This window comes from Miniopterus natalensis, chromosome 6 (assembly GCF_054644295.1).
Source record: "Miniopterus natalensis isolate mMinNat1 chromosome 6, mMinNat1.hap1, whole genome shotgun sequence".
NCBI classification, from domain to species: domain Eukaryota; kingdom Metazoa; phylum Chordata; class Mammalia; order Chiroptera; family Miniopteridae; genus Miniopterus; species Miniopterus natalensis.
Window position 1 is genome coordinate 89,176,962 of NC_142086.1, and position 119,148 is coordinate 89,296,109.

Sequence of the window (119,148 nt, forward strand, 5' to 3'; positions counted from 1 at the left end):
TAAATGGAGATAATCGTTTCTCTTTCTATTCTTTACATACAAATGAAAGACGGTGTTGCCTTTTGTGGGCCCAGGTGATGCCAACCATCTTTCCGGAGAAGAGCACTTTGGGTTTGGGGACCCAGCGTGTGTCTCTTTCCTCATAGTATCATTGCCCTTGCGTTGAGTTACACACACGTGACAGGCACAGCTGGAGACGGGAGGTCACTGTGCGTCCTGAGGGTAGGGGACGACTCACGGATGTACATGAGCTCCAACCACGGCCTTGGTCTCATTTCTTTTGCCCAGTTCAGCTGACCAGCCATGGAAATGGGGAGTTATTAGCATGTGTGGCCTCTGCTAGGACGGGGGGGGGGGGGTGCTGGGCACTCGCCTTGGTGACTTGGGTTTCTTGTCCTAGCACTGTGACCGGCACGCAAGCCCGGTGACCTCGGACAGGTGATTTCAGTTCTGTGGGCTACAGTTACTCCACCTGCCACGTGAGCTGGCCAGTCTCAGTAATCTCCAAGGGCCCACCCCGGTTTGATGGGTTTTTTGGAGCAAGATTTATTTAAAATATCTGAAATCTATACGTCCACCTATATAAGGCGGGACCATAGGAAACTGCCAATATTTTAAACCTACATAAATGGCAGTTTCACATGGTTGCCTTCACATTTCTAAAGTACACACCTACTGTGGGATTCGCCCTGGGAGAGGGATAGTCCGTATTCCAGACGAGGCCAGTGTCTCTCAGTTACAGGTTGTTCCGGGTGTCAGAAATGTAAACCTGTCTGCACGCTTTCACACGCCCGTCAGTGAACTTGGGGCGTCCACCTCGGAACTGACTTTTTCAGCCTGGCCGGGGGCCAGCACTTAGGACTCCATGCCCGAGGCCCTTTCCACTGTGGCTGAGTCTTATAAATAAGCGCCTCCTGACCCGCTGAGCCACAGAGCGTGCCCGTCAGGAGCTGAACAAATGCTGGGCAGTGCTGGCTCCACAGGTCGGGGATCGCTGCCACCCCCACCCCCAAACAGCCCAGAGACCCTGTGCATTGGGCACGGGAGGGATTCTGTTGCAGAGATTCTTGGATGGGCTTTGGGGGGCCCAGGAGTCCCCCGAAACTGGAGAGCTTTGTATGTGCATATGTACACTGTTCAGGGGGAAAATGAAATGAAATGGTTTTATTTTTCAAGGGATCTGTGAACCCTTCCCCCACTAGTAAGTTAAGAATCGCTGTTGTAGGGGCTTCCAGTTGAATTCCAGGGTACATGGGAGAGGAACGTTAGTTCTTTCACCAAACTCACCGAAACGGTCTGCGAAGGTCAAAGGTCAGTGAGGCCACCCCTGCCCTCCAGCAGCCCCAGCTGTCCTATGATTTGATTCCAAAGACTTGCTCTCTCCGTTGCACACGGAGGGGGTAATCCCCAGGTCACAGAGGGGTGTCCGGTGTCACATGGATGGGCACACACTCAATGAGCAACAAGCAAATAAACAGCCACAGCAGCTCACAGCAGCACAGAAAAGGGGCCCCAGCCCAGCCTTGGAAGTTGGGGAAGAGCTTGTGGGCGAAGTGTGCCCCGGCTTGGGTTTCTGAGATGACAGGAGTGTGCTGCCACTTGTGTGTGTGTCAGGAGACACTCAGATCCTTTGTCCTGCAGCAACTGTATCTCTTTCTTGCTTCTTGCATGTGCCCCGACCGGGGATTAAACCCACAACCTGAGTATGTGCCCTGACTGGGAACTGAACCTGCCACCTTCTGGTGCACATGCGACGCTCCGACCAACTGAGCCACCCAGCCGGGGCTATTCACTTATATAAAATGGAATCATACTATGTACAGTGTTATGTCCCCCATTAAACTATCAGATTATCACGCATGCAAAAAACGCATATACAAAGTTTAAGGCGTCATTAAATGGGCGCTCAGTCACTCACCAGCCAGGTTAAGAGGGACACTATCGCACTCCCCCTTGCACACCCCTCCCCATCACATTTTTAACCTGTCCATCCACCTTGCCAGTGACTCTGCGCGGGAGGGAAGCATGGCCACTCTGTCCAACCTGACGCAGACCCTGGAAGATGCCTTCAGGAGGATTTTCATCACCTACATGGACACCTGGCGCAGGAACACAACCGCCGAGCAAGACGCCCTGCAAGCCAAGGTGGACGCAGAGAACTTCTACTACGTCATCCTGTACCTCATGGTGATGATCGGCATGTTCTCCTTCATCGTGGTGGCCATCCTGGTGAGCACCGTGAAGTCCAAGAGGCAGGAGCACTCCAACGACCCCTACCACCAGTACATCGTGGACGACTGGAAGCAGAAGTACAAGAACCAGATTCTGAATCTGGAAGAAGCCAGGGCCACCATCCATGAGAACCTGGGTGCAGCGGGGTTCAAACTGTCTCCTTGACCAGCGAGCAAGGCAGGGCGCCATCCTCAGATGCCCAAAGATGAGGCCACGCCCGTGCCGTGGAGCAAACCCAAGGTCACTGCTCAGGAGTGACGCCAAGCCTCTCGCTCTTGGTCCAGACTCTTCAGGCAGATCGTGTGGTTGACCCACTGGGGTGGTGACATTTCCATCTCAGTGACTTACGCCTGCCCATCGGCGCAGTTGTGTGTCCTGAAGACCCCTTTTACTTTCCGTGCAATGGGATTGTCACTTTAATCAATGTCCACAGTGGAGATACAGCCAGACTTGAAGGGGAGCCCCTGAAAGTGGCAGGGGGGACAGAAAGATGTATAAAGCACAGGGTTTTCTTTCTCACGAAACGTGATTTTGCATGTGGCTAATTCAATTTACAAATAGGATGTATTATTACCCAGATGCTGGGGTTCAAAACCTGTCACTTGCTCCCTGGCTGACACAGGAGCAGTCGCCAGTGAGCTCGTGACCGCAGGGTCTGCCGTGAAGGTGAGCAGGGCCGCGGGTTAGCTGCGCCCATTTTTCCCGGCACTGAGCTTACTTGCAAGTCTGAAGAGGACCAGCATTTCACAGCGCAGCCAGCCCCCGCCGGGGAAGCGCGATCTTTAAGGACCACCCAGGGCAAAGATGTTTTTAAGTGAATCTGTAAAGTTCTGCAGAAAATTCACTTTTAAAAAATTCTTGTTATTGTGGGGAAAAAAAACAATAAAAGGCATGTCACTGCTCGGTAAACAACTTGCTTTCACACGACTTTATTTTCTTCTCTTTACAATTATGTTTGGAGAGAAAAGGCACTGAGCACGTCTGCACTGCGGGCACCTGCTGCGCCTGCGCCCGGGGTCGGCGCGCTCGGGCCGCGGAGGTGGCGCCCCCGTCAGGCCGGCGGCTTCCCTCCCCCGGGCCACGGGCGGTGATGCCACCCCAGCCGGGGCACACACTCAGCAGGGGCTCAGGGGGGGAGCATGGGGCTCCCCGTGTCACAAGGTCACCAAAGGGGCAGAGCCGGCGCGGGGACGGGCTGAACCCGCTGACCCAGACCATCGCTCGGCTGGAGGCCCGGTGGCCCGTTCGCTGTCCCTGTCGCCTCAAGGGCACACCGCGGGGCCCCTCCCACGGCGACTTCCACGGGCCCTGGTTCCCGCGCGTCCCCGTCACCTCCCCCGGGGCGCGCAGGTCCCCGCCCGCCCGCCTGGGCTAAGCGGTCACTCCTGCTCGAAGTATCTGGCCCCTGGTCACTGCGGCCGCTGCCCAGGCTGACCCCTCACCGCCTGGGCTCCCCGACGACCTTTTCTTCCCTGCTGACCAAGGCGACACCCGTGACTGGGCGCCAGGTGGAGTAGCCGGCCCAGGAGGAGGGCGGGCGACGCGGGGTTAACGGGCGCAAAACGGGCCCGTGCCTGCGCCCCTCCCCGCTCCCCGACGCCTGGGCCCCGCCAACAATCCCCGGCGGCGCCGTGGGGCTCGGGGCCGCGCGGGTCACCCGGGGGCCCCGGACGAGCCGGCCGGACCTCCTGGCGCGGGGGTGCCGGCGCCCGAGGGTGGGGCCCTGAGTCCGCCGCAGAGGCCCTGCCCAGGCCGGCTCCCGGGGCGCACCGGCCGCCGGCTCCAGCCCCGCGCGCCCGCCCCGCAGCCGCCCCCTCCGCCTCCCACGCGCGGGGAGCCGCGCCCAGCCCCGGGCAGCCGCGCGCGTGGTCAGCGGGCACCAACGACCCTGCCAACGGCTGGGGCCCCGCGGGCCTGCGGCGCGGCTGCAGCGAGGGGCCCCGGGGGAGGCGGCCCCGCCGAGGGCACAGGGGCCCCGCGCTGCCCGCGCGCCGCCCGCCCTGCAGGCCGCCCGGGCCCACTGCGCAGGCGCGAGGCACGGCGAGCCCGGGAGGCCGGTGTCGACCCACTGCGCCTGCGCCGAGCGGAGCGCGCCGGAAGGCCTCCCGGGCCCACTGCGCAGGCGCGAGCGGTGCGTGTCGGGAGAGTAGTTCCGCGCAGCATCCTGGGAGCCTGGTTCGCCTGCCCGCGGGAGCCGCAGCCTCCTCCGCCTCAACCGTAAGTGGATGGCTTCTGAGGGCTCTTTGGGGCCCTACGCTCGCGCGCGCTCCCCGGGATGCCCGCCAGTCGGCTCCCGGCCGCGCGGCGCCGGCCCCGGGGTGGGGGCGGAGGGCGAGGCCCCGCGGCCTCCGGGCGCGTTGTGGGCTGGGGCGCGGCCGGGGGGCGGGAGTCGGCGCTGGGCGGCTGTCGGTCCCCAGGGCCCGGGGCAGCGACCGCGCTGGACGCGCCGCTGTGCGCGGGCGGGGAGGCGGGGCCGCCCTTGGTCTCACCCGCGGGTGCACCGGGGAGGCCCCTGGCCGGCCGCAGAGGAGCTGGCACCGCGCGCTCTGCCCAGGGACTCCCGGCCGACGCGGGAGTGGGCCCCAGAGGCCGGCCAAGTGAGGCCAGGGCTCCCCGGGACCCCCCGGCCCCCCACCTGATGCAGGGTGAAGGGCTGGGGTGAGAAGGGTCGAGAGCAGTTGGGAGGGTGAGACTGAGGACGCAGCTAGTCAGCGGCGGGCGGGGGCGGTCCCCCGGCGCGGGGCGCGGGGCGCGGGGCCGGCCAGGCGCGTGGTGATGCTGCCGCACCGGCCTAGCCAGCCGGGGGTAGCTTTTCTGCTTTTCGAGAAATCTGGCAAAGGAAAAAGTCGGGATGTTTTTGCAGTGAAGGAAATAGAACTTTTTCTATTTAAGCCATTATTATTTATTATTATTATTATTATTATTATTTGAGCTTTAAGCTAAGACTGAGTAGTTCCAGGGGAAGTTTAGAATTTCCTGCATTACTTAGACTGGTTTTATGGCTCAGAATTGCCCCCTTCCTGTCGGCGTTTGCAGTTCCCCCCGCAGACACCAGCTGCGTCCTATTTCCATGTTGCAGCAGGTGTGTGCGTGGCGCCCGAGCAGACAGCCGGTGGGTATTTTTAGCGCGCTCAGTTTTCTTTTGCCGAAGTCCTGCGGAGGTCTGCAGGCTGGCAGGGCCGAGCCTGTCCCTAAGGGAGGCGCCAGTCCCTCTGACGCCGAGGCAGCGGTGACAGCGAGCTGCAGTGATCTGCCCCCTCCTCCCACCTCACCGCGCCCCTTCCGCTGTTTGCAGGTTGGCTTTAAATATTTCTGTCCTAAAAAACTTGAATTGTACCAGTCGAGGTATGAAGTCGAGGCAGTCGAGCCAGTATAACTGTACAGTCCGATTCCGTGGTACCGGAGAGAATGGTGGCTTACGAATTCCAGAGTTGCGGAATTTTTCCTTGGATTCTGGTTTTAAAAATGAGGACGCTTTTGGTTCAAAGAGGTTAATGACTTGCCCCAGACCACATGCCCTTCCATTGGTGCCACCCGGAATAAGTAGAGCCCAGCTGTCAGCTCCCCTGGCCCTCTGGTGGTGCTTTATACCGTGCCCGCTGTCTTGCAGTGACTGCATTTTCCCCCCCGGATGCCTCTTGTTCGTGTTCTTCCGCTCAGCGTGTCCGTTAGTGGGAGGAGAGGCGTTTATCATAACCATGGCGGTTGACGCTTACTTAGTACTTTCCACGGGCTGAACATGGTGCTTAGTGTTCATAATCCCGTCTCCAGGGAGAATTTGCAGGTGAGGGAGTGAAGCTTAAGAGAGGCCAAGTGACTGTCCAAGGTCATACCACTAGTAAACGTGGTACCACAGGTCCTCCAAAAACGTCCTTTTGTTCGCTGTTGTTTCATTATTACATTGATGGGATGTTGTAGGGACTTAACTCTTGTTTATATTAATTAGTCTCTTGTAAAGTTGGTTTCATTTTATGTTGTTTCCCTTAAAGTCACAGAACCAATTGACAATGTTACGTGAGGACTTGCTCTGCATGTTTGCCAGAGGGCCAGACCACGGTGTTCTTTTTAGTTTACTTTTTGCCACTAATGTTTCGGACCCATCTGTTGTCCTTGACCTTGGGAATCATCTTCCATAGGTTCATTAGGTACGTAGTGAGGACAGCCAGACTCACCTACTGTATTTGTACACAACTTAATTAAAGGAGTTGTACACACCCTTAAACATTTTATTTTAATTTACAACATGGCTAATCCCTGGGATTACTGGAGATTACTCAAAGTGGAAATTCTAGCAACAGGTTATAACATGTTAGGAAAGTACTTCAGCGCAGATCAGAATCTGCTGCTACTTAAAGAGAAATAGGCCGTTTACACTGGAAGGTCATGAGCACCTTCAGTCACCGTCATTGCATTTAAACAGAGTATGGTGTAAATTCCTATTAGCTATCTGACTTTGAAAGTCATGGAGAAAACTTGGCTGTCTTGTGCCCACTCCCAGCTTGTTATCAAGATACTGTGACCTTGAACAGATGACGTATGAACTTTAAAAAATTTTATTGGTTTTTAAGACAAGAGGAAGGGAGAGAGAAACTTCAATTTGCTGCCTCCTGCACACGCCCCACCAAGGATGGAGCCCCTCAACTCGGGCATGTGCCCTGACCAGGAATCAAACTGGCAACCCTTCAGACCAGGGCCGGGGATCAAGCCTGCAACCCAGATAGGTGCCCTTGACTGGGAATGGAACCCAAGACTCTTTGGTCTGTGGGCCAACACTCTTAACCATTGAACCACACTCCCAAGGCTATAAGTGAAAGTTTTTATAAAACATCTTCCCTAAACTTCATCTTATTATCTTCATTCTAAAGGCCTGTGAAACTTTCTGCTGCTTCTCTTAATTTTAATTGTAAGTCTATTTAAAGAAAAGCATCCCTGTGATTTTTGAGTGCAGAGCTCTCTGCCTGCATCAGGAGAAGACTGTGGAGTCGGAGGGCTCAAATCCCAGTTCCCCGCTGTGTGACACTGGACATGTTACCTAAACTCTGTGTTTCCCAGTGTCTGAAGTGGAGACAGTGATTTAGTGCATCTATGCCCTGCAGCCTGGGTATCTAAGGCCCTGCAGCCTGGCTCAAACTGCAGAGTGAAGCTGTTAGTCTTCACATTTCAGAAACAGTAGGGGTCCTGAGCCCATCAGTTGACACCCCTTTTCTTCATTTGCAGATGGGACCAAGGTCCCAAGAGGGACGTCACCAGAGGGTGTAGTTTTTTCACTCAGAGATCAAGTCTCCTGACTCTTGGGGTGTGTGTCACAGTCTCCCAAATAGTGACAAACGAGGCCTCAGAGCAACTCCTAGGCTCCGGCTGTGTCCCTGCCTCGCCAAATCCTGCCTCGCCTTCCCTGGGTCTCCCTCACTTTTAGAGGAAATTCTTGATAGAAATTGCTTTCTTAGGACAACTTTCCCCTATTGTTTACTCCTTTCCCTCCAGATATTTTTTAAAAACCTAGGTTTGCTTAGTTAACCCTCAGGGGACCTGAGAAACAGTCACTCATCCACAAAGCAGCTCTTGATCCAGGCGGAAGGTGGGTAGAGGAACTGATTTGGACCTGGGCTCTCATGTCCTCAGGTGACTGGAACAAGAACATATGTCCCCTTCAGAGCAGCTTTCCACCTCTGCTTGGGGCTGTGCTTCCATCCTGGCAAAGGTCAGCAGAGGTCTCTCTGAGCAACAGGAGCCACGCCTGTCTCTGCTTTGACCCAGGCGGTCTGCTCCCCACCATGCTCTGTGTCACCTTACTGAGGACGCTCAAGCCCCTCTCAACATAGCTTGTTCTTTGCTGCTCGTGTGCCCTCTCCATCAGAGAAGCCTTCCTGAGGTGGTCTGCTCCAGAAAACCCCACCAACCTGTTTCCTGTCTTCCACTGTAGACCAGCAAGCCTGACCGTCCAGCTGCTGCTGCTCATGTGCTGGTCCAGGATCTGCATTGACCGGGAGTGACTCATAGTCGGTCCAGCATGAACTGGAAGGTGACCATAGTTTTAAACATTGATGGCTCGGGTTTTCTCTCCTGATTGTAAAAATTCAGAATAAAAAAAAGTAGATTCAAGCAGAAATCATCATAATAGTTATATTTTACTTTAAATTACAACATGCAAATGTGCACTGAGTACCCAGACTTGGGAGGAAGGCGAGGCCTTCTCTCCAAGGGCAGGCACCCAGCGAGGTCAGGTCTGCCCTACTTGTCTTGCAAAACCCATGCCTATATAGCCACCTACAGTGTCACATTTTGGTTTTTTTAAAAGTGGATTACCATCTTACAGAGCAGCCTGTATACAAAATCTTTCCAGATTTCTATGCCCTTCCTTAATCTTCACGTGTTGCCAACAAGTGTGTGTCTTTTCTAACTCAAACTTGCACATGCATTGAAAGCATCCATGTGGTTTCCATGGGCACAGTCTTCACGTAGTCATGTTTCATGAGTGTCAGGTTTAAAGAAACGATCTGCTGTAACATCAAGTTCAGCAAATCCTGGCTGGGAGTAAACAGGACTGAGCCCAGGGAAACAGCAGATGGGCTGCTGGGAGCAGAGGTTCAAGGGCAGCCAGGGGAGCCTGCTGGCCGACTGTCCCTGGGAGAGGGATGGTCACATCCCGATAAATCCCCAAAGCAGGTGGGGTCAGCTGGAGGTTGGTGACAGGACAGCCACTGAAATAATATGTTACTGTAGATACTTTGAATAGTAGGAAATCAACTAGAAATCACGCATCATCATACCATCCAGAGAGGTACTGCGAAGCTTGGGTGTACTTTTTCATATATGTGTCGTGTGTATTCTCAAACTCCTAAATTGTGTATTTTTTTTTCAATTATTATAAGCATTTTCTTGTTCAAAATATCCCCTAGTTTTTTATTGCAAGAAGGTCTGGAAAGGTCTGGAAGCTGGAGCTCGAAGGGTACAGATCCCTTCCTCCCAGCTCCCCAGGGCACGGGGTTTGGGGGCTGCAGGAAGGTGATGGGGACTGTCCTCCAGGAGGAGCTGGTCACGGTTGAGGAGGCAGAGTGAGGACGCTCTGAGGAGGTTGAAATGTGGGGGCATTTGCTTAGCATGTGTGGGTTCCAGAGCTTGGAGACAATAGACCACTTGACCACCCAGGCAAATCCCGCTTGTTAAGGAGTCCTTCCTGTGTCCTGAGCTTTTGCCCAGAATTCCCTGATTGCAAGCACTGGGGCTCCCTCGTGTTTAAAAAGCGCCTATCCCTTAGTGTTAGAAAGGAGTGGACTGTCCTTGCGCCCGACTACTCGAGCCCTGGAGATGGAGGAGCGTGGAGCCCTGGTATACCCCGTGGCCTCATCCTGTAGGAAGTCAGTGTCCTTGAGATGCAGGGACCGGGCCTGGTTTAAACGGCTGATGTGGCTCCCGTCCGCCCAGCAACGTTGTACTCATCACCTCCTGAGGTTTGCACGTTTTGAGAGTTAACACGAGGAATTTGCTAGAAGTCAAAGGAAGAGATTTACCCAACTGAAGCTCAGTGCCTGAGAGGCAGGAAGGGCCCTGAACCCTTCGCATTAGGCTTCAGAGTGCCCTTGACCCCAGCTGCCTCCGCTCTGCCCTCTCACCCGAAACTTCTCCTGCCACCTCCTGTCTGGACCCTTAAGAAGAGAGTAAACACGAAACTACTTCCCCAGCCTGCCTATGGTGTTTCCGTGTCAGTGGGTTTCCTGGCTCTGCCTGCAATCTGCCTGTTGTACTTGCTTGGGCAGTTGCGTGGTCAGCTCCTGGGAACTGTGGCTGTGATGTAGGTGTGGCAGGACCGCAGAGTTTGAGAACTGGAGGAGGGTGACTTCTTCCAGCGTCAGTCAGTGCTCAGCCTAGAAAGTCCTTGGGATGCACCAAGAGGCTTATTTATGGCAACAAACTGGTGATTTTTGCCTCCAAGGAGGTAAAAGAAGGTGACATTTCACATTGTTTTTTTGTAGCTGGTTTATAAGCGTGAGTGGAGCCTCATCTCTAAAATGGGAACCTGCAAGAACTGGAATTAGAGGGCAATTTGGAGGAGATGAGGGAGGTGAGCTGTAGGTCTGGGGGAGATGAGCTCCAGGTCTGAGGGAGGTGAGCTGGAGGTCTGGGGGAGGGAGGACCTGGAAACCAAGTCAGTATTCCAAGCTGCTGTATTCATGTGGATAAAGCTGCTTTTTTGTAAGTTTTCAGTCGTCTACTACTGCCAGAGGGACCTTTCTGGTGGGTCTGCCGTGTTTGTTCTTTACTGTTAAATGGTTTCATGGGTGTAAGCTGCTGTCCACTTAGAGTTCTTACTGTTTCAGTTAAAACAATTCAAATATTTGGTTTCTCCTTTTGATTTCCATTGTATGCCTAGTGCAACTTCCTCAAATACCCATAAGTAACCAGCAGAGTAACTTCAGAGGAAGGCATCTGTTTACTTGCAGTTTAATTGTGAAATTGGTGAGGATTGAGAGCGTCCTGTATGGGACAGTGAAGTGTGCTGTTGACAAGTTCAGGCTCTGGAGCATCGGAACTTGGTCAGACCCTAACCTTTCCAGAATTTACCTTTTCTCAGCCGTGAAGTTAGTACAGTCTCTCTGCCTCCTAGGACATTACCGGATTAGAGGGAAGCACCTGCGTGAGCCTCGCTGTGCTGGCTTGGCGCCTGGCGCGCTCTCTGTGGATTGGTAACCGAGTGCTGCACTTTCTAACTGTGAAATCCACATCGAGGTCTGAGTCATAAAAAATGTGAATGAAGTTATGGGAACATATATGTACATGATTTGTGATGTTATCCCAGTTCATTGGAGATCAGGAACCAGTGGAGGGAGACTAGGGTGGGTCAGCATGATCCGTTCCTGCTCTGGCCCCATCATGAGTTAGACCCGTCACGTGCATGGGCCTCTAAGCCTCATGAGCTTCACTGTCCTTTGTTTGTAGAATGGGGGGTAGACAGAGTCGCCTCTAAAATCCATCCAGCCCCCCAGGCCTGTGAGCATACTGGACATTTAGAACAGCTTCTTTCTCTCCAAGGTTCTCGATCATGTGCCCCTGCTGCTATATATCTTGGCAGCAAAGACATTAATTCTCTGCCTGGCATTTGCCGGAGTCAAAATATACCAGAGGAAGAGATTAGAAGCAAGACAACAACAGCTAGAAGCTGAAAAGAAGAAGCGGTCACAGAAGAAAGACAGCTAAAGGGAAGCCAGAGGTACGGAGACTTGGCAAGTATGAGATGCGCAGGGGTTTGGGCGGGCAGCCAGTCAAACGCCCGATGGTTCAGGGAAACCCAGGTCCCTCGGGTCTGAGGCTGGGTGAGGTCATAAGGCCCCATCATCAGAGAGCTTTGTGAGGCGGGGTCCACATTCCCGACCCTCACACCCTGTCTGCTGATGAGCCAGGAGCACGTGGATATTCCATGCCAAGCCTGTGTGGCTCCCTCATCGAGAGCAGGGAGCTTGATGGGTGTGGGTCACAGGACTCAAGAATTTCATGAAAGCACAGACCTCCTCGGAGAAGCACACATATTAGAAACACCTACAGTTGTGCATAAAATTGCGGAGGAGGTGGGGTCACAGGCCATTTGAAACCCTGCCTGTAGCTGAGACTCAGAGAGCCTGCTCTTTTCAGGATAAAGTCTGGCTTCTAGGTGCAGCATAGGAATCCCTTTCAGGTGTCCTTAACCCTGGTTCCGTTTGCCTCCCCCCCCCCCCCCCGCTGCCACCCCTCCCTCACCACCACCCGTGCTCCGGCAGGCCTTTCTGACCACGGTCCTCAGGGAGCTGCAGGCGCTCGCCAAGCAGAAGCAGTTACTGTCACAGATGCTCGCCTTTTAAAGAGATGTTTCATCCACCAGAACCCAGAGCAGGCGCTCCGTGGGGAGGAGGGAGCCCATCCAAATGAAAAGGTGAGGGGGGCCCTTTCCACAGAAACACTTCAAAACTGAGAAGACAGTGAGGTTTCACCCCAAACACCCCTGCCTCCACGGGGGCCCAGAGGCCAACAGCTGAGCTCAGAGCTGGGGGCTTTTTGATGGAAGGAAAATTGTAATTCTGAAAGTACAGGGGGGGAAAGCCCTTTTCTGGAAACAATAAAAAGAAAGTGCACTCGTGAGCAGACGAGCTCCAGTGTGTGTGCTGAGTCTCCGTAGCTGGATGTGAGCCTTACACTGAGCAAGGAAGATGCTCCAGTTGTTCTATCAGGCGTTTCCTACTTACTGCTGGTTCATCTTGCCTAGATTTGCACTTGACCTCCGAGGACTCCAGCTGAGAAGAGAAGGAATTCTTCACTGCTGAGGGACGTGCCAGAGGTTGAACTCAGCCTGAAGCTTTAACTAAAGTGATGTGAACCATTAGATGCTTTTAAAGAACCCTCATTTTCTCTAGTAAATAAAATACTTTTGTAAAAAGGTGCCTCTGGTCTTTGGGACAGGCCGGTGTGGAATGTGTGTGTCTGTCTCTCACACACCCTGTGCTGGGAGAGCAGGGAGTCTGCAGACCCGCACCCCGAGGAAGGTGCTCCCCCCCATGCCCCCCCCCCCCAGGGCCTGGGTTGCAAAAGTGGCCAGTGCTGTGGGGAGGAGGCCTCTGCTGCTCAACCCACCCCCTGCACCCCCTAACCTGCTGCCCTCCCTATACATTTCCCCTCTCCCTCCTGCCAGGATCTTGGCCCTCTGCCTGTTTTCTCCTCGAAGTCGGTGGGAGGCTGTGGGCTCATGGCGGGGGTTGGGGGTGGCGTGAGCAGGGTCTAACTGCAGCCATTGTGGACAATAAAATGACTGAGGAGGGAACCGAGTCTGGGATAGGAATAAAAATGGGTCCCTAGTTCTTGACCATGGGTCCAGCACAGCTCTCAACTGCCACTTTGTGGGGGTGAGGTGGGGTTCCTTTTATTTTGTTTAAAGTTCTGTGGTTAGGTCTCCACTCCTCACAGCCTGATGACCTAGTGCCCCCTCCTTGTGTCAGCTGTAAAGTGAGCTCAGCACTCACTGCCCTGCCTGTGTGCGAGGGGCTTGTCTGCCTGAATGAGGTCACATATGTAAAAGTGGTCATGTCTGTAAAACAATGAAATGGAGAGTACATGCCTGGATGGGCAGGAGCCCGTCAGGCCAGGCCTGGCTCTGTCCACCCAGCTAAGCCTGGACCTTCTCAGGGGGTAGGGCATCTGGGCTCGCTCCAGGGCAGCACGGCCCTCACTTCATCTGTGGGAGGGGGTGGGGATGTCCTCATTGGTGACGGTGAGGGCCAGAGGACAGGTGTCCGTCAGCCACCCTCAGGAGAACAGCCACCCACAGCATGAGGTCTGTCCGGGGGACTTGTCCACACATGCAGGGACCCTGTCATAGTCACCCACCATTTATTTCACACAGCACGCAGCTACTCCCCAAGAGACTCGGGCTGTGCTCACCACCCTCCGTGCCCACCCACCGGAGATTAACTCTCACTACCGAGGGTCTCAAAGGCCCAGAACTAGGTTTCCTTTGATCAGAGTATTGTCAGAGGTGTCTGCCCTTGCCTGGTGGTGGAGGATTTCCCTCGAAGAGAGAGGAAGTAATGAGGTCAGCGTCAGGTAAACGTGGGCCACCTCGCCCAGCCCAGACTCTGTGGCAGGAGCACCCCGCTGAGGCGCGGGCACTGCGGGGTGGTGGGAGCCAAGCGTTTCAAGGCCCTCAACCCTCGCTCACTAGTAGCTCACTGGGCCTCAGGGAAGCAAAGTAACATGTTCAAAAGTCTCATAGCTAATAAGCTGGAAACTTGAGATTCCACCTCAGCCTCTTGGATCCCTGGGGCCCAGAGCACCTTCCGGTGCTTTCTGCCGGAAGTCGCCGTGCTGGGTGCACAGGTGTGAGACATGTCACTAAACACTGAACCTGCTCCTCCCGGTCCTCCGCTTACAGGGACAGTCTCCTTCCCCTGCCTGCCTTTCTCACGGTTAGACAGGCTGCAGAGGGGTAGAACCCTAAGCTCATGGTACTAGGTAGTTTTGCTTTTCAAACAAAAACAGCTCTGCTGCTTTATGTTCACCTGATAACCCAAAATCCTCTCACATACGCGCTGTAAAACCGCGGCTTTGAGTCTCCCACTTCCTGCTCAGCTTGTGTTGACATATTGTGGCAGCGTCTAGTTGGAGGTGGCGTTTCGCCAGCTGTCTGGTTTGATGTCAGAGGTGAGCCTGATGCCGTGTGAATTGTGGGGCGAAAAAGAAAATGGCTCCAAGCAGGGGGGGGCAGGGGGCAGGAGGGCCTTGGAACCTGATTGTCGAGGAACTTCTCGGTGTTTGTTCCTCATCTGTAAAATGGGGCAGTGACAGACCCTGCCCGGTGGGGGTGTCCGGAGGGTTAAACAAACTGCCCCTGCCCAGCTGGAGTGGCTCGGTTGGTTGAGCACCGTCCTGTGCACCAAAAGGTTGCCAGTTCGATTCCAGGTCAGGTCACATCCCTGGGTTTTGGGTTCAGTCCCCAGTTGAGGCACAGAAGGCAGCGACCTGTTTCTCTCACATCTGTGTTTGTTTCTCTGTCCCCCTCTCCCTCTCTAAAATCAATAAAAATATATATTTTTTAAAAAGAATAAACTTTACATTTACTAGGAGGCAGGGCTTTTTCAACAAAAGTGCGAAGCACCACCCACATCCTTAAATGACCCACAGGAGCTGCAGCCCCAGACCTGAATAGGTCCTGATGTACCAGCCCCAGGCACTCAGCTGTCAGAGCTCAGGACGCAAGTGAGAATCTAGGGGCCTCCTGTCAGGGTGGTTGGGGTAAGAGATGGACTAGGTAAGTGGGTTCTGCAGACTCCCCATCTCTCCATCCCTTCACCCGCCAAGTCCCACGTGAACCAGTCACTGTCATAGTTTCCCAGGTTCCTACTGGGCCACCACCTTGCCTTGGAGCACTTGGGTGGGGTGTCACCTCCCTGGATGCTTCTCGGTCACCCTTCGCCCCCTGCAATGGGGAGGAAGGAGCCTGGTCAGCCACCCTCTGGACCCCATCTCCGGCCAGTGGCAAGCTGGCTCCCTTGGATTACTTTGTGAGCTCAAACTGGTTGGCACACTACTTAATTTCAACTTCTCAGGGGTGCACACTTGGTCTTTTTCTTTCTGAGACCTAAATTTTGATCCCACATTCTTTAGCTTGGCTCACCCTCGCTCACCACAAGCTCCTTTGAGCTGAGCCCTCAATGTCGCCTTAACAAGATGGGAGTCAAATCAGGACCCTAATTTACCAAGAAGCTTTAATGAGCCTGGGGCATTTTTCCAGCACTCTTAGGAACCTCCTGCCTCACAGCATCCCTGGGAGGTCGCGGTGCAGTATCTGTAGCTGCCGTGGTCCCAAGCCACACCCTGGGGAGTCGGCTGTCAGGACCGAGTTTGGGATGCAGTCTTGCTGCTGGGAGGCCTCACCCTTAGGAAAACCTCCCCAGGTAGTAGTTTTCCCATCTCCGCACTTTGTTAATCAGCGTCCTCCACTTGCCCAGGTTCAGCCTCTCCAACCCTCTGCTAACCAGGTCACTGAAAAGGATGAGCTGGTAGGAACAGGTGCTGTCGATGGACCGCAGGCAGAGCTCCTTCCTGTTGTTGATGATGAACCACTTCAGGGAAGACCAGGCCAAGTCCAGAGGGTTCAGGGAGTTGTACGGGGAGGGCAGAGAGAGCAGCTCGTGGCCACAGGACTTGGCCACCTCAGGGCAGCAGGCGATGCTCCTTAGGTTAATGACCGAGGATGCGCGGGCCTGGGCCTCGGCCTCGTTGTCCCCCTGGGGCCTGGGGTCCTTGACCACGATGGCGCACTTCCCGTAGGCCCTCTGCACCGCAGCGCAGAGTTCAAGGAAGAGGCCTTCCTCCGGGTGGACGCTGCGCTCATCTTTCAGGAGCACCCGGTATCTCCAAGGCACCCACCCCTGGCTGCCCCCCGCGTGCACCACATACCAAGTCGGACTCTGCATGCAAAGCCCTGCACTAAAATCCTCCCCGGTGACGAGGCTCTCGGGGATCTCTGTTTCCCCCAGAAACACGGTCTTAAACCCATCATACTGCAGTGTTCTCAGGGTTTTCAAATACTGGAGGCACTGCTTCTTCTTGATGCCATCAAACGGACTCCTGATGATGATGTTTCTTAAAAGAGGGCTTGCAAAGTGAGGCATGGCAGCAGCTCCGCATTGAAGAGCTTGCAAGTCTCCATCTGTGGAGTTCTGGCCCGGCGGACTGCTGACGTCACAGAGGGCTTTCTTACTGCTGGGTCATCTCACGGACACTCCGGGCTGATGACGTCACAGAGGGCTTTCTTACTGCTGGGTCATCTCACGGACACTCCGGGCTGATGACGTCACAGAGGGCTTCCTTACTGCTGGGTCATCTCATGGACACACTTTGGATTTGAGAACATTATGGAACATACTCAGAACAGTTCCCTTTAGCTTATATGATCTGGGAATGAGAAATGTCATCCAAATAAAATGTGTCTTTTTTTTTTTAATATATCTTTACTATTTTCAGAGAGAGGAAGGGAGAGGGAGAGAAAGAAACATCAATGATGAGAGTCATTGATCGGCTGCCTCCTGCACGCCCCCTGCTGGGGATCAAGCCTGCAACCCAGGCATGTGCCCTGACTGGGAATCGAACCGTGACCTCCTGGTTTATGGGTTGATGCTCAACCACTGTGTCATGCCTGGCTAGGCTAAAATATGTCTTTGCCGTTGCCTCTGCCATGGGTCTGGGACAGAGCTGGGCAATCATATCCGTTTGCTGGCGCTGCCATAACAGTGTCACAGGCTGCTTGACTTAGACGACAGAAATTCAGTGTTTCAGTCTGGAGGCTGGACGTCCAAGATCAAGATGTTGCCGGGGCTGGTTTACCCTGAGGCCTCTCTCCTTGGCTTGCAGATGGTGCCTCCTCACCATGTCTTCACGTGGTCCTCCATCTGTTGTGAGCACATGTTCCTGCCCTAATGTCCTCTCTTTAGAAGGGCACCAGCCAGGCCTCAGAGGTGACTGGGGTGGAATTCCGGAGCCTAAGAGGAACCAACAGAGATCTCGGACTCAATGCCAAGCCAGCTGCCACCCCTGTAGAGAACATCCAGAGAGGGGCCTGGCCAGCACCTGGACGGTACCAGAATCAGCCTGCTCAGGCCGCAGAGTGGGGCCTGGACTGAAGCAAACCGTCGTGCGAGAGCCTTGAGGAGCCCTTCCCCTTCCCGCCCTGCCCCATGCTGCGTGTTGGCCTCCCCTCCTGGGATGTGGGTTCCCAGGGCCTCAGAGGACTTCTCCTCTCAGCTTCTCCAGTCCCCTCCCACTTCAGAGGCGTGTAGGTGATGGAAGGACCACCAGGGGGCAGTGTGGCTGTGTCTCCATGTGACAAAGGCAACACCTGAATTCCTTCCAGGGTGGGAGATGGAGCCCTGCCAGCCCCGGGGGCACCCCTCCCACCCCTTCCCCACGGCCACCTTTTCTCTCCGACTGACTGCTTGTCTAGAACACGCTTCTGTGCTGCTTTCTTCCCACTGCCCAGGAAACATGTTCTTCAGGGACACTGACATGTTTCATTCATTCAAAGGTGGAAAGTGACAGAAATCTGTTGGACGGTCTTCTACCCGGCACAAAGCAGGCTCGTCATAAAAAGGAATATTCATGAACTAGCTGTACTCCCCCACCACCAATAAAACAAAAGCAGTCACCACATATGTAAGTAGGTGTATGTGTGCTAGTTTGGGTCTTACCCCACAGATCGGTTGTGCGGGAAACGTCACATTTATCCAAGTGATCACACTGGGTTTGAGCATCATTGGGGTTCCTGACCCCACTCCCAAGGCCAGAGCAGTGGCAGGGCCCCAAGACCACCCTTCGCTCTGCCCGTTGTGGGTGCCCATTTCCAATCCTTGTGGCCCCATCCCCTGGGCACTGAACTCTTGCTGGGCTAAGAATGTCAAGGCCAGGATCAAGCCCACCTTGCTGTGCCCAAGTCACTGCCACAGGAGGCCCAGTCACACGCAGGGAAATAAAGGTGTATTTTGGACAAAGACTTACTGGAAACATCATATGAACTTTGGAATCTGATAGACAGCCTTGAGCTTCTCACCAGCTGTGTGACGATGTCCAGGTTTCTTGGCTTCTCTGAGCCTCAGTCCCTAACAGTCCCACCTCATGGGGTGTATGAGGGGATCAGCTCAGCTGGTACACGGCAGAGCTCCTAGCGATTGGTAGTGTTCGTTAAATGTTCATTTTCTCCGCACTGCACCTTTCACGGGCACCTGGTGCCTCCCCAGCTTCCATTGCCCCACCCCTCCCTGTTGGCACCGTGAGTTTGGCGCAGGTGTTCACCTGTCTGCCCTGGAACTCAGGTTCTTCGGGAGGGAGCCACACCACCTCCTGCCTGGGACGTAGGCAGCCCCACAGTAATCTCGGGATTCTTGCTGGGGCTTCAGGTACTCAGTCTCCACGAGGGGACCAGACTTCCTCCCCTGCACCTCTCTCCCCCCTGGGAGCAGAGCTGTCCTCTGTCCTCGTGCACAGAGTCTCAATGACATTTGTTCAGATACATCCAGCCCTACGGGGTCACAGCCTGGGCACCAGCAGGGATTCCACAGATTCGCTTTCTGCTAATTAAACTTCCTAATATACACCAGCCCAGTGGGTTTGCAAGGCGGGGGGTGTGGGATGGAGGCCCCTGCTGGCCTGGAGGGGCGGCAGCTCCCCTCTGCGTGTCGTGCTAGTGGAGACGCGTTTGCGTGGAAGGGCTTGCCTGGGCCTTGGCGCAGGGCAGAGAACACAAGACGATAAAGGTTTCAGACAACCCCGGAGAGTGTGGCTGGGGCAGGCAGCTGGCATCTCCCTGGCAAGTAATCGTCACCGTGAGACCCCAAAGGGCTTTGGTATTGGTGCACACAGAAAGCAACACGGAAATCCGTGTCAGCGAAGCTTAATCTGACATTCCCAGCCCTTACTGGGGACTCATCAGGATCCTGCTGGTCGCTTTCACTTCATTACGGTCCCCGCTGTGTCCTTGTATCGCCAGTGCTGAGGGTGGGTGGCACAGAGCTTTCTCTGCCCCGACCCGATGTGTGTGATCCGTTTTTCAGTTCTGTCCTAACACACTGTCCCGATTACCGATTCTCCGGGCCTGCCTTTCTCAGAGCTCACAGCCTGTGGGAGCCCGTCCCCCAGAGACACGCTGGCGGGGCTGCCACCAAGCCTGGGAGGAGTCTAACTGGGGTTGGGGGATGTCCGCGTGCTACACAGGACGCCTTCCAAAAGCGACCCGCCCAATTCTCTCCTTTTGCAGGTGTTTATTCCCGGCCAGGTGCCCACTGGGTGGCCCTCCTCCCGGAGCCCCCCTGACATCCCCCCTCACCACTATTTCTGGGCAGGGTTGCCAGCCACCCTCCCTGCTCCCACACGACCCTCGTCACCTCCAGCTCTGCTCTCCTTGGCCTGCCCTGTACGTGGTCCCCTGACACTGCCCCAGGACCAGGAGACTTTTTCTGTGTCCCTGACCCTGGTCCAGTGCCTGGGCCGTGGCACATCTGTGATATAACACAAAACATGTATTTGGTCTTTTTCCCGGTTCCCAGCACAGAGCTTCCGAAACCCTCGGGCTTCCCTGAGTGATAGGAGCATCTTACCATTCACACCAAGCTGCTGTCAGCCATACCTGGGTCCACGCTAAGGAGGTGGCACCAGCCCCTAGGTGGCTGCAGGATGGGGGCTGGTAGCCCGAGGAACCAGCCTGAGATTAGAGGGCTGGAATCTCAGCCCCACACCCCGAGCTCCGGGGGGAGAGAGGCTGGGGACCGAGTTCCTCACCAGTGGCTAGTGATCGATCAGTCAGGCCCACATGGAGCTGCTGGGAGGGGCGGCCAGGAGAGGGCGTGGAGGCCGGCGCCCTTCCCCGCGCCCTGCCCATGGGTCTCTTCCACCTGGCTGTTCCTGAGCGTGTCCTTATAATAAACCAGGAACCTAGTAGGTAAAGTATTTTCCTGAGTTCTGTGAGCTGTTCGGGAAAATTGTCAAAACTGAGGAGTCGTGGGAACCGCTGAGGTATAGTGAGTTGGTCAGAAGCCGGGGACTGGTGCCTGGCGTCTGAGTGGGGCAGCCTCGGGGGACCGAGCCTCCAGCCTGTGGGTCTGCGCGGACTCTGGGCTGTTAGTGTCGGGAGGGAATGAATCGCAGGACGCGCAACGGGGGCTGGAGAACCGGTTGGTGGTGTGAAAACTCACACGTTTGGTGTCGTAGGTGTTGTGAGTGAAAACAGCTTAGGAGGCCCTTAACAGACGCCCGAGGGCCCTGGCGGCTGTGGCTCAGTGGTTAGTGTCGGCCCAAGCACCAACGGGCCTCAGGTTCAATTCCAGTCAAGGGCACATGCCTGGGTTGCAGGTTCGATCCCCGGCCCAGATCGGGGCACTTGCAGGAGGCAACCAATTGATATGTTTCTCGGATATGTGTCTCTCTCTCCCCCCCTTCCTTCCACACGCTCTGAAAATCAAAGGAAATAATATCCTCACATGAGGATTAACAACAACAACAAATGTCTGGGGATGACGTGACCCAAGACGAGACGGGGGCACTGCAGCGGGAAGCGTTCCCCCGTCAAGGCCGCCAGGGGCGCCCCGGCCTGGGAGCGTGGGCGGACACACGGATGAAGCCCACCCCCCCCCCGGCTGTTTAAACTCAACAACATTTTGTTGGAGAACCTGCGAGATGACCACGTGGAAAAGGCGAAACAAAGTAAAAGCACTTGGAAGTTGGTCTCACTCTTTAAAAACAAAAGCTTGGGTTTCACTCTGACCTTCACGGAATCGCGGGGCTGGTGGGCTCACTGTCTGCGGACGGGGGGAGATATGTCCTTTGTGGTCCAGGGACACCACCAGTGGCCAAAGTGGATGAGCTTCACGGAAGGTGGCACAAAACATAATTCTCTTTTTTGCTGAAAGGCACTTGTTAGGGGCCCAGCTAATCACAGTCTCTAAGTGAATGTCATCGAGGCAAGATCTTGGTTCTTGTTTAGGCAGAGACAAGCATACACGTAACAAATGAGTGTGAAACGCTGGGTGACTCGCATTGTCTAAGGCGACAGAACCAGTGGCACAGGGAAAGCTTGACTCCCCTGGGGGGGTGTACAGCGTCCCTTACAGGCCGATTGCCAGTGGACTAACTAGTTGTTTGCTGTTCCACAAAAGCATCCCCCCCAGCGCCACCCGCATCCACCCCCACCAGTGTCCGCTGTCACCACCATCGCCAACACCAACACCACAAGGCTTATATTTATGTATTTATTTTACTTTTCAGAATGCATCATATGCGTGATCTCATTAGCTGTCGTCTACTTTGGAAGATTCGCGGAACTGGCACCATTACCCTCGGTGGGCCTGTAAGGAGACTAAGAGTCACGTCAAAGTGGCACAGAATGAAACCCGACTAGAGCCTGGCTCTTCTGACTCCAAAACTGGTGCTTTTTTCCAACAGACCCCAGTCTTTCAGTGAACAGGAGGAGCTTCTGACTAACTTCTGACAGCACATTGCAGTCAGTCTTCAGAATGACTGGCCCTTTGGGACCATAAATCCCAACCCCCAAGCGTCCCAGGGGAGCCACTAGCCCCCCAAAGTTCATGTAAGCCCTGAAGTTGAAGTTTCATGCAGAGCACTGGATCCAAATTCAGCCTCCTTTCCGGGACAAGAGGTGACCTTCACGGGTACCCCAGGAGTCTCCCGGCTTCTCAGAGAACAGTGGGTGCCCCCCACCCGTCCCTGGAATGCAAGTGTTTCTAGTGAAGAGACAGTGTGGCCGGGAGCTACTGCGCCTGCTGTCTCGTCTCAAAGCACCAGAAAGCCTGAGAGGGACAGGACGCTGGCTCGGTCACGCTCCACCCGCCGGGCTCGGGCATGGTCCCCCGGCCCCACTCGGGGCAGGTGAACTCGGAGCTGTGCCCCTGCAGGCAGGCGGGGCCTCTTCTGTGGAGACCTGCCTGCCTGGCCCTTCAAGGGATCCCCCGGATGTCGGCTTGGGGTGCACTGTCCCCACACCTGGCGCCCAGGCTGGCCTGGCGGGGCTCCAGGGCAGCTCTGTTGCTGACGGTCAGAGGGGAGCACTTGGCTGCCTTGCTCCACAGCCCTTTCTTTTTGAGTTCGGAGGTCAAGTTCAAGTAATAAATGTCTTCCAGGGACTTGTCGCTCTTCCTGAGGATGTTGCTGGCCAGCCGGAAGAGGAAGACCACGGCGTAGATGCCGATGATGGTAAGGACGTACCAGGCGGCGCTGGTCCCGTCGGGCAGGCGCAGGGCCCGGGCGGGGGTGCTGCAGTTCCTCCCCTCCGCCGAGTCCCTCAGCAGGCGCCCCAGCGCCGCGCCGGCCCGGGTCTGGTTGCGGGCTCCCCGAGCTGTCCACTCGGCCACTGAGAGACAGAGAGACCCAGGTGAGACCCCGCGTCCCGGCTGAGGGCTGCCCGGCCCCGCGGCCGCAGCCAGGCGGTCCCTTCAGTGGGAGACGCGGGGGCGGGAAGAGCCTCCTTGTTGTTGGGCAGGAGCCTAACAGCGCACATGTCAGTGTGTTTTCAAAAATCAAAGAATTCAAAACACCCAGTTGTTGGACAGGAGACGGAACAGCATAAAGATGTCAATTGTCCCTAAAGTAACACACGACTAAGGTCATTGCAACAGAAATGCCAGTAGAATTGCTCTGTGAACTAGACACTGTGCACCGTGGGGGATTACCTTCAGGACCGGCTGGGAGGAACGGGAACAAAACCCTGATGGGTGGAAATGAGCCTCGTCAGGAATTTAAAACCAGCCAGTCTGGAAAACGATGGACGTTTTTCGGAATGAATGAATGTTGGACTTGCCCACAGCCCAGCTGCGGCTCCCTGGGGGGGGGGGCTCTAAAGAACCAGGCACAGCTCCCCCTAAAGAGTCTCCCCATGAAAACACAGCAGCTGAAGCAGTGGGGTGCCCGTCAGAGGCAGGCAGGCCAGCGGCCCAGAGAAAACGCCATCGGAAGGCTAGGAGCCGGAGCCCGGTGGATGGCAAAGGGGCATTTCTGCTCCGTGAGCGAAGGAGCGAGAGAGCGCTGGGTCCGCATCGCCCACGTTACGTCCAGAAACAGTGCAGGGAAGCCAAAGGTTTCAACATAAAAAGGAAACAATTTAAAGCGCTGGGGAAAGCATGGTAGGTTATTTCCTTTCTCATCTCAGGGTGGGATATCCCTTTCGAAGCATAACACAGAAATTCAGGAAAGAAAACAAACGTTAAACTCAACTAATGGAAAATGTGAAGCATTGAATAGCATAAGACCAAGAGCAGAAGACACGGGAGGACTACAGTCCATACCACTGAGTCTCTCCTAATGACTTTCGGTTCTAGAAGAGAAAGCCCAAACCTCGGGTAGAAAAACGTGCTAAAGATACAGGCAATTAAGTGACAGCCCAGGAAAAAGCTTCCGAACATTGCTCATAACGTGACCGTGCAAGTGGAAGCCGCAGCGAGCTGACGTCCCGTCGGATGCACGGCGGGCAGGGCGCCCGGCTGCTGTGGGAGCGTGAACTCGCACCACGGGCCCACCTACCTGCGCTCCGGCAGTTCCCCCGTGGGGGCTCATCCCAAAGATACCCCGGAACCTGTCTGGAAAACGCGTGTTTGAGGAGAGTCACTGCCCGAGGGGCCTGGTGCCCGAGAGCCGCCTGAAGGGCACCGGCTCCGGGGCTGGCTTCGCACATCCCGGGAGCCCCACGCAGGGAGCACTGTGCAGCCAGGAACATCAACAGCGTTCATGCTCCTAAATACCAACCAGTAAAAAAGTGCCCCAGTGGTGGCAGTGGGCAGGCACACCTGTAAGTAAAGGGGGAGTGTGTTCCCGGCTTGAAGCTTTTACATATGTACATAAGTATCTCGGAGAAGACACGAAATTGGTACCTGTGGCCCCACGGAGGAGAGAACTGGTGGGAGAGGCGCCCTTTTCACTGACGCCTTTAGTACACTGTGTGCTCTGTGCATTTATTTTCACAAAGAAATGGATTTATAGCTGGCAGGGCACAGGCGGGCACTTCCCTGGCCCTGGGTCAAGACGCCGTGTGCCCTTCCAAGACCAGGAGATTAAGATCTTAACTGCTGTTTAATTCAAAACTGTTTTCTCTTCCGAGGATCCGGTGGGAATGGAATCACGAAACCAGAGGAGGGGATGGCGCTGCGAGATTCCCCCCGGAGCCTGACCGGCTCAGACCCCGTGTCTTGCTCTCCGTGGGCACAGATGTTTTCAGACGCGTCTCAGGAGGAGCCCACAGCCCGCCGCTGGGCGGGCCAGAGGCGCCCCAGGACCGCGTCCGAGCTGCTGCTCGCTTGCTGCCAACTCATTTTGCAAGATCCAGAGAGGCTGGTGTTTTCCGTGGCCCTTCCCTGTCAAAATGCGTGAGTGACTTGACTGCTTTTAGGCGAAGGGAGAAACCGGTTAAAAATAACTCTACAAACCATATCCGACAAAGCCCAGATGAACAGATTTCATTATATAAAATCGGTCACTCATGAGAAACACCCCAACCATCAAGAATTTGACCCCGCAGTTGGCGGAATGCTTGCAAACTTTATATGAAGAAGGGGGGGAAATTCCCATAATTATTTAAAAAGCTAATCAACCTGCTGAGAGCATCGTAAACTTAATGAGGGCAAGAGGACTTGTTTAAACTCGGAACACACGTGTGAACTCGTAGAACTTCCCGGGAATGGCTACAGGAGGATGGGACAGGTTCAACCACATATAAAAACACCCAACGAAAACCCACGGGAATTAAATCACTTTAAAACCAGCCCACTCCCCACACGGAGCCGCTCGCTCTGTTACGTTTCCCTTTGCCTCTCTTTCTTGAAAAAGGGTAGTAAGGGTGGGTGAGGTGGCGTCTTAGTGGGTAAACACCCGCGGCAGAAACAAACCCCGGCCTGTGGCGTCTCCCACCCGCGGGGGTGACACCCGGGTAGTTCGAGAGCTGCCCGCGCCCGGCAGCAGGTACTCACGCTCCATGGGGGCCTGGCCTGCACTCGGGAGGGTGACGGAGGGGGAGCCCCTCTTTGCGGGCGGTCACGATGCCGCCGAGGTCGGTGCGGGCTCCTGGGCAGGGAGTGACACGACCCCGAGCCTGGCGGGGCAGCCCCGAGCAGGAAAGCGCGGCGGAGAGGAGCGCGGTGAATGGCCTCGTGCAATTCACGGAGACGGAGTCGCTCTGTCTCCAGTTGGCTCAGAATGAAAGTTGCTTCCTGGCCTCGGCTCGTCCCAGAAGGTCTGAGGCAGAGCAGCTGCTGAGAGCCGTGCGGGTACCGAGGCTTCTCCGGCCCTGCCCGGTCCCGTCCAGCCGCGGGGGCCGGGTCACCCGGTGGCTCCTGCATTCCCGGCTCCCACCTGCTGCGGGCGGGGCGGGCCAGGTGTGGCAGAGCCGTGTCACAGCCAGGAAACGCCAGGGGCAGGAGTCACCAGCTTCCCCTCGACTGTCTCTGGGATGCGGACACCCAGACAGGAAGGGGCCTTGGTTCCCCCTCGAGGGTCGGCGAGCCAGGGGCCCCCGGCCAGGCTGGGAGGAGTGGTCCGGGTCTCAGACCACATTCGGCGGAAGATCTCACCCGAGTAGGTTTATTCTCGCAGCCCCGTTTCTCCTGACGCCTCACTACCACGACCGTGACCTGCCACACACAGGAGGGTCGTTGGCTTCTCAAATGTAATTTGATCAAGTTTACATCGATGGGGGACTAGATATAGAAATAGGCCACATGACCCAGCATTTCCACTCCAAGGCCCCTGTGCAGGAGAAAGGAAGACACATCCAGACCTGGGTACACGAGTGTTCACAGCAGCATTAGTCATAATAGCTACAAAGTCCAAACAGCCATCACCCGATGAATGGGTACATAAAAAGAAATGATACATGTTACAAAATAGATCAACCTTGGAAACACTGTGCTCAGTGGAAGAAGTCGGTTTCAAAGGTCCATAGGTTATGTGCTTCCATTTATATGAAATGTCAAAAATAGACAAATCTATAAGGACAGACAGCACTTTAGCTGTTGCCTAGGGCTGAGATGGGGACTTGGGGAGGCTGATGACGTTGATTCTGGTGCTGGTCACACAACTCTGTGAATGTACTAAAAGCCACTGAATTGTACCCTGTGAGTGACTGTCACGGTATGCGCACTGTATTTTGATAATATAATATAGGTACACAACGGAATACTATGCAGCTGTGAAAAAGAATGCGACATTTATTTGTGTGCTGATGTGTAAAGACCTCCAGGATGTATTGTTCAACAAAAACAGAATAGAGTATGTTTCATCTATGTTAAAAAGTGGGGAGAAATCACATAGGCCCGATTTTGCTTGTACAGGCATTGAAAAGCCGCTCTCAGGAGGCCCCAGAAAGTAAGAGCCGCGTTCCGCAGGGAACTGGGCAGGTGGCGGGCAGGCTGGGAGGGAGAATTCTCACTGTATATTCCTTATGCTTTAAAGAATTTTAACTCAGTGTTGTGTTTCCTGTTCAATAATAAATACATCCATTGGTTAAATGTAAATCTTTGCTGAAGTTCTACTTAGGCTCTTGCTGTCCTTGCCACGGGAGGGCTGGACCACAGAGGCAGGATTCCCAGCACTGACCTGAGTGGTGACAGGGGGCAGCATGGAAGCCTGGGTGATACAGGGCGAAGGTCTGGGAGTCAGGGCTCCAGACCCGGCCATGCCCTCCCTGGGTGGCCCTGGGCAAGCCCCCTGCCCTCTGTGAGCTGCGGTTTCCTCATGGTGAGGTGGGGGAGGCACAGATCCGACGGCCTCTGGTCCCAGGAGCAGGAAGGAAGCCTGGGGCCTGGGGAGGGGCTCTGCTTGTGGAGGTGTCCGATCGGGAGGGCTGCCAACAGAGGCGCCTCGGGCCAGGCACCGGGCAGCTGGTGCCCAAGGCGGAGGCCTCCGGGGGTGAGTCACCTGTGCAGTCACCGGCTTGGGCATCCAGCTCGGCTCCAGACAACCGGGGAGACCTGGGGAGAGGTGGCCTTCAGTCTCGTCGCGCTGAAGGGGCACTGAGATCGGGGGGAGCTCTGGGTCGGGGCTTCCACGTGGCGGCTGCTCCGAGCCCCAGAACGCCAGCAGTGTGGGGCCCACTCACAGGCAGGGACACTCCGTCAGGCTTAGAGATGTGACATGCCCGGTGTCGCACAGCTCGTAGGTGCCAGCGCTGGGATGCCTCCCTCCACACCCTGGCTGTCACCTTCAGGCTGGGCCCGGGGCCCCTGCAGGTTGAGTTGTGGATGGTCAGTGCTCGGGCATGTCCGTGACCGTGGAACCCTCCTTGTTGGTAAAATCACGGTGATGTTAAAAGTCAGGACGATGGACGTTCCTCAGCGGGTAAGTGACAGGAGGGGGCTCTGGGTGCCGGTCACGTCTGTGTCATGGTCTGTTCAGTGCGGCACCTCACAGAGCTGGACGCTTACACTGCGGTCACCTTCCCGCATCGTCTCACACTCGTGCGGAGCTCACCCTGCTGCCTCCAACACCCAGAGCCCGATGGGCGGAGGGGAAAAGTTCAAGGTTTATATAAAAAAATACCAATGCTCGTCTTAAAAAGGGTTTTCTATTCTGCTGTGGCTGTGACTGTGGCTGCACCGTCTAATGAAAAGTGCCCTGTGGCTGGGAGGGGGCGGCCAAGCCCAGGGGCACACAGGGCTGGGCGGGGGCCACCTCCGGGTGCGGAGTGGCCGGGCTGACCTCCCGAGTGCTTACACAACAGGGAAGCGGAACAGCCTGTGCCCAGCAGGGCCAGGAACCGCCTTCCTCCTGTGCGTCTCCTGGGCCCCGGTCAGTCTAGACAAACACCGGCCTAAGCGCAGTCACGCAAGACCAGTCCCCAGTAAATATTTGTCTGAGCCGCAGGCCTGGGAGAAAGGACCAGAACCCCAGCTCCCTTGACGTCGGAGCCTGAGCTCTCGGGGGGGCCGGGCTGCTGCTCCTTCCCTTGAGTGTGTTTGGTAATCTCTAAACTGGAAGTAAAGGTGGTGACGATGTGGGGTTGACCGTCCCCCAGAACAAAAGAGAAACAAGTGCTTCTGAACTCGAGGTGTGAGAGCTGGTGAGAAAGAAAATGCCAAAGGCCCTGGCCGGTGTGGCTCAGTGGGCAGAGCGTCGGCCGGAGGACGGAAGGGTCCCAGGTTCGATTCCAGCCAAGGGCACGCACCTCAGTTGCAGGAGGATCCCTGGCCCTCGTCTGGTCACATGTGGGAGGCAACCCAACCATGTGTCTCTCTTACCTTCCACTCTCTCTGAAAAGCAACGGGAAAAATATCCTCTCTGACGATTAAAAAAAAAAGACAGAAAAAAACAGAAAGAGAGCGTCAACAGTAAACGCCCGTGCCCGCGGCTGGTGCTCCTTCTAAGGAGTATTTCCTAAGGGGCAACCTCAGCACCGCCCGGACCCCCCGCAGTGCAGCAGGGCCTTAAAAGGTCAGCCCGAGAGCCCCGTGGAGGGGCGCCCACCCCCGGGCTCCGGACAGAGGACGCTCGGCCGTCCTGGCCAAGAACAAGACTCGGCGGGTTTCCTCCGAGAGGGCGCCTCAAGACGCTCGCGTAGTTTACAGACCTCTCATTTAGATGTCATTCTTGCCCTTCCTTTACACCTGATCACTGGGGGACACTGAATGTCACCGCCTGCCCCCAGAGGCGCAGAGGAAGGCTCTGGAACTGGAGGACCTGAAAAGGCAAAAGAGATTTGGAGAGTAGGATGCACAGGGCCCGAGCAATTCCTGTAGCAGGTTGATGGCGTCTGCTCTGACCCGGGCTGTGTCCCTCGCAAATCCTTAGCCAGTGCCCCAGCCCCAGTGCCACGGCGCTCGAGGCGCGGCCTTCGGGGTGGGTAGGGTTAGGTGAGGACCCAGCCCTCCTGGCGGGATCAGTGCAGGAAGCGGAAGGCTGTTAACAGACTCGAGAGTAAATAAAGGATAAGTGGGGAAAATCGTTGGCAACGCAGGCAATAAAGGTGGAAAATTTCTCAATGTTCCAGACACTTTTAACAGTAGGAAGTAGGTCAGCACCGCGGCAGAAAGACGGCCCAGACGCAGGAAAAGCTGGTCACAGAAGAGGAAGCGCGAATGTCCTTGAAACAGATCAAAACACGCTCAACCTCCCGCAGGACGGCATAAATGCAAATTAAACAGAGGACTCGTTCGCCGCTTGCCGATGAACAAAGGTTGTCTGTAAAATGGGTCTGTCCACGGCGACCTCCCCACAGTTTGCGCAGCGGTGAGAAGGGCCTCAAACACACCGTGACAGCTCGTGGCAGCCAGTTACTGCTGTCGCCATGACCGAGGGTGACTGACACCATCAAAACGTTACAGCACACACGTCTTCCAGCGCTCGGCCGTCTAGGAACCTGGGGACTTGTGTGTGTGCGAGCTGTTTCCAGGACACACGCACAGGCCTTGTCACTGCCCCATCGTAACAGCAAGAGGCAGGAAACCATCTGAATGTCCAGAGAGCTGGATGCAGAGGCGAGGAAATCCGCAGGGTGGCCTCCTGCTCGGGCACCAACGGGACGGAGGCAGAGGTCCCCGTGCTAGCAACGGACAGTCCTCAATGCATTGCTGAGTAGGAGAGACCAGGACGATGCCCATGGGGGCGTGTGAACACCCTCCTGCCCAAAAGCCGGGACCTTGTGCATGCCCAGGCCGCCTCCGACGGGAGCCCCACGAGCCCTCCCTTTGCCTCGGAGCAGCGCCCCTTGAAGTGATTTCTTTATTTTCTTTACATGTATCTATAACCCAACGAAAGGCCAGTCTAAGCGTCTGCGTTTGCGAGGAGCGTTATGGCCTGTCCACTGGGAGGCGGCCTCTCCTGTGCTGGCCAGTTCGGGATTCCTGCTTTGGGGCGTTTTCTGCCCCGTCCCCAGGCTTCTCTCCGTCCCTGGTTTGCAAGGAATGTTCCCTTGTTCGAGAAAGAGCCTGACAAGGTGCGAGAACTGCACCCGCGGCTGCCCGCAGCCTTTCAACCAGGAAAGGGCGCCCGGTAGAGCCGGGCTCAGCGGCTCAGCGCGGAGGGGATCCGGATGCCGGCACCTGCCCGCCCGCCTGGGGGCGCCACGCTCTCAGGCCGCCTCCTGGAGGCGCGGGCTCCGGGACTCGGCGGGGTTCAGTGGTATCCGGGGGTGCCCTGCCCCCTCGTGGCGGGAGGTCGGCATAACAACCAGGCCACCGCCGCTGAGCTGCCCGGGATTCCCCGGGTGTCCATCCCGAGGGCTTTCAGTAGAGGGCGCTGCTGAGACAGCCCTGTTTGTATGCTGGGGCTGCACGTGTTTTCTAGCCTAACGGTTAGTAGGTGGGTTTTACACACACACACATACAAAAGCACTAAAAAAACTTGCCAAGTGCATAATTATGGGCCTAATGTTAGTTACTGATTTCTTTAAAATCCAAATTCTGATATTCTATACTTAACCCACGAAACTCCTGCCCAGACCCAGGAGTATGTCCACCTGGGCCAACCTGCCTCATCTCCGTGTTTCTCAGCCTCTTGCCTTCATCGCCGCTTCAGGTCCCTAACGCCTGCTTAGCCAATGCCTCACATTAACCGCCCTGCCAACACGGAGCGGGAGGGCTCTGTCTCCCTTCTTGGACCCCGAATGACCAGCTACACTGATACAGCGGGTTGGCTGAGGGGTGAGGACCCGCAGTGAAAACCTGCAACTGAGAAAAGCCACAGCTGGGTCTGTGGTAGCAGCTTCCACCGGGTGGGAACCCGGCACGCGGAGCACGTGTTGAGTGCTTGCTCCGGGCGGCACTGTTCTAACCCACTGGCCCAGAATCACTGTATGGGGCTGAGCGTCCGCCCAGAATCTCAAACCACGGCCTCGTTTGCAGAGTCACCGCTGATGTAACTAAGGCGAGGGTCTGTAAATGAGAGCATCCTGGGTCAGGGTGGGCCCCAGATCCCATGACTGGCGTTCTGGGAGAGGAGGGAAAGACACACCCAGAGGAGAAGGCCACGTGAGGGCTGAAGCAGAGAGTGGAGGGGTGCGGCCACAAGCCAAGGACACCTGGAGCCACAGAAGCTGGAAGAGGCAGGAAGGACCCTTCCCCAGAGCCCCAGAAAGAATATGGTGCTACGACACCTAGATTTTGGACTTCTGGCTTCTAGAACTGAGTGAGAATAAATAATCTTCACTGTTTCCAGCCACTGACTCTGTGGTAAGTGGTTACAGCAGCCGCAGGAAACGAATGTAATCGCTCACCGAATTCTCGCTCAAAAGCTGTGTTTAAAGAGCCATCTGGACACCCAGGTTCTTCTCTGTGGGTCTCTGGGTTTTCCCCAGAGCAGGCGCATTCTCCAGGCTTCGTGCCAAGTTAGCCCTGAGCTCCTCCCTAGTCCTGGGGGAGCCTTCCTGGCCTGGGAGTGAGCCCAGCCCCAGCTCGCCTCCTGCAGTGTGTCTTTGAAACTAAGACAGGAGCCGGTTTCGGGGGCTCATCTAGTGTGAGGGGGGGGGTGAGCGGGCCAGGGCTGTGGGGGAGAGGGACCCAGCCCTGCTCACTGTGCAGGAGCCGTAGACCAGCAACAACCCTCCCCACTGCCCCTCCCTGTGACAAGGTCTGAAGGGGACACTCAGCTTGCTTTACCCCAACTTGCTGAGTCTCTTAAGGATCTCGGTGTAGATTTTTCATTTCATACAAGGTGAGAGCCCCTGCTGCTCTATTCTCTCCCCACCTGGCTCTGCAAGGTCCTGGGAAGGCATGAAATGACTCCACTCAGTTACCACTGGGTCCTTCTGTCACCAAGCCTGGGAGGCCCCGCGGTGACTGTGCTTGCAGGGTAGTCCTGTCTGTGGGCTGGGCTGCCCGGCATCGTCTGCACTGTGGCAGGCGTGGAAGGTGCTAAGGGGACGGGTGTTAAAAGTGGTTACAGAATCCATGTCGTGTCCTTGGAGCAGATGGGAGGGAGGAGCCCCTCCTGCCGCAGCCAGAGTCCTGCTCCAGGGACTAACAGACTAATGAGCCACGTGGACCTCCTGTGTCCAGTGCTGGTGTGGCAGGCTGGGCCAGCCCCATAGCCTCAAGTGGGACTCTGTCCCTCACCAGTGTGGTGAGGAAGGGTCAGAAACTTGGAGGCCTTCTGCAGTCACCCAGGGGTGCTCACGGGCCTGGGACTGAAGGGGGATTTGGTCTGGCTGGGAGATGGAGTTCCAAGAGCTGGAAGGGATAGTTGAGTTATCGCTAGAAATGGGATAAGCAGGTTTCATCACAAAAGAAGGGGGAGGGGGTCCCAGCAACGTCCTGCGAATTCCGAGGGTCCTGCTTGGAGGAGGGGCCTGGGACACACCTCCAGAGACTGTTTCTCTCTTCCTAGGCTTCCATCCTGCCCTGTCTCGCTGAGCTTGACAAGTGATTATAAGTTTAGTCTCCTGAGAGTGTAAAAGCTCCCCTGGGAACCTCACCCAGCCCCAAGCAAGCGCCCACCAGGCTCCAGGAGGTGCTGGCACCGAGAAATGTCCTCAACGTGACCACCAGGGGGCAGCCGCACCCAGAGTTCCTTCCTCACCTGGAGACCTGCTGACCGCCCAGAGCCCGGTATCCCAGTGATATTCAGAGAACACACACCAGAGGTCATGATTAGAGACTTTAATTTTCTAAAAAGACCATATTAATACCTCAAAAGGCACATTGCCCTATCCACTGACCACGTGAAATGCTGCGTACAAAATATTAACTGGGATTGTTTTTAAGGAGCTCAGGACAGTAGCTGGGCACGGCATGCAGCCGCGTCTGCTAACCCAGATTTAAAATGCGGTGACAGGCATCTGAAAGCGTGTGGCTGGGTGAGATGTGAGGCCCTGGGGGGTGAGCTGAGCGCTGGTCGCTCAAGGATGGAGAAGACTAGAGCTCATGGCCTCTCCCTCTGCGGAAAGGTCCAGGAGTCCCAGGGGGGGAGTGAACTGTGATAAGGAGCCAGTTCCACGCCAGGAATATCAAGGTCAGTGTGACTTACACAGGGCCATGTGCACCCAGGTCCCCCCCATACCCAAGCTCCTGCCCGCCTTTCCTTCAATATGGGTGAGACAGGTCTGTCTGAAGCCAGGGACCACACGGGGGCTATGGGATGCCAGCAGTAGTGGGCTTTCGGGGCCCATGAACCCCCAAGGTGGTAGGCAAAATGTTGTATGAATATTTGGGGGGATCATTAGCTTTCATTACATTTTCAAAGGACTCTGTGACCCCAAGAATCACCCACCTTAAAGACTGTGTCATCCAAGCCAGGGCTCTGCCCAGAGATGTCCCAGCTAGAGCTCCCAGCACTGCTGGCGGCCCCCGTCTGTACAGGAAACCAGACGGGAGCCCACGGACAGAGCTGTCTGCGTGAGGATGGCCAGCAGTGCTCCGTGTTGCTTTTATGTTCTGTGCAGACCGTGAACAATTATGTTTTAATTAAATATTCCACCCTCTTCAGGTGAGCGTGCAGGTGAGCGTGCAGGTGTCACAGAGCGCGGGCACTGCCCATGGCCGCTGGGGAAGGAGGCTGAAGCCCCGGGGACACGGGTGCTGGACTCGGGTCGGGCGTGCTAACGAGGCTTCCTCCTGCCGCATGAGGAGGGTTCCAGGCACCTGCACCCAACCCCCTTCCCGTCTCTTGTCTGCGAGGGGAGCGTGGGGTCTCTGTGTTGTGAGGGGAAGGAGGGCAGGGAGGAAAGCATCTGTCTGGGGGGGAAGGGTTAGAGGCGCCGTGCGAGTTTCCCGTGGCTGCCGTAAGAGAGGACCCCAACTGATGTGGCCTAAAACCATAGAAACTCGTCTCCCAGTTCTGGAGGCCAGAAGTTGAAGTCAAGGTGTCACGGGTCCTGCGTCCTCTGTGGCCTGCAGGGGAGACCCCCTCCTCGCCTCTGCCAGCCGCTGGCCGTGGCCCTCGCCCTGCCTTCCTTGGCTTGTGGCTGCGTCACTCCGCTCTCCACCTCTGTGGCCACGTAGGGTTCTCCACAAGTATCCGTGTCCAACTCTCCCTCTTCTTCGAAGGACGTCAGTCATACTGGATTAGGGCCTACCCCAGTGACCTCATCTTACCTGGATGACATCTGCAAAGACCCTGTTTCCAAATAAGGACAAATGTGCAGGTACCAGGGCCTTGAACAAATCTTCTGGGAGGACATGATTCACCCACAGTGGGCACATAAGCTCAAGAGGCCCTGCCACCTCGGTGCCGTGTGTTGCCGCTTGCCCATGCCCCCCCCCCCGGGCTCGTGGAGTAGTGGGGGCTCCTGCCCTCCTGCCGTGATAACGGAGCACCTTCCTCTATATACATTCTGAAGCGGGAGTTTTCTCTTCTGCATCTTAGTCCCACAAGGTAGGTTTGTTAGTTAGAATATTGATTCTGCTGCTGTAACATAAACCAAAATAACAGTGGCTTCGGGAAGATTGTAGTTAGTTAGTCTCCTTCCTATAAAGTCTGAGCTGGAGAGTGTCCAGAAAGGTCGAGGGACCCTGCCCCGTGGCATTGCTGAGGGACCCAGACTCTGCCACCTGCCCATTTCCAGAGTGAAAGCTAGCTCACCACCCCACCCATGTCCCAGCCACTGGGAAGCGGGAGAGGGAAGCCGAGGACATGTCCCTTCCTTTTTAAGAATCACTCAGAAACTGCCCTCGTCACTCCCACCGGCCAGAACTTTAACACGTGACCTTGCTAGCTGCAAGGGAGTCTGGGAAACACAGCTCTTATCCTCAGAGGCCACAATCTCAGGGGACAGATCCAAGGGAGCAGCCGACAGCCTATGATAGAAGAATTTTAGAGAAATAGTGTTGCTAATCCACCCCTCACCCCTTATAACAGCAAAAAGTTGTGTCCAGACAACACAGAGTATAAGAGGGCACAGGGTTAGAAACATCCGACTTTCCCGCAGCCTCTGTCCAGTTTTAACCCGTCGTGGGGTCATGATGAATGCTTCGTCTCGGGGAGGTACGCGTTGGGTCGCTCCACGGCCAGCTGGTTTTCAATGACGTAGCAGGCCCTGTAGCTCTCCAGAACCCGGGCCTGCAGGTAGGCCTTGTCTTTCTCCTGCCAGGTGTCCGACTCGATGTACACGTTGAAGGGGTCGTGGGAGTGCTCGAGCTTCTTGGAGCGGATGTAACTCAGCATGATGCCCAGCGTGAAGAAGCCAAAGAAGCCGAGCACCATGAGGATGTAGAGGGCCTCCATCTCGCCGTTACTGCTGCCGGGCACCCTGCGGGCCAGGCTGGACGAGTTGCCGCCCAGCTGAATGGACTCCTGCCACAGACTGGTCAGGAGGGGCGTCGCGGCCGTAGTGTTAGAAGGGCTCATCCTGGACTTCAAGGTCCCACCTCGGGAGTGAACCTCCTGGGCCAACTCTCTGAAAGTAAAGAGCAACCAGAAATCAGAAACCCAAACCCACACATCACACACACAAAGGCACACAACTTTCAAAACCTCAGGTGAAAGGGGGCCTCCACGCCCCAGTCCAGGCCATGTGCCACCTCAGGTTGGCACAGTAGCCTTTCTTGATTGATGGATTGATAAATTGATTCCTTTTTATTTCCATTCACCAGCCCCAGCCCCACCTCCACGGGCGACCACCAGAATGAGCGCCTTTAATTTACACATCACGTTGTATGTGCGCAGTTTGGTTCCTGTGCTAAGGACCCGATTGTGTCCCTCCCCCCAATTCATATGAAGCCCTTGCCCTCACAGTGACTGCACCTGGAGCCAAGCTCGTTAGGAGGTAATTAAGGGTAAATGAGGCCCTAAGGGTGGGCCCTGGCCCCTTAGGACTGTCTTCAGGAGACTAGGAAGCCTGATCTATCTTTCCCTGCCACTTGAGGACACCCTGAGAAGGTGGCCACCTGCAGGCCAGGAAGCGAGCTCTCGCCAGAAACCAAGGCCTGTGGAGCCTTATCTTGGGCTTTCCAGCCTCCAACACTGTGAGAAAACAAATGCTGTTGTCAAGTCCAGCCCACGGTGTTTTGCAGGCAGCCTGAGCGACCAACAACACGTTATATAAATGGTATTGGGTTGCACATCCCCTCCCCTTGTTTCCTCCTCAGCACCGTGGCCTCCCGGCCCACGCACACTCTACGTGGCCGCATTCCTTTCCTTCCCACTGGGCTCGGTGCCCACGCGGGCGCCCACTGCTCCTCTGGGCCCCTCCCCCCGAGCTGGGCCCCGCTGGGCCCCTGACTCCACAGAGGGATGACACCAGCCTCACCGACCTGGGCAATCTCACACTGCACACAGCTGGTGCCTGGGGTTTATACAGCAGGTCAGACCGAGGTGCTGCCAGGCACCCAGAAGGAAATGCCCCCGGGAACTCATCTGAGTGGAAAACCTACCCGACCACAAGGCAGCCCTGGGCATGGTCTGTGAGATTTCCTGTGGAGCTCCCTTCTCGGGGGCACTGTTCCAGCTCACGCTGTGCTTGCCCCCCTCTGCCCCCTCCCCCCACGAATGGCTCCCAGGAGCCATGTGGAAGGTGGGCGCAGCTTTGAAAACCTGCCAGGCCAACTTGCTCAACCTTCAGCGTCCCTTTGAACAGATGCAGCCATGGCTCCACCCCTGGAGTGTCTGATCCAGGAGGCCTGTGGCCCGAGAATGTGCATTTCCGACAAGTTCCACCTGCGGCCGACGCCGCTGGTCCGGGTGGCGGGACCCCACTCGGTGACTTATCAGAATCACCTGGCGCTTTAAAAAACGACTACTGCTTGGATCCTGCCTCCAAAGGTTGGGCTGTCCCGTCAGGGTGCCGTCTGGCACTGGGGCTTCTAAAGGCTCCCCAGGGGGCCCTAACTTGTGCCGAGATGGAGAACTGCTGGGCTCGGTGTGCCGGGGACCTTAGGAAACTGACCAATCGTCTTTGGAGCTGCAGGGCACTGGGAAAATTTTTATAGGAAGAGGAATGTGATTTCACAGCATGATTTTCCAATCTCATTTGTTTTTCGGATTTTCTCTCTGGCCTTACATGTCCCTGATGCGATCGGAAGAGAAACTGCCGGGAGAAATTCCCACGTCTCCGCTCTATCCTCAGCTGGCCCCATCCTAACTCACGTTGGCGTCGTAAACTATGAGGAGCCTGTCAGAGCTTTATGCCGGACGAGAGAAGTCAAGTTAATTAATCGCCCTTCAAATAACAACTCCGAAATGCTAAAGAAAAACCTGTTTCTTACTTTGCGCTTAATTTACTGCACGGCTTTTGCTAACCGCCTCTGCGCCCCCCAAGGCTCCCATGTTGGGTCACATGGCGTTTTTGTTTAATGAGTCTGAAAATGAGCTTGGCAACATCCTCTAATAGCGCAGTTTTAATGACACAGATCTCAATCTGCATCTCAGCTGGGGGCGTACGTCCCAGTCCCCAAGTTCACTTCCATTTTAATGACAGAACAGTGCCCAGTGGCCGTGGTTTTACACCTGGACTCAGATGAACCTGGAGAGCGACAGATCCCACAACCTCAACGTACAGAAAACTGGGCTCCACAGGGGCGAGCGGACTCACCCAAGGTCATGACTCTTATCAAAAACACAGCTACATCTTAAACATTTAGCACAGAAAAAGCAGTTCTCGTGTCCTTGCCGAGACGAATGGATTCTCTACTTAGGCTCAAAGGACCTGAGGAACCAGCCATTTGTATGGAGTAAAACTCGGTCTACCTCAGTGGGGACGCTCTCCTGACTGACCCCTCCCCACTGGGGGAAACCACAGCTTTTGGCACCTTGTACAGTGAACGGGGGGGGGGGCTGGGGAGCGGGAGCAGCAGGAACAGAGGCCCCAACTCCAGGCACAACCAGCCTGAGGCTCAGCCTGTGCTGCACATTCTCAGGGCCTAGCCCCGGAGCTGCTGGAATCACCCAGGACTCGGGGCTCTGGCTGCTGGGCCGAGCCGACAGCTCCGCGTGGAGACCAGCTGGGCCCCAGGACCGGGCTCTGGGAAGCCCGGCTGCGTCCGAGAAGGGGCGGCCAGGACGTCAGCTGCCCTGGCACTCAGCAGCCCTCGCCTTCCCCCACGCGTTCCAGTTGTTTCTATCAGCGCTGATAGCAGCCCGGGAGCTTTCAGGTCCGACTTCCCAGCACTGCCCTCTCCATTCCTTCCTAGGCACTTGCTGGACGGGCCAGGCTGCTGTGGCTGCCTCCGTCCCAGCTTTGTTCTGAGAGGGACAGGTCCCGGGCTCAGTGGGGGAGGGGGAGTCAGGCTCATCGCTCAGGGACCTGAGATGCAGCCCAGCTCAGTCCAGGTGCCCCCTGGGCCTCAGCATGCTCATCTGGGCAGGATGGGAACAGCGTTCCTGTCATTCTCAGCAGCATTCCTTCAGCGTTTTCTTGGAGCGTCAGGTCTTGAAACCATCACTAGGCCTGATCTGTCTCGGGAAGCAGACTGAGGGTAGAACAGTTGTGGATAAGTCTCATTTAGGTGACTAGGATCTTGTAGCGTCAAGAATTGTATGAGCCAATTTTCCTTAGAAGCAGCTGTCAACTGTTTGCATCAGGGGCCCCCCAACCCTTCCAGGCGGTCGGCCGGCTTTGTCTTGGTCTTCCCACCTGACCCTCCACGTCACTAAGGTGGCCTGGGTCTCAAGGGTTCAGGATGACCCTGCGCAGAGGCTCAGCATCCGACCGTCCCCCCGGATCTGAAAAGGGCTTTTCCGCCGCCTCCCCGCTGGGCGTGGGGCATGGCTCCTGAGTCCGGCCCGTCATAGGTCCAGGAGCTTCCCAGGCCTGTCCATGGGTGACGGAGAGGGGACTTGGGGCGTGAAGGGTGGAAACGGGAAGCAGCGAGCTGGTGAGAGGGACCCGGTCACACTCAACACAGAAAAAAGACGAGCATTTGAGCACCTGGCACTGAGAATGGGCGATCGTAAGATTCCCAGGCTCTGGGGGCAGCTGAAGTCACGTGGACGGCAGACAGACGGACTCTCACCTCAGCAAGTTAACTGCACCCGGGAGCCTCTGTTTCTGAAAACTGGCACTAATGGGCTCCGCCCTGAGTGCGCCACGGGGTCTGCGAGGCGGGGAACAAGCCCGGCTTCCCCATCTCTGCTTTGCCGCTCCCTCTGCGAGATGTTGACACCCGTATTTGTCTCAAAATTCCCCTGGGCTTTCGGAAGCCTGCCCCATGCCCACCTGTGTGAACCCCATCCTGACATCCCCAACCCTCTGACCCCCCACAGCACCCGGCCCATCAGCTCACATTCTAACTTGGACTGTAAGGATTTGCTTCCAGCTCAGCACGGTCCCAACTCCAGCACCCAGAACGCTGCAATCAGGGTTTGCCGAATTCAGTGACAACTGCCACGTGAGGGCAAATAACAGATGAAGTGTAATACGCTCTGGGGAGAAATCGGCAGGAACCAAATGAAAACCTCTATCAATGTAGCATGTTTTCATCTAATAAAATTTAAACTATTTTAATTTACATTATTTATGTATTTGTCTTGTATATTAAAATGTGTATGATTAGTCCTAGCCAGTCTGGCTCAGTGGTTAGAGCGTCGGCCCATGGAACGAAGGGTCCCGGGTTCAATTCCTGGTCAAGGGCATGTTGTACCTCTGTTGCAGGTTTGATTTGATCCCTGGCCCCAGCCAGGGCCAGTGCAGGACGCAACCAGTCGATGTGTCTCTATCACATCGATATTTCTCTCTCCCTCCCTTCCACCTCTTTCTGAAAAGCAGTGGAAAAAATATCCCCAGCTGGGGATTAAAAACAAAAACAAAGTGTGGGATTAGTATCACTATGTATGTGCCTGCAGCCCACCGTATTCCTGCAGAGGTCTGAGACAGTCAGCAGTTGTTAATAATTCAGCATGGTTTCCATTCCGCGCCCCACTCCCCAGGGCCCACGCTGGCTGTTTTCCACGGTACTCACCACCTGCTAAGATAATACAGTTTTCTTGTTCCTGGCATTAGCTATTCATTGTTTGTCTTCCCACCAAGGTGTTGGCTTTCGAGGGCAGGGATCTTTGCCTGTGTTGTTCCCCAGGTAGCCTGGAGGCTAGAACAGTGCCTGGCCGTGGTAGGTGCACAGTGAATATTCACAGGTCAGGCGCGGGTCACGAATGCACGAATGAATTACGTCCCACTCGCTACCAGAGCCCGAGCCACACAGAAACCGGCTCCCAGCCCTCCCCGTGGGGCCTGTGAGTAGGCGCTGGGTCTCTCTGATGTATGCAGAGTGCACGTTTGTTTTAAAACAATCCATGTTCTAATTACCTCTAATTACCTGTCAAACGCAAGACAACCTGAACGCTCTGGAAACTCAGAGCCTTCCCCAGCCCCGTCCCCAGCTCACCTCTGCTGAGCAGCAAGACACAGACCGGTGGCAACGGCAGGTTCCTGTCCTGTTATCAGAAATCCAGAGGCCAGAGTCAGGGCCCTTCTGGCAACTGGACATCACCTGCAGTAACAGCTGTGTGGCCACACTGAGCTCCCACCACTTGACTGTGACCACAACCCACGGGCCAGGCCCTTCATGAATGGAGCTGGGAGCCTCTTCCTGACCTAACGGTGGCCTCAGGATAATCTGTGTCTCATGCTGAGCCAGGAGGACCCCGGTGGACCTGGCCGCCCAGGAGGAGTCCCTGTGCAGGGGGCTGCCCCTCAGCCAATTTTCTTCTAGAAGTAGCACATCTCCCCCGATTACGGGAAGAAATCAAGATCAGACACCAGTGATGCTCACAGAGTCCCACTCCTTCCCCCGGGGGAGCTGCCAAGGCCCCAGATCCTTCCTGGTCAAATTAATTAATCAATCAATTAATTAAAAATAAAAATGCCCTTTGAGGCCGGCGCGTCCTGCTGGAGCTGAAAGGCTCTGGAGCCAGGTGGGGAGGGAACTGCGGGCGGTCTCAGTTTTCTTTGGATGCTTTTAGGTCGTCTCCAAATTTCCTACAAGAACATCTGTCACTTAATAATGACAGGAAGGCGCTGTCGCTGCTGGTGGCGACAGGCGTCCTGCGCGGCGCCCCGTGGGCGCGGAGTCTCCCGGGGGCCGCTCGCTCCCTGCCCGGGGCGCGCCCTCGTCCGGCGGCGTCCCCCCGGGGCCCCAAGGGTCGCCCGCCTGGGGCACCCGCGCGGGCGAGGGGCCCGGGGCAGGAGCCCTCTACTTACCAGGCTGCCGGGTCTGGGGCGCGAGGGCGCAGAGCGGGTCCGTGCGCGCCGAGCGCGGGGCACAGGCGGTGGAGCCCACGCTGCGCGCTCCCGGCCCCCTGCGCGGCGGGCGGGGCCTCCCCAGCCCGCGGGCGCCCCGCCCCGTCCCCCGCCCCCCGCGCGTCCCGGAGACCCCGGGCCAGCCCCGCCCGCCCCGCATCCTGCCTCCCCGCCGAGCGCTTTGGATCTCGGAGGGTAGGCTCAGGGCCCGAAAAAAGTCCATATTACAACTGCCTGCCAGCCAGCGAGCCAGCCAGACAGACAGACAGACAGACGTACCTTCGCGCGGGTATTCGGGGTTGGCAGGCTGGAAGCTGCTGTTGCTAAGGGAGAGGCCAAGCGCTGGGACAAACGCCCCTGCGGACAGCCCCATATATCAGCTTCATGTCGGCTCAAAACCCAGCCCACTGCCCTTGGCCTCGCCGCACCCCAGCCGTGGTGGTTACGCACCTACTGGCGTCTATTGAGCACCTCGGAGTGGGTGTCGGCTCTAACCTGGGCTGCTGCTGTGCGCCAGGCTGGCCGGGTCCCAGGGCGCAGGAGGCAGTCGCTGGGGCCCCCCAGACCGTGGCACGTGCGCTCCAATGTGCTTGGGGTCGTGGGAACTGCCCTCAGGGCCCAGAGGGGCAAACTGTGCAATGGCCCAGCCACCTGGGCCTGGGCAAATTCCCCAGCAGGTGCCCGGCTTAGTGAGCGAGAGTGAAAACATGGGGTGAGGGCCAGGGGTGCAGGGGCCAGCGGAGGACGGCGCCTGACCTAGAGCGAGAAGCAGCGCCCCGGAGCCCGGTGTCCTTCCCCGCCCGTCACTTCTCCTCAGGCCTCAGCGGAGGGGTCCACCGGGTGTGGAATCCTAGGACCCTTAGCCTGGCTGGCACCCCTGCAGAATGGGTGCTGGACAGTCTGAAAACGCCCACAGCCTTGCCGTGCAATCCATTCTGGGGACAGGATCTGAACCGTGGGAAAGCCTTACCCATGGAAAAAGTTCTTGGTGGCTTTACTTACATAACCAGAATCTAAATGTCCCAAACTAGAAACGGTTAAATTGTGGTTCCCATGACAGAGCACTAGGGAGGCAGTGGGATGTTACCGCGATCATTAGGCGGCGCGTGCGGGATACTTTGTAGCAACGCGAGGGTTCCCTGTGTTACGCCGCTGAGGGGAGGTGCAAGGCCCGCACTGTGCGCACAGGGCGCTGAGCGTACTTCACGGATGCAGGGCGCACACCACCCGGTCAGTAGGCCTGCTCGTGGTGGGCATAGGAGAGACCTGTTTTCCTGTTAATGCAATTCCGCTTTCCTTCTTTTTGCAATAACTCTATGTGCTTTAATATTTAGGAAAAAATTAAGTTCACTGGAAAATTTCCCTTCTCATGTATCTTTTGCTCATGTATCTTTCCAAAGGACTCCGCCAAGAGGGGAAAATAGACTAAAGCAAAGTGTTTGCCCTTTTCGGAATAAGCTCAGCCCTTTTAGTGAGGTGCGTGGCGTGCAGGGCCCCAGGCCAGCTGCGGAGGTCACCGCAGCCGGTCAGTGGGGGGAACAAGGCCTGCCCACCCGTCAGGCTCTGTGAGGACCGTGCGGGCGTGTTTTCCGAAGGAGAGGTGTAGGTGGGAGGTGGAGCTCTGCTTCTCTCTGTTTCTCTTCCCGGTTCCCTCCATCCCACACGGGCTGAACTGTGTTATGATTCCTCTTTGCGATGAGGAGACCCGGCTGCGGGCGAGAGTGTTCCGTTACCCTCGGTGGGCTTCCCCTTCCCCTCGCACTCTCCCCTCTTCCCATCCCTCGAGTGTGTTTGATCTTCAATAATTGTAACAACAGAGCCACAGCCGGGGGTCATCTCTCTCTCTCTCTGACCCCTCCACCTCCCCCACTCTTCTTAATCCCTTCGCTGGGAGCTGTCCCCAGGGAGAAGGGGGCAAACAGGTCCCCCTGCTCCTCCCAGGGGGTTTATCTTTATCTTCTGTGAGCTCCCACCTCAGTGCAGGGAAACCTCACATCTCAAGGGTTCCAGAAATTCGATTCACCTTTGGCACAGCAGCAAGGGGCAGGAGCTGAGGGTGCCGGCCTCTAACCACAGAATTGCAAACTAGACAGTAGACCGCAGGCCCCCCCTGCCCCCCCCCCAAGGGACACAGAGCAGGCCCCGCTTACTGCATGTCCCGCCTGGTCCGGCAGGGGTCGAGTTTGTCACTTCTGTTCCAGGCCCCTCCCTTCCAGGCCCTGCTTTCCCAGAGCCCCTCATCCAGACCTGGCCCTTACGTTTGCACCATGAGGAACGCATTTCCTCCTCTAATTGCTTTGTCCCTGATACCTTGTTGTGTGGCAAGTGCTCTTTGCTCCTGTTGGACGTGTCTTCTGTTTATCCTTTTAGACAGTGGTTCAGTTTCTCAGGATTCCTCTTTGAATCTGAGAAAAGCTATAGCGCCCCCCTGGCTCCCCCCTGGCTCCCTCCTGCCCCCAGTGCACGCATTTTATCTGTGACCCAGGAGTGCCCGGGCCCCTGGATGTGCGACGTGACTCGTGGTTGCTGCGTGAGGAACTGTTGATTTAAGGCAGGGACGTGTCTTTTCCACGAAACACATTCAACTCCACAGCGTCGATTCTGTGGGACTCTACGGGGCTCCCTGCTCCCCAAAGGACACGCGTGTTGCCCGGCTGGTGGGCAGCAGGCCCGCCCATTAACGTCGTCGCCCAAGCCTGGGGATGTCGGCACTAAATCTCGGCACCCTCAGGTCACCCAAGGAGCAGGGTGCAGCTGGACCCACCGCCCAGGCATCCCAGGTGCCCCTGCGCCTGACAAACAGCCGCAGCCTTCAGCTTGTTATGGGGAGAGCACAAACCCAGTGGAGAAATTTCCCCAAAGGAGCAGCAGCCTTGCCTCCCCCCCCCCCCCTTCTGCTCGGGCGGAGGCTTGCTGATAGGAACCCGATAAGGCCTGACCATCTGGAATGCCATTCCCGGCGGGAAGGAACACAGCATTGGACATTTGAATACAAATGCCCCTCTGTGCTTTTCAGCCCCATCGGCCCAGTTTACCCAGACCTACGCAGAACCCTCTTAAGCGCACGCCGTGGATTTAAAGCCTCAGAGGGAGCAGCGTGCCGGGCTCGTCCCCGGAGCGGGAGATGCGGGAGATGCGGGAGATTAGCATCTCTCCGGTCCCGCACCTGCGGCGTGACTTTGGTGCACCCCCAGTTCCTGATAAGAGAGCGCTGCTGCGGCCGGGGTCCCCGCAAGGGAAGGAGGCTGCCGAGCCGAGTCTGAAACCGGCACAGACAGCCTTCCCGGGAGTGAGCTTGAAGGTCACTTTCTGGAACCGTGTCACGGTTTCTGCATTTCCGCCAGCAGGACCTCGGGCCCGGGTGAACGAGGCGGTGGCAGGCCTCCCCCGAGGAACGAACGACTGAGTGAAGAAATCAGGGGGGTGTCCGGGGCGACTCAAAGGAGGGTGAGAGGAAACATACACAAGGGAAATTTTTAGAAAAACAATTTCCAAAATAGCCTTACGTGCAAAATTTGTCCACAGTGACAAGGTGAACCTCTCTCTTCAGATTTATCCCACGTAATGTCCTAATCTGCACTCAGGCCTCTTTCCTTAGGGTTTTTCTCAATAAGTAAATGTCTTCTGTGATGATGCGACAGTCCGACTCAGTATTTCCTGTGCGGGGGGGTGTAGGGCACCCAATCGAGTGCATGCCCAAGCTCGCCCCATCCCCGCCACCAACGCCCCAAAGACTTTCTGGGAGAAGCGATCTTCTCTCCCTGCTGGGGACAGCTGTGCAGGTCCCAACGCACCCGGGGTCACCTTTGACCAAGGCTCCCCCCCCCCACCCGCCCCCAGGGTTCTCAGGACCATTCTTTCACTTCTGGAACCCCCACCAGAGGCCAGCGTTTTCCAGGAATCTACGAGTTTCCCGGCTGATCTCTTGGGCTGACGGGAGCCTCTTCACCTGTCTTGCGCGGTCCATGGTTCCCGCCTTCCTTTTCTCTCTCACACGTGGGGAACTGATGACCACGTTGGTTCTCCTCGCAAGCTGGCCCGGCTCTGTCACTGATTTGTCTTCCCTTTTTTTAAAAAACAATATATATATATTTTTTATTGATTTTAGAGAGAGAAGGGAGAGGTAGAGAGAGAGAGAAACAGCAATCAGCTGCCTCCTGTTCGCCCCCTGCTGCGGGTGGAGCCCACAACCCGGGCATGTGGCCTGATGGGGAATCGAACCGGTGACCTCCTGGTGCATGGAATGACCCTCAGTCCACCGAGCACACCGGCCGGGCTGGTTTGTCTTTCTGTTTGTCTTTTTTTGACCCTCGAGGAGCCTTGCACATAGTAAGGGATTCGTAGATTATTTCTTTTCCTTTTTTTTTTTTTTTAATATATCTTTATTGATTTCAGAGAGAGGAAAGGAGAGGGAGAGACAGAGAGAGAAACATCAATGATGAGAGTCACTGATCGGCTAGCCCGAAACCCAGGCATGTGCCCTGACCGGGAATCGAACCCTGATCGCCTGGATCCTAGGTCGACGCTCAACTGTTGAGCCAGGCCCGGCCGGGCAGATTATTTCTTGATTGGATAACTGGTTACCCACCTTTCCGTGATTTGGGGGACACCCCTTTCTGGACCAGTCGTAGACCAGCCCGGGTGGTGCCTGAGCGTGAGGGAGCCTCAGTGAACATTTGTTGAGTTGAATTGGACTGTTGGAGCCAGACGTTGACCTGGAAAGGTCAGTAGGAGGGAGAAGTGTGAACGACAGCGTATAAATGAAAACCCGCTGTCGGGACAGCGGCTCAGACCTTCACTCCTCTGGTTGTTTTGGGAATCACGAAATGCCCGCGGTATCGGTTACACTGAACACCTGGGTGAGGGGATCGTCCTTACAGATGCCACCAGCGTCCAGTGCTCTGTTTCCCTCGGCAGCCGAAGTGCCCTGGAAACTAACGTGGGGCCCGGGCTCCCCGATAACCACCGTTCCCTCACCCCACGCGGGGCACCTGGGCTCTGCGTTTCCGTTGTCGGCGCGAGGGATTAAATAGCTGCGTTAAACCCCGTGCAACGGGCAGTGAAGCGCGAATGTGCAGGGAGGAGCGTCCTGACCAGACGGTCGGGGGCCCACGCTGGGACCCACCCTTCAGCTCCCGAGGCAAAGCCGGGGCAGATAAGGTATAAAAATAGAAAGCTCGGGGGAGCTGTCTGGCTCCACCGACACGGCACAAGCGCTGCCGGACGCCTGACCCACTGGGCGCTCTGTCCAGCGTCAGCAGGGAGCTTGGCTCCTGCGGGGCAAACCCACGGCGCCGACACACGAGTTGGCAGGCGGGACCCAAGCACCCCGCTTGGAGCTGGGGAACTGGGCGAGCCCTGGAAGAAAGAACCCATGGCTTTTCACTGCCCAGACCAACATTTTAGAAGAATGAGCGTCTAGGACTGCAGAGCTGGAGACCCGGTCACCAGCTGAAAACTGTCTCGTCACACCCTGGCCTAGTGATGGCACGGGCGTCCCCAGGTTCACTGTGGGACAGAAACCCCGAAATACCACATAAAATAGGTCCCAGATGGAACCCCAAGGTTCAGGGGGAAGCGGTCACAAAACGCCGGTCAGGGCAGGGCTGGCGGGTGGAAGGCCGTCGCCTCCGTTACTCCTCCTGCGGAGGGGCTGGGGGCAGCTCCATTGCTATTTAGAAACTGCTCTTGGCTCCTCCAGGGCAGCGCCCGTCCCAAGGCCCTGCGCTCATGCCCGGCCCAGGCAGCGCAAACGGGAGACACTGGTTCTGAGCCTGCAGCAAGCGTCCTCCTGCCGCCTGGGGGGCTCCGGTTAGAGGGAAACATTCGCGTTCCTCACGGCAGCAGACTCACCACCCAGTGTCCGGCCTGTGCCCGGCAAGCAGCAGACGCTCAGTGAGGTTTGGGGACGCATCTCAGATCTTTTCCGTTGTTCTTGGGGCGTCGGTTCTACGCGGGAGCCACACCCCGGGCTATCAGAGCGCAGAGGGCGGGAGGCGGGGCTGTCAGGGCAGCTGCCCAAGGGCCTCGGGGCCTCATCCGGGCAGAAGTGGGAGCAGGAAGGCGCACCGGACACATGAGAGAGGAGAGCACACGTGAATTTTTCACCTGCTCACAAATGTCTAGGATCTTTATTGTTGTTATTAATACTCACCCGAGGACATTTTTCCCATTGATTTTTTTTTTTTTTTTAAATCTTTATTGATTTCGGAGAGAGGAAGGGAGAGGGAGAGAGAGAAACATCAGTGATGAGAAAGTCGTCACTAATCCCCTGCCTCCTGCACGCCTCCGACGGGGATCGAGCCTGCACCCCGGGCATGCGCCCTGACCGGGAATCGAACCTCGATCTCCAGGATCCTAGGTCGATGTTCAGCTGCTGAGCCACGCCCGGCTGGGGTCCCATTGATCTTTAGAGAGAGTGGAAGGGAAGGTGAGGGGAGAGAAACATCAATGTGTGAGACACATCAATTCCTTGCCTCCCGCACGGGCCAGGGCCAGGGATCGAACCCAAGACCCTTCAGTGCACTGGCCGTCGCTCTAACCACTGCCCCACACCTTACCACACCATTAAAAGCCTATTTACCGAAGTTCCTTTTAACCAGTACATCATGTCCAGCCTTCAACAAACACTTGCAAGGCTTACGAAATGGCAAAGAACATAGTTTGACGAGACAGAGCAAGGATCAGGGCCAGACTCAGGTATGACACAGACGTTGGGATTATCAGACTGGGAATTAGGCATTTAAAATAATTATAATTAACATGCCAAGGGCTCTAATGGGAAAAGCAGACAACATGCAAAAAAGGATGGGTCGTTGAAGTGGAGAGATAAAAATTTTGAGAAGTAATTTTTAAAATGCTGGAGGCCAAGACCCTGTGAGAGAAATAAAGAAAGCTTCCTTTAACCCAATGGCTGGCACTATTTGTGTTCTTTCCTGTACGACTCAGTGAGGCTCCGCGATGGACGGAAACCAAGCATGGGAAGAATGAATCAGGTGCATCCACCTGGATAAATATACAAACAATGCTGAATTTTAAAACGTCATTTGCCAAATGATACCTAAAATATACCAATTTTTAAAATTTGTAAAATCAGCAAAACAAGCCGTCTCTTGCTTACAGGTTTGTAAAATACAGTCTAAGTACAAAGACACACGTGAGGTTATAAATAACGAAGTCAGGGTAACAGTTACCTCTGCCGAGCGAGGAAGGGAAATAGAAGCAAGGAGGGCGATGGAGGGTCCCGCTTGCGCCTGTAATGTTTGTGTATGTTAAATGAACGAGCTGGTGCACATACCGCAAACTGTGAAGCTGTGGTACAGGTGGGTTCACGATATCATCATCTATTCCTTTTTCTAGTTCTGAAAACTATATTTATATATTGTGTACACACACACCTGTAGGAACACGTAACCGTCCAGGAGGCCAACCGTACTTGGCCTCACGCGTCGGAGGACGAATGACCCACAGATTCTCCGCAATATGGAAACCGCGGGCTTCTTTTTGTCAGGAGTCGTTCTGACTCAAAGACTCATGACCTCTGTGTTTCACCAGCCCCTTGTTAAGGCCAAATCTTTCATGAAGTGTAATCACCAAGTTTCCTGGAAGATAAATCACATCTGCTGACAAGACTCTCGACCCGCTGGGAAGGTCAGATAGCGGAGTCCCTGGGACACCGCCCGGCCGCTCGCCTGTCCCCTCCGCGTGGGCTTGGCCCGGGCCGGCTGCAGAGGAGGGGGAGAGAAGCACACAGACCTGAGCGCGTTTCGAGGCAGAGCCGTCAGAAGCTGCTAACTGGCTCTAGAAAATGGGCAGAGCCCCAGAGGCCAGGCGGGACGTCAAGGTCAGCTCGGGTTGACTGGACGGCGGTGGGGGAGGCTGGTGCCAGGAGCCGAGACAGGAGGCCGGGGAAACTGAGAACGTTTTTGTTGGTGTTAATCTTCACCTGAGGATATTTTTTCCATTGCTTTTCAGAGAGAGTGGAAGGGAGGGAGGAAAGGAGGGGGGAGAGAGAAACATGGATGTGAGAGAGACACATTGACTGGCTGCCTCCCGAACGCACCCTGACCAGGGGGTGGGGCGCGAACCTGCAACCCAGGTACGTGCCCTTGATGGGGAATCGAACCTGCCACCCTTGGGTGCCCGAGCAGGTGCTCGAACCACTGAACCACACCGGCCAGGGCTGTCTTCTGAACACGTGGCGTTTGGGTGCCCTTCCAGGTCCAGGTCCAGGTCCAGGTCTGGCGGTGGGCAGTGGCATGTGGAGTCCGTGTTCTCTGGGTGCGAATCCTAACGCCTGCTCTGGAAACTGACTTAAAGACGCCAGAAACCTAAGAGCAGAGAGAGAGGTAAAGACGACCTTGAACGGGGGTGACAAGGTCGAGGCCCCTCTTTAATCCTCAGACTCTTTCCTTCCTCCGGGTCCCGCCGCCCCCACCCTCACTCTTGCGCAGGCCCCGATGCGCTCACCCGATCGTCCAGCAACCTCCCCCCTGGTCTCCTGGCCTTGCTCCTTCCCCCCTCTCTGGCCTCCACAAGGCCGCGGATGCATCTTGTTTATCTGTTCCGTGGCGTCGCTTGTCTGAAGTTATTTAGTTAATTTATTCCTAAGTTCCCCGTCGGACCCCACCAGGCTCGTGAGGGCGGGCAGGGGCCGGTCCTTTCCATCAGCTCACCTCCAGCTCTGCCAACAGGGCCTGGGACGCCGGATGCTCAGTATAAACCTTCGGATGAGCCTCGGGTGAAATGTCGCAGGATGGCATTTTCTGCGCCCCTGCCCTCCTGTGAGTTCAGTCACTGTGGCAAGCCTGATTTTTCAATCATGGTGATTTTATTCTGCATATTTTACAACAATGCTTTACATCAAGAATATTGTACCCTTCAAAATAAACCAAGAAGCAAAAACCAAACCCTCCCAAATTCATAGCTGTATCTTCTTGTAAAATTGCTTAGGAAAGAGCTTACTAAACTACATTCATAGATGTACTCGCTAGAAAGAAGACAAGAAATAAGCGTTTGAATGAACACAGCCTGAAACAAGCAGTGCAGGGGTGCTGTGAGGGGAGCCCAGGCCTGTTCGGGGGGCTCACAGAGGCACACAGCCTGCTGGGAGGTGCTGGCTTTGGGTTGCCTGTGGCCCTGGGAGCCTGGCCCTGAGGAGGAGCTCACACCTTTTATTAATCTTTTATTTCTGTGCAACTAGTTGCCACCAGCGTAGAGGTTTAAACTACACACACCCATCACCCACACTCCGTGGGCCCGGAGTCCAGACGTGAGCTGGCTGCATCCTCGCTCAGCGTCTCTCACCAGGCGAGACCACCTTGGTCAAGGTGAGGGCCAGAGCTGCGGCCTCACGGGAGGCCTGGAGGGTCCCCCCCAAGCTCGTGCAGGTATTAGCAGAATTCATGTCCTGCAGTTGTGGGACCGAGGTCCCTTCTTTCTGCAGGCGGATGGCTGGGGACTGTCCTTCGCTTCTAGACACTGGCCTCAGCGCCCTGCCACGCGGCCCTCCTCTCCCAACCTGGCAGCTCCCCTCTTCCGGGCCAGTGGGGGCCCCGCTGTGACCCTTTGTCTCCTTCGAGGCCTCACCTGACTTGGTGGGGCCCAGCCAGGAGGCTCTTCCTTCTGATGAGCTCCAAGTCAGCTGAGCGGGGCACTGGGTCCTAGCGGCAAAAGCCTTTTCCATATAAATATAATCATCGTGGTCGCCGGTCCTGCCCACACCCAGGGAGGGGGGCTCGTCCACCTAGGGGGCTGTGTGGGAATCTCGGGGACCTCTCACGGTTCCATTCTCATCAATAGCAGCCTCTACCCCCCACTGGGCTGCTGCTAAGTCCAGGGAACCCACTGAAATTCTCTCCAGACCAGAAACACCCACCTGCTGAGTCCCTTACCTGCTCCCACACGACCTGCAGGACCTGCCCAGGCCACCTCCCTGCCTCCCCCTCCAACCTCCGTGTAACCAGCCTCCACCCAGAGCTCGGCCTCCATGCAGGACCATGTGTCTCCTCAGTGCTCTTGGGCGTGCACAGCTCAATGCAGGCAGCAGGGGGCGCTGCTGGCCTTGGCCGGGGGCAGCCACCCGGGTCCCCTCACCTTCCCAGATTCCCAGCTGCTCCAGGTGGTCAGTCAGGACCCTGCACCAGGAGGAGGTGGGCGGTCTCCTGTGTCCCAGCCCCATCCCCGCAGCTGGGTGGCAGAGTGCAGGGGCAGGGGTCCCAGGGCCGGTCCCCCGGGGCGGAGGCACACGCCCCACCTGCTTGCGTCCGGGGTCGGGGTGAGGGTGCAGTTGGAAGCTGAGCGATGCCCGATTGCGAAGGGCCTGGGTTGCCCCTTCTCTCATTCCTCTCGTCTCTGGGGCCCCTCTGGCCTCCGTAGCGTCCAGGTCGCCTCAGGGTCTTCTCTTCAGGGCCATCTCAGGAACTCAGCAGAACATTCTGTCTCTTTCCCCCGAGCACAGTTCCACCGGGTGGGCTCTGGGCCTCACCACCCCGCCTCCTGCGTGACAGGTGGGCACTTGTCTGTCCAGCGGCCGACCAGGGCCCTCCGGCCTGGCAGTCAGCTTACCCGGCCTGCAGGCCAGGCCCAGACGCCCTGTTGGGCAGCTGTGAGCACTTTCCCCCATCAGGGTCGTTTCCATGGCAGCACCTGCCCAGAGCCGTGGATGGGTGTGCAGTACGTCTGTAGAGTGTGTCATGCGGTGTGCAGCTAATCTCGGTGACGCCCCTCACTCCTGGTTATTCAGCAAGGCGAGATTTTAGAAGCTTCACATGCCCACTTACGGGCATGTCTGCAAAGCAAATTTTTCTCAATTTCACAAACAACCTGCCACAAAGACCTGAAACTGAAACTGGCACTATTTTTATCTTATAAAAATCTCAAATTCAAAGGAACTCAGTTAAAAGAAGTTATTTGGCAACTGAGGCTCTAATAAAACCACAGGCTAAGCATTAGATTTCGGGAGGCACAGCCAGGCCTCTGTGATCTAAGCCCGTTTGTAGTGGTTGTTGATGATCCTGTACACTGCAGGCGTGGGAGCCCTTTTTTCTGCCAAGGGCCACTTGGATATTTATAACATCATTTGCAGGCCGTACAAAAGTATCAGCTGAAAAATTAGCTATGAAAAGAGTTCCTAGGTTTATTGAATTTCGAGTCTCGGTTGCCTTGGCAGGGCCAGACCAGGTGATTTCCAAATGATTTTGTGGGCCTTATATGGCTCGTGGGGCCAGATATTCCTCACCTCTGCTGTATTAGCTTTAAAATGTATTTCTATAAGAAAAAGATGGTGCATTTTTTTTGGTGTAATTTGCAGGAAAAAATGTTTTGGAAGCTTCAGAAATAAACCTCGCAGGAAGTGCTATTTTTCTTGTTTCTTTTTCCCAATAGTTCATTTATTTCAAAAGCATCACCGCGAATGTATTTTCCTGTCCAGAGCGTCCCTGCTGCCTGAGGTCACACGCTGTGTTGTTATTGAGACCATTACTGTGTCGCTCAATTGGGTTTAGCTAATTTCCAGCACCATGAAAAGCTCTCTCTTGTCCTTTCCCCAGTCACTGACCCTCGAGCCAGTCACCCGGCTCTCATTTGCTGGGCAAAATGGTCATAGATCTCTCATCAGAATCTTGTAAGAGAAAGAAACGCCCAATGCAGACACGGCATCTCAGTTCCTTGCAAATCATTTCCCTCTTTTGTAAACAAAGCCGTGATTAAGGTGACATTTCAGGAGCAGCAGAGGGAGCACCCAAGGGGGGAGTGTGAGGGGAAGGCCCATCCCCCTCGAGGCCTGTGCCTCCCCGTGAGTCACGGGAGCGAGAGCCTTTCAGGTTTGGGTTAAAGGCTGCCAGGAGGGGTGGCGTCCCTGGAAAAGGCCAGAAAGCTGGGGAGGCAAGGATGCATCTCTTATGTATATCCTAAACTCCTTCCCAAGTAATTTGAAGGTAAATTACTTCTGTGTAGCTGGCCTTGAGATGAATGTCACGGGATAGACACTTAATACAGTGCAGCAGACGCTCCCCAGGGCTCTGCCGATGCTGGGAAGGGTGGGCGACCCAGCTGCCGGTTCGTTTTTGGCCCTCACGTGCCCACAGACTGCATTAACTCTCTGCAATTTAATATTTGATAAAATCTATCTACTCTGTGAAGGCCCGAGTCTCCGTGGGCACCCACACCCGTGCTGGAGGCGCAAAGTCCTACACGCTTGCTGACTGCAAATCAGCGTTTACTGCCGCGTCTCAAGAGCGGCAGGAGTGTGGTGCCGGCTCCCTGCTCCCCACCCTTCGCCGTGATTAGTGTCCGCTTCGAGGGGCTCATCCTCTCTTGGATGCCCTAAGCTCCTTACCATCAGCTCAGAACTATATTCTAGCAAAATCTATTTCAGGAACACGCTCAATCCATGGCAGCGGGTGTTTTCTGCACGACCCCGCCTGCGTCCTGCCTGCCGTGTTTGCACTGACTGAGCCCTCTCACGAGCAGGGCCAAAGAAACCCGTGAGTCCTGGGCACGTTCGCGATTTGGGACCTTGGTGTCCATCGGCCTGGTGACCAGTGACTGTGAGCACTGTGGGTGTTGGAATTTCAGCCGAGACGGCCCCAGGTACCTGCCACAGGACAGCTTACCAGACGCTGTCGGGATGAGAGACACGTTTGCTGATCTGTCGTGGTTTCTACTCCAGGGTCCGCCGGCCTCACCGGCAGTGGGACCAACCCACCTGTACTCCCCACTGTGGGGTGACCTGCTGGGACTCAGATTTAACTGACCATACTTCCTGGCCTTCCTCCAGGATTATTTATGAACTAGGATCCCAGGCCTGCAACTTCCCAAGCCACCTCTGGTCATCACTGGGCTCCTGGCCATTCTAAGGGACAATAAATGACAGCCCTCCCTGCCCCCGGATGGTCAATTAGTGAATCTGCTCAATAATCAGATTCCATGGATGGGACTGGAGTGTGGATTTTCCAGCGTGTTTAAGCCTCAAACACACGTGGCTTTAAGATACATAAATGCTGCTGGGAAGCGACGGGATGAGGCTACTCGCCGAGGGAGAGGAGCGGATGTGGCTTTTTCAGGGAAAATGCTTAATGTTGGTCTTGATCAAGATGAATGTCATGGGCGGGAATTCAGCAAGTAAATCCCAGGTGCGGGAGGCCTTGCTGGGCACAGAAAGCTGCCCCCCATTTGTAGTGAGTTCCTGGTGAAAGGCTGCCTGAAATTCAGACAGAGGCTTCCAGAAGTGGCCTTTGTGACTCAGTATCTCCCACAGGGATCTTTTTTCTAATAGAAAAGAGAACTTTTCGAATTAAGGGTCACGAGTGCTCCTGTTTAGCAGAGGTGCCAGTGGAGAGAGTTTCCATCCTAGCGCCGTCCACTGGGCAAAAGAAATGGGGACCCCGATTTGAGGTGCACCCACTGTCCCCTTCACTTAGCGTGTGCCTCGGTGTGGCTGACCCTCCGTGAGCCACGCCCACGAAGGAGCGGTTTCTAAACTCCCACCGACGAAGGAATGGGTCCTTCCGAGACGGTGGAGGTCAGAGGGCCCGCAGACGGACCATTAGAAATAAAATGACAACAGGTAGCTTTTCCGTAAGAGCATGTCATGTCAATTTATTATAGAACGCAGTTAGAAAAAATACTCTGAGGTTGTCTCTCCAGTTTAAAAGCACTTAGCCAGGGACACCGAAAAGCGACGCGACGTCTCCGCACCGGCCCCAGCCCGCCCGGTGCTGCCAACAGGGTTGGAGAGCATCCGGCTTCTTGGTGTGACCAGCCGAGCGCCTCCGCTCCTGAAGAGAACCACGGGCCTCATCCCGAAGCGCACCGCTCCCGGCCCGGGGCTTCAGCGCCACGGCTCCGCGACGGTGCTCTAAGGCCAAGGGAACGCCTGTCTGCCGGACGCACACAGTGCAGCTAGGAAAAGTCGCAGACGACAACCGCGGGGCCGACCCGCGGGACAAGCAGGGACGCACCGAGCGCCTCAGGCCCCCAGGCCCCCGCCGCCCGCGGGCTCTGAGTCCGAGTCCGGTCGGCTGTCCGGTGTCTCCTACAGGGCGCGAGTCCCGGGCGGGTCGCCGCAGCTCCCGCCACCTCCCGCTGCTGCGTATCCCGCCCGCGTGCACAGAGGGAGGAGTGTGTGTCCTCGGCTTTATTTACAAGTTCACCGTGATGTTCCAGCGGGTAAAAAAAAAATCAACGACCTTAACCAGCAACTCCCAGGGCAGGTTCCGGCTGGGACATTACAAACGCCAGGTGACAGAAACAGAGGAGACCCACGTCCGAGCCAAGGCGCCGAGGCTGAAACGTCTCGCCCACCGAGAGTCCAACGTCTCCGAATGCTGGACGCGGGCCCTGCCTAGGACTCTGGACGGACTCCTTCAGGAAGAGCGCAGGGGGTGCCCCCGACAGGACGAGCGGCCCCGGGGGGGGGGCCTGGGGGGAGCGGTGCTGCGAGGAGTCGTGGACTGGAAGCTGGCGGCTTCCCGACGCTCTCCTGTCTTCCAGACACACGCGGGGTGACCGGGGTGCGACTCCACACGCACAGAGGTTAGTTCTGGGGGGCCAGTGACACACATGCAGGGACAGCAGGCACGAGGGAGGAGGACGCTACAGTTTCCACGCTGCACAGCGGTTCTCAAAGCTCTCGGTGATCACGGTGCCTCTCCCGGCAGGACAGGGTCCACCCCAAGGGCTGCCTGGGACGGACCCGGGCCCCGTGATCAGCCTGCCCTCAGCAAAAGCAGAACCACCGGGAAAAACGAGCACAAAACACTAGTTATCGGGTTTCTCAGGACGTCCCCTAAAGTCTGTGTGCGATCACCCAGGCGCCGTGGCTGGCCCGGGACATTCCCGGGGCCGTGAACAGTGAGTGACATGCGGTGTCAGAGCCGGAGCCCGAGCCCCGAGCCTCTGCCGAGCAGCGTGCACCGGATCCCGCCACCTGGGCCACGGCTGCTGCTCCCAAGGTCGCGCCCGGTGCTCTCACAGTAAAACGGGCCTCCCCGCGAGTGTGACCCGGACCCCTGGTCGGGGCCGCTCAGCTCAAGTGGATGGGCGTGTACTCCGGCCGTCGGGTCTGGATAATTCTGGGCTTGGGCCTCCTGGTTCTGTCCAGCTCTTCCTCAGTCTCCTGGTCGCTGTCGCACACATGGACCACCACGCTGGGCGTCGTGTCGGTGGCCGCGTGCAGTTCATACTTTTCCCCTAGAGGAAGAAATCAATGGCAGGGTAACTCGGGCAGGAGCAAGGGAGCCCCAAAGCGAGGGCACCCGGGAACGCATCTGGGGGCTGCTGGGCCACGCTTCGTGCACAGTCCGCGGGGACCGAGGGACGCGGCCAGACACGCTCTGGATCCACATTTCTCTGCTGGGGGGGGTATGGTGGAGGGTCAGGTGGATGACTCGAAACCTTGGCCAGGACGCTGCTCACAAATCCTACCCACCTACCCATCAGTCCCAACCCAGAGAGCGCGGGCGCAGGACCCCAGCGGCAAAGTCTCTGCCACCTTGCAGGCTGCAAAGCACAGCCGGGCCATGAACTACATTAGTCAAGCTCATTGTTAAGCAAACTGAGGGCAAAGTGATTTGACGGTGTCTAGTTTCTAAAAAATAAGCCTTCTCAAATCAGCCTTCTGCAAAGAAGTGGTGACCCGAGTGTGGGAGGACTCTTCTCAGCAGCACTTTGTGTCCCGGGCGGGGTCTGACTCTCCTCCCCCCAGAGACCCCGTCTCCCCGCTGCTCTAACCCCGGGCTCCGGCCTCAGCCTTGGCCAGGGGTTGCCGGAGGAGCACACGCGTCCTCAGACCGGCCCTCCCACCCTGACCTTCACGCACCGTCGGCGGTCAGAAAGGTGATCCCTGCTTTCCACCTCGGAGGAAATTTCCGTCCGGGTGATGTTTTCAGAAATGTAATCTTTTCAATATGAAACTGCTGATGGCCCAAGAAAATAAAACCCTCGGCCCAAAGGAATGTCTGCCGGTCAAGGAGAAACTAGGAGCTGATGGTCTCAGCCTTTATTCCTTTCGCTACACGGACCAGGCAGGAGGGGGCCCCACCTGTTCACCCCGAGATTCGCCCAAGCCCTCTATCAGACAGGCCAGGAGCACCAGCATCTTACTGTTCCCTAAAACCACGCACCGAGCGCTGCCCACGGGCCGGGCCCGGCTGGGGCTGCTTTTTACGGGATGAGCTCGCGTACAGCCCGCAGCTCCGCCAGGAAATCAGCACCCATTTCACAGAGGAGGAGCCTGAGGCAGGGTGCCCGCCTCCTGCAGGCTCGCTCACACCCGTCCCTGGGAGGACTGGACCTCTCCCCCTGGCAGCTCAGCAGGGGAGCAGCCCCTGGGCCAGACGGGGAGCCTGGCTGGGCTCATTTTCACAGTAGGTTCTGCGTTCCCTCCAGCATTGAGAAGGGCGGCGAAAATCTGATCGGTGACAGAACTCTCCTCTCTGAGCATCCCCGTTACCTTTTCCGTCTGACTCTCACTCCCACCCGGAGCGACAGGACCTGGGGTGGCGGGTGCCCACACCGACTGCTCAGCGGGTGAGGGGCCGGGGCCAGGAGGGCCCACGGCGTTGGGTCCCCATGACCAACTACGTCCCTGTTGTACCGACACCTCCCTAAAGACCGCGGCCAGGGGTGCGCACGCTCCCGGCACGAGCCGCGCTGAAGCAGAAAGTGCAGACAGAGGTGACGCACGCTGGCACCAATCACACGGGGGGAGGGGGGGTCTGTGTGGAAAGGGCAATGGGGATGCCACGCCTCCCCGATGCCCACGCGCATCTGCCTCTGGGGTCCTCGGCACCGCCTCTCGTGTCACCTGCCCCTCCCCACCGGGACGCCCGCTTACCTGGCCCCAGCTTGGAGATGGCATATAAGAGATCATAATTGATGACGGGGGTGGCGTCCTCCACTTGCTTCCAGCCGACGGGCGGCGAGGCGGGGGGAGAGATCAGAAACTGCTTGTCCGGGTTCGGTGGGGCCAGGTGTGAACTCCCTATGTGCAAAGTCTGCGGAGAGAAACGAACCCGGGATGCAGCAGCGCCGGATGGCGCTCGAGGATGCGGGCGTGAGAGGGCGGGTCCGTGTCAGGGGCATCGTAAAGCGGCCCTAAGGGTGCCTGAGCCCTGGTTATGGTGCCAGCGTGAATGGGAGCCCCTCCCAGGGCTGCGACTCGCCAGTGCCCGCGCTTGACTAAGACCGACGGAAATGGACAGAATGCGTCCGGACATCCCCCCTCCAGCCCCTCACCCCGGAGGCAGCGCCGGAGCGTCGGAGGCTAACAGCTCTGAGACGATGCTGTTCCTCGGGGACAGGGTAGAGACGGGGACCCAGGACCCCCACCCGCCCAGTGGCAGCCCCGAAATTCCCTCCCTCTGGGGCTCTGAGTCAGATGCCAAAAGTGAGGAAGGAAAAAACATCCCCCTTCCAGGAGATAAAAAAATAATAACACGGAAAAATAACCTATGACCCTAGCGGGGGCTTATAATTCCTACCAGTTATTAGAGGGCTGTTCGGAAAGATCTGACATCAAAATCTTATCAATTTGGGCTTTCTTTGTAGTTTCATACACCCACAGCCCCAACTGTCACATGCGTTTACTTGAATAATCAGAAAAAGCCATGGGGGACTATGCAGTTGCTTATCCGAAGGCCCGAAACCCCACCACAGGCAGCAAGGACAAGCACCCCGTGAAGGCAGCGCCCACGCTCACCCCGAGGGGCGGGGCAGGCGCCCCAGCTTAAAGCGCAGCTATGCCCCTCTGGGGTCAGGAAGCGTCCCTGGGGGGGCTCCCCCACAGCGTGGGGAACGCGGGATACGCAGGGAGCAGCCTCCAGACCCCCCGCAGGCCGCTAGCCCCCTGCTACACCCGTTGCGCCCTCACATGGACCGTCGCCTGGGAGAGCCCTGGACGGGGTTAGCGGGGAGACGGCAAACCCAGCTCACAGCCTGGGGGCCGCGCCGAGGCGCAGGGGCAGCCGGCAGACTGAATTCTCAGGGCGGGAGCGGGCCACGCGGGTCCCCTTGGGCCCGCCCGGCCTGCTCCTGTCCTCGAGCGAATGCAAGAAAGCCCCTGCAGGAATCAGGAATCGGGGGCTGCGCAGCCACGGCCACCCGCCACTGCCACGGCCTCGTCCCTCCCCTGCTCCACCCCGGCCACTCACGAGGTCACCTTCAAAGACACCCCCATGTTTTCTGGGAATCGGGGAGACACGGGCAGCCCAGAGGATGGGTTCTGCCTTCCTCGGGATGCGCTCGTGGAGTTGGAAACAATGTATGACGCCGTCTCCGTATTAGCTACTTTGTAACAGGGCGGAGGGGGGAGGAGAAGCTCCAGGTCAGTGACCTCCACGCACCTGAGCGAAATACAATTTCATCTCCTTCCCGAGAAACTCGGTCTTGTGCAGCCGCAGCCGGGCGTCCGCGGCGGACAGGGGGTTGCTGAAGTTGATTCTGACCCGCTTGAAGCTCTTGAAGTACTGGAAGGTGATGTCCTTGTCGTACGTCCTAAAGAGGGATTCAAACTTGGCCTGGAAAACAGAAGTAAAAGGAGTTAAAACTTATACCTGCGTCTGACCCTGGGCTAGGGGGCTCCCTGACATTTCTTGCCACGGCGGCGGATTCTCGCTCCCTCCCAGGACCCCCGTTTCCTGGACAGGACGGAGTCCCCGCCCTTCTCATTTTAACACGGGCGGTTTTGTAGGAAAGGAAGAATGTTTGACGAAATTCATTTAACCGGCGGACAAGCCCCACACTTCTCCCGGTCACAGAAACACTCCTTTTACACTAGAACGGGCGTTGCTAAGAGGTACGCTCGGGTCACCTGTCGCCCCTCTGGCCCGACAGTTCCTACGTCCAATGACCTTCCTCAGCCCAGTGACTCCGGTCCCACAGCTCAGCTCAGGACCCGCCAAATGTCTCTTTATGCAGCTAATGTGAGAAAACCATTTTTACAGAATTGGAAAACAAGTTAATAAGCAGCCTTTCACTTTTTCATGTAAAGGAAGGGAGTTAAATTTTCCCCCACTATGAGTTTCTCACTCAATCTGTTGCTTTTTATTTCTCTAAAGTAATGCTGGTCTAAAAATCAGTGTCCTGCAAAGGGACCCACTTCTGCATCTGGCTTTAATATACGTCTCGAGTGTGACGGGGCAGGTGGCAATGATGAAACAGCAAGAGCGCGTAGAGCCGAGATGCCGAGTCCAGTGCCCGCACGCCTGGGCTTGGGAAAGAGCCGGTCAGCCGCCCGGACAAGCTCTGAGCAGAGCCCCTCTCCGGGCTGGAGGTGTCCCTGAGGGTGCACGGGGGGGGGGGGGGGTGCTGGGTGTCCATGGCAGCCTCTCGGGCTTCCAGCCAGAGAGAGAGACCAGACGGACAGTCAGAACCTGAAAGACTTTCAGTGTCTCTGGCCGAGCAGGGTGCCAGGGCGGAGTGCCCTCCACACAGGTGAGTGATGCAGGGAGGAGATGGGCCCACCGAGGACCCGGGCGGACCTATGGGAAGCACCCTGCTCCTGCAGAGGGGAGAGGGGATTCCACTCAAGAGCACCTTCTAGAATATTCGGGGCTGGGCAGCGGGGAGGGAAGGGGCGTCCGGGGAAGTGTCCCTTCCACCAGGCAGGTTGTTAGGGGGGTTTAGGGCGAGTTATCTGTTAAATCCATGTCACTATTATACCTTCTCCTATAAATACTCCTGTGGTTCTAACTTACGTTCAAACTTTCACGCCTTGAATTCCCTGGCTTTTCTTTAGCTTATGGAAACCTCTGTGCTCTCCCGCGAGGGGTCTTGCAGAGGGAAAGTGAGAGCCGGCCAAGCACAGGCTCACGCCGGCCCGCCTCTGGCCGCCCAGGGCCTTTCTCCACCTCTCTCGAGCTTGGGCAAGCTCCTGGCACGGGGTCTGCATAGATTCGGAGTCTCGCATGACCTCATTAACAGGCACTGTGACTAACTGTTCAGTTTTGAAGTTATGATTCATAATTCGGGAGAGGTGACTTGGTGAATATTTTTAGAATACAAGTCAGGGCTCGGGACAGAGCACAGAGAACGCGAGTTATCTGTTAAATCCATGTCACTGTTATACCTTCTCCTATAAATACTCCTGTGGTTCTAACTTACGTCTGGTTATTGTAGCTGTTGGATGGCACCTCTGCTTCACTTGACGAAGCCGCGGTTTCGCTCATACGGCTAACAGTAAACCCACGCTGTACCTTACACAGAATGGGCTCCGGCATCTAGTCAAAAACTACAGCCCTGGCTGCAAGCCCAGCACAGTTATGGAGCGAAATTTGATTTAAAAAAAAAGAAACTGTCACACATCTCAATAGGCTTTGCGTATAAAGCATATGACCCCCCCCCCCCAAACATACAGAATTCATTCGTGTACAATATGGGTAATCGATGACGTAGCCGGACAGGTACTCATGCAAATCTCACACCTCAGGCCAATGAAGGAGAAACTCATAGGAATGGAAACGACTAAATGCATTAATTACCAATTAATTACCAACCTCGAGAGCTGCTTCCCAGGAGGGCACTCACCCCACCCAGGCTTCCGTTACTGTTCACCAAGGCTGCGCTCGCTCTAGCTAGAGAAACCCGAATGACTGCAAACATACGAATGCCTTCACAGCATTTATTTCCTAAGATCGAGTCAAATTATGCTGAGCTCTAGATGCCAAAGTGAAACCTTCTATCCACTAAGAGACCTTCTGAAAAGTTCATTCAGAATGAAAAACCCATGATGCCCAAAGTTGCCTCACTGGCTGTTCGGGGATCTGGACGGTTTCAGACACTGAGCTTTAAAAATCCCTCGAGTCAGTCCCTCAGGAGACGGCTTTTGATTTTTAAGGCTCATCGTATTCTTGATTTAATTCAAAACCCCCAAACCCACAAGATAGCTGCATACCCCCCCCCCCCCAACTATTTCAGTTAATAGTCCCAGTTAACGTAATGCTTTGAAAACTCTCAGAAATCGCATTGGATTAGAAGCCTTACCCTGGTGTCACTTTCACTGAAGATGTCACCGTTTGCCACACAGGCAATCAAGGAGCTAAAGCTGTAGTTAAAGTTTCTGAAATGCATCTTGCTTCCTCCCGGGGAGAGCGCCAGGGATGCGCGCAGTCGGCCCGAGAGAGGCGCCTTCGCGGAGCTGGGGTTCTGCGCGGAGCCTGCGCTTATAAAGCGGGAGGGAGGCCCAGCCCCCAGGAGGGAAGCACAGCCCCGGCGCGTCCTGTTTGGACAGCAGATTCCTGAGTCAAGTCCCGCATGCCTGCAGGCGCAGGGACGCTGGGCTGGAAAGAGGTGACGTCAGCGCCTCAGTCTTCCCGAGGCTAACAAGCTCCGCTCCCAGGACGGAAAATCTGCGAGGTTTGCGCACAGCTGCGGGGCCGCCCGCTCTTGCAGCATAGTTTCCACTGGCAGTAATTCCATTCAGCTCAGGCGCTGCCCGGCTCCTCGCTCACGGCACGGCCGCCCCTTCTCAGGACGGAAAATGTTACAAAAGAGGAGGAAGCTTCGCAGTAAACAGCGATTAGCCTCCCGGGAGCTTTCAAGGCTTTGGGGAACCTGGAAACCGGCCTCGGCTGGTTGTGTGACCCTGTTATTTCCTGAAAAACAACTGACGCTTCATAGCGGGGTATTAGAGAGAACATCTGAAGTCGGTCTTGGTCCATGAACTCTGTTTTTAAAGGAAAAAGTGGAATTCGTTTTGAAATACAGCTTTTTTTTTTTTTCCCCCCCCAATTGAACTTTATTGGGTGAACGTCCTGATTCCCACTTGGATCCCACAGTGGCGCCGTGGGAAAGAGATACTTGTGCAAGGGCAGGATGCTCACCGGAAAACTACATTGTTGCAGTTTGAGAACTAGGGATCTGCAACACTTTGATCATTTTCTAACAACTACTGAGTTCAGAGAAGGCTGCAAACACATTGTAGAGAATCTAGCATCTGAAGTTGACAAAAAGAAACATTAAGAGGTGGTCCTGCTTTGAGACTCACACGCTAAAAGATTCTCTTTAGTATGGAAGGAAGAAAAAGTGGAAAGACTGTGCACTATGGCTGCAAAGACAGCTCCTCTGGCCTTCGTTCAGGTAGGACGTCCGGCCTGAGGAGCATCCTGGGGCGGCCTGAGCTTCCAGGCACTTTAGCAGTTTAGGTACCTGTGTTAGCCTGGGTCTGGGGTCCTTCCCGCTCTCCCCAATTTCCTTATTGCCTGAAAGCATTCTCTGGTCTAGACACACACAGGGACCCTACCATTCACATTTAAAGATTATCTTCAAAGAGTCATTAATGCCAGCCAATAAAAACAATGTATGCAACGGGGGAAAAACACACCAGAGCATTAATTCCTCCAAAGGAAAGACGCAGTCCCCTCGGATGAATGAGCGTTGCCCAATTTCAAGGCGCGGCGCTCCCAGCCAAATGGACAATTATGTAAGAAACCAGGTGTGGCGTGTGCTTTGCCAAATTCCCCATGACTCCCAACCGGAAAAGATCTAAATGCATATATTCTAAAAAGAAGTCTAGAACACCGTGAATGGTTCGGCAGGCACTGGACACTGGGGGTGGGGTGGGAGTGGGGGTGGGACGGTCACCGTGGCTGGGATGGGGGTGTGTGCTTGGACTGTGCGGAGTCCCGCGTGTCCTGGAGGCGTACGCAGACCTAGGTGGTGCTGTGGGGGTGGGGGTGGGGGTGGGAGGTGTTGGGGGACGCTAAGGGGAAGGGAGGAAGAAGTGGGACACACACCACTGCACTCCCTCCTCCAGGGGGCCGGCCTCCTCCGAGTGTCTCAGTCCTGGGCTCCAACGCCCTCCCCTCCTGGAGTCCACTTTGGGGAACAGAGCGGATCTGAGGAGGGAGAAGAGGCCAGTTTCACTGTCTTCCTCTTGATAAAACATCATGACTTGAAGCTCCAGTTTGGTTGTGGGGCAAATCTGGGACATTTCCGTTCATCTGAGACAACAGTGCTGAGCCCGCCCGAATTTGCAGCGTTGGTTTCATTATTCGGATGAAAAGGAAAGAAGAAGAGTGTCTGAAGCTAGTTCAACTGTCCTTGCTCACAGGAGCAAATGATCGGTGACTGGCTTTCCCTGGGCGGCCCAAACGTTTAACAAGACGCGCAGTTCTCTGCCTTTGAACCGAATGCGTTTAGTGAACTTGACTGCTTCCATTTTTACAGCAGGGGAAGGGGCTCCGAGCGGGGGCACCTGCGGGGAGGCTGGTGGGGCTGCTCTGTGGCAAAGATCACCAGGCCCAAGTTCACCGGGACCGGCCCGGGGGAGGACACTGGGCCTGCAGGCGCCGGCTTCCTCGGCCACAGGGGCGGGGGCAGTGCAGGCTCGTGTTCAGCGTGTCGGGCTGAGGAACGTGCCTCCTTTGGGCGCTCCAACCCCCGAGTGGCCGAGGGCACGGACACCTGTCCCTGTACCCACAGGTAACACCGCTTTAAACTCACCTCAGGGTCCTTTCACCTGCTGACCTGGCAGTTTCGTGGGAGTGCCTGCTCTCTGACTACATGTCTATCACACATGAACTTGGATTTCTAGACGTCCCATGCAAAAGAGTGTACTTTATAAATGGTGACTTTCCCCACCGAGAATAAAAATTGATCCAAAAGCAAGTATTAAAAAAACCTGACTTTCAAAATAACCAAATGGGACCAAATAAAACGAAAAAGCTTCTGCACAGAAAAGGAAACTGTTATCAGACTTACTGGACAAGAGACAATATTTGCAAATGGCCCATCCCATCAGAGGTTAATGTCTGCAATATAGAAAGAGCTCTTACAACTCAAGAACAGAAAAACAGCCAACCTGATTAAAAAATGGGCAGAGAAGCTGAGTAGACATTTTCCCAAAGACATACGGATGGGGACAGGTGAACAGATGTCCAAAATTACTAACCTTTGGGTAAATGCAGATCAAAACCACAGTGAGCCACTTGACACCTGTAAAATGACTATTATCAAAAGACAAGAAATAACGGGTGCTGGAGAGGACACGGGGAAAAGGGAACCCTTTTCAGTGGGATGTAAGTCGGTGCAGCTACCGCGGAAAACAGTAGGGAGGGTCCTGAAAAAACTAAGAACAGAACTACCATCTGATCCAGCCATTCCGCTTCCGAGTATCTGGGGACAGCACACACCCTAATTTGAAACGCTTTCTGGACTCCCACGTTCGCTGCAGCGTTACTCAAACAGCCGAGACGTGGCACCAGCCGACATGTCCACGCGTGGCTGGCTGGGTAAAGGAGAAGGAGAGGCGGCCGGTACCCCGGGGAGCGCGGCTCGACCGTGAGAAAGAATGAACTCTTGCCACGGTGGGTGACACGGGGGGCCTCGAGTGTACAGGGCCCTACGACTTCACTCATGGGCGGAATCGAACGAAACCAAACTCGTAGACCAGAGGGCAGGTGGGCGGTTACCAGGGGGGCAGGGGGTCGGGTGGGAGACAGGGGCAGAGGGGTCAACCGTATGGTGATGGCTCGTGATTAGGCCTTTGGGGGCGATCGCTCTCTAGTCAATACAGTTGAAACTTTAATAATAATAATGAAAAAAAAAGTCCAAACTGACCCTAGAGTGACAGAAAGCGAGCCTGTGAGCGCCTGGAGCCAGGGCAGAGGGAGGCGCGAGCTGTGAGCAGCACTGAGAACTCCTGGGGGTGATGAAAATCTTCTTTTGACTGTCGTGAGATTCCACAGTGTTCGCCTGCCAGAACTAGACGGTCTGCTTCAAATTTATGAAATTTACTTTACGTAAATCCTTCCCACTGAAGTTGCTAAGAAGCTAAAATGAAAGCTGACCCTGCTGCTCGCACACCCCGTGGCCTGGACACAGCACATCCCGGCCCCTTGCCGCAGGGAGGCGAGGGACCGTCTCCTCCGAGCTCCTGAAAGGCACACTAAGGACTGCGCTCGAAACCGTAAGACTGCAAACAGCAGAACAGGAATTAAAGGGGAAACGGGCTGCTTCGGCCGACGGAAAGCTTCAGATGCTTTGCATTTCTTCCATTCTCGCCATAAAAGTCTTAACGGAATCTCTCTAACCCACACTGGCAGCCCAGGGCGCCAAGCAGTTAGAGCCCGTTTTCATCAAAGCTGCCGTTTCCAGGGGCAAAACCCGAGGGGGGTGTTGAATTCCGGGTGACCTCAGCGGGCCCACCAGACACCCCGAGGAGCTTACGATTTCACCCAGAGTGTGCTCAAGGGAAACTCTACCAAACGGCCACGGAGGAAAAGCGAGTTCTGAAGCTTCGCTGTGCAAACCATGCAGACTGAAGGAGGGAACCTGCGGTGTCCGCACATTTGTCTGGAGCGCGAACACCTGGAGCGCGAACACCTGGGGCGCTTGCAGCCTCTGAGACAGCGGAGCAGCTTTATTGTTACATAACATTTGCAGCTGTCCCCTCCATCCCGGGGAGCGCGGCTCCCACGACCTCAGCTGCCACCCAAAAGAAATGCACAGGCTCTTTCTCCAACTCAGCTTCATCTTCCCCGTCTAAAAGCTGTTATGAACGTAGAAGACTGTCCCTGCCCTTGGCCTGGAACCTGGGTTAATATAAATCTCAGAGTTTTGGTGAGAGCTAAACACTCGGACGTCGGGAAAGTGCCTAGCACAGTGCCGGAAACACAGTCCGAGGTGGATGCGTGTTGGTTGCATTTTCATTCCCATCTCAGTGATAACGACACTGAGGTTCAGACGGGCACACTGTGCTTAGGAGAGCGAAGGCTCGCCCTGGTCTTGCGACTGCAGATTCCATGCTTGTATCATAAACTATGCCCACCTAGCATCCGTGCCCTTTGGTGGTATAGCTCACACCCCCACCTCTAGTCCCTCAGACCCTCTGGCCGGACTGTCCAGGGTGCCTCAGAGGTCAGTGGGGAGTTGTGGAGGTGCTCCGTACCCCTCCACTGTGCACCCCAGCACCCCACTCAAGGCAGCCACCTTCCTAACTGCCAGGCTGTGGCCAGTTTCCTATTGCTCCAATATAGTGTGTAGTTCCCACAGCACCACACTTCCCAAAGCCAAGCTCGATCACAGTCCTCTCCTACGGTACAAGCTTCAGTGACTTCCCATGCTCCTTACGCTGAAGATGACTTTCACCTAGTATTGATCTGTCCATGCATGTGTCCATTCGTCCGTCCATCCATCCATCCATCATCTATCATTCATCTGTCCATCCACCATCCATCCATCCATCCATCCATCATCCGTCCATCTATCCACCATCCATCCACCCACCATCCACCATCCATCCATCCATCCATCCATCCATCCATCCATCCATCCATCCATCATCCATCCATCATCCATCCATCTATCCATCCATCATCCATCCATCATCCATCCATCATCCATCTATCTATCTATCTATCTATCTATCTATCTATCTATCTATCTATCTATCTATCATCTATCTATCATCTATCTATCTATCTATCTATCTATCTATCTATCTATCTATCATCTATCTATCTATCTATCTCTAATCTATCCATCTATCATCCATCCATCTATCTATCATCTATCTATCTATCTATCTATCTATCTATCTATCTATCTATCTATCTATCTATCATCATCTATCATCCATCCATCCATCCATCAATCATCCATGCATCCACCCATCCACCATCCATCCATCCATCCATCCATCCATCCATCCATCCATCCATCATCCTATCTATCATCTATCATCCATCCATCCATCCATCCATCCATCATCCATCTATCATCCATCCATCATCCATCCATCGTCCATGCATCCACCCATCCACCATCCATCCACCCAAGCCCTGTCCTTGGGGTTGGGGGTTAAAAATGAACAAAGCAGACAGAACTCCTGCCCCCGTGGAGCTCACATTCTCAACGGGGAGAACATGTTTACATAATGGTCAGTGCTGGGGCAGAGGGGGGATGGGGAAAGTCGGGAAAGGGAGCTGGGGGAAGACCAGGCAGGTAGGACATCCCTGAGAAGATGCCATGTGGATGCATCAGACCTGAAGGATGAGAGGGGTGACCGGGGATGCTGGGAACAGCACTGCAGACCCAAGGAATAGAAGGCCCTGAGGTCCGGCGGGAGGCTCAGGGTGGCTGCAGGGGAGGGACACAGAGAAAGTGGTCGGGAGCACGGCCGTGTGGGCCTTTCAGCCACTGGAAGGACCAGGGCTTGTGTGCCGACAGAGGGGAGCCCTTGGAGGGAGACGGTTTTGAGCAGAGGGGCAGACTGGACCCGAGGAGCCCAGCCAGACAGGAGCCTTCTCCAGCCACGGGCCCAGCGCTCCCAGGCCCAGCCTCCAACCCAGCGAGCGGCGGTCAGAGGGGACGAGCGACCCCCCCCCGTACCCCGAACTGAGAACAGGAGGAAGCGGGTCCGGAATAGCAGCGGGTTCTTCCCCGAGTGGTAGATTTTACAAGAAATGTTCGATTCCACCACAGATGTGGAAAGACAGTGTGCTTTCCCCATGAAAAGGGGAAGCAGGAAAGGTTTAAGTAGCTTGCTTCATTACTTTGTCCTGTCCGGAAAATCCAAAGGTGGAAAAATGCTGTCACAGGGCTCGGCTTACGGGAAGTGGCCTTCTGGAGAAATGAGGACAAGCCTGCACGGTGACCACTTCCCAGACCCTCTGCTTGGGGTCTGACCTTTTGAAAGGTCTATGCGGCGAGCAGGACAGTGGATTTGGGGGTGGTGTGACCACAGAAAGACTCAGGCCCGGCTGCAGCGATGTCCCCGCCCCTGGCACCAAGGAGCAGTGGAGTCAGGGGATGGCTGGGCCCCCAGCACCTGGGTGTCTTGGGAGACAGCCCAGGCTTGGGGACTGTTACTCAGGGTCGCCCGTCTCCATCCTGCACAGTGGAGAAAGCTGTGGCTGTGGCCACTCAGGGGTCCTGCCCGTGCCGGGTCTGTTTGTGTGCTGGTGCCTCCTGACTCATCTGTCCACGGACATCAAAGGTGATGGGCGGAAGGAGGGAGTCAGCCGGCCAGTAGCCACGCTGCGGCATCCTGTGCTGTGGAATCTGCCACCAGGGCCCTTTCCAGGACAGCCTATGACTTCACATAATTATTATATTTACTCTTCAGAGTGTTTGCTTTCTAACCTGGCTGTTCTTCAGGTGATGCTGATCTGCTCCTGAGTCTGAACACACATCTACTGATGAGGCGCTGGGGTTGCTCAAAACCAGGATGGTGCTGGGTGCCTAGGGCCACAAAAGGACAAGCTGTGGAGGCAGACTTGGAAAATCCTCCCCACAGCCAGGGTGGTGCTGGTGCCCCTCCAGTACAGGGGAAAAGAGACTGCACGATCCTGGTGGCTTCTACAGCAGGGGTCCCCAGAGGGCTGCACAGGGTGGAGGAAAAAGACCAAGGGCTAGGAAGAGGGTGTAGCCTCGATGGAGAACATTCTTCTGAAATACGTCTGAGTAGAGGTAGATGTAAAGTGGTTTGCCATTTTTATCAATTCATCCATCCACCATCTACTCATCCATTCATCCATCCATCATCCATCAATCTAACCATCCGTCCTCCATCCATTTATCATCCATCCATCCATCCATCCATCCATCCATCCATCCATCATCCATCCATCCATCCATCCTCCATCCATCCATCCATCCATCCATTGTCCATCCATCTATCTATCTATCCATCCATCCATCCATCCATCCATCATCCATCCATCCATCCATCCATCCATCCATCCATCCATCGTCCATCCATCTATACGTCCATCCATCCATCCATCCATCCATCATCCATCCATCCATCCATCCATCCATCCATCCATCCATCCATCCATCGTCCATCCATCTATACATCCATCCATCCATCATCCGTCCATCGTCCATCCATCCATCCATCCATCATCCATCCATTATCCATCATCCATCCATCCATCCATCCATCCATCCATCCATCCATCCATCCATCCAATCATCAATCCATCTATCTATCCATCAAATATCTACCAGGGTCCAGGCACTGACTATGCCAGGTGGTGAGCACAGAAACAAATCTCTCATGGCTCCTTGAGGAGCTGACAATCCCCTGGGGACACCTGGCCGCTCTGGGGTGGCCTCTGCAGGTGGCACACCCAGGGATGGTGAGGAGAAGCACGTGCGAATGGGGGATGCTCAGCCAGGATTCCTAAGTGGCAAAGGTCCACTCTGTTCTCTGCAGAACATCCTGGATGAATTTCTAAGGTCATCTTCTCACAGAGTAAAAACCCCCCAATGACCTCAAATGTGGCTTAGAGAATTAGGTTATGTTGTTGCAATTCTTCCACAATAAAATGCCAGAGCACCATCTCCCACTAAGAGGAAGACAGAACCATTCTAGAAAAGAAACAGCATTTCTAAATAACCTGAGTCGAAGAAATAGTTTTGCAATTTCCAAGTGGTTTCTATGACCTTTGTCCTGGGCTAAGTTGTGTCCCCACCCCGAAATTCCTATGTTGAAGTCCTATCCCCCAGCATGCAGAATGCGACTGCATTTGGAGACAGGGCCTTTCCACAGGTAATTAGAGTCAGGTGGCTTTGTCAGAGTGGGTCGTAATCCTACAGATGTGTGTCCTTACAAGAGGAAACGTGGGCACACAGAGGGACACCGGGGATGCGCACACAGACAAATGTCAACATAAGAAACACTCAAACCTGTGAAGAATTTTTGTGAGTGTATTCGAGTCAAAACTGTCGACAATTTCCAGGAAGCAAATTCGAAATGGACCGAAATAATGTCCTGGAGAATGGAAGTTCTGCACTTTGTTTGATACATTACAATCAAAGAGGAAACACAAGTGGGTTACATGAAATCCATGGTGATAGATTAGGGAGGTGGGAGAAAGAAAAGAGGGGAACCTCTGGGACTGGACAGAAAGTAAAATGATGGACGCACTTCTTTTATGTGGGTGGGTGCAGGAGAGTTAATAGCCAACAATTAACTCAGTAACGATGAGGGGATCTGTGGTCCCTGCAGAGCGGTGCATGTCCTTTGAGGGGTCCGGCAAAAGGAAAATTACTTGGACATTCCAAAGACGTGTTATCACAGATGCAAAAAGACAACAGACAGGCTCAGTGAAGGTAAAGAGGGACCTTTGTCAGGGAAGATGCCAGCCTAGGACACGACTACCCGCCATAAACTGCTTTGAGTTTAGAAGTTTTAATTTCAGACCATCCTTTGTGTGTACTGAGTTCGCAAGGCCGCCATGCAGGCCTCCCCCGAGCTCGCGAGGTTAGCACGCGGCCCCTTTCCGTCCACAGGAAAGACAGAGTGAACGCACAGCCAGAAGGGGCACCTGCAAGCCAGGACAGGGGCTTTAGACGCGGTCAGTCCGGCCAACGCCTGACCTTGGACTCCCAGCCTCCTGAGCCGTAAGATGATGGCAGCTGCCACCCAGGCTGGGGTACTTTGTTGCAGCAGCCCCAGGACACTAACACAGCCCCCGACGTAAGCCTGTGTGACAATATAAAACGTGTCCATCTGGAGGGCCCACCCTTACTAAACACCCTCTCAGGTCTCTGAAGGAGCCGAGCCCCTGTTCACATTTGCCTTCATGTTGCCAAGGAAAAGTCCCCTCAAGAAAACGGTTAACGGGACTGAAGGACAGCTCCAGTCCCCCGCTCCAAACACACCCAGCCACGTGCAGACACAGTCAGCGTACGCCGTGGCCTACGCCGTGGCCTGCCATAAACCTGCGGGAGTCACACCTGCCTTCACGCACCACGCTGGGGGTCGGGCCCCCGTATACGCAAACCCACTAACTCCCTGCTGTTGATGAAGGAAGGCCGGCAGCTCCACGACAGTGATTAACTGGCTTCTTCAAATGCCACCTTCTTGGCACTCACGTGGATGGGGCACTTTTTTCTAAACAGAGACCCAAGGCAAACAGGAAAGGCACCCACGACGCTACGGGAAAGGATGCAGCTGTGCCAACTGTAACTATTTTTACTCCCACATTCCCAGCGCTATTTCTTTTCAAACCTGCAGGCGTATGAGACGGAGCTGGCCGCTAACTGGAAAAGGCGCAGACATTTACCCCTGCAGAAAATTTCTATAACGGTTTCTTCCCTGGAAAAACGAATGACAAGCCCTGAATCATATTTCCTAGGATCTTAAAATAATGATGTTGATTTGCTGGTTTATTTGAAAATTCCATGGTAATAAAATAACCAAGGTCTTAACCTATTTCCACGGGGACAATCAAAGGAAAGGGAGGCTGTCACTTTGGCTCAATAATTCTTCAGCTAGTCCCGAACCTGTGTTCCGACTGTCAGTGATTCCGAAATTCAGCAACTGCTGAGGTTTCTAGGCTGGGATAGTCCCCTGGCAAACACTTTCTCGATTCTTTCTTTAAATCAACCTTAAGGAACTCGAAAACCTCTTCAACCTCTGTGCACACAACTAGCAATGCCCCCTGGTCACTGAAGTCGAAATCCCCTCTTGTCCTTCTGAAATTTCTGGGTCCTTCCCCTGCACGCTGGAGGGTGAGGCCGGGTGGGCTGTGCAAATAAATCTTAGAATGAAGGCCTCAGAGTCCATCGCCGAGGCCCTGAGAAGACGGGACAACCCAGAGTTCTAGAGGCTGTCTCTGTGCTGAGAGCGCCCAGCCCATGGGGAAAGGGAAGGGCCTGTCGGACCTTTACGAGGCTGTGCAGAGTCTGGGCGACAGCCACGTGCTCCGAGGATAAAGTGAGGTTCCACATGCAAGGTGGGAGGGCCAGCAGGGGGCTCGGGCCACCTGCCTGTGAGCTTTCCTCCACCCCGGGGTGTTTCCCGACCCTGCCGAGGGGTGTCATGTGATGTCGTGGACACAGAAGGGCTTGTGAGTATTGGTACCAGGCAGTGGCACCCTCCAGGGCGTGGCCTCCTGCGGCTCGGCAGACATGGTTCACTCTACACACGGGTGGCCCGGCCTGTGGCACTCACCCTGTGAGCCCGTGAGAGATGCAGAACACGGCCCCACGGCAGGTCCACCTGAGTGCAGGTCCCCAGGTGACTCCTGTCCCGCGGTCTTAGTCTGGTCAGCTAACAGAATAAATACTATAGACACGGAGGCCTCGCATTCTGGAGGCTGCGAAGCCCAAGGTCAGGGCACCGGCAGACGCGCCATCCGCTGAGACCTGTTTCCTGGCTCACAGACAGCTGTCTGCTTGCTGGGGCCTCACCTGGTGGGAGAGGTGAGGGGGCTCTCCGGGGTCTGTTATAAGGACACTAATCCCACTTGAGGGTCCTGCCTTCATGACCTAATCCCCTCCCTAATGCCCCACCTCCTAACGCCATCACATTGGGGGGTAGGTTTCAACATATAAATTTTGAGGGGTCACAAACTCTAGGTCTATGGCACAGGCAAGGTCTGAGAGCATGGTCTAGGGTGGGGGGTAGGAACGTGCAAATCTCCATGGGAACCTCCCCGATTATCACGAGCAGCAAACGGGCAGAGCTGGCCTCCAGGACTCTCCCAGGAAAACATTTACCAGGTTGCCAGGGGCATCGTAGTGAACCGGAATTTCATCAGCGTTGGAAGGAGGCGTGAGTACGAGGCTCCCTTCCTAACTGATTAATTCCATTAGCAACGCCAATTAAAAATATATACGTACACGCACAGGGTGCCCCCCCCAAATGTGTACACACGTCACAGCGGACAGCTCTACTGATGTTCCTTCCCTTTCAGATCTAACCCACTGGAATAAATAGTTATTCAAAGCGAGAGAGGTACCTCCCAAGCCGTGGTTACCGAATGCTCGACGTACCTGTCGAGCGTACAGATGGGGAAGAGGTGACCGATTACTCGATGTTCTCACCAGCTTGCGGTGCCGGTGAAACAGCAAACTCATTTCCCTCCACGTGCCGTTTTGGAGGCTGGCTCTGTATTGTCGGCATTTTCCTCCAGAGATGCAGTTCTACAGATGACACGACTCAAACTTTCATCCCCCCCATTCCACAGCTTTCCTTCTCCCTGAAACAGGTGATGGAAGGCCGAACGCACTGACTGACTGACTCAGGGCACCTTCCTGACCCAGCGCCCAGCGCCCTGAAGACCACGCACGGTGCCTTCCACGCCCCGGGCCTGCGGCACGAGGCGTGTCACAAGCAAACGAAGGGCAGACGCCGCCTGCGAGGCCAGTCCCTTCTCAGACTCGACCTAGGATAGGAGGCCCAGGGGCCCCCGGGTGAGGGTGCCCATCCCGGATGGAGATGGAGTGGGCGCAGACCCCCTGGAGCTGACGACAGGGCTGGCCCACTGCACAGAGGGCCGTGCCCCTTCGCTCCGCGGGACTTCTCAGTTTTCTCTCAAATTCACTGAAGAGGGAGCCTCCAGGCGCCTGGAGCACGATACCACGTGACTCCCAGTACACAGCCACGGACGGTCACGCTGCTTCCTGGGGGCACCGGCTCCTGCTGGCCACCGAGGCCTCTGACTAATTCGTTCCGCGCTGCAGCTGTGCACGGCTGACTCACCAGCAGCTCCGACCGCTCTCATTTCCTGAGTGATTCTGAGGAGGCCTATTCCACAGGGAAAGTGGGATGACATAGAAAACCCAGAAACCAGGACAGTGCTCAAGTCTCAGCTCCAGATCCCAGACGCTCCTGGCCACAGAGTCCTGGATGGACCGCAGTTCCTGGGTTCTCACGGACACCCTGTCTTCCAGATACGCCTGCAGCCCGGGGCCGGGCTCAGCGCCACAACTGACTGAATCTGGCCCCAGAACAAGACCTACTCGTGACCAAACAAATAAGCTATGAAGCAAAACTCTTTTCATATCAGAGAGAGCTCTGGAATCAAGAGAAAGTGCGATGAGCCCGGCCTGCGTGGCTCAGCAGGTGAACATCGACCTAGGATCCAAAAAACTGCGGTCCGATTCTGGTTCAGGGCACATGCCCGGGTTGTGGGCTCGATCCCCAGTCGGGGGCGTGCAGGAGGCAGCCGATCAATGACTTTCTCATCATTAATGTTTATCTCTCTCTCTCTCCTCCTTCCCTCTCTCTGAAATCAATAAAAAAAAATTTTTTTAAATAGAGGAAGTGTGATGAGAATGCACAGGGATTACGGCAGGATAGAGGCCGCTGCTCCGTGAGTGGCGCCCCATTAGGTATTTGAAGGGGCAGGTCAATATTTAATCACTGGTGTATTGTTTTGCATTATGAGCAAAAGGAAGGCGGAGCCCCTGAAGCTGCTTCGATGTGCTTGTGCTTCAAGGAAGCAGCCACGCTGACCGGCCTCTCTGGCCATCGCCTCTCGAGGGCCTCGGCGTTCAACACAGAACTCAGTTCGAAAGATTTCCTGAAAATATTTCTCAGTGTGTGTTAGAAATACTGTGTGATTCTAATAAAACGATGGCTTTTAGGGGAATGCGATGGCATCATTCAAAATGGTTCAGCCTTTTAAAATAGAAGCACACTTGCCGTGGCCGGGACAGTGCAGGACGCAGGCAGGTCCTGACACTCTGAAGGGCCATCGAAACATAAACACTAGAAGTAGGTTTCCAGTAGCATCGTCAGAGTGAGACGATCACAAGCGGCTGTCATCCTCGCCGCGTGAAATTCCCCTCGGAGTCCCTGGAAACTGCCAGAACGCACAGATGGTAAATGTAGCTGACTTATGCCAGGAACTGTTGGAAAACTGGGACCGAGGCCAAGACTAGGGGGGAAAAGAAAACTCATCTGACAAAGAAAGTGGTGTCAGAAGTTTACTACAGTCTCCTGCTGGCCTGGGAGGGGCTGACGGGCTCCTGAATGAGCTGGGACAGTGCAGCTCCACGCAGGACGCTCTGAGGAGCCGCTGTGGGGGCGGTTCTGTGACTTTCAAGGGCAGGAATGAGACAAAGGACTCATTGTGAGGCCCTCGACGTCCTGCAGCGATGGTCAGATCCGCCTCGCTCCTTAAAGGCCACGCTCTGAAGCAGCCCCTTGTCCCAGGGACTCAGTCGAAGCGTCCGGATCTGGGTCCCGCTGAGGGTCCTGGGAGCGAGCTCAGTTTCGTTTACTGCGCAGGCTCAGACTGATCCCCCGTGTGAGTTACACTCAGCCCGTGCTCCACACATCTCAACTCATCTGAGGTTCCCGGCCCCGGTGAGGACACGGGGAGCGCTCTGGTCCCAGCCGACCTTTGCAGAAACGGGACTCGGCGAGCTCAGGTCACCTGTCCAAGGTCGTGCACCTCAGAACTGGCAGCGTCAACAGGCACACTCACGCCCTCTGACTGCTCCCCGGGGTGCACCCACACCTTCCTGTGCATCCCGAAGACAGGATGAGACCTGGTCCAGGTACAAGGGCGTGCCTCTGATTTCTCTGATGAGTCGCAAACACGACCGAAAGGGACCACTGGTGAGCTCACCAAGTTTCGGGCTCTGAACAGAGAAAGGGTCAAGATCATTCAAAAAATGTTCCCGTCATGGGGAAGGCCTGGGTGTGGGTGGATGGGGGTGGAGGGGATCAATGGGGGAAAAAGGAGGACATCGTCATTGTTTATTTCAACAGGATAAATTAGAAAAATTTTCCCCCCAAATCCATCTTTTATCCGAGGACTCTAATACAAACCCAAATCTGCCTAAATTAGTAACAGAGGCTGCAGGGTTTGTGACTCTAGAGGCCGTGGCTGGTGAAAGGCGAGGCCGGCTCGCAGGCAGGGCGCTGGGAGTGCGGGCGAGGCGGCACCCACGCGGGAAGGGCGGGGGGGGGGGGGACACCCCAGGAGGCCAATTCTGAGGCTCCTGGGAAACTGCTCCGAGGTCGGATGCCAACCGAGGTGTCTGTAAAAATGTAAACCCCTGATCTTCCTTTACCATTCCCCCATCTTTTACACCCAGAACAAACAGGCTGTAGAAAGTAAGAACAAAATCGGAGCCACCGAAGCGCGCGGCACGTACCCTCCCTGACCGTCCCCTCGCGGGCACAGGTTTGTGGGGCCTCCGCTTACGGGAAAACCTCCTTACGGAAGGAGGACCGCTGTCCGGCCTTGAATGATGGAAACAGGGTTTTATAATGGAAACTATGTTGCAATTCTTTAATAGTTTTAATATTTAATATAATGACCTGAAATGCACCAGAAGAAAATTTGGTTGAAGTGACAATAATAAAATAATGTGCTAAAAACGGGAAATACCGACAGGACCTCAGAGGGGGCAGGATGATGACACGGGTCCGGGAAGCACAGTGAGAGCCGGGGGAGGCTGAGCGCCTCCAGGGAATTGAAGAAATAAAGAAACAAAGGCGAGTGGTGCCCGGTCAAGCCGCTCTGACCAGACTGGAAACTGGGCCCGTGCCGGTTACCACTGGTGTCAGCACGAGACAGGTTCCCAAGCTCTGCCAGGAAACTCTTTCTGACAACTGGTTACTTTAAAACTTTTATTTTTACGGCAAAGAGAAATAATCCCCAAGGTACAGCGTAAGCCGGGTGGGACCGCGGCCCAGCCCGCTGCTCCTGAAGCTCCGCCAGGGCTCCGAGGGAGCAGGACGCCGGGCAGCGCCCCCCCCCCCACGAGTGAGCAACAGCGGCTCCGTCTCACTGGGCTGGCCCAACGCTTCCACGCAGAACCGTAAGAACTTTCTGGAAAACGTTGACTTCCCTCTGGGTGACTTTACAAAAAAGTTCCCCAAGGAGTCTGTTGAAAAGAGGAGACGGTGCCCCGTGTCGGTGCCAAGGAAACGGAATTTTAACTCAGAACTGCTCTGTCCCTGGCCCATGCCTGGGCCCCCCGACCCCATCGGGAGAGCTGATGCCACCACTTGAGAACGGACTCGATGTCGTCTATAAAAATTACACTTACATCTACCTCTTTAAAACAAGTATCATGTCAAAGCATGACTGTGCTTTTCATGAAAGAAATCAGATTTCCCTAACAATGCCAATCAGTTCATTTTAAATTCAAACTATGCCGAGCATACAGATAAAAATGCTGCAGGACTTTGCAGTGAATCGTGAAGACAATTTATTTAACTTGGTCAGTTACAGCACCGCGCCTATCAAAGACCTGATCTCAGTGTCACTAACAGAACCAGTGACCACGGGAGGGCAGGGGACGGCCACCCTGTCCCCAGGGAAACGCAGCCCCCAGCGGCTCCGAGGACGGGAGGCTGAAGATACACGGTGACCTGCACTGTCTGAAGGGCACATGTGCATCTGGGGGGGACGCAGGGGTTCCCGCGGGAGCCAAGGTGAGAAAGCGGAGATCAGACTCCCGGAGCCGGCTGCCGCCATCCCCCTGGGGGCTCGGGTGTCAGAGCCTGAGTGCAAGTCCCTGACTTTGGTCCCGGACCCGCTGCTTCTCGGATGGCGGGGAGAACACAGAGGACAGAGGCAGAGGGGTGGGGTGCGGGTCCGACCGCCTGCCCTCTTCGGGGCCCAGATTCAGCAGTGATGAAACACGAAGAGTCCCGGGAGTGTGTGGAGGTGGCACAGGGGCGGGGACCCAGGAGGGGCTGCAGGACAGACCCCGCTGAGCGACGGCAGCGACACTTTGCTCTTTTTAGGTTGGGTCCAGTGGAAAAGTTCATTTCAAAAAGACATTTCATTAAAGACAGCAAAAAACAAAAACGAGGCCATTTCAAAACCACCGAGCTTGCTCGCCGAGGCGTCTTCCAGCCTCAACACTCTGCGTCCCACGGGGGTGGGAGACCCTGGCTGGTCCCGACTCTGCTCCCAGACCCCAGCCAGCGTGGAAACGCCGCGCGAGACCCGCTGCTCTCCGGGGCGAGGCTCTCTCCGCGAGTCACCCAGGGAAGCTGCTGAAAGTGGACTTGACGGAAACGGGATGATCTCAGCAGAGATAAAAACTCTATTCAAGAAAGTGGGGTCCAAATGAAACAGAACAGATTTTTATTGGGCAAGTTTTCTGAGTATAAAAAGTATCCATTTGACTTCGAGGCCAAGAACACGCTCGTCAGGTACCTGCCTGGACCCGAAGCCGGACGTGCTCACTGATTTCCAGGGTTTAGAACCAACTGATGAGTAAAACGTGATGCGGTAACCCAGGCGCGCGCCTCCCGGGAGACGGACCGGGCGGTTGGTTACCCGAGGGCGGGGCAGAGGGAACGATGGGAGCAGCTCCGGGTGCCAACGCCATCTCCCGTTTCTGGAAGACTGAGTGACAGGAGAGGGCAGGAGAGGGACAGGCGGCCAGCTCGGGTGTGAAGGCAGCGGTGGGGTTTGGACACCGAGCCCGGGCGGCCGCGGGTCTGGAGCGCGCGGAGGGGCCTGGGTGTCAGTCCCCACTGTGGGACGCGGCTGAGCAGGCTGTTTGCTGACCCAGCCAAGGTCAGAGCCCTGAGCACAACGGAAGGCCGGCCGGCCGCGCAGGGGACAGTTCAGTCACCTGAAGGCGTGTTTGCTGTGAGATAAGATTTTGCCTAGTCCTGGGCCCTGTATCTCTCTACTTACCTCCCGCCTGCTCTGCCCTACAGAACACAGAATAAAAGGAATTAGTCAGGGGTCCGAAAACAGACCCGCCTCTCATTTCCCTTGAACAGGGTTCCTGAGCCTGCAGCAGTGCCCGCAGGCCCCTGAGCTGAGGCCGAGGCGGGCTGGCGGTCGGGCCAGGAGCTCCGATTCCAGCCGCCTGGACTTGCAGGGCTGGCCCCAGCAGAGGAATCTTCCCTTTTTCCTGTTAAGACGCCTTCCGCTCCGTAAAGCGAAAGCCACAAGCCCCCGTGCGCCTCCCGGGCTGGCGGGAAGAGCCGGCGTGGAGTCTGCTCTGGGTCGGAGCCTCTGCAGCGACGCCGGAGGAGCCCGGAAGCGGCCGCCTTCCGCCTCCTTCAGGCCGGAGCTTCCGCTCGGCGGCCGCCTCCCGGCTCCCGCGCAGGGCCCGGCCGGGGCAGGGAGAGGCCGTTTGTGCTGCGCCCACAGGGACCGGCCCCGCCGAGCGCCCCGAGCCGAGGCCGCCGCGTCCGTCCTCCGGGGCGCTGGGAACGAGGCCGGTCTGGCCGGGCAGCACTCACGCTTCCTCCGGCCCAGGGTGCTGGCGTCGGGGCCAGCAGGAAGCAGGGGCGCGAATGGAAAGAATGACTCGTCCTTCCGTCTTCCCGGGCGCCGGCTGATACGGGAACCGCTGGCCAGCGACAGTGGAAAGTATGAATCCACCCTGGCCCGGGGCTGAGCACTGCAGAGCAGTCAGACCAGGCCCCACGTTCACACCTGACTGCAGCTCCCTGGGCAGGGCCACTGTCCAGGCCCCGCCTCTGCGAGGGCTGCGGGACCAGAGGCTGCAACCTGCCGGCCGAGACAGAGCTGCAAGGCAGGCACCTGGGCGCCGGGAGGTGGGGTGAGTGCGGGGCTGCTGGGGCTCATCACCTGCCACGTGTGTGGGGGGGAGGCTGCGGGTGCTTTGCCTGGCCCCTCACCGAGGTGAGACCTCATGGTGACCCTAAGAAGTGTGCAGTGTTCCTCCCGCTCTATAGATGGCGACCCAGAGACCCCGAGGTGGCGCAGGGCAGGGATCAAACCCCAGGCCCCGTGAGTGTAAGTGCTAAGCCCTGCCAGCTGTCCCGGATCCCTGCGCCCCATTCACACACGTGTAAGAGCAGGCTGAACGTCAGGAAAACGCAGAGAGGCCTGCGACGGGAACGGGGACCGCGGAGGGGGAGGGAGAGGGCAGTGTTAGGCTACCTCTTTGAAAACGTCCTCTAGACAGGCTGTAGGTGAACCCGAAAAACAAAAGCACTGAGCCCTGAGTCAGAGTCCTGCGCCCTTCTAGAGAGGGGCCGGCGCCTCCAGGCGAGGATCAGCCTCTGTGGGAAACGCCCGTAGGCTGCAAAGGTTAAAAAACCCGCCATGTCTGAGCTTCCTGGTCATGTTTTTCAAAAAGTGGCTTGGAATTGAAAGCTGCCTATTCCAACATCCCGACCACTTCCAGGTGCTGCTCCTGCTCACAGTGCCCGGCCTGGGCAGAGCCTTGCGAGGAGGAAAGTACCTTTAGAAACAGAACAAAACTATCAACATCACCACGACAAGCCGTGAATGGATACTGATCCTCACGCAATCTCCTCCAGAAGGTTCCTCACGCAGAGGAGAGGAATCAGAGAAGCCTCCAGCCCTCAGGCCCAAGGCGCCTCTCTCCACCTGCTGGACTCTGACCTTGGACATCAAGAAGCCCAAAGGACAGTCATTTTCAGGCCTCAAGCCGCTACTAATGAAAAAGTCACTAAAAATGAAGAGCCTCTACTGCACAGGCCTAAAAAATATTTAACACAATCAGGACACCTTGCGTGACTGTTTCCATTGAGTATCAAAGAAAATAATCTTTTAAAAAGATGGGAAAACCAGGAAGCGGCCACTGAATTCCACGGAGAGTGAACTGTAGGTGAGGAGGGCACCCCCACGGCTCTGTCACGTTCCTGTAAAGTGGCACTTTCCATGTGATTGCAGAATCAGGGACCAGCCTCATCAGTGACCCCCCAGCTCTGAATCTGTTATCAAAATGCCACAGGGCTGTTCTCTCTCAAGCCAGTCAGTCGGGTATTTTCTCTGCCACCTGGGCTGGATGTGGGGCATGGGGAAAGGAGCTCAGTGGCTGCCAAGTGGAGGTGGGTGCCGTTGAAAGAGTGCAGTATTATGATTTATAATAAGAAGAATATATTTGGTGTTTGTCCTGGTTCATGGCACAGAGCTCCTAAAACCCCCGGAGTTTCTAAGTGATGAGAGAGTAAAGGTATCTTCTGTTATGTGAGTGAGGTGACTTTTGGGCACCCTCAGGGGAGACAACCATGTGATCAGAGGACTGTACTTTCAGCCCCACCCCCTAGACCTGCAGGGAAAGGAGCAGGACTGGAAGCTGGATCAGTTGCCGATGGCCAATGATTTAATCAGTCCTGCCTTCACATTCATCACACTGAAACCTCCATAAAACCCAAAAGGACCAGGCTCGAGAGCTTCTGGGTTGCTGAGCACACAGGGAATTGGGGAGAGTGGCATGCTCAGAGCGTGGGAGCTCCGCGCTTTCCCCCACGCCGTGCCCAAGCATCTCTTCCATCTGGCCGTTCCCGAACTATATCCTTTTATACTGAACTGCTGATCCAGTAAGTAACATGTCTCTCTGAGTTCTGTGAACTGCTCTAGCAAATTAATCAAACCCAAGGAGGGGGTCATTGGACCTGCCTGGTTGGTCAGAAGCCCAGGTGACAACCTGTACTTGCGCTTGGCATCTGGGGTGTGTGTGTGGTGGGAAGGCAGTCTTGTGGAATTGAGCCCTTACCTGTTTGGGATCTGATGCTATCTCTAGGTAGATGGGGTCAGAACTGAGTTGAACTGAAGGACACCCAGCTGGTGTCTAAGAATTGATACTGTGGGGACCTGCCCCCCCCCCACCTGACACGCACATTGGAACTGGGCCCAGAGTCACTAGCATCAAAAAGAGAACAACCCAATGCTTGTGTTAGGAACAACGGTGCCTGTAAATTCCTGTAGATACTCTTTCCCCCCAGTTTTATCGAGATATGAATGACAAATAACAAATGTATGTATTTAAGGGGAATAACATGATTAATCATATGCATATACACTGTGAAATGGTTATTACAATCAAGCTAATTAACATATTGACATGTGGGTGTGGAGAGAACATTTAAATCTACTCTCAGATACAATCCAGTATCACTAACTGCAGTCACCCTGTTGTACGTTGTATTATTAACTATAGTCACCATGCTGCGAACTGTATTATTAACTTTAGTCACCATGCTGCGAACTGTATTATTAACTATAGTCACCATGCTGCGAACTGTATTATTAAGTACAGTCACCCTGCTGCCCACTGTATTATTAACTACAGTCACCCTGCTGCGCATTGTATTATTAACTACAGCCACCCTGCTGCCTGCTGTATTATTAACTACAGCCACCCTGCTGCGCGCTGTATTAGTAGCTACAGCCACCCTGCTGCATGCTGTATTAGTAGCTACAGTTGCCCTGCTGCCTGCTGTATTAACTACAGTCGCCCTGCTGCATGCTGTATTAGTAACTACAGTCGCCCTGCTGCATGCTGTATTAGTAACTACAGTCGCCCTGCTGCATGCTGTATTAGTAACTACAGTCACTTTGCTGCGCACTATATTATTAAGTACAGTCACCCTGCTGTGCACTGTATTATTAACTACAGTCACTTTGCTGCGTGCTGTATTAATAAGCACAGTCACCCTGCTGCACACTGTATTATTAAGTATAGCCACCCTGCTGCACACTGTATTCCCTAGAGCCACCCTGCTGCACACTGTATTATTAAGTATAGTCACCCTACTGCACACTGTATTATTAACTACAGTCACCCTGCTGCATACTATATTATTAACTACAGTCACCCTACTGCACACTGTACTATTAACTACAGTCACCCTGCTGCACACTGTATTATTAACTACAGTCACCCTGCTGCATACTATATTATTAACTACAGTCGCCCTACTGTACACTGTACTATTAACTACAGCCACCCTGCTGCACGCTGTATTATTAACTACAGTCACCCTGCTGCGCACTGTATTATTAACTATAGTCACTATGCTGCGCACTGATCTTCTCTCCAGAACTAACTCATCTTAAAACTGAAAGTGCACACCCTTTGGCCAACACTTCCCCATTGTGCCCACACCCCCAGGCCCTGGTAACCACCGTTCAACTCTGTTTCCACCAGAGTTAAAATTGCCCTAATAGTGTCACGGGCTGAACTGTGCCCCATAATATGCATGTTGAAGCCCTAACCCCCGGCACTTCAGAATATTTAAAGATTGGGCCTTTAAAGAGGTAATTAACTTAAAAAGAGGCCTTTCAGGTAGGCCCTGACTGGTGTCATCGTAAGAAGAGGAGACTAGGACACAAGATGGGACATCAGACATGTGCACACGGAGGAAAGATCACATGAGCACACGAGGACACAGCAAGAAGGTGGCCATCTGCAAGCCAAGGAGAGAGGCCTCGGGAGAAAGCAACCCTGCTGGCACCTTGACCTTGGTCAGCCTTCAGAGCTGTGAGAACATAAATGCGTGTGGTTTAAGCTGCCTGGGCCGTGGTACGTTGATGTCGCAGCCCCAGCAAGTCAAGACACGAAGCCTCCGTTTGGCTTTGAATCTAGATTGGTCGATAAACTTAACCAGACTTTACAGAGATTCCGTGACCAGAGGGGTCACTGCAGAGGCCTGAAGGCTGGCCATTGAAACACAAACCACACACACAGAGACTTCACATGGGCTGTGAGGTCTATCCAAGAGCTACTTCTTTACTCCCAGTTGCCTTAGGACAGCTTCTCTCCAAAGCTCCTGCTGCAGAGCGTGGCTGCCCTGCTCTTGTCGGAGCCCTGAGGACAGGGACAGCCAGAAGCAGCTTGCAAGAGCCATCTGGGGTGCCCGGGCCTCCTGACTGTCACCATGCACCAATGTGTTGACTTTAACCTTTTGCCCATATTCTAGAGGCAGAAAAATCTCATGCCTTATTTCAAGTAATCTCTATTAATATCCCTCCCTAGCCCTCAGAGGATATGAAGAATCCAAAATGAAACCAGAAACTCAGCTGGTAATATCCAAAATGTCTCATTCAGAATGAATTTGTCAAAGCAAAGGAACTGGGAAAGTAAGCCTTCCAACACCAGAGAGTGTCTCTTTCTGAATGTTTCCACCAAATCTAAGAAAACAGATATCCCCATGGTTAAAAGAACTGCACTTTGTAAAAATAAACCTTCCTGATTACAGTTTGTTCTTGTGAATGAGTCCTTAAATACAGCCAAAGGTTTTCTTTTACCGACCCCACCCGCTTACTGACAGCAGTGGAAAATTACCTCCCCTGTGAAACATAATCCTGTGGATAGTAACACCTATTACGGTTTCCATCAAATTGCTAAGTGAGGTGGTGTAATCGGGGACAGGCAGGGGAAGTTACAAAGGGCGCAGAGGACATCAATTCTGAAGGGGAAAAGACTGAGGAGATCATACCTTGGTTTTGACTAAGGATCATGTGCTTACAGATTAACAAGAGCTCTCAGCCAGGCTTCCTCAGACCACTGCAGAGCATGTACCTGCCTGCCTGGTGACAGTCTTTCTGAAAATAAACCTGGACATTGTCTCATCTGACCTTCACCAGAAGATTCATAGAGCATCATGAATCCAAAATTAAATGCACACTAACCGCCAGTCCCTGCAGCTTCGTGGAACGTGTGGCGTTAGGGATAAAAGCAGAGATCGCCTGTTATCTGAGGGTCATGCATGGATGTGCATTTAATGGACACCTCTGTACGCAAGGGCAATGTTTTAAATTTTTACATAGACTGTGTACTTGGGTTCTGATGAAAATAATTTATAAATGATTCTTGTCTAAAACGATTTTTTTTTCCTTTTTCTGGGAAAATTGATAACAGTTTCAAAAAAGTTTAAGAATTTCAGAGATTCTGTAAGATTTCAACCTCACCCTTTTAACTCATTTTGGTGACTATCACATTAACAGCTCAAGGTCTTTAGGGACAGATGGGTGGATGGATGGATAGATAAGATAGACAGGTAGATGCAAATCTATAGGCATTTACAGAAGCAGCACATGCTAAGATATTATTTCTTCTTTATAGTTTCTATTAGACCTTAGAAAGTCAAGGGTACCCCTGTAATCTCTAGAATAACTGCCCAGAACAGTAATGTGTAACAAGCAAGTTAGTAGAGTGGAACAATGAAATAATAACAAGGTAATAACTGCTTCAAAAGAAGTCAAAACAGGAATATAAAATAAGCGGAACAAACAGAAAACAAATAGTAAGATGACAAAGAATAGAAGAATGGAAAAAGTTATACCATATAAATACCAATCGGAAGAAAGCAGATTCAGCTGTCTCGTATCGTGCAAACAGACACAAAGACAAGAAGAATTCCTAGCAAAAAAGAGGGGCATTTAATAATGATAAAAGGGCCAATTTGCCTGAGAGATAGTCCAAATTTGCATGTGCCTGATAATATTGTGTAAAAGTTGACAGATCAGAAATGAAAAATACATCAAAATCATAGTTGGAAATTTTAATGCTTTTACCAGATAAGTAAGGTAACAGGTGACATGAAGACTAGTAAGGCAACAGGTGACATGAAGACCAGTAAGGCAACAGGTGACATGAACAATGCAAGTAACAAATGTAACCCAACAGACCGTAAGCTGCTGTGAAGTGCTACACCTAACAACTGAAGAATACATACTCTCTCCCAGTACATATGAATGGGCTCTCTGCTGAGCCATAAAGCAAGTCTGAAAGAATGTCAAGAGGCTAAGAGTGTTTTCTCATCACATTGTGGAATTATGCTAGGAATCAATGACATAAAAGATAACCAGAAAATCCCCAAGTGTTTACAAGGAAGTACTTCATTTATAAATAAGCTGTAGGTCAAAGAAATTAAAGTGGAAATCAGAAAATATCTTGAAGTGAAAGATAATGAAGATGTGACACATCAACGCTGTAAGATGCAGCAAAAGCCATTTTAGAGGAAAACTTATAATATTATATGCATATATTAGGAAAAAAGATGGAAAATCACTGATTTACATATTATTCTCAAAAAGCAAGAAAACAGAACAGCAAATGTAACCCAAAGAAAATAGGAAGAAAAAAATGAGTAGAAAACTTAAAGCAGAAACAAATATACAATAGAAAAAAATTAACGGTCAAGTATTGGCTCTTTGAAAACATTAATAAATTCAATAAACCTCTGACAGGACTAATTAAGAAAAATGAGAGAAAGTACAAGTTGCTGTTATCAAAATGGAAAAAGGAGACATCACTACAGGTCCTACAGATATTAAAAAGTCTACAAAAATATAATTAAACGTTTTATGACAAGATATATAAATTTTTCTTTTTTTTTTTTCTTTTTTTCTTTTTTTTTAATATATCTTTATTGATTTCAGAGAGAGGAAGGGAGAGGGAGAGAGAGAGATAGAAACATCAATGATGAGAGTCATTGATTGGCTGCAGCCCACAACCCAGGCATGTGCCCTGACTGGGAGTCGAACCCTGATCGCCTGGATCCTAGGTCGACGCTCAACCACTGAGCTACGCCCGGCCGGGCAAGATATTTAAAATTTTAAAGAAAATAGACAAATTCCTAGAAAATTACAACTTACAAAACTGACAGAAGAGAAAACCAATTAGGTCTATATCATGTTAAATTAAATCTCTAAAAACTTCTCCAGGCCCTCATAGAAGACCAGTGAAACCCTCCAAACATTGAAGAAACAGTATTGGTTATACATAGGCTTCAACAGGAAAGACAAAAGGGGTACTCTTCCCATTTATTTTATGACTTTACCATAACTTTGATTCTAAAGCTGGACACAGATGTTAGAAGATTGACTAATGTCTCTCATGAGCATAGATCTAAAATTCCAAAACAAAAACAGTATGGCAAAGCTGGAGTTATTTAAAAAAAAACAATGCACCACAAATAAGGAAATGTGAACATACAGGGTGGAACAAAAGGAAGTTTACAGCTGTTCGAATGGAAACTAAGACAATAATTAATAAATAAAAATACAAGAGTGAACTGGGTCTTGCATACCCACAGCTGTAGGAAAACTACGTGTAGGAGAACGTTACGGCGGCACTCCTAGGACACCCCCAAACTAGAAAACATCCAGATGTAATGAGACTGACATTTAAACTGGTGAGCTTTGAGCAGGAAGACGCCCTCCCTTAAGTGGGTGGGCCTCATCCAATTAGTTAAAGGTCTGAGTAGAATAAAAACACCAGGTCTCCTGGAGCAGGAGGAAATTCTGCAACAGGACCCTCGGACTTGAACTCCTGGGTCTCTGGCCTGCCGGCCCATCCTACACATTTGGACCTGCCTGCCTCATGTGAGCCAAGTCCTTAAAATAACTCCCTCTATAGACACACACATCCTACTGGTCTGTTTCTCTGGAGAACTCTGACTAATACCACATGGATGAATTTCAGAAACATAATGTTGAACCAAAGAAACCAGATACAAATAATTAGAAACATATGTGTTCATTTATATAAATTTCCAAACAAGCAAAACTAATATTTTACCCACCGTCCATCCCTCCATCCACCCATCCCTCCACCTAGTTTCGTTCTCTGGGTGACCCTGACTGACACAGAAATCCAGCAGAGACGTTCAGGACTTGCCCATCTCCCTTGTTCACTGCCCTCCGGTCGTGCTGGCTTCCTGTGTGAACACACCTGCTCTTCCTGCCAGAGGCCTCTGCACGGCCATTCCCTCTGCCTGGACCTCGCCTGGCTGTTTGCATCCCTCAGACCTTGGTTTAAACATCACCTCCTTGGGGAGACCTTCCAGGCCCCCTTTAGGTGCCTCCTGTCATTTTTTGTCATAGTTCCCATCTGCTTTACTCACAACAGTTATCATGGTCTACGACCAATAAACTTAAAAAGGTGACATTTGAACCAAGACCCAAAGGCTGTGAGGGAGCGGGCTATGGCTTTCTGGGTGAGCGCTCTCCCAGGACGGGTAAGAGTGAGTGCAGAGGCCTGGGGTGGGGACTGGGAACAGAGGCAGTGGAGAGGGGCAGCCAGAGATGTCAGGGACTCCCCGAGCATCCGGGACACGGGAAACCCTGTGAATAAAGATTATGGAATTTAAGCTGAGCTTCAAACACGACTAGTTTAAGACTAAACAGAGCTGAAGTCACTTAAACTGCCACCGAATTCTGATTTGATTAATTGACCTATTTAAAGGGTTAGAGACCCCCACAAGCTGGACCTTAAGACTGTCAGGCTAATACCAAAATTGCCACTATTTTAAAGAGTCCACAGAACGAACCCTCATCGCATTGGACCCACCTGCCCCCCCCCCATTATAACACATGGTTACAAGACAGGACTCGAGCTGGAAAAGTGTCCTCAAAGGAGAAGTCTCCCACCCTCACGTCCTGCCAGGACCTCGGATCCCACCGTCTTTACCAAACCTCCCTGTTGGGGTTCAGAGAGATGGAAAAAGAAATGATGGGAAGCCAGAAAACCTCAGAAAACAACCCGAATTCACCCACACTTCCATCCTTGGGAGAGAGAAACACCGATCAGTTGCCTCCTGCACAGGCCCCGACCAGGGATGGAACCGTGACCCTCCAGTGCACCGGGTGACGCCCAGTCAGCTGAGCCACCTGGCCAGGGTGTGTGTGTTTTGACATAATGCTGACCAGCCCCCACCCAACAACCACGTGCTGAGAGCCCACACCTGCCAGACAAGGCCCGCCACCTGACCGCACGCCCGCTCGCCTCGCTGGCCACTCCAGCGGCCTCGGCACCAGCTGTGAAATAGCTGAGTTATCATGACCAAGACTGAGCTGAAGATCAGGGCGCAGGAGCCGCGCCGCCTCTCGGGGTGCTAACCAGGCAGGGGTTCTGCGGCTTTTTCACCTACCAAGAGCGAGGCGCTCCTGTCAAGGAAAGTACTCCTCAGACACCTGCAGGTGGGTTACGACACCAAACCGGCCCCCCGAGGTGTGGTCAAGGGGGAGACGCACCACGTTTCCCCTACAAGCTCCGTGGGAGGCAAGGCTGCCACCTGCGGCCGCCGTGGCGCACTGTTGAGGTGCCGCGTGGCGAAGAGGCTAAACCACGGGGCTGGACAAAGCTGCAAGGCACCAAGGCTGTCCCGTGGCACGGGGTGTGGCCTCACTAGGTGAACAAACATCCAGAGACGCTGACTCTCCGGACGTACCTCCGCGGCCTCGCAGCAGCCTCGCCCCAATGCCAACAGGTTGGGGGTGCACTTCTGTGCCCCTCCTTTGCAGGTGGGTGGAAGGTCGTCCGAACGTGACAGGTTGAGCTTAACGTTCACGGATGAGGGACCGCAAATGAACCTGGTGGGAAAATGGACCGAAAGCGACCGAGGGCTGGGGAGACCCGTCCCACCTGTCGCTCAAGAGGCTCAGACGGACGGCTCGGTCGCTCAACGGCATGAAGCTGGCCCGGAGACGGACGGGCCAACGGCGGGGCCCGGCTCGCGTGTCTGACCGTTCACTGACACCTCAGTCTTCAGGGGAAGAAGAGCCTCGTGAGCAATGCCGAAACCCACCGGAACGTGCGAAAAAGAAAACCAGAAGCCGAGCTTACTCCTCAGGCCAAGTCGCCAACGATGACGCAAACATCAAAAATAAGCGTGTGAAGCACTTGAGGAAAACACACTCCCACGCATCTCGGCCCAGAACCGATTCTCTAGGGACGAGACAAGCCCGAGAGGCAGGAAGGTAAAATTTCTCCATCTGAACTACAAATAAAAAGAGTTAACATTTCTGGGGTAAAAACACACTCCGCAAAATCAAACGGCAAACTGGAGGAAATATATGCTATATATGTAATCAAGTATCCATTTCCTTAATATAAATATTAAAAAAAAAAATCTCTTAAAATTCATATAAGTACAGACCAAAACCTTACCAGGAAAGTAGCAAAAAGATATAAATAATCAATTTACAGAAAACCCCCCACAAATGACCAACAAGCATAAAAGATGGTCAACTTTGTTTCTAATTAAGGAAAAACAAAGGGATCCCGGCAACGATCCCTTGTACTGGGGAGAACGTGGGGAAAGAGGGGCTCCCGTGCGACGCGGGTAAAATAAACTGGAACAAACACGTTCGAGATCAGGCTGTCAGTACCCATCCGGATGGAAATTAACCACAGCCTCCGGCCCAGAAATCCCACTCCCAGAAACGCATCTCACAGACATCTACACAAACGGGCTCACACGTCAGGGTGCTGCTGGCAACACTGTTTATACAGGAAGAAAGGAGGCGCCACCCACGTGTCCCCCCATAGGAACTGCTGGTTAAATCGCGTTCATACCTGTAGTGAACTGCCAGAGAGTCATCGGGAGAAATGTGCTTGGTTTACTGGAAAGATGTCCACAATGTGTTTAAAAGGCACGTAGCAGAGGCGTGTCTGCGGGATACTGTATAAGCGTATGCAGTGTGTGTATATATATAATTGCACTTATGTTTTATATACACCGTATATGTTATGCATGTAAAGAACATGCATGAACGAGTACACGGGAACCTCACCAGAGGCTACCCCTAAGAAACGGATGAGAGCAGAAGACGGAAATACTTAGTAAATGCTTGTCTTGATTTTTATGACTGAACAGTACTTACTCGTCAGACCCTGCAGCAGTCCAGACGGATGGGATAACCCTGGGCTGGTGCCCAGCAAACGGTGCTCACTCCCAGCTGTGCTCTCGGGAGTCTCCCTGATGCCATTACACACCCCACACCCAGCCCAGCGTGCACCCAACACAGCGGGTGGGTAACCTGGCCAACGTTGGCACATGGTGGCCGTGCTGTCTGGCTGGAGGCTGGGTGAGGGGGGCATGATCCTGGACCTAAAGCACAGAGAACTGGTCCCCAGAACCACGAGCCCAGGTCCAGATCATACGATGCTCAGGCCCCTTGCTCCAACCTTTGTCCCCACAGGCGCAGCCCTATGACGCAGCAGCATCTCAGATTCGGGTAACGGGCCAGACGGCTGGGTGATGCTGCTGCACATATAAGAATCGGGTTTTTAAAGACAGTTCGTTTAATTAAAAGCACAGCAGGCTACTGAGCATTGAGCAGACGGCAGGCATCTCACTCAGGAGGCCGGCACCTTTCCTGGATGGGTGGGTGGAACCCAGCCTGCACTCAGAGGTAAGATCACAGGCCGACGGCGCCCTCTTTGGGTGAGATTTGGCAAAGAATGAGGGCCACCTTCGGTCAGGGTCCCAGGGGCTGGCTGGCAGGCTCCGGAGGAGACTCAGCAGCTGGCAAGGAATTTCTGAAAAGCGCTGTGTGGGCCCTAAAAGGCAGCCTAAGAACAATGGGTGGGGGGGAAGGGAAGAGAAGGGGAGGAAGAGGGAGGGAGGGAGGGAGGGAGGGAGGGAGGGAGGGAGGGAGGACCTCACCAGCAAACACGGCATTTATTTTTCAATTCCAGTAGTTACTTTAATTGTGCTAAGCAACCTAGGGCTTCTCATCAGCAATAATGATTTTATGCTTTAGAGTTTATGGGGTTCTTCTATTCATTTTCTTATTTTAGGTTTATTTTTTAAAAAGTGTTTTACTTCTTAAGTGGTTTTCAATTTTGTAGCAATGCTTACTTCACGTTAAAACAGGCTTTTAAGTACCAACATGCTATGTGGAAATTACAGCCTGTTCTGAGTATTTACAAGTGGTAACAAGCCCCGCTAGTCTTCTGTTCTGATTCACAATATTCTAAATGTCAGCAACATCTAAGCCTGTAACTTCATGTGTGTGCACACGTGCGTGTGTACACACACACACACACACACACACACCTCTGCAATAATCTTAAAGCCAAAGACTACTGGCCTAAAATAATTTATGCAACTTCTAGAATTGCCTCGATTACTTCTAGGAAAATAAGGCTTAATATCTAATGGACTTAAAAGAGCAATACTTTCACTTTTACTCTCAGGTTCCCCTTCCACCGCTGCACAAATATTCATTACGCACCCACGAGGTGGCAGGCATGTCCTAGGAGCAGGGTAAATGCCAGCAGAACAGACAGTGTACCATTTGCATTTTAATAACTTCAATAAAATTGTTAATATACTAAACACCGACTATGAGCCTGGCATTCTTCTTTGCCATTTATTCTTTCGCCCTCGCAACCCCACTTTACAAGTGAAGAGACTGAGGCACAGAGGTGAAGCTCCTTGCCCAAGGTCACGCAAGCTGCTGGCAGAGCTGGGATTTGAACCAGGCTGGTTTGGCTCTGGGCCCACCCTGTCAGCCGCTGTGTCACACTCCTTCTCACACGCACAACCCCGAACTCAGGTAGGTGTCTGTCTATAAAGGGCGGGCACTCATAGGCAATACATGTACACGCCCCAGACATTCCCACCCTCGACTGAGCCATCAAAATAAGATCAACAGCAAGCAGCAGGCGATCCTGCCCATGTGGCCCCTGTGCTATCTGTAGAGAAACACGGAGGAAAATTGTGAAAATAAATGAGAAGGAAATAAAGAAACAAAAATGACATGGCGACCCAATATAACACCTCTAATGGTAAACTCATGGAATCAAAACAGAGCCCTCGGTAAAGACTAAGCGAGCATCCTGGAAGCATCGCCTGCCTGTGGTGCCCACTGCACAGGGTGCTCCCAGCGTCCTTCGAGATGGGGGCACCGCGCAGGCCTCTAACAGAGAAGATCCGCAGCACGGCCACCGAGGCAGCGGGCTGGTTATGGTCCATCCCAAGCCGCTAAGGCCACACCTAATGCTCCATCCTTTCGGCCTCTGCACAACTACCCACCGCCTCCAACAAATGCAGAAAGTCGCCCCCCAATTCACAGCCTTTCTGTCTGTCACCACCCAGCTCACCTCCTGCCACAGCCTCGGGCAGGCTCGTGGTGCCGAGGACAGGCCAGCATCCAAACTTGCTCTAGATAACAAAACCCTCTACATGTAGAGGCTACACAGTCTCTTATGGTCCTTAACAGTATCCCCCAATATATGGCAAGGGTTAAACGAGTATTTGACAAAACAGAGCATGTTGGGGTCCAGGTGTTAGCCCCCTCTGCGCGTTTATGAATCACTTCGAAGAAATGCACAAATTCAGAACTGACTTGAAAAATAAAACCCACCCTGCAAATATTGCATCAGGATAACGCACGTGGCTGAGTTGGAAAGATGCCTCTGGATTCGGCTCTTCTAGAAAGAGGTACAGGTACAAGCCAACCCCCAATCCCTTTCCAAACGTCGGCAAGGGTCTCCGGGCCCGTGTGCGAACAGTAACCCAGAGCATTTTTCTGATGGGTGGTCTTTTAGGGCCACAAGGGAGTTTTCCAGACTGCAGCCCCAGACTTGGGGCGGGGGTCTCCATCACCACCTGAGGTCGTAGTTTAGGATGCAGAGGTCAAGATCGATTCGAATCCCCCAGAATCCCAGCTCCGGCCCAGAACACTGTCACTAGGCGGCCCCGAGCGCAGGGTCATCCTGGACTCGCACGAGGACAGGGCTCCCGGGAGAGGGCACTTCCCACCACACACGTGGCGACCGCCCCACCAGCACACAAGAGAGCAGCCCACGCGGGAAGCCTGGTACCTGTGGTCAGCGCAGAAACCCCCCATCTCTGAAATAAAGCGTCTGCTTTACCTCAGTTCTCTGTGTTTCTTTATGCTGATAATCTGAGTCACGGTCCAAATAAATGGCAACAGATCTGAGCGGCGTAGGCAGAGGATGCCTGAGCGTGTACACAGGCACAGCGGGGTGCAAGGGTCACCTGCAGGCCAGCGCAGCGCCCCGTGTTTGCAGTTTACCGAAGGGGGCTCGTGGCCCAGGAGCAGGGCAGGGTCCCTTCAGGCAGGTGGCTCTCATCCCTGGGTGTCTGTGTGGGGGGGGTCTCTCTGCTTCAACTTTTCAGCTGCAAACGTGGTTATAACAGCTCCTTCCCCACAGGAGCTCAACCACAGGCTGCCTGGCAGAGTAAGTGGGAGGTTACCGCCCCCTGGTGGCGAGCGCTGGTGCGGGACAGCTCTGTCCCCCAGGAGCGGGGGGCAGCCCCCAACGGGCGCCCTGGGGACAGCTGTGCCTGTCGCAGCTGACCCGCCTCCAGATGTCCTCATTACAGGCACGCTCTGGGTCCGTGTCAACGGCGGTGGGTGGGAGAGGGGTGACAGCATGCCACAGAGAATCCGGTGAGCGGATAAGCACCAGGGGGCCGGGGGGTGGGAGGCCTGCGTGCGACTTGGGTTCTGGAGTAGCTAGTGAGTACCGCGGAGAGGATGCCACCCCCCACCCCACCCCACCCCGCCCTCGAGCCCTGATCCCCCCTTGGAGAAATGGAAGGCGTGGGCTGAGCCTTCCTGCGAGTCCACACAGGCCCCCTGACCGGGTCCACTCTGATCAATCCACACAGACCCCCTGATCCGGGTCCACTCTGATCAGTCCACACAGACCCCCTGACCCGGGTCCACTCTGATCAGTCCACACAGACACCCAAGGCCAGTTAAGAAACAAGGTTAAGTGACAGATTCACCTCCTCTCCAGCTACAAACCAGCAGACAGTCCTCCCACCGACCAACACAGGACAAGGCAGAGCTGGGGTGTGAAGGATCCAGAGTCTCACCCCAGACGGGCCTCTGACAGGAAGGCTGTTTTGGGGGGAAGGCGATGAAGCAGCTGCGCAGGCAGGGAAAGCTCTCTGTCCCCCGTTACAGGCCGCCGGCCCCCCCACTGGGGAGGGCTCCAGACAGCCCGGGGAAGGCAGGGGGTCTGCACACAACCTGACCCGCCAGCTCCCTCGTCCTGCCCTCCCTCCACACATTCACACTCCTTTCTTAACACTTTTTTTCTTTACTTCAATCATTTTTTACTTTTCAATTACACAAGGAGAAAAAAGTAAAAAATATGAAAAATGAAATGGCAATAAATACACATCTATCAACGACTGAATCTAAAGAATGAAATAAATGAAACAGAACAGAGACAGACGGGCAGACAGAACATCCTGAGTTACCAGAGGAGAGGGGTGGGGGCTGGGGGGAGGGTGCGGGGCTGAGGACGGACTGGCGGTCAGGGGACAGTCACGGGCGTGAAGGACAGCACTGGGACTAGTCAGTGGCACTGTACCCACTGCGCCTGGCGCCAGGGGGTGCGGGACCTGCCCTTTCCCGGGCCCGTTTCGCTGAGCCCGCCCCTGGGCGCCGAGCTGCACCCACTCTGACCTGTACCTTCGTCGCCTGCTAACCTGTCCTGCTGTTAAGGAGCCGCAGCTGAACACCCGGGGGGGTCAGGTCCAGCTCCCCGCGCGTGGACGGCTCTCGGGAGGACCCTCCTGAGCAAACGCCTCCGAGGAAGTCTGATTGAACCTGGGGGCGGGCCATGGGGCCATGTCCCATGGGCGCGAGCACCCAGCCAGCAGTGACCTCGCGGAGGTCACCCCAGTCAACCTGCTCATTCGGAGGGAGCCCCGGGGTCTGGGAAGGTCAGTAACCTGCCCACAGACGTGGTTTACTACAGCTCCATCGAGCTCTTTGGCATATTCACATCGCACACACTAAAAGAAAGGAAGCGTGTCTTCCCTGCTCACTGTGACTCCACAGAGGGGGTGAGGGCGTCTGCCACTCGCCCTGGTCTGTCCAGGGCTGCGCCCCTCACACAGACCTCACCATGACCGTGGAGGAGGGATGACTGTCCTGCAACTGAGGCCAGGCTTGGGGTTGGGGACTGGTCACCTGGGGCCCCGCAGCTGGTCTCCCAGCCAGCACGGTGCTCAGAGGGGAGCCGGCCCTCAGTCAGTGCTTGTTGGATAAATGAGTGAGTGAGTGAAGGAGCAGAGCCAGGGTCGAATCCGGGTGTGGACGGCTCAGTCCCAGGCACGACCTTGGCAGGAGTATCGGGGCTGCGTGGCGTGTGTGCACTGCGACCACTCATACACACCCGTTCGCCACAAATAAATGACTGAGGGGTAAGAGACTTGTAGAGCCTTCCTCACAGAGCCACCCCAGGGTTTAAGTGAGATGTGAGTGGCATGAAAACTCATGTGCACCACGCAGACTGTCGGGTGATCATGGCACAGGCTCTGGAGGGGCTGAAACCAGGTCCACATCTCAGGACCAGCATGCCCTGGCTACGGGACCTGGGGTGGGGTCACTTGGCCTGCCCTGGCCTCAGTGTCCACATCTGTAGAACGGGGATAACAGTACCTTTTTCACAGAGTTCTTGTAGGAAGATGAAATGATATATATTACACATAAGTGAACAGAAACTATTTTATTATCTTTAAAATAAAGCAGGAAGTTTGACAGAAAATATAAAAGTGATAAAGTCAAACAAGCTATTGTTATGTCGAGCAAGAAAGAAAATCCATAATTAGCTGCCTGAATCAGGTAACAGTTTTGTCTTTTAATCTGGAAATCAGGCCAACCTCACATACCTCCTTCTATGGTGCCAATTACGACTCCACACAGGAGACTCACGCTGCGCCTGCTGACATCAGTAACGAAGGAAAAGTACTGGACCTTCACGCTGTTACAACGCCGAGTTCCCCAAGTTCTTCTCTCAAAACTCAGCGGCTACGTTGGAAATGTAATAACCTCACTATAATCTGATCAATGAGGTATTTTATGTTCAGAGGCTAACACTGTCTTCTTTTATAGAGTTGAAGCTGGAAAAAAGTTCAGATTAGAAAATGCCTTAATGAACATTTCTGAACATCAACTGCACGGAAGTCAAAAAGTTTACAAAGAAAACAATGTACCAGTAAGTAGCTGCTGCGGTGGGCAGCCTGGGAGATGCCCCGTGACCCCCGCTGGGCCCTCCTGCCCTGGGGGAGGCCCACCCTCAAGTGTGAGCTGCAGGGGCTGACTCACCTCTAAGGACCAGAGCACTGCAAGGCTGGTGGGCTATCGCTCCGAGATTGGGTTCCAGCGGCCATAACTCCCATTCCACCCGGCACGCCCTCTCTCGCCGTCCCTGACGGCAGCCAGCAGCCACACTGTGAGCTGCCCCATAGAGGCCCATGAGGCAAGGAGCTGAGGGAGTCCTCCAGCCAACAGCCACCGAGGACCCGAGGCCCCCAGGCCAACACCCCTCCAGAAATGCAATCCTGCCCCAACCACGCACGAGCGAGCCTGGAGGCCATGCCCCTGCAGTCAGCCTTTGGATGGGACCGCAGCTGATGCCTGGCTGCAGCCTGGGAGGCAGGGGCACCAAGCTACGCCACCTCTGGTGCCTGGCCCAGAGACACTGTGAGATGAGAGACGTTTACTGCCGTGAACCACTAAGCTCTGAGTTAGTTTGTTACACAGCAGAGGGTAACTGATACACTGACTTACCCTGAGCTCACTATGTCCTAGCCACGGAGACAAGCATTTCATGCACAGTGTAAGATGTAAGCACTACTGGCACCCACTTCACAGGTGGGGAGACAAAGGCACAGGTAGGGCAGTAGTCAAGGTGAGCCCAGGATCACACCCTTCGCCGTGACGCTGCATCGCCTCGAAGCCCACACCTCAACAGGAAGCCTGAGCAAAATGTACTACTCAGTCAGGTCTGACAGGTTAAACAATAAAGGAAGCTTTTTACCCACTAAATCAGGTGTAGCGAAGGGTTTCTATAATGACTGAAACCTATACAACACGAAGACCACCCTTTCTCCAACGTCAAACTTGGAGCTGAGGTCATTCATATTTTCCTGATGTTTGTGTTTTGAAATGTTTGTGTTTTGCCTGACAAAGCTGGGACACAGCAGAGGCACTGACGTCTCCCTGACCGTCGGCACCCGGGTTCTGAGGGTCATCAGTGTCTACATGCGGGAAAAGGCTCTCACGCTGAACCGTATTCCCAACGACTGCCAGTCCCCGGAGCCCCGGAGACGAGGCCCCACAGAAACTGTTCACGGAGCGGGTGCCTCCCCCAGTCCCCGCCACACACACACTGGTGTGCACATGGCTGATGGCAACGGCGATGTCACAGAGCAGGGCCAACGGGCCCCAGGGACACGGATGACAGAGCAGGAGTGCCGTCTATTCCCGTTTCAGAAAAGAGAGGAAGGGAGAATCCAAGCTGAGCCCTAAATGCTGGGACCCAAGGGCGCTGCTTCAGCTCCTCGGTGCCAGCACAAAGCCTAGTTTTCGTTCCTCCGTGTGATGGTGTTGGCCTCGAAAAGCCTGGAGTTGCAGGCAATGACATTTAAAGGTGCTGCTACTAAAGATAAGGTGCTGTGACAATGGACGGTGACAGCCGATGGAGCTGAAACGGGGGCCGGGCCCTTGCCAGGGAGCCAGTGGTGAGGAGGGATCCCAAGTACCTCTTGGACGCAAAAAACAAAGAAACAAAAAAACCCACCTGATTTACTCAAGGATCAGAAATTCTAAAGTTAGAGAAATAGCAGATAACTTCTAAAGTAAATGTTGCAGTGTATACCATGTAGTTTTTTAAAACACATGCAACATTCTGAACATCCCAAACAAATTAAACCACAAACTACACCATACTACTTCACCTTTCCACTAAAGGCTTCAGGGGAAATTTCGTGCAGAATTCAGTTTGAAAACCACATGCTTATGACACCTGGTCGAAAGTGCATGAGGTGTGAAAACGCCTGGATTTTACACTGAACTGGAACCTGGTTGTCACTACCTGGCCGGTGTCACATTTTACAACACACTGCCCCAGACGACTGGCAATGGGAACACAGCCTGGCACATCCAACCTCACGAGCAGAAACTGTGCCAGCTGCGCTCCTGGGACCTCACAGCCATTCCATCATGAAATTGCTACCGAATGACACCCTGTTTCCCCGAGGACAGGTCTGGACCTGACAGATGCCGTCTCCCCGAGGACAGGTCTGGACCTGACAGATGCCATCTCCCCGAGGACAGGTCTGGACCTGACAGATGCCGTCTCTCCGAGGACAGGCCCGGATCTGCCACTGGGGTGGAGGGAGCGGCGGCGTAGGAGGGTGGGTACAAAGGCCAAGGGCGCCAACCCCACGCTGAAGACAATGCTCTCACGTCATGCATCACCTGCCAAGGGCTGGGCTCTCCACTGACAGCCAGTCATCCTGCCTCTGGCTCCAGGTCAGGCAGCACCTGGGAGCAGGGAGGCGCCAGGCCGAGAGCCCAGCGCCCACTGTGGACCGGCGGAGACCGAGGCACGGGCTGGCCGACAGTGGCCCCAGCGATCAACTACTCAGTAACGTATTCGTGACACAGTGACTCTGGTCGGGCAAACCCCCTCATGGCCAGGACGAGGGTCCTCCACCTGACTCCCCGTTAGAATCACCTTGGGGAGTTTCCCCGGTGACCCCCAGTCCCGGACTCTGGAAGTGGTCTGCAGGGGCCTGGGCGTGGCGTTTCAGACTCCCCAGGGGTCTCCCATCAGAACGCTTCCAGTTACTTAAAGAAAGTCATGAAGTCCAGCAGCTCTTAGGTGGGCATCTGTTTGGAGGCCAGGCTGTTTTCTAGAACAGTAATTGTTCTAATCAGCACTTCTGACCGAGCCGCCAGGCAAAGCTCTCAATCGCAACAGAGAAAGTCATCATTTCCGATACTGTGTGGAACTACGTTCGCTCCCCGAAACTAACCGAATACCATCTGACAACTCCTAAGCTCCTGGTCAGCTCGGTGGTGACTGAATAGACGCGTTCTGGGGGCCCAGGTGAGCGCCGGCGCACAGCACTGCTGCGTCCCGGCAGAACGCAGGCGTCCACGCAGCACAGTCACGCACACGCCCCGCGACTGTCTGCCCCACACGAAACACCTCACCTTAGTAAAAGTCTTCTTTCACCTGTAATTGTATACTTGAAATTAATGACGATACAGTTTCAGTTTATCTCTTAGAGGAACATTTAATGAACCTATTCATTAAAAATAATTTATAACGAATGATGACCCAGCTAACAAAAACAAGTTTTATAGATCAGACCCCGGCCGTTAAGAGTTAGGAAGCAGCCTTGATATAAATTCCCAAATGAACTGGTGGTTGGGGTGAATTTCTTCCTTTCCTTTCAGACTAAGGTTAGAGAGTAACGTGGACACAGGGAAGAAGTCCCACACAGTCCTCCCTTCACACCACCTGCCACGACCGGGATGGTTGTGTTCCCCCAAATCCACAGGCAAACACCCTAATCCTCAAAGACGACGGTGTTAGCAGGTGGGGGCTACGGGGATGATTAGGTCACAGGGCGGAGCCCTCATGATGGGATCAGTGCCCTCATGCAAGAGCTGCGATCACAGAGCCCCTCCTCCCTCCCACCAGGGAGGGCTCAGTGAGGAGTCTGCATGGGGAAGGCCCTCCCCGCCGTGCTGGCCTCCGGGACCGCGAGAAACCCCTTCTGCTGCTGTATTTTGTCACAGCAGCCCTAACAAGCTGAGCCCATTGCTCGCCCAGGCGAGGAGGGGGCTGGCCAGACCATCGCTGGGGCTTTGGGCAGCATGTGGTTAATGTTCCATCTACAGGAGGGGCAGACACCACTCCCCTGAGGCGAGTGGCCCTTGCAGTACCCCGCCCCAGCCTGCAGGAAGAATGGCCTTTAAAAGAACCAGGCTGCTGGACTGGAGCCTGGGGAGCCGCACCTTCCCGCCCAGGGCGTGGTGCGGGCCTTGTGAGCATCTCTCCCAGGAAGGCCTGCCCAGGCTGCAGTGCCCTCCGCCCTCGGTGCAGCGCCAGCCGCCTCCAGGGACCGACTAGGGACTGGACCCTTAGCCGGTGGGCTGGGTCTTCGCCCACTATTTCACATCTCACAGGTCACTATGACGGGCAGCCATGCACCAAGGGCCCCTGCCCCATCCTGAAGCCCGACCCTCCGAGGGGTGAGGCCAGGCTCAGCTGGGCCTTCTGTCCTTGCTGCACCTCCAGCATCAGCACCCGGGCCCTTCAGAGCTTCCCCAGCCGTACGGTCCCTTTGCTTCCTCTCTTCCCCGCCTTCCCGAAAGACCTTCACCAGCTTTGCAAAGAGAATAACCCGGGAATCCCTGCGTGGCCTCGAAGGCCCTCCAAGGTCCGGTCCCAGCTGCCACCGCCCCTCCCCACCTCTCACTCGACTCTCCACCATAGGGGCCCCTTTGTGTCCCCTGAATGCACTCAGTTCACCCAGCACTGGAACCTCTGTTTGCCATTTGCTCTGCCTGGGTGCCAGCCACACGGAGCCTACACAGAGCTTCCTCTGTCGGCCGAGGCCAAGCTGCACAGAGGCCACTCAATGTAAAGTGGACCCATGTGACCCCGCTGGCAGTCCTCTTTCCCTGCACTGCCCCCAGGGCCACTCTACCCTCTGCACTCTTCCCTGGGCCCTGGAAGGCTGACCCCACCTGCTGACTACATTGCTTGGCCTCCTGGCTGCCAGCTGGGTTAGGAAAGCCGGGGGCAAGTCGGGGTGTCTCTTCCTGCCTCCCCCTGTTCAGTATCTCAGTGCCACTCAGGGACAAGTCGGGGTGTCTCTTCCCGCCTCCCTGTTCAGTATCTCAGTGCCACTCAGGGACAAGTCACAGTGCCTCTTCCCACCTCCCTCCCGTTCAGCAACTCAGTGCTATACCTTTACGTCTCAGCTCCTGCCAGGCAGCTCCTCTCCTGGGGTTCCATCAACCCCTGTTGATGCCCCGAGTCCTGCCCTGGAGAACCAGCTCCTTATTAAAACCTCTGGAACCAGCACAGGTCCCTGTTTAAGGCCTGACTGACCCCACCCCACCCAGCTCGCCCTGGTCACTCTCCATCACCTGCCCTGCTCTCTCCACTGCACTCCCCACGACCTGAGATGCCCTGCTCGCTTCTTCTAGAGCCTCTCTTCTCCTGCACCCCTAGAACACACGCAGGAAGCTCGTCACGTTCACCACTCTACCCGCTGGGCCTAAAACAGGGCCTGGAACACAGGGAGCACTCAATAAACAGGCAAAGAACAAATGACTCAGTGAATGAATGACTGTGCCCTCGAGCCTAGAACAGTGCCTGGCCCACAGCAGAGTCTCAATAAACATTTGTTACAATGGACAGCTAGTTAGTGCCAGGCTGGTGTGGCTCAGTGGTCGAGCGTTGGCCCATGAACCAAGAGGTCACGGGCTGGATTCCTGGTCAGGGCACATGCAGGCTTTGTGGGCTCCATCCCTAGGTTGGGGGCTCCATCCCCAGGAGGGGGCTCCATGCCCAGGTTGGGGGCTCCATCCCCAGGAGGGGGCTCCATGTCCAGGTTGGGGGCTCCATCCCCAGGTTGGGGGCTCCATCCCCAGGAGGGGGCTCCATCCCCAGGTTGGGGGCTCCATCACAAGTAGGGAGCGTGCAGGAAGTGGCCAATGATGTTTTTCTCTCATCCAACTTTCTCTATCCCTCTCCCTTCCTCTCTCTCTAAAAAAAAATCAACAAAAACATATTTTGAAAAGAGAGAATAGCTAGCAAAGTGAGCAAAATTTCACACAAAGCCATTTCAGGGCCGTGGGCAACGCTTTCTGGAAAGAATGTAAAACTGACTTGCTAGCCTCCCAAGCAGGGTCGCGCAGCGTCGGGGCCTGACCTTCCTCCACTAGAAAGGGAGCCGGGCGGGAGGCTGGAAGTGCTGGCTAGACGCGGGCCGGGAGGGAGGAGGCTTGGGACGAGCAGACCCCGTGCGTGTGACAGTCGCTGCACGGAGCCCACGCGCGCACGGAAACCCACCCGGGCTCACAGCCACTGTAAACCCTCCCGAAAGCGCCGGCCTATCAACTACTATCCGGTGAGGCTTAGGCGCGCACCCCGCTCCCCTGGGGTCCCCTCGGCACAGCCTTCAGCGCGGCCGGCGACGGGGTGGGGACCAGACCGCGGGGGAGCGCAGCCCGTGGGCAGCTGCTGCACCTCCCAGGCGCAGGCTTCGCTAGGCGACACCCACGCCGTCCACGCTCCGCTCCCGCGCTGACTGCAGACCTGGAATGAGTTCCTCCCCGGGCGCGGGCGGCTCAGACCTGCCCCTCGCCCCCAGGCGTCTCCACTGCGCGGAGGGCGAGGGGCGCCCGGGGCCCGGAGCGCCCCCCGCGGGCGGCGCGTCGTCCTCGGGGAGCGAGACCCCCAAGTGAATGTCCGCCGGGCCCCGCCGCCCAGCACCATGCGGCCAGAGCTGGCCCAGAGCGCGCCAGGCGCAGGGAAAGGGCCCCGCGCCGCGCGCCCAAACACTGGCTCTCCCTCCCCCGCCGCGCGCGAGCCCGGGCACAGGAGGTGACCCTCCTCCGGCAGGGAGCGCACCGCCACCTGGGGGCCGGCTCCACCCCGGGGCGCCGAGGGGACAGCCGGCATGGGCGTCGCTGGGAGGCGGGGACCACCCCGGTCCCGGCCGAGGCGCTGGAAGCCCCGCAGGCGCCCGGGGACCCCGGGCCCTCGAGGAGCGCGACCCATGCGGGCCGGGGCCGAGGGAACCGCGGCAGGTCCGCCGGGCGGTCGCCGCGTCCCCGGGGTCGCCTCCCCCGCCCGCCCCGCCCGGGACCCCGGCGCCGCGACCCGCACCGCCTCCCCCCGCAACAGGTGTCCGCCCCCCGCCGACGGCGCGCGCTCACCCGGCACAGGCCGTCCACGAACACGCGCGGGTCCAGGTGGCAGGCGATGGTGGCGCTGGGCAGGCCCCGCAGGTCCACCTCCTCCATCTCGCAGTCGATGAAGCTCCAGTCGCCGCCGCCCGCGTCCGCGTCGGCCGCCCCCGGGAACAGCGCGCGGGGCGCCGGCGTCACCCCGGGCCGCGCCCGCGCCTCGGCCGCCTGGGCCGCCTCCCCGAACCGCGGCCCCGCCACGCCGTCCTCCATTCCCGCGCCCGCGCGCACCGCCCGGCCGCCGGCCCGCGGGGAACCCGCTCGCGATCGCCTCGCAGCCGGTGCGGTCACCGGGCCCCGGAGACTCTGCCTCCGCGCCCGGCCCCGTCCGCCGCCGTCCCCTCGGCGCCCCGCCCGCCAGCCAGCCGGCCCCCGGGGGCGGAGCTCCGGCGGGATCGCCGACGGGCCCTTTAAGGCTCGCCCGGCCGCGCTCGCCCTGTGTCCCGCCCTCCCAGGAGAGGAGGCCAATGAAGGGACGCGGTTCCCCTCACGTGACCCGCGTTCCCCGCAGCAGCCTGAAGCCTGGGCAGCCATGTTGGTTAGGGGCAGAGGCCTCTCCGCGGCCAGTTCCGCTTTCCCCGCCGCAGCGCGGGCTGCGTGGCACTGACTGGTGGCTGGGCTCCCAGGCGGTGGCGTTGGGCAGCACGCGGGCCACCGTGGGAGGTTTAAGTGGGACCTCGGCCGGGCTGCGGCCCCGTGGCCTGGGGCAGGTCGGAGGCTCACCCGTACGGTTGCCCGGAGTCGGCCGGGAGCGAGCGAGGCCGGGGCCGCAGCGCCGCGCTTTCCCCGTGAGCGCGTCAGTCCCGCGGGGCCGCGCGCGCTGCGGTCAGAGCGGAGGCGCCGCATTACCGCCGGGCGCCGGGGGGCGTAGGGGGAGCAGGGGAGCAGGGGGCTCAGCTAGGTCTCTCTCCCGCCCCCGGGGGCACGGCGCGCTCCCGAGACACCCGGAGTCCGACTCGGCGCCGCGCGCTGACCCCGGGCCGGGCCTCGCGCCGTCTCCCTGCAGAGCGGGTCCCCGCGCCGGGGCCCCGGCGGGCCGGCAGGGGGCAGCCGCGCCTCTGTCTGCGCTCGGCCCGCGTTTCCTCCCCAAGGACGCTGCGCTCCGGTCGGACCCGTAACCCAGCAGGAGGCCAACCCTCGTGCCGGGGGGGGGGGGGGGGGGGGGGGCTCGGCTCCCGCGGGAGCGGTGGCACCCAGGCCGGGGGTTCACCGTACAGAACGTGACCTGAGCCCGGGGAGACGGGGCCCACCCCGCCTGGCCGGGGGGACTAAGGCGGTGCGGCGGCTCTGGGAAGAGCCCGGCCCTGCCCGCAGCGCGTCGGCGAGGAGCTACCACGTGGCCCAGCAGCGCCTCGCCCGGGTGCCGCCCGAGGCTGAGCGCGCCGCGCACGGGGCCGCCTGCTCGCCACGGGGGCGCAGCATGTTTTTCGGCACAGCCGGAGCGGAAACGGCCCCACGTTCACTAGCCGACGGGGGTGCGCCCACGTGTACCCACACCACGGGCTGTCACTCGGCCTGGAGAGCAGTGGAGGTCGCGCAGGCTACCGCGAGGTGCATCTTGGAAACGTTACGCCAAGTTCCAGACTCTGGGCATGAAAGGCTGCATATGATTCCATTTTTCCGAAATGTCCAGAAAAGGCAATCCGTAGAGACAGAAAGGAGATGAGTGGTTGCTGGGGGCTGGGAGACGAGGGAGGGGATGACTTCTAAAGGGTGCCGAGTTTTTTGGGGGGGCGGTAAAGAAAACGTTCTAAAATTGGATTGTGGTTACGTTCGTACAGCTCCGTGAAAATAGGAAAAATCAACTATACTCTAAAGGCTGAGTTTTGTGGCAGGCGAGCTGTATCTCAGGACAGCTGGTATTTTAAAATAAGCGTGCGCTGAAGGCCAGAAGGGGCGCGCAGGGTGGGCCCCCTGGCAGGGTGGGGAGCTCTCCACACCCAGCCGGAGGCTCTGGGCCGGAACCGGGGAACAGGCCCCAGTTTTGGAAAAACAGCTCCCAGCCAGGCTGTTGCTGGGTGGGCCCCTGCTGTGTCATCACCCCGAGGACAGGAGGCTCTTTCCACTGTGGCTCACCCTGAGCCTCTTACGGCAGACAAAGGGCCCAGAGGAGAGGAAGCACCAGAAAAACAGGACCCTGGAATGCCAGGGGTGAGCCATGGCGGCTGGTGCCGCTGGGCTGAGAGGGGCGAGGGCAGGTTGAGGCTCAGGCCAGGGGTGAGGCCGACTACCTGTAGCTGACTTTACAGCGCAGCCAGTCATTACTAAGACAGACGGAGGCACATTGTTTCCGTGACTTTGGATTCCCCCTGTCTGTCTCCTCTCCCTCCATCCCCACGAAGCACAGTAAAGAGGGGGATGCTAGCTGTCTGCATGACTCCAGTAATAATGCCTATTCCATTCGGGCGGCCCTTAAGTGGTTCGTGAGTGTACACACAGACTAGCTCAGATAATCCTCGTGAACAGGTGTTTATTACTCCAGAGTCTTAGAACTGAGGCTCAAAGAAATTGAATAATTTTTCCCACGAGCAAACAGGCAGCCAGTGGCCAAGGAGGGCACCAACCCTGCTCCTGGCCGGTGTGGTTCAGTGGTTAGAGCACTAGCCTGCACACCGGAGGGTCGAAGGTTCAATTCCTGGTCAAGGGCATGTACCTGAGTTGCAGGTTCAGTCCACATGTGTGCGGGAGGCAACCAGTCGATGTCTCTCTTTTCTCCCCTCTCTCCCTCCCAGCCATGCTCTAAAAATCAATGGAAAAAAATGGGGAACTGGGATGTTGGCCCTAAGGAAGAGCTGAACCTCGGCCAGAGCAGCAGCCATGCGGGGCACACTCTCAGACATCCAGGGCCCGTGCTGGGCACAATGCTGGAGCTCTCAAAATATCAGCAGAATGACGGAGGCTCAATAAATAGGGTTAGCATCATGCCTTCCACATCTGGGGCCCGGGGACCGCGCCCTGTTGCAGGCGACATATTTAGTAATAAAAATGTCAGATTCTTCTTTCCAATTAGAAGATAAAATCGCATAGTGACTGTCACCTTTGTCATGCCTTATTAGCTTAAGCAGGACAGGCACGGTGCCTGCTGCCTTCACTGACACCAACAACACCACCAACCGTCAGCGGTGTCTCCCACGGAGGGAAGGCAGAAAACGGGCTGTCACCATCGCAGGTAGAAACTAAACAAACGGGCTGCTGAAGTAGCTTGCAGACGTTTCTGAGGGTGAAATCAGTGAAACGGGGGTAATCTCAGAGCTGTCGTACCATAAAACATGCACACAATTCCTCAAGCGTCCTTGGGCGGTTGTTAGCTGTCCCTTTTCCCAGCTGTGGCAGTGGGATCTGAGACCCCCCGCTTCCTGCTTTGCACCCGTCAGGCTGGAGAGCCTGCCCTTCTCTGGGCTCACAGGAGCGGGTTGGGTCCAGGTGTTCAGAAAACCAGAGAGAAAGGAACCAGCCTGGGTACAGAGCTGCTCTCGGTCGCCCCTCTGTTCACTGCGGTGTTGCAACAGGAGGACGTGGAAGCCACCTAGCTGTCCACCAGCAGAGGAGCCGGTAAAGACGTGGTGCGTGACCGATGTTCATAGCAGCGCAGTTTACAACAGCTAAGATCTGGGAACAGCCCAAGCTCCCGTCGGTAGCTGAGTGGATAAAAAGCTGTGGGACATTCACACCGTGGAATACTACGCAGCTGTGAAGAAGGATCTTGTACCCTTTGGGACAGTATGGATGGACCTGGAGAGTATTATGCTGAGTGACATAAGCCAGGCAGAGAAAGAAAAACATCACATGATCTCGCTTATATATGGAATCTAAAGAACGTAATAAACTGATGAACAGAATAGATTCAATGACATGGAAACACAGATCAGACTGAGGAATGTCAGAGGGACGGAGGAGGGCGGGTGGGTGGAGGGGAAGAGAGTAACCAAAGAATTTATATGCATATATGCACAACCCAAGGACATGGACAATGGTGGGGAGAGGGACTGGGGAGGGGGATGGGACGGGGTGGAGTGGGTCATCCAGGAGATAAAGGGATATCTGTAATATTTTAAACAAAGTAAAATTTGAAAAAAAATATATTAAAGAAGTGGTGCATGGGTACAATGGAATATTACTCAGCCACAAAGGAGAATGACATCTTGCCACTTGTGGCAACATAGATGGACCTAGAGGGTATTCTGCTGAGTGAAATAAATTAGGCAGAGAAAGGCAAATGCTGTATGATTTCACTTCTGTGTGAAATCCAAGAAAATAAAACATGAATAAACAAAAACAGAACAGAAACAGACCCATAGATACAGAGAACAAGCTGGTGGTTGACAAAGGTAGAGGGTGGGGGGAAGGGTGACATAAAATAATGATAAAGTAAATAAAAGGACAACACAAACTGCCACCATAAGCAAAAAATAAAATGAGAAAAAGCTGCCTTTTTTTTTTTTTTAACGTCAGAAGCACAAAGCTCAGTCAAAATGTTCCACCACCTTCCATTCCTTTTCACCCTCTTACACTTCCTTGGTGCCAGCCATGGCAATTACCAAATATAGCAGGAGGAGAGGGCCCAGGAAGCCGCATTTGGTTATCTTGGTTCCCAGCACCTGCCTCTTAGTCTCCTGCAGCCCAGTTATGCCAGCGAGCTTGTGCCCATAACCCGGCCCACTCACCTGCCGGGTGGGGAGGTTTCCCTGTGGGACCGCCTGTGGCTTCCTGTGTTGTGCTGGAAAGTGAAGGGGGCTGGGCAGCAGGCCCTCGCTGAATGCTTATGAAATGAGCCAGAGGCATTTCTGCACATTCTGGCAAATTATAGACATTTGAAAATTTTTAAGATAGGAGGCAAATGGCTGACTTTCCATGCGTTTGCTTTTACAAAGAATGAACTCTTCCAAAGACTACTCCAACCAATGAGCCCCTTAAATAACTCAACCCGAAGTTTCTATTTTGTTACCTCCTGTAAAATGAATGAAAATATGCTCTGTTTTTGTTGTTATTTCAGAGGGAGGAACTTTTTTCCTTACTCAAGGTTCATGCTTAGAACTTACTCTTGAAAATCCCTGTTATTTTCTTATGGCCTCTGATGCTAGAGCTATAAATTGGGTTTGACTTAAAGCAAGAAAGCCAAGTAAACTTGCTGGGACAAACTAGCTGCAAATTGTACCTCTCCAGGATAATACTGGGGAACATAAATCACAAGAATCATTTGGTTTTAGAGCAGCTAATTGTGAGGGGGTTCTCCCAGCTTAAATAGAGAGAACTCATTTGCCCTCAGAACCACTCCCAGCCGACTGCTGGGGGGGAGAGCGCGAGCCGGGGAAACACTGCCGCCTAGTGGTGGGAGGCCTGCTTTCAACGTGGCGCCTTGCTGGGCATAGGCCATTTCCTGTGATGATCACTGACGCTGGGGACGGCCCAAATCCCTTTATAAAAGCTGGAAGAAAGGAGGAATGGGGGAAGGAGAGAGGTAAGTGGGAAGGGGGACAGTTGGGTGCTCAAGTAGTCAGGTACCTAACACTTTCCATCAGACAGACAGACAGACCTAGGCAGGGACCTAAGCTGGAGAGCCCAGAAGGCTACCGCAGGATCTGTTTGCTTGAAAACATCTCAGAATGAAGGGCTTAGAAGGAAGCTTGGGGTACACATGCGCCCCTCTGGGGGCACTAACCCCTCCCCGGATCTTGGAAGAGTTCTTGGTGCTCCACCCGCAGCTCCAAACACACAGAGATGGATTCCGCAGCAGAACATTCAAACCCACCTGCGCGACCAGGAGCTGGTGCAACAGGTCACAACGCCCAAGGGCAGTGGATTTGAGCTCAGGTGTTTGTCACCCTATGTTTGAGGCCCTGTTTTCAATTCTCTGGGGTGTAAATGCCAAGAAATGGAATTGCGGGGCCATGTGGTAATTCTGTGCTTACTTTCTGGAGGAACAACCGACTGTTTTCCACGTGTTCTTTTCTTTTTCTCTTTTTTTAAGCAAAAAATAATAATTTGTTTGGCTCATGTAACAGGCAAGTTTGGGGTGGCGCCCGCACAGGGCTCATCGGACGCCACTGTACGTGGCCGCCCTCCATCTCATCCCGTGGGCCTCCACCGCGCAGCTTCAGGCTCCTCATGACGGTGAGAGGGCGCCAGCAGCCCCCACGCCCTGCAAGTTCAAGTTCATCTCACTGGCTGTGCGATTGTTGGAGACGCTTTAGGATTCTCACTTGCTAGAAGGGTGACTGGGTTCCAGATGGCAGGGATAAGGGTTGTGACCACACCTGGGCCACTCCTGTAAACTTCCCTCCCACCTCAGGACATCAAGAGTCTCAGCCTCTCCACCCCCACACCCTGCTTGTGAGTGGAGACCTCTGCTTTTCTGGAGTGCGGGGCTCTATCCGTCAGGGCTCTCCGGAGACATGGAATGAGCAGGAGGTACACCACGCACATATAACGCTTTATGTACAGCCCTGGCCGGTTTGGCTCAGTGGTTAGAGTGTCGGCCTGCAGACTGAAGGGTCCCGGATTCGAGTTCGGCCAAAGGCACCTACCTCAGTTGCAGGCTCAATCCCCAGCCCTGGTCGGCCCTCAAGTGGGAGGCAACTAATCCATGTGCCTTTATGTATTATGTGTACATATTATATATAACACGATTGTATATTGCACACAGTATATACACGTTACAGATGACGTTACACCTTCTGTGCTCTCTAGGAGCAATGGAATCCCCCAGCAAAGCCCCTTTGACCCCACCCCACCCTGTGTGAGCCCTTTGCTGCACTAACCCTTGATGGGAAGATACTGTCTGTTGACTGACTCAGGCTTGAGCCTGGAACCCAGCCCCGCCTCGGGGACAGGCCCACCACGACCAGCTGAGATGCAGGAGGCGCCCCCTGGCTGGAGGCCACCGTAACCACCTGACTGTTACCCCTGAAAATGTATTGCGACATCAGTGGGCAGGTTGGACTTCTCCCCAGGTGCACGATAGGAGGCTTTGGTCAACGTTAGGACGCAAAGGTTGAAACAAAAGAATTGTACATCCATTTATTTCATCCACCAAGCCCCTTTTCCGTTACCATTTAGACTCTCCTAAAATGCCGCAAGCAAACAAGCTGGGGTAATAAGAAAAATCAGCCTCTTCCTACCCCTTCCTCCGCGAAGCTCTCCCGGGTGGTTTAAGGGCGCTTGAAAGAAAGCACCAGGCAGCCATGACTCAAAAAGCTAGATGGTGCCCTGGGTCAGGACCTGAAGATGACGTCAGAGCAGACGACTGCTCAGGGCCTCGGGGGTTAGGGGCAGCCCTGGAAAGGGGGCCCTCAGGGATCTCCAGACCACCTCTGCCGGTGAGTCCCGCCCCAGCGTGGGAACAGGGATTATCTAGTAACCCCTCTGTTTTACTGCCTTCCCCGTTTGTTTTTCTCATTAATACCGTTGCCTGGCAATCATTCCATAGTGTCTAGGAGACGATTCTTACACCCCGCAGTGTACCTGCGTCCTGACCGATTCGACCAGTCCTGATTGATTCAGCTAGCTTCTAATTAATTCACTCGGTTCTAATTGATTCAGCCAGTGCGATGGGTTGCTCTGGCCTTTGCTGCTAGAAACGGTGCTCTGTGCCCTGGCCGGTGTGGCTTAGTGGTTAGAGTGGCAGTCTGGGCACCCAAGGATCATGGGTTCGATTCCTGGTCAAGGGCACTCACCTGGGTGCAGGTTTGGTCCCCAACCCCGGTCGGGGCACGTGCGGGAGGCCACCAGTCGCCGTGTCTCTCTCACATTGATGTTTCCCTCTCTCTCCCCCTCCCTCCCTTCCACTCTCTCTAAACATCAATGGAAATAATATTCGCCCATGAGGATTAACAAACAAACAGAAGAAGAACGGTGCTCTGTGACTTCCCTGAGCACTTGGCCCTGCGCCTTCTGCCCGTGTGCCTCGGGGAAAGACGTCCAGAAGCGGGGGTGCCGGGTCAGAGGGCGAGGGCCCACCTCCGCCTGCGAGATCCTATAGTTGGGAACCGTCTGGACCGTAAGCTGTTATCTCTCTCTCCTACTCTGTGAGCCAGAAACTTATGGAACTTACTGGCACAGCTTCCCACTCGAGAGAAAAAGTGCAGGTTTTCCCCGATGCGCCCGAGACGGAGCCTTCACCAGCGCGCAGAAACAAGCCCGCTCGGCGCTCGGCTCCTAGACGCGCGGAGGGGCCCCGGGGCCGCGTTTCCAGGGGGAACCTCTGGCTACCCGGCATCGACAAAACAGCGCGCTGTGAAATCATTTCAATGAAAACAACTCATGCTGTGCCCAGGGGCAAGAATTCCGGTGCTGAGTGTCCCCCGGTGACACCACATGTCCCTCAAGTCCTACAGAAAAGGAAAACACCTTCCTGCATTGGCCGCTGGCTCTCCTGCCTCAGGACCCCTCTGGCCCACTCTCAGGGGTCCAGCCAGGAGGCATGCCAGCCGACTGGTAATGATAAGCGTGTCGTAAATTCCGTGGGCTGTTCCCCAAAGTTGGGGCGCCGGGGCCCCATGATCTGGGGCTTCTGGTAGGAAATCAAGTCTTCACATTCCTGGAGGTTGATCGCTTGCCAAAAACCCCTTTACAGGTGAACGTGCCCTGAAGAAAGGGCTTACCCACCTCGGATATATGATCTGCTTTCCTAATGAGCCGGGCTTTTTAAAAGGGCTGGTGACGGGATAGCGGCCGCGGGGGAGAAAACAGGAGCCTGTGGGTGCGGGGAGGGATCAGGTGATCCAGTCATTCAAAAGCTTCCTGCAGAATAAATGCATCTCACAGGTAAGTTCTGGGAGAAAACAAGGCTCATGAAACCAGACCGCTGCTGGCCTCAGAGGAGATTAGACGGAAGGGGGGCCTTTTTAAGGAAACTGCGCAGTCCCTGGGTGAGCCCCACGGGAAGGGGACGCCAGCCAGAGCGGCGCTTGGATAAAGACGCCACGGACTGGTCAAGAAGGAAGGTCGTCAGGGAAATCCAGGGTCGACAGACGAAGTTCAGGTGGAAGAGAAATGTGGAAATCTGAATTGCTAACCTCTTTTTAAAAAATTAATTAAATATTCTTTTAGAATTGGCAGAAATAATTTTTAATACTTAATATTAAGAATTCTAATAGGATAAATTGAGTGTATAAGATTCTGAAGTCAAAGCCACACTACCAGGTACTCACAGCTGCCTGGCTCCCACCTGTTCCCTGCCCCTGGTTCCTGTGAGTGGGGATGTTCCCTGCGTGGGGCCGCCAGCCAGCCCGGGGAAGTACCTGCCGCCCTTCTCAGGATGCGGCTTCTCCTTAGGCTCGCGCTTGGATGAAATGGGCCTTTAAACCTGCGCTGGAGGCGCTGCTAGCCGTCCACGTTTATGTCATTGGGCTGAACTAGAACCAGACTTGTCCGCCCACGTTTCCAGTTTGCAGTCAGAGAGAAGTGGCCTGGGTGGTGACTCGTCTGGGTTTCAATGTCCCGAGGGGAAGGAAGTGACCCCAAACTCCTGGACAAGGTCATCGGGGCTCTCGGAGAAGCCAGGAGTAGGAGCCTCCCTTGGTGGCCGGGCCGCGCTCCCGGCTCACGCTGACCTTCACTGGTCACGGGGCGCAGGCCACGGAGGAGGCGGCAGGGGGGGGTAATTTGGCTGTTCAAACAATTAAATCAGGCAGGCCGACGGCAAACATTTGCCAGACACCTGTGCTAGGCGCCCGGGACGAGGCAAGGACAACGGTGGCCTGATGTGGCGCTCCCGGGGTCCCCGGCTGTCGGAGAGTCCTGGCTTGGACTCCTGGCTCCGCCGCTCTCCAGGGTGACTTGTTCCTCTGGCTCTCAGTCTGCTCATCTTTAAAACGGGAGAGTAATTTTCGTCACCTCGTGGAGCCTGAAAGGCCGAACGCGACATCCACACGAATGCGCCGCGACGTTGGCTGTGAGCGCCGCGGTCACAGCCTCTGTTTTGGAGTCGTGAGCAGCTGAGACAGTCCCGTCAAGGGAAAGGACTGACCCGCAAAGCCTGTAGCGGGGCCTTTGTGGCTTGGGGACCGCGGCTCTCAGGCCATAGGCAGCCTCCGTGAGGAATGGGGCCGAGAGGTGGCTCAATTGCTTTGCGTGACAAATTATCGGGGACTTGGGGGCTGGGTGTGAGCACGGTGGGGGAGGATTCAGGACAGGCCGAGGGGAGAACAGAGCCCGTGCGCGGAGAAGGTGTCACAGAGAAAAGTCCTGGGGCGGGGAGTCACCTAAAGCTCCTAAGAATCTGCATGTCTGCTGTTCAAGTTTTTGGCATTTTTTTTCCAGTGTGGCTCTGAGATAACTAACCCCCCACCTGCCCTAAGTTAGCCCTAAATCTTAAGTAAGCCCCTCTGGTGCCATGAAGCACGGCCCCAGTTCCCCAGAGAGGCTGAAGGCTTACACCTGAGCCCCAGCGTAGCTACTTTTGCTTTGAGAAGCGCCCGAGTCTGGGCTGTGATGTGCTAACTATGCCACCTCCCTTCTGTGAGGCGGTGGGCTTGACCCACCAGGGAAGAGGGGCTGGGCTTACCTGGGCTGAGAAGGGGAGGGGGGGGCGGCAGGTGGAGACAGGTGGGGCTGGGCAGACACACGCAGTGCCACAGACACAGGCACGATTGTCTTTTCCCCTAACTCGTAATTGAAGGAAATGCTAAGTTTCAATTCAAGACTCGTGGATATGAAACTGATTTTCCCCAGGAGCCTCCTGAACCTGTCCGCGTGCGTCCCGGGGCCTCCGAGGACGGAGCTTTGCTGTGATCAGCCCATCAGCTCGGGCTGTTGCTACCGCCTTAAAGAGGGGCGGGGACCGAGGGACTCCCATCGCCTTGGAGACAGGGCTGGGCTCTCTCCTGCCGACTCACGCCTTGATTCAAGCACAACCCACCTTTTCCAAGCAGGTACGTGGTCTTTCGGTGACTTCAGAAACCGCCCAGCTTACAGCAGTCTCACAATTACGCCTTCAAGGGCCGCGAAAGGGAACTTGAACGCGGCCCCTCCGTCCTCGGAGAGGTGAAACGTCCAACCCCATCTCCGCCTGGGAGACCGGCCACCTGAATTATAGCAGCGCACACACACTTAAAGTTAAAGCAAGGGGGAAAAACAGAGTTTTTCCCTGTTTCCCTCGCCAAGGGGCGAGCCAGGGGTAGGAGCACGCAGCCCGCGCTGTGAGCTGAGTTTCTACTGAAACGTGAGCCCGCGTGGTTTTGGGGAAATTCAGCTTCCTAGTCGGAGGACTGGCTTACTCAGGTTTTGCGAATATCAAATACTCTGCGCTCGCCCAGCTGGATTCTTCAGATGTGATGCTGGCAGGCCCACATAGCGGTGCCTTAACCCCCGCTTAGGTTTACAAGGAGGAGTAAATATACCGCCAAAAACTGAAATCTTCAAACAGGGTTTGCTTTGAGATCTGCCTCTGCCCCTTTTCTTACTTCTCCAAAAAACCCAGGACTTTCCCCCTTCCTGCCACGTGTCTAATTAGCTGTTAGATTCACCAGGTGCTTTACTCACGCCCTCGCTGCACCCCCGTGCGGTAAAAGTGCGCCCCAGTCATACTCTTTCATCAAAAGCCCAGGCGAGCCAACTGTCAAGGATTCTCTCCCTGAAAACTAGGTTTCTCACTTGATCTTGGGTGCCTTAAAATTGTAACGGAAACCAGGTTTTTATTTCTCAAATACAGGTAGGACTAGAGGTGCAAAAACTCTTTGGGGTGCAGCTCACTGAGCCAAGTTTACATGAAAGTACAGATGGTTGATCCTAAGAGCCGTCTGCCCAGACCTGGGTGAGCCTGAGACGTTCCTGAGGAACCTCCCAGACAGACTTTGGGGCTGGAGTCTCACCAATGGGATACATTGTATCTGGAGACAGGGGCTGGAGTCTCACCAACGGGATACATTGTATCTGGAGACAGGGGCTGGAGTCTCACCAATGGGATACATTGTATCTGGAGACAGGACCCGGGCCTCTTTCGGTCTGACACACTTCCCATCCTCCTGAGGCTCGGCTGGACCTTCGCTCACGGCAGGTCCTTCCCTCCGTACAGCCACAGTTTTATTCACACAGACTTCTTGTTTGCTCCCAAATACCAAAGGCAGGGCAGGGACCCCTCCCCAAGGCTGGGAAGAAAGGACTGGAAGTGTTAGAGGACATGTCCAAAGACACCAAGTGCAAAGGACAAGGGAGAAAAAAGGGCTGGGTCTGCCCTTGGTTGATTTTGAAATTTGGTTTAAAGGCAATCCTGTGTGTGAATAAATGCCAGAGTGGCATCTGTGAAATTCAGGGACCTAAATATGGAGCTTTTTTTTTTTTTTTTTTTTAAAGCTCTTTCGTTTTTGGATGTGGTCGGAGCCTTCCCGAGCGGTGCTACACGGGGTGTCACGGGGGTGTTGCTTTCTTTTCTTGATGAGACCAGCTGCCCTGTAAGTCTCAGCGAGGGAAGCCCAGCCAGTTACCTCAGACCTGCGGAAAGACAGGTGCAGATGGGCTGCCTGGGTCACTGGGGAAGGGAAGAGTAGGCATATTTTTGTTTTGGGGGGTTGAAGAAAAAACTGGCCTACCCGGGGGCGCAGTTGGTGTGGTGGATCTGGACTGCACCCCAACCTCAGGCACTCGGGGCCAGCTTGGGCCCCGATGTGCTGAGAGCGATGATGTGGTGACTCCCCCTGTGGCTCTGTGGGGACTGGGACCAGGCCCCCGTGGAGAGGGAGAAGCGTCCCTGGCCTGAGCCATCAGCCTCGGGTGGAGGCGGGAACCAGGGTAGTTGCTGACCCCTCTGGCATGAGGAAACGGCTGGGGTTCTTGTGCAATCAAACGGGGCGGGGAGGCCCAGGAGGAAGAGCCTGACTTCCTCCTCATGAGGCAGTGGCGTCCTTGGAAAGAAACATGAGGTGGCTGCACACCAACCATGACTTTATAGACAGGTCACAAGCCACCAGTCCACCTCCACCTGCCTGTGAACTGTGGAGTCACTCGGCCAATTGAAACATATCTGATGAGCCCGGCTGGTGTGGCTCAGTGGTTGAGCATCGACCTATGAACTAGGAGATCATAGTTCAATTCCGGGTCAGGGCACATGCCTGGGTTGTGGGCTCGATCCCGGTTGGGGGCGTGCAGGAGGCAGCCGATCAATGACTCTCTCATCGATGTTTCTCTCTCTCTCTTTCTCTCTCCCTTCCTCTCTTTGAAATCAATAAAAATCATACATTTAAAAAAAAGATATTGAATGGTGATTTAAAAAAAACAGACAGCTTTGATGGGTGACCACTGGATGGATGAACAGGACACTTGCTCCCTAAGAAAACGCACTGGCTGTGCAAGCAGTCCTAGAACATCTGGTCAACTGAGATGACAGGCGAGGTTACTTCAGTCAACACATGGGTCATCCCTGTAACCAATGGTTACGAGAGCGGGCGCTGTTCTAGGTGCTGAAGGGGTGCAGTGGGCGAGAGACGGGCACCCTGCCCTCCCGCAGCTTCTGCTCTGGGGCCCGGAGGTCAGGGGTGAGGAGGGGTGAGGGAGACAGAAAATCAAGCAACACAGTAGAGCTGAGTACAAGGGTGGAGTGGGTGTGGGAGGAGAGATTTTGCACAAAAGGATCAGGGAAGGTGACCTTAAGGAGTGACTTCAGCAGGGACCTGAAAGGAGTCAGAGTGAGCTGCGCGGAGAGGGTTAGAGAGCTTCAGGCAGGGGTCTGGTTTGTGCTGAGTGTGGGACAGTGGTGGGCCCAGGAGGTGACGCCAGGTTACCTGGAGCTCGGAGCCTCGGGAGGACCTTTGGGTTTAGTTCGAAGTGTAAAGTGAAGCCATTGGAGCAAGGGATCGGCCTTACCCAGTTTACTTTGGTAAATCCTCACCCAAGGATGTTTTTCCATTTATTTTTCAGAGAGAGTGGAAGGGAGAAAGAGAGAGAGGAAGGGATGCTCCTGTGATGCTGCTGAGATGACAGGCGAAACACAGAACTGTCACCAGGTTACTGAGACCAAGTGTCACCCTGGTTCTCCCTGGTGCTTGGTCCAGATGTGACAGCTCCATCCTCTGGGACAACTCTAACCGTGTCAACATTAACACGCCCTGCCAAGTATGGTAGGAAAACTCTGTAATTTCTAGGGGCCACTTAATTGCCAGCATTTTTGCCTCTTGCCTCCCATCCCTGAATTTGTCACCTCTGCGTGACCCTCCTTGGCATTTAAATAGCTAATCTGGTGCTGGCTGCCGGGTTCGCAATGTGCAGGTCTCTAGGTGACTCTACCGTGACCTTCACAATTCCATTTATTTGGCATTTCCTTTGTGTTCCGCCGTGAGCTGACTTGGCCTTTGCTAATGATTAAAAGCATTCGCTGAAGCTTTCACCAAAGTAAGTAGATAAGAATTCCCTCGAACAGCCTGCCTCGTGACATTAGCTTGTCCCCCGAAATATAAAACTGACTTAGGAAAACACTTTTGAAGATGGGTTGGGGTGGATCCACATGTAATGAAGCCTTCATTCATTCATTCATTCATTCATTCACTCGGTGCTTATTTATCGAGCTCCTACCTGCGCCCAGTCCTGCTCCAGGCAGTGACAAACACAACCCCAGGTTCTCAGAGCTGCCATCCCAGTGGGGGGCGGAGGCAGACAGGCTGTGAGTAAGCACAGGATCGTCTATGCCATAGGGAGACAACTGCTGTGGGGAAAAACAAGGCGGAAAAGCGGGGCAGAGCCTAAGAGTTGTGTTCAGAGTGCTGCCCTGGCTGGATTGCTCAGTGGTTAGAGCATCCGCCCGCGGACTGAAGGGCCCAGGTGTGATTCTGGCCAAGGGCACGTACCTGGGCTGCAGGCTCCATCCCCGGCCCCAGTCCAGGTGTGTGCAGGTGGCAACCACTCGATGTTCCTCTCACTCCATGT

The 119,148-nt window shown here is 55.2% G+C and overlaps 6 protein-coding genes and 1 long non-coding RNA gene across 10 annotated transcripts; 3 read left to right on the forward strand and 4 right to left on the reverse strand.

The window, feature by feature from the left end:
- The first annotated feature begins 1,943 nt into the window (after positions 1-1,943).
- On the forward strand, positions 1,944-2,397 carry KCNE2 (potassium voltage-gated channel subfamily E regulatory subunit 2). The gene has a single exon (XM_087818018.1). It carries the CDS (start codon positions 2,026-2,028, stop codon positions 2,395-2,397), a length of 372 nt encoding a protein of 123 aa, XP_087674144.1. The 5' UTR covers positions 1,944-2,025.
- Positions 2,398-4,387: 1,990 nt separating this feature from the next.
- SMIM11 (small integral membrane protein 11) lies at positions 4,388-12,637 on the forward strand. 3 transcript variants are annotated; one of them, XR_015714703.1, is made up of 5 exons: positions 4,388-4,449; positions 8,156-8,254; positions 11,263-11,440; positions 11,985-12,136; positions 12,467-12,637. XR_015714703.1 is itself a non-coding variant. In XM_087818470.1 (3 exons), exons 1-2 carry the CDS (start codon positions 8,243-8,245, stop codon positions 11,425-11,427), a joined length of 177 nt encoding a protein of 58 aa, XP_087674596.1. In that variant the 5' UTR covers positions 4,984-8,242; the 3' UTR covers positions 11,428-11,440; positions 12,467-12,637. The 3 variants fall into 3 exon arrangements, 1 of the variants encoding a protein (XP_087674596.1); XR_015714702.1 differs by lacking the exon at positions 4,388-4,449 and having other exon boundaries at positions 4,984-8,254; XM_087818470.1 differs by lacking the exons at positions 4,388-4,449; positions 11,985-12,136 and having other exon boundaries at positions 4,984-8,254.
- Positions 12,638-15,629: 2,992 nt separating this feature from the next.
- C6H21orf140 (chromosome 6 C21orf140 homolog) lies at positions 15,630-16,367 on the reverse strand. The gene has a single exon (XM_016218295.2). The coding sequence runs from the start codon at positions 16,365-16,367 to the stop codon at positions 15,630-15,632; it is 738 nt and encodes a 245-aa protein (XP_016073781.1).
- A 5,826-nt stretch (positions 16,368-22,193) lies between these two features.
- SMIM34 (small integral membrane protein 34) lies at positions 22,194-29,523 on the reverse strand. Its single transcript, XM_087817841.1, has 2 exons — positions 29,486-29,523; positions 22,194-22,686 (listed from the first exon to the last, which is right to left on the reverse strand). The coding sequence occupies exons 1-2, from the start codon at positions 29,521-29,523 to the stop codon at positions 22,194-22,196; spliced, it is 531 nt and encodes a 176-aa protein (XP_087673967.1).
- Positions 29,524-35,015: 5,492 nt separating this feature from the next.
- KCNE1 (potassium voltage-gated channel subfamily E regulatory subunit 1) lies at positions 35,016-35,514 on the reverse strand. The gene has a single exon (XM_087818019.1). The coding sequence runs from the start codon at positions 35,512-35,514 to the stop codon at positions 35,125-35,127; it is 390 nt and encodes a 129-aa protein (XP_087674145.1). The 3' UTR covers positions 35,016-35,124.
- Positions 35,515-55,764: 20,250 nt separating this feature from the next.
- Positions 55,765-104,508, reverse strand: RCAN1 (regulator of calcineurin 1). Of its 2 annotated transcripts, none has more exons than XM_087818020.1 (4): positions 104,266-104,508; positions 59,683-59,856; positions 58,176-58,335; positions 55,765-56,530 (listed from the first exon to the last, which is right to left on the reverse strand). In XM_087818020.1, exons 1-4 carry the CDS (start codon positions 104,506-104,508, stop codon positions 56,364-56,366), a joined length of 744 nt encoding a protein of 247 aa, XP_087674146.1. In that variant the 3' UTR covers positions 55,765-56,363. The 2 variants fall into 2 exon arrangements, with proteins under 2 accessions (XP_087674146.1, XP_016073773.1); XM_016218287.2 differs by lacking the exon at positions 104,266-104,508 and adding an exon at positions 62,321-62,440.
- On the forward strand, positions 80,180-82,804 carry LOC107541276 (uncharacterized). Its single transcript, XR_001603606.2, has 2 exons — positions 80,180-80,575; positions 81,167-82,804. It is a non-coding gene; the product is annotated as an uncharacterized LOC107541276 (long non-coding RNA).
- Positions 104,509-119,148: the final 14,640 nt, after the last annotated feature.

Coding starts and splice junctions, on each gene's coding strand:
- KCNE2 (XM_087818018.1), top strand. CDS start 2,026: ATGGCCACTCTGTCCAACCTGACGCAGACCCTGGAAGATGCCTTCAGG.
- C6H21orf140 (XM_016218295.2), bottom strand. CDS start 16,367: ATGCCTCACTTTGCAAGCCCTCTTTTAAGAAACATCATCATCAGGAGT.
- SMIM34 (XM_087817841.1), bottom strand. CDS start 29,523: ATGGCGACAGCAGTAACTGGCTGCCACGAGCTGTCACG. Junction 22,687..29,485: donor GGCTGCCACGAGCTGTCACG/GTGTGTTTGAGG, acceptor CTCCCACTGAAG/GGACCGCCTGGCTGCGGCCG.
- KCNE1 (XM_087818019.1), bottom strand. CDS start 35,514: ATGAGCCCTTCTAACACTACGGCCGCGACGCCCCTCCTGACCAGTCTG.
- RCAN1 (XM_087818020.1), bottom strand. CDS start 104,508: ATGGAGGACGGCGTGGCGGGGCCGCGGTTCGGGGAGGCGGCCCAGGCG. Junction 58,336..59,682: donor TGAAATTGTATTTCGCTCAG/GTGCGTGGAGGT, acceptor TTCTCTCCGCAG/ACTTTGCACATAGGGAGTTC. Junction 56,531..58,175: donor CATCTCCAAGCTGGGGCCAG/GTAAGCGGGCGT, acceptor TTCTTCCTCTAG/GGGAAAAGTATGAACTGCAC.